Source organism: Pristis pectinata, chromosome 22 (genome assembly GCF_009764475.1).
Source record: "Pristis pectinata isolate sPriPec2 chromosome 22, sPriPec2.1.pri, whole genome shotgun sequence".
Taxonomy (NCBI): Eukaryota; Metazoa; Chordata; class Chondrichthyes; order Rhinopristiformes; family Pristidae; genus Pristis; species Pristis pectinata.
Window position 1 is genome coordinate 4,565,203 of NC_067426.1, and position 144,179 is coordinate 4,709,381.

Genomic DNA, 144,179 nt, shown 5'->3' on the forward strand with positions numbered 1-144,179 from the left:
CTGGCAGAAGGAATATATCTTGGAAAAACGAGAGGTCATCCACTTTGTAGAAAATGTGGAAGAGTGGAGTATTTTTTTAGGTCATCAGAGATTGAAAGGTGTTCACATTCAGAGCGGACCTGGGTGTCCTTATAGACAAATCACTGAAAGCTAACATATAGGTACAGCAAGCAAGTGGGAAGGCAAATAGTAGGTTAATCATTATTGCAAGAGTCCAATATAATGCAGCAATATATGGCCGTGACAAGACCAGACCTGGAGTATTGAGTGCAGATCTGGTCTCCTTAGCTCAGGATATACTGTATACTTGCAACAGAATGCAAGAAGATTCACCAGACTGATTCCTTGGATTCTGAGGAGAGGTTAAGCTGATTGCCTCTATACTCACTTGAGTTTAAAAGAACGAGGGGTGAACTCACTGAAACGTACAAAATTCTTATGGGCTTGCTCAAGATGTGAAGTTAATGCTTACCCTAGTTGGTGTGTCTAGAACCAGAGGACAGTGTCTCAAGTTAGGGGTTGGCCATTCAGGACCCAGATGGGAAGAAATTTCTTCATCCAGAGGGTGATGAATTTTTGGAATTCTCCACCCAAGAGGGTTGTGGAGGCTGAGTCATGACAGAGATTATCCGAGATTATCCAAAACAGAGGTCAATAGATTTTTAGAGATTAAAGGAGTTAAAGGATATAGTGCAGGTAGAAGATCAGACGTGAGCCTACTGAATACAAAGCAGAGGTAGGGGCCCAAGGGCCGACTTTAATGTTCTGCAGATTCCCCTCCAAGTCACACACTATAAAGATCTGGAAATATATTCATTGTCACCGGCTGTAAATCCAGAACTCTTGGTAATTTGTTTATTATTGTCACATGTACCGAGGTACAGGGAAGATCTTTTGTTTGCATACCATCCAGGCAGATCATTCCCAATGTAAGTGCATTGAGGTAGCACAAAAGAAGGGTGGGGAGGCACATGTGGGGTGTATGTGGGAGGGGGGGGGGATGTGAGTAGGGGGGGTTGGTGGTCGTGGGGTGTGGTGGTTGGGGGGCAGGCGGCGGTGGGGGAGGGGTGAGGTGAGGGGTGTGTGGTGGGGGACTGAGGCTTTGGCACAAGAGACTTTGGCGAGAGGAGGCGGAGGATAAGGTAAGTCTCGGGTAAGTTTCTTTCTTTCTTTGATTTTGGCTCCAGGGTCAGTGGTGTGTTCATCTTGTGAGATGTGGGAGTTCTGGGAGACCTCCAGTCACCCTGATAACTACATCTGCATGAGGTGCATCCAGCTGCAGCTCCTTACAGACCGTGTTAGGGAACTGGAGCTGCAGCTGGACGACCTTCGGCTCCTACAGGAGAACGAGGAGTTCATAGACAAGAGCTACAGGGAGGCAGTCACTCCGAAGCTGCAGGAGGCAGACAGCTGGGTGACTGTCAGGAGCTCCCCTCAATAACAGGTATACCACTTTGGATACTGTTGGGGGGGGGGGGGGTGGGAAACGACCTACCAGGGGAAAGCCACAGTGATCCGGTCTCTGGCACTGAACCTGGTTGTGTGGCGCAGAAGGGAAGGGGGAGAAGAGGAGGGCGGTAGTGATAGGGGATTCCATAGTAAGGGGGGCAGACAGGAGATTCTGTGGATGTGAAAGAGACTCCCGAATGGTATGTTGCCTTCCAGGTGCCAAGTTCTGGGACATCTTGGATTGGATCCACAGCATTCTGAAAGGGGAGGGTGAACAGCCAGAGGTCGTGGTACATATTGGTACCAATGACATAGGTAGGAAAAGAGATGAGGTCCTGAAGAGGGAATATAGGGAGTTAGGTAGGAAGCTGAAAGGCAGGACCTCAAGGGTAGTATTCTCTGGATTGCTGCCTGTGCCACGCACCAGTGAGGGTCAGAATAGGTTGATTTGGCAGATGAATGTGTGGCTGAGGAATTGGTGCAGGGAGCAGGGTTTCAGATCTGTGAATCACTGGGATCTCTTCTGGGGAAGGTATGACCTATACAAAAGGGATAGGTTACACCTGAACTGGAGGGGGACCGATATTCTTGCGGGCAGGTTTGCTAGAGCTGTTGGAGAGGCTTTAAGCTAGTTTGGCAGGGGGATGGGAACCAGAGTGATAGGTTAGAGGTTGGTGCATTTAGTGTACAAGTAGATGCAGAATGTAGAAAGACTGTGAGGAAGGATAGGCAGTTGAAAGGGCAAAATTGCAGTCAGTTGGATGGGCTGAAGTGTGTCTACTTTAATGCGAGAAGTATCAGGAACAAGGGTGATGAACTTAGAGTGTGGGTAACTACATAGAACTACAACGTTGTGGCCATTACAGAGACTTGGCTGTTGCAAGGGCAGGAATGGCTGCTGGATATTCCGGGGTTTAGATGTTTCAAAAGGGACAGGGACGGAGGTAAAAGAGGTGGGGAGTGGCTTTGCTGATCAGGGACAGTATCACAGCTGTAGAAAGGGAGGACATCCTGGAGGGATCGTCTACTGAGTCTGTGTGGTTGGAAGTCAGAAACCAAAAGAGAGTGATCACTCTATTGGGAGTATTCTACAGACCCCCCCCCCAATAGCAGTAGAAACACTGAGGAGCAGATCAGGAGGCAGATTTTGGAAAGGTGCAAAAATAACAGGGTTGTTGTCATGGGAGATTTCAACTTCCCTAATATTGATTGGCACCTCCTTAGTGTAAAGGGGATAGATGGGGCAGAGTTTGTTTGGAGTGTCCGGGAAGGATTCCTGACATAGTATGTGGACAGGCCGACTGGAGGAGAGACCATACTGGACCTGGTACTGGGCAATGAGCCTGATCAGGTTTCAGATCTCTTGGTGGGAGAGCATTTTAGAGACAGTGACCATAACTCCCTGACCTTTACCATCGCCTTGGAGAGGATAGGAACAGACTATATGGGAAAGTATTTAATTGGGGGGGGGGGGGGGGAAGGAGGAATTATGATGCTATTAGGTAGGAACTTGGGAGTGTAAATTGGGAACAGATGTTCTTAGGGAAGTGCACAATGGAAATGCAGAGATTGTTTAGGGAGTACTTGCAAGGGCTTCTAGATAGGTTTGTCCCACTGAGGCAGGGCAAGGATGGTAGAGTGAAGGAACTATGGTTGACAAGAGACATAGAATACCTTGTCAAGAGGAAGAAAGAAGCTCACCTAATGTTTAGAAAGCAAGGATCAGACAGGGCTCTGGAGAGTTACAAGGTAGCCAGGAGGGAGCTTGAGAATGGACTTAGGAGAGCTAGAAGGGGGCATGAGAAGTCCTTGGCAAGTAGCATCAAGGAAAACCCCAAAGTGTTCTACATGTATGTGAAGAATAGGAGGATGACTAGAGTGAGGGTAGGACCAATCAGGGATAAAAGAGGAAACACATGCCTGGAGTTGGAAGAGGCAGGAAAGGTCCTTAATGAATACTTTGCTTCAGTCTTTACCAGTGAGAGAGACCTTGACGTTTGTGAGGATGGCGTACGACAGGCTGATACGCTAAAGCATGTTGATGTGAAGATAGAGGATGTGCTGGGACTTTTGAAAAACATTAGGATAGATAAGTCACCAGGACTGGATGGGATATATCCAAGGTTATTATGGGAAGTGAGGGAAGAGATTGCTGTGCCTTTGGCGATGATCTTTGTATCCTCACTGGCCACAGGAGTAGTGCCTGATTGGAGGGTGGCAAATGTTGATCCTTTGTTCAAGAAAGGGAGTAGGGATAACCCCAGGAATTACAGGCCAGTGAGTCTTACTTCAGTGGTCGAAAAATTACTGGAGAAGATTCTTAGACAGAATTTATGAGCATTTGGAAAAGCATAGGCTGATTAGAGACAGTCAGCGTGGCTTTGTGAGGGGCAGGTCATGCCTCACGAGCCTGATTCAATTCTTTGAGGATGTGACAAAGCACATTGATGAAGGTAGAGTAGTGGATGTGGTGTACATGGATTTTAGTAAGGCATTTGATAAGGTTCTTCAAGGAAGGCTCATTCAGAAAGTCAGGAGGCATGGAATCCAGGGCAACTTGACTGTGTGGATTCAGAATTGGTTTGCCCATAGAAGACAGAGTGTGGTTGTAGATGGAGAGTATTCTGCCTGGAGGTCAGTAACCAGGGGTGTTCCACAGGGATCCGTTCTGGGACCCTGCTCTTTGTGATTTTTATAAATGACTTGGATGAGGATGTGGAAGGGTGGGTTAGTAAGTTTGCTGATGACACGAAGGTTGGTGGTGTTGTGGATTGTGTAGAAGGTTGTTGTAGATTACAACAAGACATTGATAGGATGCAGAGCTGGGCTGAGAAGTGGCAGATGGAGTTCAACCAGGATAAGTGTGAAGTGATACACTTTGGAAGATTGAATTTGAAGGCAGAATACAAGGTTAATGACAGGACTCTTAGCAGTGTGGAGGAACAGTGGGATCTTGGGGTCCATGTCCATAGATCCCTCAAGGTTGCCACGTGGGTCGATAGGGTTGTTACGGAGGCGTATAGAGTATTGGCCTTCGTTAGTCGGTGTATTGAGTTCAAGAGCTGCGATGTGATGTTGCAGCTCTACAGAGCTCTGGTCAGACCACACTTGGAGTATTGTGTTCATTTCTAGTCACCTCATTATAGGAAGGATGTGGAAGCTTTAGAGAGGGTGCAGAGGAGATTTACCAGGATGCTCCCTGGATTGGAGATCATGTCTTATGAGGATAGGTTGAGTGAGCTGGGGCTCTTCTGTTTGGAGAGAAGGAAGATGAGAGGTGACTTGATAGAGGTGCACAAGATGATAAAAGGCATAGATCGAGTGAGCAGACAGAGACTTTCCCCCCAGGGTGAAAATGCCTAACACAAGGGTACATAATTTTAAGGTGATTGGAGGAAGGTATAAGGGGGATGTCAGGGGTAAGTTTTTTTTTACACAGAGAGTGGTGGGTGCATGGAACACACTGCCGGCAGAGGCTGTGGGGGCAGATACATTAAGGATGTTTAAGATACTCTTAGATAGGCACATGAATGATAGAGAAATGGGGGGCTATGTGGGAGGGAAGGGTTAGATAGATCTTAGAGCAGGATAAAATGTCGGCACAACATCGTGGGCCGAAGGGCCTGTACTGTGCTGTAATGTTCTATGTTCTAAGGTGAGAGGGGGTAAGTTTCAAGGAGATATGGGAGGCAAGCCTTTTTGTTCCTATCACTCAGCGTGGTGGGTGCCTGGAAGGCACTGCCAGGGGGTGTGGTGGATGTGACAGTAACGTTTAAGAGATGTTTAGACAGACACGTGAACAGGCAGGGAATGGAGGGATACAGACCAGGTGCAGGGAGTTGGGGTTAGTTTCGATGGGCAGAAGGGCCTAATCCTGTGCGTTAGTCTGTGATGTGATCATTATCCCTTTGCTGTTTGTGGGATCTTGCTGTGCGCTGATTGGCTGTTCCTTTTACTACAACTATGACCACACTTCAAGAGTACATTGAGAGGGCTATGTGTATCGATACGCCCTTTATAGGGGCTCGAGGAGTAAGTAGTGACGGTCTGAAACTCTTGAACACTCGTACAGTCATTACCTGCAAGGCTATGAAGCCAGAACTCGGGAGAGGGGTTCACCTAAGGCCGTCTGTGACCAGCGATGGATACTCAATGCGCAAGAGGAAACCCGTGCATAGTCACTGATCCCTCCTGTGAAATGAATAGCCGGAGGTTATGAGCGGTGTGGGAGGTTTTGTTTTTTAAAAGTATGTACCTTTCTGGATCAAAACTTTAATGATCACAAATTCTCTATTGCAACAGTGACTACACTTCAAAAATACTTCATTGGGTCTGAAGCCTGAGGTGCTGGTGAAATGTGACAAACTTTGGACCTGGGACTGGGGATTTCTATCCAGGAGGGACCTTGATGAGCCAATCCATTCACTTCTAACAAGGTGGGGGAGGGTCCAGTCAAGAGATGCTTCACCTCCTGCTCTCGGCTTTTGACGGTGCCTCCGAAGCAATGGGAATCCTCTCGCTTGCGCCGTTTGAAAGGAGCCGCCGTGGGCCGCTTTGATGGGTGCACATTACATCAGCATCATGGCCCACGGCCCTTTATTGCATCAGGACACAGGGACAGGTTTTATTTAAAAGAGAAAAACAAAATCACTCACAGACAGTAGAAGAAAAACACCGATGATAAAGGTATGTCTGATCCTTTCCCCACAGAAGCGCACGATTCAGTGGGAGACCCGGAGCGGGGGGACATTTAGAAACCCATCAGTGACAATAAACCCGTCAGTTAGTCCGTTCAACTCAAACTTCTTCTGCGACCAATTCTTACCCCCAAATTATCAGCTTTAAGTACATTATGGATTTAATCTTTAACTGACCTTCCCTTCCACACCTGCAAGGCGAGTGGTTTGGATTTGGGAGCATTGCGAGACGGTAAAACGTTTCCGAGGAAAACTTGGGACATTAGTGGAAAATCTGCCTGATTTCAGTTGTGGTCGCAGGTGAATGGGTCGCTGCGCCCTCGGCGGAGGGAACCCCACTGCGAGTCTCCGTCGCTTGTGGCACATCGTTATATTCTCCCACTGTTAGTATCTAGGGGATACTTAAGTATTAAATTAATACTTTGTATTAGTATCTTGTATTAGTAGGGATAGTTAGTATTTAAGGATGCTCGGAGGAGTTTTAAACCAAACAAACGAACACAACGAACTTTACGTTCTCTGTTAAATACCAATCCATTCCTTCCATCCCAGAATGTAGAGTGGAGGGGACCAGTGATCGATAAACTGCTTCAATAACACTGAAACCCAGACTGTCGATCCAGAATACAGGGATTTCAATCCACCACAGAATTAAATTGAACTTGCATTGAGATTCCCCGATTTACGAATTTTTGTCAATATCACCATTGACTTTTAAGAGAACAAGTTATTGATTTTAAAATGTGCCGCGCGAATGGTACACTGCTCTCCGCCCACAGGAGCATACTGTACAAAAAGAGCCACAATATATTTCACCCGGCTTCTTCGATTTTAGCCTGAACCCATCTCAGGAACCCATCTCCACGGTAGCTCAAGAAATGGCTGTACTGAACACATTTGAAGTTAATAAACATCAGTAAGGAAACTACTAGATTGTCAACTCGTTCACCATAGAATATAACAGCGCAGTACAGGCCCTTCGGCCCACAATGCTATGCTAACATTTTATCCTGCTCTAAGATCTATCTAACCCTTCCCTCCCACATAGCCCCCCATTTCTCTATCATTCATGTGTCTAAGAGTCTCTTAAATGTCCCTAATGTATCTGTCCCCACAACCTCTGCCGGCAGTGCGTTCCACGCACCCACCACTCTCTGTGTAAAAAAAATTTACCCCTGACATCCCCCTTATACCTTCCTCCAATCACCTTAAAATTATGTCCCCACCAGTATCCCAAACGGAGATGCATTATTACTAGAGGGCTCCTTGTGTATGAAGTCAAAGGCCAGTTCAAACACCCCCAATCAGAATCCAGCCCATGTCCAAGGATTTTGTTTTGATGCCAGACCTAACCCAACCCCACACCAGTCCTTGCAGTTGAGGGCTGTGGAGCCCAGGCTGGGGTAGACGGGCTCTGGTCCACACCTGGTTTCACCTATACGTGACTCCAGACCCACTGCAGCGTGGTCAACTCCGAACCGCCCTCTGAAATGACCCTGCCATTGACTCGGGGAATGGAGACCAAGTGCTAACCTTGTTGGTGACGGTCCTCTGAAGGGGTGTACGTTGTCATTTACCACACATTCAGCAGCATGTCATCCGAAAACTGAACTGTTCAGACGCATTCCTCTTCCCAGTCCGCAGTCCTGCAGCTCACAGCATATTAAGTACTCACCCAGGTACTTTCCAAATGCGGTGAGGGGTTTAGATTCCTTGTTCAGGAAGGAATTCCGGTACCTTTCACTCTCCCTACCCGTACTCCCACTGAATCACCTCGGTCTCGGTCCAATGGGTCTCTGAACGGCAATCCTGTAACAATTTACAGTTCACAATTGTCCCCTCACTGAGCGATTTAATGAGCCATTGTGCTTTGTGTCAGAGATGTACGTAATGTAATTTTCTGTTCATTAGGGACAAAGACCTGAACTTTAAAGTGAATCTCCTGAAACATTGCATAACCTTTGTAGTGTTTTTACGGTGCTTCTAACATGCAGCTCTGGTTAAAGAGGCCTGTTCCTTTAACGTCACAAGGTCTAATTCAGATGAATACCTACACATTAAGAAGTTAATTGACTTTGATAACTAAATCAATTGCTTGTCAATTGAAGTTTGGAAAATGATTTACTTTTTCTTTTATATTTTCACTGCTTTGAAATGTGCAACTTAAATAATAGATGAATGCTAGATTTATGATGTATGACTAATTAATTAATTAATCTTCTGCTTTAATACTGAGAGGCCTCAGAGAGTTAGTAATTGCACAGACATTACTGACGGTTGCAGTTCCTGACGATAGAATTTCATTATTCATGACCGCAGCACTTTGTAGCCAATGAAGTCACCGTTGTAATGTGGGAACCATGGTAGCCATTTGTAGGATCAGAATCAGATTTATTATCACCAGCTTATATGATGTGAAATTTGTTGTTTTGTGGCAGCAGTGCAGTGCAAAGACACAAAATTACTATAAATTACAAAACTAAATAGAGCAAAAAAAAGGAATATGTTCCATGTTGTAAAAAAAGGAATAACGAGGTAGTGTTCATGGGTTCATGGACCGTTCAGAAATCTGATGGTCGAGGGGAAGAAGCTGTTCCTGAATCATTGAGTGTGGGTCTTCAGGCTCCTGTACCTCCTCCCCCATGGTATTGGTTTATTACTGTCACTTGTTCCGAGGTACAGTGAAAAACTTGTCTTGCAGACTGATCGTACAGGTCAATTCATTACACAGTGCAGTTACATTGAGTGAGTACAGAGTGCCTTGAGGTAGTACAGGTAAAAACAATAACAGTACAAAGTGTCACAGCTACAGAGAAAGTGCAGTGCAATAAGGTGCAAGGTCACAACAAGTTGGATCGTGAGGTCAGAGTCTATCTCATCGTATAAGGGAACTGTTCAATAGTCTTATCACAGTGGGGTAGAAGCTGTCCTTAAGTCTGGTGGTACGTGCCCTCAGGCTCCTGTATCTTCTACCTGGTGGAAGAGGAGAGAAAAGAGAATGTCCCGGGTGGGTGTGGTCTTTGATTATGCTGGCTGCTACACCAAGGCAGCGAGAGGTAAAGACAGAGTCCAAGGAGGGGAGGCTGGTTTCTGTGATGCGCTGGGCTGTGTCCACAACTCTCTGCAGTTTCTTGCGGTCCTGGGCAGAGCAGTTGCCGTACCAAGCCGTGATACATCCGGATAGGATGCTTTGTATGGTGCATCGATAAAAGTTGGTAGTAACAAGAGAGCATGTCCCGCATGGTGAGGGTCCTTAGTGATGGAAGTCGCCTTCTCGAGGGTCAACGGGCAATTGTAAATTACTCTGAGTGGTAGGCGGATCGGGGAGCAGGACATTGATGGGCATGAAGTTAAAATGGGTTATAGGAAAATATCTGTACCGCTCATAATTTTATAAATCTCTATAAGGTCTCCCCTCAGCTTCCTACATTCCAGTGAGAATACATTCAGCCTGTCCAGTCTTTCCTCATCCTCCATTCCAGGCCAAATCCTGTTGAATCTCTTCTGCATGCTCTCTATTGCTACCACATCCATCCTGTAGTGTGGCCACCTGAACTGTACACAATCTCCAAGTGCGGTCTGACTAATGTTTTGTACAGTTGTAACGTGACGTCCCAACTCTTATACTCAGTGCTTCAACCTATGAAAACAAGCACGCCGAATGCCTTCTTCACTACCCTATCCACCTGTGTCGCCATTTCCACTGGAGCCCTAAGGTCCCTCTGTACATCAGTTGGAGGTGTTGTGGATGTCTTATGAGGAAAGGTTCAGCGAGCTAGGGCTTTTGTCTTCAGAATGATGCAGGATGAGAGGCAACTTGACAGAGGTGTATAAGATTGAGGGGCGTAGATAGAGTGGACAGCCAGCACCTTTTCCCCAGGGCAGCAATGGCCAACGCTAGAGGACATCGGTATAAGGTCAGAGGAGGAAAGTTTAGGGGAGATGTCAGAGGTAGGTTTTTTACACAGAGAGCGGTGGGTGCCTGGAACGCACTGCCAGGTCTGGTGATAGAGGCTGATAAAATCGGGACATTTGAAAGATGCTTAGATAGGCGCATGGATATAAGGGAAATGGAGGGTTATGGCTGTGTAAGAGGGAAGGGTTAGATTGATCATGGAGCAGGTGTTTATATAGCTTGGCACAACATTGTGGTACTGTGCTGTACTGTTCTATGTTCTAATTCTCCCAAGGTCCCTGCCATTTAGTCTACATGTCCTGTTAGTATTTGGTGTCCCAGAATATGTTACTTCACACTGGTCTGGGTTAAATTCCATCTACCACCGCTCTGCCCAACTTTCTAACTGATCTATAGCTCTTCACGACCTTCCACACTATCTATGTCTCCACCAATCTTTGTGTCGAGAGCAAACTTACCAATCAGTCCTACATTCTTATCCAAGTCATATGTATATATATGATAACAGTGGTCCCAGCACCATGTGGTATACCAATGGAAAAACACACCTCGACCATTACCCTCCGCCTCCTATCACCAAGCCAATTTTGGATCCAGTTTGCCAGCACACCTTGGATCCCACATGCCCATACCTTCTGACCCAGCCTACTGTGCAGGACTTTTTCAAAAGCTTTGCATAAGACCATGTAACCCACATCTACCACGTTTTCATCACTTTTCTTAGCTACCTCCTTTAAAAAAAACTCAATCAGATTTGCAATACAGGATTCATCTGCACAAAACCATGCTGACTCCCTCCAATCAGTCCCTGCCTTTCCAAGTGAACATAAATCCTGTCCCTTAGAATTTCCCTACTGCTGATGTCAGGCTCACAGGTCTGTCATTTCCTGGCTTATCCCTACTGCCCTATTTGTATAAAGGAACAATATTATCTATCCTCTAGTCTTCTGCTACCTCGCCTGTCACAAACAAAGATGCAGGACTCTCCATTAGAGCCCCAGCAATCTCCTCCCTTGCTTCCCTTAGCATCCCGTCAGGCCCTGGGGATTTATCCACCTTAATATGTGCCGATATCTCTGACACTTCCTTCTTCCTGACACAGACGTTTCAGAACATAAGGTACCCCTCCCCTAACACTCCATCCTCCACATCCTTCTCCCTGATAAATTCGTTTAGGATCCTGCTCGGTTGCCTGGCTGCACATAGATTTTCCATTTGTTCTCTGTGGTCTAATGTACTTACAAAAGGTTTTGGGTTTCTCCTTAAGTCTACTTGCCAAGGCCATTTCATGTCCACTTTTGCCCTCCTAATTTCTTTCTTAAGTTCTCTCCTGTATCCCCTGTAAACCTCAGAGGACTCACTTGAAACCAAATGCCTATAAATGACATCTGCTTCCTTCTGATAAAGTATGCTTCCTTCTTATTTCTGTTTGCAAGAGATGGAGGATACGTGAACAGTGACAACAGGATAGATGAGGACACAAGAGATTGCAGGTGCTGGAATCTGGAGCAACAAACAATCTGCTGGAGGAACTCAGCAGGTCGAGCAGCGTCTGTGGGGGGGGGGGGGGGGGGGGGGGGGGAAGGAATTGTTGAAGTTTCAGGCCAAGACCCTGCATCAGGACTGAGGGTAGAGAGGAAAGATGGCCAGTTTGGAGGAGAAGGGGAGGGGTGAGGCAGGGGAGAGAAGAAGATCGGAGAAGGATGGGGTGAATCAAAGGCAGAGGATAGAACATAGAACAGTATAGCTCAGGAACAGGATGTCTGCGCTGAACACGATTGCCAAATTAAACTACATCTCTTCTGCTGCACATGATCTGTATCCCTCCGCTCCCTGCATATCCATGTGGTATTGGTTTATTATTCTTGTCACTTGTACCAAGGTCCAGTGAAAAACTGGTCTTGCATATTGGTCATACAGATCAATTCATTACACAGTGCAGATACATTGACAGAGTGCCTTGAGGTAGTACAGGGTAAAAACAATAACAGAATACAGAGTAAAGTGTCACAGCTACAGAGGAAGTGCATTGCAGGTAGACAATAAGGTGCAAGGTCATAACAAGGTAGATTGTGAGGTCAAGAGTCCATCTTATCATATAAGGGAACCGTTCGATAGTCTTATCACCTGTCCTTGAGCCTGGTGGTATGTGCCCTCAGGCTCCCATATCTTCTGCCTGATGGGAGAAGGGAGAAGAGAGAATGACCCAGGTGGGTGGGGTCTTTGATTATGCTGGCTGCTTTACCAAAGCAGTAAGAAGTGTAGACGGAGTCCATGGAGGGGAGGCTGGTGTCCATGATGCGCTGGGCTGTGTCCACAACTCTCTGCAGTTTCTTGTAGTCCTGGGCAGAGCAGTTGCCGTACAAGCCGTGATGCATCTGGATAGGATGCTTTCTATGGTGCATTGATAATAGTTGGTGAGTGTCAAAGAGGACATGCCAAATTTCTTTAGCCTCCTGAGGAAGTAGAGGCACCCTGAGGTCTCCCCTGAGCCTCTGCCACTTCAGAGAAAACAACCCAAGTTTGTCCAACCTCTCCTTATAGCTCATGCCCTCTAATCCAGGCAGCATCCTGGTGAACCCCTTCTGCACCTTCTCCAAAGCTTCCACATCCTTCCTGTATTGGGGTGACCAGAATGTGCAGGATGACGATGGTAAGATTCATATGATCGCAAGAATTGAGAATGGAAGTAGCACTCTGATTGTGAGTTTACATCTTGACTTGCCTGTGTTCTCCATCTTCTCTTTCAGGAAGAGAATTTCTGCCCTTAATTGAGGGAAAGTCTCAGCAAGGTATTTTGACCTTCAAATCTTGTGGGACAATGGAAACATCAGACATAGCACCAAACATGTAAGGGTTTGCTCCAACCTCAACCAAATCCAGAAAATGCTTTTTTGGTAAAGCAATGGATGATGACAATGTCAGAGCTCCATGTCTGTCACTGTTTGTGGGAAACTTAAATCCTGATTACTCCAAGGAGCTGCTGAGCTACAAACTGAAAGATTTACTCACTACAGTTGACATCGTCCTGCAACGACACGACATAGAAGTCTTCAAGAAGCACAAGCGAGCCCATGCATTTATACGGCTGAAAACAGACAGTGAAGTTCAAAATGTCTTGAGGCAACTACAAGATCCTGCCATTTTGGAGCAAAACGATATGAAGGGGTTAGTAGTTAAAGGGAAAACATTAAAAGTGGCCAAGGATATCCGTGATTTTTCAGAATACACCTTCGATAAGGTAAGGGAAATGTCATGCTTCTATTTGTATTATATTCCATTTGAGACACCGGAAATGTTTCTGGTAACTTCCCTGCATTATTTCAGATTTCAGACTAGTTTATTGTCATATACACCAGGGTGCAATGAAATTCCTTGCTTGCATGAAGCTCACAGAGAAAAAAATGTACATGGTAACAATTAATGTTATTATTGTTATGGACTCAGTGAAAGTCCCTTTAAGATAGAGAGTGTGTGTATGTGTGTGTGGGGCGTGCTTACGTCAATAGAAGATAAAGGACGTAATGACGTTGTTGAAGAAGTCAGAAGAAGAAGAAGAAAGAGAGAGAGAGAAGGGAGAGAGACACCAGCCTGCTTGTTTTCTCTATCGATGGATGAGAAACAATAACTGTGTTTGCTACTGAAATCCATGTATGGAAGTTGGAAGTAATCCGGTGGAGTTCACTTTGTTGCTGACCTGTAGAAGGAAACAGGTATTTGTATGTGGACGACCACGGTTCGGATGCTTTTCGGGGTGAGGAAGTCACTACCGAGTAAACACTGAAGTGTCGTTTGGGTTCCATCCTGGAACATTTGGGTTTCGTATGTACTCTCTCTATGTTTTTCTACATCTACATCTTATCTTCAGACAACGGTGGTTGTTGAAGAAGCCCTTGCTCATGTTTCACCTTATGGCTTGCGGAACTGAACTTTAAGAACCATTCAGGAACTGGGAGTTTTGGACTTTGTCACACACACACACGAAGAGTTTAGTTTTGGGGTTAACGTTCGAGGTTTAACATTCTTGAATTCTAACATACTAACATTATTACTTTTATTTTACATATTATCATAAGTAGTGATTAATAAAATAGTTTTTAACACTGAATCATGCTCAGTGTGTTTCTTTTGTTGCTGGTTTGTGACAAAATTGGGGGGTCGTCCGGGATAGTTCCCAAGGTTAACGAGTGTCGTCTGGGATTGTACCCCAGATTGACGAGATTTGTTCGGGATTCAATCCAAAGATTTTTGAGGAAGGTCTGATAAATTCTTTTTAATTGGCTTGTGTGTGTGGAAACCAGCAGCAATGGATATTAAGGCATTTTTGGAGTCACCAACCCAAAAGGGATTGGAGGTGGCGAAAAAGGATGATTTGATAAAGATTGCTACAAGGCTAAACCTTACAGAAGTAAAGCAGTCTATGAGAAAGGCAGATATTCAGAGACTGATAGCTGGCCATTATGTGGAAAAGAAGGTGTTTGAGAAGGAAGTGTTAAAACAGTTTCCTGGCAGTGAAATAGCAATTTCTGAGGCACAGGTGCAGCTGGCAAAGATAGAAGCTGAACGAGAGCAAACCCAGTTAAAGATAGAGGCTGAACGAGAACAAACCCAGTTAAAGTTTGAGGCAGAGGAGAAGGAAAAACAGAGGCAGCATGAGTTACAAATGAAGCGAAAGAGTTTGGAATCTGATTCTGATGATGGTTTTTCAGCCAGCAGGGAGGTTCGATTAGTCCCTCCGTTTGAAGAAGATCAGGTTGATCAGTATTTCCAACATTTTGAAAAGGTTGCTGTGAGTTCAAACTGGCCAAGGAAAGGATGGGCTCTTATGGTACAGAGTGTGATTAAAGGTAAAGCTCAAAAAGCTTATTCTGCTTTGTCTGTTGAGGATGCAGCTGATTATACCAAGGTAAAACAAGCTATTTTGAAGGCCTATGAATTGGTCCCTGAGGCTTATAGACAAAAATTCAGAGACTTGAGGAAATCTGCAGATCAGACTTATATGGAATTTGCCAATGGAAAGAGAATATGTTTTGAACGATGGTGCCTGGCTAAAAATGTAGATGGGGATTACGATAAATTGACAGAATTGATACTGGTGGAAGACTTTAAAAGATGTGTTCCAGCTGAATTAACAACATATTTAAATGAAAAGGCAGTGGAAACTTTACAAGAAACTGCTAGGTTGGCAGATGATTATGCTTTAACCCATAAATCCAAATGGGGACAACCTAAAACCTTTCAAAAGAGTTACAAAGACAATCCAGGTAAACCAGAGATTAAATTGGGAGGTAATCAAAAAGGAAAGGATGAAAAGAAGCCAGGGCTGGAGAAACCTGTTGAGCGTACTTGTTATTACTGTAGGAAACCTGGCCACGTGATATCTAATTGTGCCCTTTTGAAGAAAAAGAAGGAAGCTGGGCCCAATGCTTGCTTTCAGGCAATTAAAAATCAAAAAGGTTTAGGAGATGCTGTTAAAGATCAGTCCTTGCAAGAGGGAAAAGCGGAAAAGTTGGAGGAGGTGAGAAAAGAATTCCGTTCGTATGTATCAGAGGGTTTTGTTTCACTGAATGATGAGTCACCCCAGGTGCCAGTGAAAATTCTTAGAGATACTGGGGCTAGTCAATCTCTCTTGCTGGACAGTGTTTTAAATTTTGGTGAAGAAAGTGACACTGGTGAAGTAAATCTAGTACGAGGCGTTACAGGTGAGACCATGTCTGTCCCTTTTCACAGGGTGATTTTAAAGTCAAAGTTCGTAGAAGGACCAGTTGAGATAGGGATAAGACCTAGTTTGCCAGTGGAAGGAGTTTCTTTGTTATTGGGAAATGACCTTGCAAATGGAGAAAGTGATCCTGTGGTACGGTTAACAACCAAACCAAGGATTGATGAGTCTGAGGATGATCCAGATGTTTACCCATCATGTGCGGTGACTCGAGCTAGAGCTAGAGAATTAGCCAAGACAGACAGTCCGGTGCAGTCTGATGTAGTTCCTTGTGACAGTCCTAAACAGGAAGAAAATTATGATGCCTTATCTGAGACTTTTATGTCTTCACTGGAGGATCAACATCCTTATAGTGAGCCTGAATTTAAAGATTTGTCTTTGTCAAGGAAGGATTTTATGGTGGAACAGACAAAGGACCCTGAGTTGACAGAATTGAAAGAAAAAGCTCTCTCATGTGAGGAGATTGAAAAGGTACCAACTGGATACTATGTCAAAAATGGAGTGTTAATGAGGAAATGGAGACCTCCTCATGTTCCTGTTACTGAGGAATGGGAAGTTATTCATCAGGTTGTTGTTCCAAAAGTTTATAGGGATGAGATTTTAAACCTGGCCCATAGTATGCCTTTGGGTGGTCATTTTGGTGTGAATAAAACTGTAGGGAAGATCTTGAAACAATTCTATTGGCCTGGTTTGAGAAAAGATGTGGTGATGTTTTGTCGAACCTGCCACACATGTCAGATGGTAGGTAAACCAAATCAAAAACCCCCTGTGGCTCCTTTGAAACCAATTCCTGCTTTTGGTGAACCCTTTTCGAAGGTGATTGTGGACTGTGTTGGCCCCTTACCAAAGTCTAAGACTGGAAATCAGTATTTGTTAACCATCATGTGTGCCACTTCTAGATTTCCAGAGGCAATACCCCTTAGAAATATTAAGGCCAAGACGGTGTCAAAGGCTCTTGTAAAATTTTTTACCTTGTTTGGTTTGCCAAAAGAAATCCAATCTGATCAAGGTAGTAATTTTATGTCAAAAATTTTTCAACAAATAGTCTATGAGCTGGGAGCAAAGCAGATTGTATCATCTGCATATCACCCAGAATCTCAAGGAGCTCTGGAGAGATTTCATTCTACTCTCAAAAATATGCTGAAGACTTATTGCTTTGAAAACACCAAGGATTGGGACGAAGGTATCCATTTACTTTTGTTTGCCGTTAGAGAATCGATCCAGGAGTCAATAGGATTTAGTCCGTTTGAGCTTGTATTTGGACATAGGGTGAGAGGACCTTTGGAGTTGTTAAGAGAGCAATGGGTTAATGAGGAAGTTCACTTGAGTCTGTTGGACTATGTCCAAAAATTTAAAACTCGGTTGGAGAGAGTCTGCCAGCTAGCGAGAGAGAATCTGAAAACAAGCCAGATAAGAATGAAGACATATTTTGATAGACGTGCTCGGCCTAGGACATTCGCAGTGGGGCAAAAGGTGTTGGTATTTTTCCCTAGCCAAAATAATCCCTTGCAAGCTCGCTTTTCTGGACCCTATGTTATTGAATCTCGAGTGACTGATCTAACATATATAATCAAAACACCAGATAGACGCAAGAAAACACAACTCTGTCATGTAAACATGATAAAACCTTATTATGAGAAGGATTCAGTTGTGGCCTTGGTGGATGATGTAAAGGTTGTTTCTAGAATGCCTGATGTTGATGTTGAGGAAGGCCAATTTAGACCAAATATTGTTCCATCGAAACTAAAAAACCAAAATATCCTGGAGAACCTTGAAACGAAGTTGGACCATTTACAAGTTTCACAAAAACAACAGATGAGAGAATTAATTTTAAAATTTAAAAATCTGTTCCCAGATGTTCCAAACAGAACATCGATAATTACCCATGATGTTGATGTTGGGGATGCAAAACCAATCAAACAACACCCATATCGAATGAATGTGGAAAAAAGTAAACTTGTTGATCAGGAAATAAAATACATGTTGGAAAATGATATTATTAGACATTCTACTTCAAATTGGAGTTCGCCCTGTGTTATTGTACCTAAACCTGATGGAACTGTTAGATTTTGCACAGATTACAGGAAAGTGAATGCTGTAACAAAGTCAGATGCTTACCCTATTCCTAGGGTGGATGATTGCATAGACAGAGTGGGAAAGGCAAAATTTCTTACAAAGATTGACCTATTAAAAGGGTACTGGTGTGTTCCATTAACAGATAGAGGAAGGGAGATTTCAGCCTTTGTAACCCCTTCTGGATTGTATGAATACAATGTTTTGCCATTTGGAATGAAAAATGCTCCAGCAACATTTCAAAGAATGATTAATTCAGTGATTCATGGGTTAAAACATACAGATGCCTACATTGACGACTTAGTGACTGGGAATGATACTTGGGAAGATCACATCTCTGCGTTAGAAAGGTTGTTTGAAAGACTTTCCAAGGCTAACCTTACAGTTAACTTGGCTAAAAGTGAATTTGGCCATGCCACTGTGACGTATCTTGGTTATGTTGTAGGTCAAGGCAAGCAAGCTCCTGTTCAGGCAAAAGTTCAAGCAATATCTGAGTTCCCTATTCCCACAAGTACGAGGACTGTTAGAAGATTTTTGGGAATGGTTGGATATTATCGAAAATTTTGTAAAAATTTTGCTGATATTGCTCTTCCCCTAACTAATCTTCAGAAGAAGGGAGTAAAGTTTGTTTGGACAGATTCTTGTCAAGAAGCATTTGAGAAGCTGAAAGCCATTTTATGCTACGATCCTGTGCTCAGAACACCTGACTTTGAAAAGCCATTTTCATTAGCAGTAGATGCCAGTGATGAAGCTGCAGGAGCTGTGTTGTTGCAGAAGGGTGACCTTGATGATATTGACCATCCTGTAGCTTACTTTTCAAAGAAATTTAATGAGCATCAAAAGAATTATTCCACCATAGAGAAAGAATTACTGTCGCTTGTTTTAGCCTTGCAACATTTCAGTGTATATGTTTGCACCGCTCAGAAACCATTGACTGTGTATACAGATCATAACCCATTGGTGTTTCTGAGCCGAGTCAAAAACAAGAACAGAAGGCTGTTAAACTGGAGTTTAATTTTGCAAGAGTTTGATCTCATGATAACTCACATTAAAGGCAAAGATAATGTGATTGCTGATTGTCTTTCCCGATGTTAAATGGGAAACATGTATCTGTACTAATCTGATAGTCTGTAGTTGTATAGCATGATAATTATTAACATTACTAACTGTATGCGCGGTTAAAATTTTCTTGGAAAAATTTTTTTTTTTAGGTGGGAGGTGTTATGGACTCAGTGAAAGTCCCTTTAAGATAGAGAGTGTGTGTATGTGTGTGTGGGGCGTGCTTACGTCAATAGAAGATAAAGGACGTAATGACGTTGTTGAAGAAGTCAGAAGAAGAAGAAGAAAGAGAGAGAGAGAAGGGAGAGAGACACCAGCCTGCTTGTTTTCTCTATCGATGGATGAGAAACAATAACTGTGTTTGCTACTGAAATCCATGTATGGAAGTTGGAAGTAATCCGGTGGAGTTCACTTTGTTGCTGACCTGTAGAAGGAAACAGGTATTTGTATGTGGACGACCACGGTTCGGATGCTTTTCGGGGTGAGGAAGTCACTACCGAGTAAACACTGAAGTGTCGTTTGGGTTCCATCCTGGAACATTTGGGTTTCGTATGTACTCTCTCTATGTTTTTCTACATCTACATCTTATCTTCAGACAACGGTGGTTGTTGAAGAAGCCCTTGCTCATGTTTCACCTTATGGCTTGCGGAACTGAACTTTAAGAACCATTCAGGAACTGGGAGTTTTGGACTTTGTCACACACACACACGAAGAGTTTAGTTTTGGGGTTAACGTTCGAGGTTTAACATTCTTGAATTCTAACATACTAACATTATTACTTTTATTTTACATATTATCATAAGTAGTGATTAATAAAATAGTTTTTAACACTGAATCATGCTCAGTGTGTTTCTTTTGTTGCTGGTTTGTGACATTATTAATTGTGGGCGGCACAGTAGCGTAGTGGTTAGCGTAACGCTATTGCAGCGCCAGTGACCCAGGTTCAATTCAGGCCACTGTCTGTAAGGAGTTTGTACGTTCTCCCCGTGTCTACGTGGGTTTCCTCCGGGTGCTCTGGTTTCCTCCCACGTTCCAAAGATGTACAGGTTAGGAAGTTGTGGGCACGCTATGTTGCATGAAAGAGGCAAAGGGCTGAAGAAGGAGGAATCCAGTAGGAGAGGGCAGTAGACCATGGAATAAACGGAAGGAGGTGAGGAATAGGAGGGAGCTAGTGGGCAGGTCATGAGGGCGGGGAGGTGAGGGAAGAGAAGGGTGAGGGAGCCACAGGAATGAGCAGTGGGGAAGCTGTTCTTGAATCTGGTCATCCGGATTATTGCGGTGTCTACATTTCGAATGTACTTAATTAGCTGAAAATGCTTTGGGATGTTGTAAATGAGCTGTGAAAAGCTCCATTGAAATTTCAAGCCCTTCCTTTTCAAACCAAGTGTGGGCAAGAGCCAATGAGGTAATCTCATTGAAGCATTTGAAGTTCTTACTGGGCTAGACTGGGGTGTCAGAAGCAAGTCTCAAAATAAAGGTTGGCTGTTCATGAGATGAGAAAATCTTTTTTCACCCAGTGCACAGTGAAGCTTTGGAGTTTTCTATTCAAGAGGGTGATGTGGGTTCAGTCACTGAGTACGTTAAATCAGAGACTGATGAATATTTGGATATTAAGGGAAATAAGGGATCACTGCAGGAAAATGGTGCCAAGATAATCAATCTTATTGAATGACAGAGCAGGTGCGAGGGGTTACTCCTGCTTAATTCCTTGCATCCTACTATGTATCTCCTATATTTGTCAAGGGATTATTTCCACCTGTACCATTTTAGGCTTTTATTTCTGTTACCATCTGAACCATCACAGTGGTTTGACAGGATCTTCCCTGGACGCTCAACACAGGTGCACCTGAAGGCTGCGTGTTTAGCCCCTGCTCTGCTCCCTGTACATGACTGTATGGCTAAGCACAGCTCCAATGCCAGCAGTTCTGAACAGCATTTTAGTGTTAATAATGAGCTCTGAAATCATATGCTGAGGTAATATTACAGTATAATAACACAGATAAACTTTTAGGAAGACACTTTAAATCCACTGCCCCTGTTAAATGTGTGGTGGGAGAATGATTGAATTACCGGCCAATATCTAGAGGCCTGTTCTATTGATTTGGAGACAGGACTTCCAATCCATCCAAAGCAACAGAATTTAAGGTCACGTAAGATATATAGAACAGTACAGGAACAGGCCCTTTGGCCCACAGTGGCTTTGCCGACCATGATGCTAATCCAAACTAATCCCACCTGCCTGCATGTGGTCTATATCCCTCCATTCCTGCCTGCTCATGTGTCTGTCTAAATGTTGCTATTGTATCTGCTTCCACCACTACCCCTGGCACCTACTACTCTCTATGCCTCATAAATCTCCATTAAACTATGCCCCTCTCACCTCAAAGCTATGTCCTTGAGGATCTGCCATTTCCGGCCTGGGAGAAGGATTGTGACCATATACCCTGTCTTTGCCTCTAATAATTTTATATACTGCTATCAGTTGCCGCTCAGCCTTCAATGCTCCAGAGAAAGCAATCCTTTCCCTCCCACAGATGCTGCTCTACCTGCTGACTTCCTCCAGCAGTTTGCTCATTGCTCCAAGTTTTTCCAACCTTTCTGTGTACCTAAAACAATCTAATCCATGCAACATCCTGGTGAAACTCTTCTACAGCCTCTTCAAAGCCTCCACATCCTTCCTGAAATGCGGTGACCAACAAATACCTCAAAGGTGGTCTAACCAACTGTGGCCGAGCATTTCAGATAAGAAGATACAATAATAAATGAAGCTGGGATCAAAAATGACAGTCAAGAAACTACTAGATTGTCCTTTCATTTCCAGATGAAGGGTCTCGACCTGAAACACCGACCGTCCATTTCCCTCCACAGATGCTGCCTGACCCGCTGAGTTCCTCCAGCATTTTGTGTGTTGCTCCAGATTGTCCTTTAACCCGTTTGGTTTACTGATGGCCAGTTTTACTCAGCTGGCCTGGACATGCTTACAGACCCACCAACTTGGTTGACTTTTTCAGGTGTCTCCTTATTTTGGGGAACTTTAGGCTGGGCAATTAAATGCTGGGTCTGCCAACGGCATTGACATCCTTTAAATGTATAAAAAGATAAATCCAGAACTATAGAATCCAAATGTTCCAGTTTCTCTCATGTGCTGTTAGGGTAATACATAACCAGGCTGCTTCTAGCTCTTGCCTCTATAACAAGTTAGGAATGAAATTTACCCATTATTGCAACTGCTACGTATTTGTTTTAATCATTTCATGAGCACTGAAAAGACAATTCAATATTCTTATTACAAATGTATGATCCATTAGCCCATGTGGATTGATAAAGGGCAGGCACAGTAGTAGATAGCGTAAAGTTATTACAGCGCCAGCGACCCAGGTTCAATTCTGGCCACTGTCCGTAAGGAGTTTGTACGTCCTCCGTGTCTGCGTGGGTTTCCTCCAGGTGCTTCGGTTTCCTCCCACATTCCAAAGACGTACAGGTTAGGAAGTTGTGGGCATGCTATGTTGGTGCCGGAAGCATGGTGACACTTGCGGGCTGCCCCCAGAACACTCTACGCAAACGATGCATTTCACGGTGTGTTTCGACGCACATGTGACTAATAAAGAAATCTTATAACGAAAACTGTTGTTTAAACAGAAAGACCAGGATAGATAATGGGCAGGAACTTACTTGTGCATTTTGATTATTCCCAGAGCAGTTCTGCAGATCCACTAAAACAGGAGTCCAACAGTCAACAACAAAAGGATAAGAAGAGACCGGATCAAACTCAGGAAACATTAGGAGGGCCTGCAGGAAAATCCATCCAGCTGCCAAACAAAGTCATTGACCACTTAACAACACCTCTGATTGGGACAAAGTCAGACAGTGCCATAATTGGCGGGGAGATCGCTGGACAGGAGCGGTTATTTTACGGAGCGCTGATGGGAAGTGAAACGAGGAACGTTGAATTTAAGCGGGGGGGTGGAGAGTACCTGAACGTGACTCTTAAGAACCACGTTCGGAAATACGTCTGTGCCTTTCTCAACAGCGAAGGGGGCAGTTTGTTTGTGGGCGTGAACGATGACGGCACTGTGTGTGGAGTGGAATGCAATCACAAGGATGAAGACCGGGTTAGACTACTGATAGATTCACTTCTGAAAGGCTTCAAACCACCACTCTTCCCAAATTCCTACTCTATCACCTTCCATCCAGTTATCAAGGATGGAGATAGCGGGATGTTTCTGAAGGTTGTGAGATTAACCGTCCATCCTCCCAGTAAGGACGGTGATATTTTACTGTATGAAACCGACCAAGGTGAAGTGTACATACGCAGGGATGGCAGTGTCCAAGGTCCACTATCAGGAAGTTCCATTCAGGAGTGGTGCAGACAGGTAGCACTCCAGCTTTGTAAACCATTTGGGGCGCAGCCTGTCCTCATCCTGTTGGGACGCGTGGATTTGGCTATGTTATTTGAAACAAAAACAATGGCCTGGATTTTCTGGTCAACAGCAAAGTAATGGTTATAGAGTCATAGAGCAAGACAGCATGAATACAGGCCCTTTGGCCCAACCAGTCCATGCCGACCATGGTGCCCACCCAGCTGGTCCCAATTTCCTGCGTTCGGCCCATATCCCTCTAAGCCCCGCCCCTCCACGTACTTATCCAAGTGCTTCTTAAATGATACTGTTGTACCTGCCTCAGCCACTTCTTCTGGCAGCTCGTTCCATGTACTCACCAACCCTCTGCGTGAAAAAGTTGCCCCTCAGGGCAACTTTTAAATCTTTCCCCTCTCACCCTAAACCTATGTCCTCTAGTTTTGGACTCCTCTACCCTGGGGAGAAGACTTGACTAAAGAAACCACCCAATAAATATCGAGCAATCACTAAGGCAATACCTGCTGCTGACAGGCATCAGTTCAAACTGCATCCTGGCTAAGATCCAATAGATATTGAAATGTCTATCTGATGGAAATTGAGTCCACATATCAGGGTAGATAGTCAAAATCTTTTCCCATGGCGGGGGTATCAAAAACAAGAGGGCATAGTTTAAGGTGAGAGGAGGGAGTTTTAAAGGGGAGCTGAGGGGTAAATGTTTTTTACATAGAGAGCTGATCTCTGACTCACTGCCAGAGTGCGTGGTGGAGTCAGATACAAATGCTGCGTTTAAGAGGCATTTAGAGGAGTAAGGCTTAGAAGGATACAGTCCTAATGCAGGCAAATGGGATTAGTGTAGATGGGCAAAAAGGTCAGCATGGACATGATGGGCTGAAGGGCCATTTCTGTGCTGTACAACTCCATGAGTCTATGCATAAAATTAGTCTTTTGGCTTTACTAAACATTGATTCTAGCTAAGAATGGCTGGAACAAAGCATAAGAAATTTTCTCTAAATTTCTCAACATCTTTCTGTGTCATTGCAAGAAACAAAACCAAACAGAGCCCTCTCTTTGTTCTGGAGATCAAGGGATATGGGGATAGTGCAGGAAGATGGTGATGAGATAAACATGTAGCCACCATCTCGATGAATGGTGGAGAAGGTTTGAAAAGGCCTAAGCTCCTAATTCTTATGTGCTTAAAAGCACTATGTTGACTGGGGAATTAGTAACATAAAGCAATATTCCATGAGACATTTTCCCTGTTCTAACCAGTGTGATGGGCAATTAAGATTTCCAACATAAATAACGGTTGTGAGCAATTGCCTTCCTTATTTGTACAGGTTTCTTTTCACTTTTCAGCACTCTATAATGCAGGGTATGGGTCATTGCTCCCAAACACTCCAGATCTCTGTGCTTCACATAAACCACATGTACCGAACCATGTGACAAGTTCTCTCTCAAACCAAAGCCACACTATTTGGGCCGTGTTTAAATCCAGACACTGTCGTACAATGACAGCTGCTCAGCAACACCAATGATCCCTTCTTCACACCCCATCCCTCCTTAGGAATTTTCTACTCTATTAAGTATCAATTTAGATTATTTTGAAGACACCTTGTGAATGCCAGATTTTCCAGGATGCTGCCTAGATTGGAGAGCATGTCTTATGAGGATAGGTTGAGCGAGCTAGGGCTTTTCTCTTTGGAGAGAAGGGAGAGGTGACTTGATAGAGGTGTACAAGATGATAAGAGGCATAGATCGAGTGGACAGTCAGAGACTTTTTCCCAGGGCGACAATGGCTAACACCAGGGGACATAATTTTAAGGTGATTGGAGGAAGATATAAGGGGGATGTCAGGGGTATGTTTTTTTACACAGAGAGTGGTGGGTGCATGGAACGCACTGCCTGCAGAGGTTGTGGGGGCAGATACATTAAGGACATTTAAGTGACTCTTAGATGGCCCCCCATTTCTCTATCGTTCATGTGTCTATGTGGGAGGGAAGGGTTAGATAGATCTTGGAGCAGGATAAAGATGTTGGCACAACATTGTGGGCTGAAGGGTCTGTACTGTGCTGTACTGTTCTATCAACAGCTTAATTAGTTTGGCACAACATTGTACAGGGCCTGTACTGTGCTGTAATGTTCTTAATATTCTTATCTTAGTATTCAGAATCAGATTTATTATTTGTGACTTAGATGACGTGAAATTTGTTTTTATGGCAGTAGTGCAGTGCAAAGACATAAAATTACTATAAATTATAAAAATAAATAGTGCAAAAAAAAAAGGAATAATGAGGTAGTGTTCATGGACCACTCAGAAATCTGACGGCGGAGGGGAAGGAGCTGTTTCTGAATCATTGAGTGTGGGTCTTCGGGCTCCTGTACCTCCTCCCCAATGGTAGTAACGAGATGAGGGCATGTCCCGGATGGTGAGGGTCCTTAGTGATGGATGCCGCCTTCTTGGGGCACCACCTCTTGAAGATGTCCTTGATGGTGGGGTATGTTATGCCCGTGATGGAGCTGGCTGAGTCTACATTCCTCTGCAGCCTCTTACAATCCTGTGCATTGGAGCCTCCGTACCATATTGATCTATTCCTACCATATTGCACATTTAGTTTTAATAACCTCCCTGGTTTTGCTTCTTAAACTGTTTACTTGCACAAGCAGTTTGATTCCCTTGGCTTTATTATTTGGTCACCCGGGGTGGGGGGGTGTGCGGGATTGGATAAAGGGGCTGGCGCAGTGGTACAGCTCGTACAGCAGCTGCATCACAATTGCAGTTGACCCTGGTTCAAGCCTGACCCCTGGTGCTGTCTGTGTGGAGTTTGCATGCTCTCCCTGTGACTGCGTGTGTTTCTTCTGGGTGGGGCAGTTGTTAGGAACGTGGGGAGAATAAAATGGGATTAGAGGAAGATTAGTGTAACTGGATGCTTGATTGTTGGTGGACAGAGGACAGAAGAACCAGTTGGTGTGCTGGATGGCTCTGAGACTATTTTTCTCCTTAATCTGACTGTCATTTTCCCTGGAGACACAAGAGACAACAGATTCTGGAATCTGGAGCAACCATCAATCTGCTGGAGTAACTCGGTGGGTCAAGAAACACTTGTGGGAGAGAAGGAAAATTCCTTTCCTCCCACAGATGCTGCTCGACTCGCTGAGTTCCTCCAGCAGATTGTTTGTCACGTTCCTTGCCCTGTCAACTGATCTTATTCACCATGTTTCTCCCAAAATGTTGCTTTAAATCGCTCCCCACCATTCCCGCTAAACTTGTTTTGGGGACATACATAATACTGTACAGAACCCTCCAGGTTACACTTTGTCCCAGTACTGAGGGAGCACTGCACTATTGCAGGTGATGGCTTTTGGGTCCGAAGTTAAACCAAAGCCCTGGCTGCTCTTTCAGGCGGACCTAAGGGATTGTACGAAATCTTTCAAATAAAGCAATCGTGTTCTCCCAGTGTACCAGTCAACACTTCTCTCCCAAACCTCTGGTGTAAGAAACAATCTTCACTGCTGTTGGTGGAAACTTACTTTGATGTACAGTGGGATCTTGGGGTCCAACTTCAGTGCTCTCTGCAAGTTGCCAGGTAGACAGGGTGGTACAGAAGGCGTATGGCATGTTTGCTTTCATTGTTTGGGGCACTGAGTATAAGAGTCAGGAAGTCATGTTGCAGCTGCATAAAACTTTTGTTAGGCTGCACGGAATATTATTTCTGGTCTCCCGATTACAGGAAGGATGTGGAGGCTTTGGAAAAGGTGCAGAAGAGGTTTACCAGGATGCTGCCTGGATTAGAGGGCATGAGCTACAAGGAGAGGTTGGACAAACTTGGGTTGTTTTCTCTGGAGCGGCTGAGGGGAGACCTGATAGCAGTTTATAAAATTGAGAGGCATAGATAGGGTAGACAGTCAGAATCTTTTTACCAGAATGGAAATGCCAAATACTAGAGGATGCGCAGATGCGCATTTAAGGTGAGAGGAAGAAAGTTTGAAGATGTGGGGGGGGGGGCAAGTTTTTGTTTTACACAGAGAGTGGTGGGTGCCTGAAACAGACCCCTGGGGGACTGGTGGAAGCAGATACGATAGTGGCTTTTAAGAGGCTTTTAGATAGACACATGAACATGCAGGGAATAGAGGGATGTGGATCACATACAAGTAGAAGAGATTTAGTTTAATTTGGCATCGTGTTTGGTGCAGACATTGTGGGTCAAAGGACCTGTTCCTGTGCTGTGCTGTTCAATGTTCTGTGAATATAGATTCAGCACATGGAACAAATGTGGAATGAAAAGCTAGTGGCAGTACTGATGACCACGGAATTACCGGATCTGGTTCACTGATCTCCATAGGGATCAATGAACCAGATCCATACATTCTGGCCTGTATGTGACTCCAGGCTCACAACAAATGGCATTGATTAGTCATACAGCACAGAAACAGGCCCTTTGGCCCAACTTGTCCATACCGACCAAGATGCCCATCTCAGCTAGTCCCACTTGCCCGCGTTTGGCCCATATCCCTCTAAACCTTCCCTATCCATGTAACCGTCCAAATTTTCTTTTAAATGTTATTGTACCACTTCCTCTGGCACTATTTTACCACCGATATCCTTATTTGCCCCCCTGAACAGCCCCTTCATTCCTGGGGCAATTATGGATTGGCCATGCCAGCAAAACTGCAATGATAAGATTCAGAAAGAAGGGGATAAGGGGTCATGTTGATAGATTTAGACATGGAAGGGGGTGCCAGTGTTGCACAGCTCTGTATTCAATGTAAAGTTACACACTCTCGCTCTCTTTCTCCCAAGAAATGGACAGCCGAAATAAAGAAGCTTCAGGATACAATTGACACCTTGGTTAAGGAGGAACACCATCTGCAGGAAGAGCTTCGCCAACAGCAGCAGTCCATCCAGGAACTGCAGCAGCTGCAACAAGAGCTGCAGTCGATGAACTCGGACAGGGTGGCCATGTCAAATCTCTGCTGCGTCATCTGACAACCAGACGTCAAGCTGGCCCAGAGGAGGTTGCCTACCGATTCCTGACTGGAAGATCCTGAGTCACCAGTCATAGAACAAGCAGCTCGCAAATGATGGTTTAATAAAAGCTCTGCAGCAGACTTGAAATTCTCAATAGGCCTCGAGGGATTAATAGAACATAGAAAAACTACAGCACCATTCAGGCCCTTCGGCCCACAAAGCTGTGCCGAACATGTCCCTACCCTAGAAATTACTAGGCTTAGCCATAGCCCTCTATTTTACTCAGCTCCATGTACCTAACAGTCTCTTGAAAGACCCTATCGTATCCACCTCCAACACCGTTGCCGGCAGCCTATTCCACGCACATGTAGTGAGAAAGTAGAAAACAAAAACAAGAAGACGTGGCTCCTCAGGTCTGCCATTCAGTAAGGCTATTCCTGTAGCTTTAACTCCACTCTCTTGCCGAATCCCCATGTCACCGTCTTTGTAGATGGTTGCACTTAAGCTTTGATGACAGGAAGCGCTAGTCCAACTCAAGAGATTTTAGTACTTTTCTCCTCCCACTTTAATGTACCCTATACTGGTGACGGATTCAACTGTGGGTTTATACTGTCGCAGGTTTATTAGTGCCACTATGCACTAGAAGTAATTGAACATGAGATTTCTGGTCAGATGTGCATTTATTTTCACAAAAAGCCAACTGAATTCACAAGAGACTGCAGATGCTGGAATCTGGAGCAACACACAAAACGCTGGAGGAACTCAGCAGGTCAGGCAGCATCCATGGAGGGAAATGGACAGTCGATGTTTCGGGTTGAGACCCTTCATTTGGGCTCAATAGTACATCTGTCTAGATGAAGGGTCTCGACCCTAAAAGTTAACTGTCTGTTTCCCTCCACAGATGCTGCCTGACCCGTTGAGTTCCTCCAGCATTGTGCATGTTGCAACTGAATTTGTATTTACCTCATGATTTTAGACAACCCTAGACACGGCACAGATTATTAGCCAAAAGGCACTTCAGAGGTACATGAAGAAACGTCAGGGGAGGCAACCAAAACTGGACAAGGATAAATTTTGAGGAGTATTAGAGGAGAAAGAAGCAGAATCACAGAGGTGGGGATTCCAGTTTGGGGTTTGAGATTTTGGTAACTTATAATGACCACTGTCTCCAGATACGTGGCCTTGAACTTGGGTAAGGCCACAGACTTGGTGATGAATGTCTGATGGGAGATCCTTGACCCAAAATGTTAACTGGTCCTCTATCCACAGGCGCTGCCCGACCAGCGGAGTATGTCCAGCATTTTGCTTTATTTCAGATTTCCGGCATCTGCAGTGTTTTGCTTTTGGTCACTTGGAAAGCCTGCAGGAGGACCAAAGGGAACCGGGGATGGGCAAGGAGATGGAACTGATGGAGTACCAAGATGGCAGAGGGTTGTTAAGCTGGAAGAAGATCTGGAGACCGGGAAAGGCCAGGCCGTAGTTGTATTTCAATGCAAACAATGTTTAACATTAGATGTTTTCAGACCAGGAGGGAACATAAGGCACCTAACACAGGGATATGATGGGTGCATGAAGAAATGGGACCTCAGTGGATACAGGAACAGGGGAGGTGGTGTGGTGAACAGGCAGTGAAGGTGAGGAGGTGCCTCGCAGCCTGACCCAATCACCAGACCTCCAAAAATGGTGGCAGTAGTGGTGTCATATGACATGTCATGTGCAGGAAGCAAAGTGAAGTCTTAAGATGTGACCTGCTCAGTTTGCAAGACCACAAACTTCCTTGCATCAGAAATGGTGGGAATTATAAGCAGGACTATAACACAAGGAAGCTACATTAGTTGGAGACACAAGAGCCTGCTGATGCCACCTCTGGGGCAAAAAGCAAAATGCTGGAGGAACCCAGCGGGTCAGGCAGCATCTGTGGAGGGAAATGGACAGTCAACGTTTCAGCTGGAGACTTCATCTGGACAGTTGTCCAGATTAGTTGTTATGTTAATTGTATATAGAGTTCTATATATCGACCTATATTAGTCCGGTAAAGGATATCGTTTGATAACTAAGTTTTGATCGCACGTGCTGTAAGAACATATGAAACTAGTCAGCAAAACCAGATGTTGTTATGGTAGTCATCAAGAAATGAAACAATGAATTCAAGCCATGCGTTTTTGGGACGTGGAGCTCGTTCAGACAAGGAGCCAAACACCATTTCCCCCTATGGTGGGGGAACACGAGGGGGATGGGAGGGACATGATAATAAAGTCAGATGACTGGAGGAGGGCCAATGAGAGCACAGAAATACCTGGACGATCTGATTGGCTGTGTATTCCATGCACTACTTGCAGGATTATCCATGGTATAACCATCAACTTGGGTTAAAACTGGGCCACAGAATTAACTTTTGGTAATTAATTTTTTGGCAAGGTATTTCAAATTTGGACCACACAATTGAATGGAAATGCCAATTACGTGGAAAATACAAAAGCTGCAGGAAAAATGGAGAGGTTACTTCCATCTTTAAATCCCCCCACCCCCTCCGTAACAAAAATGGAAATAAAAGTTCAATTTTTTTTTGCAGCTTTCACTATGAATTAATGCAGTTATGGTTCAATTTTTATTTACAAGCTTTTGCTTTTCTTTGGCCCAGGACAGAGCCCACCCTCGAACAACTCTGCCATTTCAGACAGCTGTTATTTGGACTTCCAACTGGGATGGATGATTTGTGAACCAGATGGGGTTTTAAACCACGACCCAGCTGTTCTGCGGTCACCAGTCCTGATTCTACATTTTTATTTAAATTCCATACCAAAGGCCCAAACTAAACTCAATTTTGCCAAAAATTACAGTTTTCACACTAGGCCTCCAACTCAGTGTTTAGCTCAAGTCACAAGTATTGAACGGTACCCCGTTCAGTCCTTCACACTGACCAACCCAACACCCTACACTCACCCCCTCACCCTCCGAATCCCCTTTAAACTGACCCCCACTCTCACACACTGACCTCCCATTCTCCCCCTCGGCCGCATGCTGAAACCCCCCCTTTGTACACTCACCCCTCCCCTCACACACAGACCCTTCATTACCTGACCCCCCCCACTCATACTGACCCACCCAAAGATGCTGTCCTCCTCACACACAGAGCCCCCCCACACCCTTCTCCTCACCCTCACAGTGTCTGCCCTATACTCTTGTCCTCACCTTGACCATCCTATACTCTACCCCGCTGACCCTCCCTTTCACATGCTGATCACCCCCTACACTCGCAGACCCTTCTCACCCACTCAACGACACTCCTCTCCCTCGGAAACTGCACGCCCACAACAGTCACTATCCACCCCCTCCCCCTCCACACTGACCCTTGCCGTTCCAGACTTCAGTCTAGGAAGGGGAGCCAGAGAGGATGGCCCAGTAGGGGTGGGGAACTGTATGGTTTGTTGCACGTGGGCCCAGGTCAGGGTCCATTAGAGAGCAGGGGCAACGTCAAGCAGGGATTTGGGGAGGCAGCGGCCAAGAGTTGGGGCTGCACCAAACCCCACCCCCTCAGACCATCGGTGCCCAGTGTTGATCCTCCCTCCAACTCCTCATGGAGAATGAAGCCTGAGGAAGGACGTAGCTGGCTCTCAAATCCAAGCCACATCTCCAGCATTGACTAGGATAAAATGTCTCCAGCAAGCATTTAGACAGTGTGTCACATGGGCTGTCCCCCACCACCCCCAAACAAAGGCCCACTGGTCTTTACAAAGCATTGCTGTCACGAGAATCAATATTCCTGCTCTGTAATTACGTCAGCCCACGTTAAGCCACAAATTTTGCAATTTAGGTAGGGTCGTTTCAATATTTTTTTGATCAACCAAATATAGCAGAAAAGATTCACTAGGACACTGCCAGAACTAGAGGACCTGAGTTATAGGGAGAGAGAGAGATAGATATTTCCTAGCCTCATGTACATCGAAACGCACAGTGAAATGCGTCATTTTGCGTTACTGAGAATGTGCTGGGGGCAGCCCTCAAGTGACGCCACACTTCCAGCGCCAACATAGCATGCCCACAACTTCCCAACCCGTACGTCTTTGGAATGTGGGAGGAAACCGGAGCACCTGGAGAACGTACAATCTCCTTACAGACAGCGGCTGGAATTGAACCTGGATCGCTGGTGCTGTAATAGCGTTACGCTAACCGCTACACCACTGTGCCTGCCCTAGAGGTTGGCCAGGCTGGGTCTTTATTCCTTGGAATGTAGGAGAATGAGGGGAGACCTTATAGAAGTGTTTAAAATTATGAGAGGCATAGATAAGGTGGACAGTAACGGTCTTTTCCCCAGGGTAGGGGAGTCCAAAACTAGGGGGCATAGGTTTAGGGTGAGAGGGGAAAGATTTAAAAAGGGACCTGAGGGGCAACTTCTTCACACAGAGGGTGGTGAGTATGTGGAACGAGCTTCCAGAGGAAGTGGATGAGGCAGGTACAACAGTATCATTTAAGAAGCACTTGGATAGGTACATGGAGGGGTGGGGCTTAGAGGGATATGGGCTGAACGCAGGGAATTGGAACTAGCTGGGTGGGCACCATGGTTGGCATGGACTGGTTGGGCTGAAGGACCTGTATCCATGCTGTATTGCTCTTTGACTCCAATTTAAATTATCTACCATTAATAATATCCAACCAGTTTGCCTCCATTAGTTCCAAGTACGACTTCCCCAGAAGAGCCCACCAGAAAATCCCCAATAACCCAGCTGTAATGGTACTGAAACAGCAAGTTTTCCAGACAACTGGATGCTGTTCATATTAACACCCCAACACATTTTTAATTCACTTTCTAAAAAATGTCACAGTATTATAATAAATATCCAATAAATCATGTAGGTTTAAAGGGAGTACGGGAAATGGGATCCTGATCCGTTGAGAGAGCTTCGGAAGTGGACCCCAGGTGAGCTGAATGGGAGCAAGGGAACTGGGGAGTTGTAAGGGAGCGCGGCAATTAGGGCATTGGGTAAGTGAAAAGAAACGAGGGAGCCAAGGGCCCTAAGAGTTGGAAGGGACTGTGGAAAACAAAACCCCGTCAGCTAATTTCTGAATGATCAATTGGTGGATTATCAGAATCTTATAGTTTAATTCTTAGGAGGCCTTTTGATCTTTCAGTCTCTGTGGCATCTTTAAGGCAGCACCTGAAATACTTTACTGTTCTGGAGTATGAGGGAGCGTGTTAAGTGTGGACTCTCAGGAACATTGAGCAGAAATGGCACCCCCGTGGACATGATTTGACCATCCTTGTGATTCGGGAGAAGGGGAGCAGCCCAGACCACCCTCCAGTGTCCCCACTAAACAGATGTGCGTGGTGGTAGTGAAGTGCTGGGGATGGGTGACGCAGCTGTGGTTGTCTTCAACTCTGCAAAAGGTCAAATCTTTAAGAACAATTTAGCAAGGTTCACATTACTCCTCTCAGAATACATCACTTCATAGTCATAGAACAACACAGCATGGATACAGGCCCTTCGGCCCAACCAGTCCATGCCGACTATGGTGCCCACCTGCTAGTCCCAATTTCCTGCATTCGTTCCACATCCCCCTAAGCCCTGCCCTTCCAAGTGCTTCTTAAACGATACTATTGTACCTGCCTCAGCCACTTCCTTTGGCAGCTCGTTCCACATACTCACCACCCTCTGTGTCAAAAAGTTGCCCCTCAGCTCCCTTATAAATCTTTCCCCCTCACCTAGTTTTGGACTCCCCTGGGGGAAAGACTGTTACCATCCCACCTTATCTATGTCTCTCAGAATTTTAAGCATTTCTACAAGGTCACCCCTCATTCTCCCACATTCCAAGGAATAAAGACCTAGACTAGCCAACCTCGCCCTATAACTCAAGCCCTCTAGTCCTGGCAAAATCCGTAGTGTAGCGGTTAGCATAACGCTATTACAGCACCAGCAACCCGGGTTCAACTCCGGCCACTGTCTGTAAGGAGTTTGTACGTTCTCCCAGTGTCTGCGTGGGTTTCCTCCGGGTGCTCCGGTTTCCTCCCACATTCCAAAGACGTACGGGTTAGGAAGCTGTGGACATGCTATGTTGGCGCCGGAAGTGTGGCGACACTTGCAGGCTATCCCCAGAACACTCTATGCAGAAGGTGCAATTCACTGTGTGTTTCAATGTACATGTGACCAATAAAGATATCTTATCTTATCTTAACCACGTCTTTCTTACAAGGCTAGGATGAAGGCAATGAGTGGCAAGAAGTACTGAGGAACAGAGGGACCTCAGTGTATGAGTCCAAGGATTCCTAAAGGCAGCAGCACTGGTAGATAAAGTAGTTAAGGAGGATTACAGGATACTTACCTTCATTGGCTCTGGCATAGAATACAAGAGCAGGGAGACACAAGAGACTGCAGATGCTGGAATCTGGAGAAATGAACAATCTGCTAGAGGAACTCCGTGGGTTGAGAAGCATCTGTGGGAAAAAAGGAACTGTCGACGTCTTGGGTTGAAACCCTGCATCAGAACTGAGGGTGGAGAAGGGAGATGGTCAATATAAAGAGAGGGGGAGTGGTGAGATAGGGATGGACAGAGGAGGGGCGATTGGTGGACTGAGGAGGGGCGATTGGTGGACTGAGGGGTGAAAGATGACAGGCAGAATGCCCTAGGTAAGGGTTAAGTGCAGGGAGGTTATGGTAAACTGTACAAAATGTTTGTTAGTTGAAGTACCATGTGCAGTTCTGGTCACCACACGATTGGAAGGATGTGATTATTATCGTTTTGTTTTACAAATCATAATTACTAAAGCTGGGCTTCTTGCAGTCCATGATTTGTAGTGTTAAGGAGCAAACAGGCTTCTTATGGCCATCTCACTCTTGTTTGTTCTTAAGTACACACAGCTACCGACATGGCATAAATTTATAGGCAGGAATATTTTAGCCCAGCCTCAAAATGAAGATTTAATTTAGGTTGTTTGGCACAAATAAACCAAGGCAGGCAACTAGTCAAATACTGGATTTATTGAATGTCTGTGGGAGTGGAAAGGTGCCTCAAGAGTGTTCAATCCCACTACAAAGACCGGCTCTCAATCAAGATTTCACAAATTTCTTTCTTAAGCACCGTTCCGGAGATATTTAACACGTTCCCATCCACGCCCAGCCCCGAATCCGGAGGGAGACTAGTGGAGTCACATCAGGATTGGAAAGTCCTTCGCGGAAGGTACGTGGCCAAGACAGTGGCCAAACTGTGGCGGTGAGGAGCCTCCGACCCTCATTGCCCTGCAACTTGCCAAAGAGACTGGCAAACACATCTGGAGTTGTCGTCTGACGTCCCAACAACATTTGGGGATTGGGAGCTTTGGAGGCAGCGTTCTGTAATACTGGCTTTGCTGAGTACTGTCAAACTCAAGTCACGTGATTGAGGCAGGGTCCTGAGTAGTTATGCCTCATTTTCAACATTCTACGCCTTCTCCTGGCTCTACACAATCACCCCTGGCTCATCGGAATGGTAGCAAAAAGCTCCATATGCAATCTGATACTTCTTTTATGCAATAGTACTTTAATTGCATTTTGTAGACAAAATACCCCAAGTATGCAAAATATAAAAAATTAAATATTTCATCAGCTTGAAGTGTAACAACCCACAGATTCATACCAAGTGTAATGACATGAGCTTAAACAGAATAATGCCATGGCTACCATGGTTTCACGAGTGGTGTACATCAAGAGGACCTTAAACAATTCATGCGATAAGTAAAAATAAAGCAGTATGCTGCGAAGATCATACGTTCCCCCCCCCCCCCCCCCCCCCCAGAGGTAGTGCTGAATAAAACATAAAACCTTAAATCAGAGCTGAGGAGTTCTGAACAATTTAAAATGAGCAATTGGTGTTAGATAGCGACGTTCCAATTCCAATCCCCATTCAATGTGCTAATTTTGTACAGCGGTAGAAAAAATTTGAACATGAAAGCTAAAAGATGCAAACAAACTTGAAATCCTTTTATATAAAAAATGACTTTCACCATCAGCAAAAAGCAACACAAATGACACCCCCCACTTCAACAACATGAGACCAGTAAGGATAGGTTAATACTATGAAATTAAAAGGATGTTGCAGTTCAGACACCAATATGTCCTGATTCTGTTGAATTACTTGATACCTGTGTAGATAAATAAAAAAGATATTTAAAACTGAAGGGTGCCTAGAATTAGAATCTGGATGAGAAGTTATCGCTTGGAAAATTGTCGTCCCTGGAATTCACTCCCCTGGGTGGCTATGAATGATCAGTCACCCAGTGGGTGTACAAGATCAATGGACCCCTGACACAAGGGGAATTAATTATGTGGGCATTAGGTGGATGATATTGGTAGAGAACAGTGGGACCAGCTGGCAATCCCAAACACTTCTCAAGGTAATTCACATGAAGAGGAAACTCTCAAAAGCCCCAACAAGTCCCCACCATTTGCCACTCCAACTTTGCTGTGGTCCAGTGGTAAAGCATGAACTTCCTGCAGGTTCCCAGCAGTTACACTGGCCAATCTGGGGTCCAACATGTGGCTGGTTAGACTGTGGATGGGCTGTGACTCTCAAGTATGGGTCTTAGTGATTAAGCTTCCGAGAGCTTCAGGTCATTTACATGATTTGAAGTAAAGTGTTAAATCAATTTATTTAAATACACTTTATTGCTCTTAAGTATTTCAATTACTCTAAAACTTGTCATTTTAACAATTTTAGTTAATAGAATAATTAATGTTTATTAGTTTGATTACTTTTGTAGGTTTGTGAATGTCAGTGACATTTAAAAAGTTCTGGTGAAGTTGCCTAACCAGCTGTCAAAGTTTAACACAGCCTCAATTATTAGAATCTGGCTCCAGGGAGTTGGCTGGTAGGTTAAAAGTTTGTCTTTGTTCATCCTAAGGGTCATTGTCCGCTGCAGCGGCCACGCTGGGATGGGACGGAAGGAACCTTCCGACAGATTGGATCAGGTGTCTCACGGATATACAGACTCTGCCATAATCTGCCCAAATGGGAGCTCAGGATGTACAACTGCTAAAAGTCAGAACTTTTCCTCCACCTTATTTTCTTCTGAAAATAATTTCACTTGTGCCAGTCTCTCAAACTTCCATTACAGTGTTGAGAAGTTAGCTCACCCTTTGGTCCAAAACCAGCTCGGGGTCTAACTGCCAGAGCTCTCGATTTGGACCCAGAGGTTTGACTTCAATCCCCAGAAAAGCAGACTGAATTTAAGTAATTAACTACAATTAGATTGGTACCTGCGCAATCTGAACTAAAACAAACTACAGCATTATCCTAAAAAGCGGAAGATATCTGCCATCTTTAAGCAGTCAGGCCTATATGCCACTCCAGACCCAACAACATGTTGACTCTTAACTGCCTCAATTCAAGGGAAATTAGTGCTGGACAATAAATAATGTCCAGATTCTGTGAATTAATAATTTAAAAAATTCTACGATGGTCTGATAGCAACAGGATTCACATGTATCCAGAGTTGCCCTGAGTAGGACTGGCCAATCAGCTGGGACCTTCCTTACCTGTACAGCTCACCTGCTCAATGTCTTTCCCAAATGAGCCACCTGGGGAGCAGACAGATCGTCCTGAACTGTAGCTGGTGCCAATTTGTGTTAAACATTACCAGTGCCTAATTAGGATGGATGGAATTTAAAGTTCTATTCTCAACCATGGACACTTGGCCAGGCCATAAAGCAGACCCCTGCAAAAGAAAACAGGGAAAGCTGCCACTCTCAACCCCAATTAACCAGAAGAGGATCAAAGGACTGCAGGTGCTGGAATCTAGATGAAAAAACACTACGATGTTGGTGCTCTGCTGAGTTCCTCCAGCATCATAGTGTTTTTCAACCAAAATAGGATGCTCCACAACATTAAGCAAAGAGTTACCTGCTCTTCTAAATGAGCTGTCCAAATTTATGCTTCCACTAACATCACTGGCTCTGTGTATAGATTAGCTGCTGTGTTACCTAGTGACAATCCTTCAAAACCTTTATTGGCCGTGTGACTTTGAGGTCACTTAAGAAATGCATATTTCTCTGAAAAGGGAGACAGCCTATGAACATCTTATGTTGACGCATACAACTGTAAAAGACACAGGACAATTTTACAATCCAAGTCGCAAAACTTACCAAATATTACACAGGTGTTAGATTAGCTGGCAGCTTTAAATCAACAATTTCAGAATCTGGTGAGCTACTGCCACTGTGATCACTGTAGGTATCCCTGGGAGAAGCAGAATCACAAGTGTTAACTTGCTGGCATTTGGAAAAAGCTCTACCAATCTACTTACACGCAGCTCTATCCCGAGAACAAATGACTTAAAGATTGGGAACCTTGTCCTTCCCTACCCCACGGCAGTTCTTGAGAGTCTGCCTGAGATAGAGTGAAATAGAGAGCAAAGAACAAATTTGGGATCTTCCTGCTGCAAACCCTCATTCGTTGGCTCTCTGTGAACTAAATTAGACAGATGTTAATTTGTTCTGTTTGTACCTTTTAAAAAGCAATGATAGAAGTCTCATTAAATTCCACAAACTAAAGAACTGGAAAATTCAAAACTTCTGTTGTGCAGTTCTAACCTTGTAAAGGAACAAGTCAGACCAACAAGACCTGTAATTGAGAATAATAATAATTGAGAATGGCTTTAAAGTAATGGGTGGGAAGTTCAACGGAGATATCAGAGGAAGGTTTTTTACCAGAGAGTGTTTGGGGCATGGAATGTGCTGCCTGGGGTAGTGGTGGAGGCAGGTACATTGGTCAAATTCAAGAGATTACTAGATAGGCACATGGAGGAATTTAAAATAGAGGGATATGTGGGAGGAAGGGGTTAGATAGTCTTGGGCGAGGTTTAAAGGTCGCACGACACTGTGGGCCAAAGGGCCTGTATTGTGCTGTACTGTTCCATGTTCCATAATCATCTGGTGCCCAAAGACACAGAACAAATATAGGTCAAAACATGAAAAAAACCTTGGATCAGAATATACAGCTCTGGAGCATCAAATGTAATGAAACTAGAGCAGCCACCTCCATGAAAGGTGAGTATAATGGAAGGGTGTGCAATGATGCCAGCGGAGATGCACTAAATCAGCTGCTGACGCAAGAAAATGACGATACAACTCTGCTTAAATATTACAATAATCCAACCACTGCTAGCATGAAAAATATACATCTACTTTTCTCTCTAGGGTGTCTCAACCTTGTTAATTTGATCAAAACAGTAGCTAGCATAACAGTAATGAAGAGGAAGTAGTTATAGAGTCACACAGCTCGGAAACTGGCTCTTCGGCCCAACGCATCCATGCTGGCCACCATGCCTACCTAAGCTAGTCCCATTTGCCCACATTTGGCCCACTTCCCTCTAAACCTTTCCTATCCATGGACCTGTCCAAGTGTCTTTTATATGTTATTGTACCTGCCTCGACCATGTCCTCTGGCAGCTCGTTCCATATACCGACACTCTCTGGGTGAAAAAAAGTTGCCCCTCAGGTCCCTTTTAAATCTTTCCCCTCTCACCCTAAACCTATGCCCTCTAGTTTTTGCTTCCCTTTCCCTAGGGAAAAAGACTGTGCATTTACCCTATCTGTGCCCCTCGTGATTTTATACACCTCTGCAAGATCACCCCTCAGTCTCTACACTTCAAGGAATAAAGTCCTAGCCTGCCCAACCTCGCCCTATAACTCAGTCCCTCAAATTCTGGCAACGTTAGAGTAAATCTTCTTCATGCTCTTTCCAGCTGAGTGACATCTTTCCTATAACAGGGTGAACAAAACTGTACACAATAATAAAATAAATGGATCATTATTGGACCATCACCTGCAGCACGAGAGCACGGCAGATGTGGTAGGGGTGGAGGGAAGTGTTGAACCCAGTCAACAGGTTGGAAAGCTGAAGTCCAAACATGGGGGAGTGTGGGGGATAAATGACACAGTCACAGCAGAGTCACACAGCATGGAAACAGGCCCTTCGGCCCAACTGGTCCATGACGACCAAGATTCCCATCTGAGCCAGTCCCACTTGCCCATGTTTGGCCCATATCCCTCTAAACCTTTCCTATCCATGTTCCTGTCCAAGTGCCTCTTAACCGTTGTTAACGTACCTGCCTCACTCATGTCCTTTGGCAGCTCGTTCTCTGGGTAAAAAAAAGTTGACCCTTAGGGCAACTGAGTTGAGGAGGAATTTCTTCAGCCAGAGGTTGGTGAATCTGTGGAATTTGTAGCCACAGAGGGCTGTGGAGGCCAAGTCATTGGGTGTATTTAAGGCAGAGATCGATAGGTTCTTGATCGGTAAGGGGGTTTAAGGGGAGAATGGGGATGAAAAAAAAATCAGCCACGACTGAATGACTCATGAGCTGAATGGTCTAATTCTGCTCCTTTATCTTGTGATTATGGTCTTAAATCTCTCCCCACTCACCTTAAATCTATGCCCTCTGGTTCTTGATTCCTGAAGCCCGAGAAGAATGTCTGCACTGCCCCTCGTGATTTTATACACCTCCAATAAGATCACCCCTCATTCCCCTGCGCTCCAATGAAATAGTCCCAACCTGCTCAACCTCTCTCATATGAAAAACACGATGATGCTGGAGGAGCTCAGCAGGCCGGGCAGCATCCATGGAGAAAAGCAGGCACTCAACAATTCGGGTCAGGACCCAACCCTGTCTCCTTCTACCTCAAAATTGCTGCTTCAGCTCACCAGCTGCTGAAACCCTCCTCTGGTCCTTTGTTCCCTCTTTATGCGACTATTCCAACTCACTGTCCCCGTACACCTCATCCCTTATCCTTCAGATGTCAAGGCTCCAAGCCCTGGAGTTCCCTCCCTCCCACCTTTCACACACTGTGAAACCTACCTGTTGGAGCAATCTCTTAGCACCCTCCCCCAGCGCGCCCCCCCGCCCCCCAAATGACATGACTCGCTCAATATTTAGTTTGACATGAAGAACTTTGGGAGGATTTAATCACATTTAAGTGGAACTTGACATTGTGCTGTGTTTCTGTTGTTTGCTGAATTCACTGTCAATGTTCACACCAATGAAACAAGCCAATGGGCTGACTGGTTCACATAAGCCTCCTGTTTAAACCCCAGAACGTGACCTTTTACTCCTTTCTTCCCCATGAGCTCCCCTTAACCACATTGTGGTTGGGATGAACATTCTCAAAGTGAGGAACAATCATGGCAGCTACCTCTTGGTAGTGCAAGTGATAGAAAGAAAGCCAGTGAAAAAGTTCAGCCTCCTCGCAAACAAAATAGATAGACAAGCGTATGCCTCATAATACCTGGGTGACAATCTACAGCCCTTTTCCAAGTAATATTGCAACTTCCCTGCAGCAGCTAAGGCAAGACCAAAGTATGGGGGTGATGGTTTCATGGGCCTGGAGGTGAACTCTGGATGATACTGGACGCCAACAAAATAGGGGTGATCTGGAATAGAAAGAGAGAGAGAGAGAAAGACCAGACATAAACATTCTCTCAAAACTCAATCTGCAAACACTGGCTTCCTCGCAATCCATCAATAAGTCTCGAAGGAAAGAAAAAGTCACGAGGCAGTCTGAACACAACAAAATCAGTCACAAAATATATGAATGAGCAGAAAACAAACATTTTCACTGAATTTTGATCACAATAAAATCCCACTGCACCAACTTTGGTAGGGTTGATGAGTTCCCTTGCTTTTATCAGTGACCATGCCAGAGGACTTAGATTCTGAGAAAGACAAGGCTCAGCCGTGCGGGGAGAGCTCTCATCAGACGTGAAAAATGATTGACCCGAAACACTAACTCTTGATTTTCCTCGCCACAGATGTCACCTGACCTGCTGATCATTTCCAAGATTTTTCACTTGGATTTTCAGGATCAGAAATACTTTGCTTGTTAAGGCAACGTAGATAGCTAAGTGACAAAAGGTTGGGCAAAATTCAGACAACCAGATCCGAGGATGTTTTTTTTAAGTTGTGAATTTGGCAGGGTTGAGTTTGTGAAACCACACGGTAAATTTGGGGATTATAATCAAGATTTTTCACCATGAGTACAGTAATCTTACCTAAAATGTTGATGCCAATAACAAATTTTACAAATTGAAAGTCTGAGTAGTGATTAAAAATAACAGACGAAATGGCAGAGGGCAGATTTGAACACGATTCCTGCTTCTTCACCTACCCTCAAGCTCTATTACTTCCATTCTCTCTCCTTCCACGTCTTGCCCAACAAATCGAAATCCCCTTTCTTCAAAACTTTTCTTCATTTCTGGATTTACCTGAAACATAACCAGAGAGTTTACCTTTATCGCTTGAATGTGGTTAGATCAAAATTTTTTTTCGGTGGAATGAGTTCAGGAAGAAAATATCTGGCATAAAAGGATTTGCAAACAATGAATAGTTAAAAAAAACTAACCAACTGGAAAAGAAAAAATGTACACTTAAAGCGATGAAAATTGAGCAGATTTAACGTTCACAACTGACTCAAGAAAAAATCTGCACAATAAAATGCTGCAGGTTTTCATGAAAGCATTTCGGAGCCAAACCTCGTATCGATGTCTGTGTCTTTCCTCAATGGAGTCACTGTCCTTGTACAACTTCCCTAAAGGTTAAAGACAGCAAATATTGATTTAAAAAAAATGACAACACTGATCAAAATCAAACACACCAGCCAATTATTCAAACTATTCTCAGCATAAAGATTTACACTAAATGGGCTGACCCTTCTGGGCCTTTGCCATGTCCTTGGTGGTAGAAGCTGTGGGCTTGAGAACTGTTGTCGAAGAACTACTCCCATGCCAACTCCCACTTGTTGAAGGCACCTCATCAGTTCTTTAGAATACATGCAAGCAGGATCCTTGGTCAAAATATTCTCCACCTCCTTCCGAGAGCAAGAGGCCAAACCAGATCCAGTAGCAATTCCAGGATGTCATCCTGATACAAATGAACAAGCTTAACGGAAACAGCTTTTTGCTATCAGATTGGAATAAAGCCAACCAGGTCCAGGTGCTTCTCAGGGGAATTGGAATTGGTTTATTATTGTCACTTGTACCAAGGTACAGTGAAAAACTTGTCTTGCATACTGTTCGTACAGATCAATTCATTACACAGTGCATTGAGGTAGTACAGGGTAAAACAATAACAGAATGCAGAATAAAGTGTAACAGCCACAGAGAAAGTGCAGTGCAGGCAGACAATAAGGTGCAAGGTCATAATGAGGTAGATTGTGAGGTCAAAAGTCCACCTTATTGTACTGGGGAACTGTTCAATAGTCTTATAACAGCAGGATAGAAGCTGTCCTTGAGCCTGGTGGTACGTGCTTTCAGGCTTTTGTTTCTTCTGCCTGATGGGAGAGGGGAGAAGAGAGAATGTCCGGGGTGGGCGGGGTCTTTGATTATGTTGACTGCTTTACTGAGGCAGCGAGAAGTACAGACAGAGTCCATGGAGGGGAGGTTGGTTTCCATGATGTGCTGAGCTGTATCCACAACTCTCGCAGTTTCTTGCAGTCCTGGGCAGAGCAGTTGCCATACCAAGACGTGATGCATCGGATAGGATGCTTTCTATGGTGCATCGATAAAAATTGGTGAAGGTCAAAAGGGACATGTTAAATCTTTTTAGCCTCCTGAGGAAGTAGAGGTGCTGGTGAGCTTTCTTGGCCATGGCGTCTACGTGATTGGACCAGGACAGGCTACTGGTGACGTTCACTCATAAGAACATAAGAAACAGGAGCAGGAGTCGGCCATCTGGCCCGTCGAGCCTGCTCCGCCATTCAATAAGATCATGGCTGATCTGGCTGTGGACTCAGATCCATCTACCTGCCTTTTCCCCATAACCCTTAATTCCCCTACTATGCAAAAATATACTTAATGAGGTAGCCTCTACTGTTTCCTTTTGCAGAGAATTCCACAGATTCACTACTCTCTGGGAAAAGCAGTTTCTTCTCATCTTCATCCTAAATATATTCCCCCAAATCGAGGCTATGTCCCCTAGTTCTAGTCTCACCAACCAGTAGAAACAACCTTCCTGCCTCTATCTTATCTATCCCTTTCATAATGTTATGTTTCTATAAAATCCCATCTCATTCTTCTGAATTCCAGCGAGTATAGTCCCAGGCAACAAAATCTCTCCTCATAGGCTAATCTCCTCATCTCCGGAAACAACCTGGTGAACTTCCTCTGCTCCACCTCCAAAGCCAGTATATCTTTCCTCAAGTAAGGAGACCAGAACTGCACGCAGTACTCCAGGTACAGCCTCACCAGTACCCTGTACAGTTGCAGCATAACCTCCCTGCTCTTAAATTCAATCCCTCTAGCAATGAAGGCCCATTTGCCTTCTTGATAACCTGTTGCACCTGCAAACCAACCTTTTGCGATTCATGAACAAGTCCCTCTGCACAACAGTGTGCTGCAATCTTTCACCATTTAAATAATCTGATCTTCTATTCTTCCTTCCAAACTGGATGACCTCGCATTTACCAACATTGTACTCCATCTGCCAGACCCTTGCCCACTCACTTAACCTATCTATATCTCTCTGCAGACTCTCCGCATCCTCTGTGCAATTTGCTTTTCCACTCAATTTAGTGTCATCAGCAAACTTAGATACGCTACACTCGGTCCCCTCTTCCAAATCGTTAATGCATATTGTGAACAGTTGAGGGCCCAGCACCGACCCCTACAGCACCCCGCTCACCATTGATTGCCAACCAGAGAAACACCCATTTATCCCAAATCTCTGCCTTCTAATGGTTAACCAATCCTCTATCCATGCTAATACATTACGCCCAACTCCGTACATCCTTATCTTATGGATAAGTGTTTTATGCGGCGCCTTATCGAACGCCTTCTGGAAATCCAAGTATACAACATCCACCTTTTCCCCTCTATCCACTGCGCTCATTATATCCTCAAAGAACTCCATTAAGTTTGTCAAACAGGACCTGCCCTTCCTGAATCCATGCTGTGTCTGCCTGATGGAATCACTTCTATCCAGATGTCTCGCTATTTCTTCCTTAATGATAGCTTCAAGCATTTTCCCAACTACAGACATTAAGCTAACTGGCTTATAGTTACCTGCCTTTTGCCTACATCCTTTTTTAAACAGTGGCGTGACATTCGCTGTCTTCTAATCCGCCGAGACCTGCCCAGAGAACTTTGGTAACTGTGAAAGCACCGTGAAAAATCTAATTGAAAGTCTTCCACTGTTTCTCAATTGTTCCACCTTATAGCCTGTGTTCCCAGTCTATGCTAGCCTCCCTCATCCTATTGTAGTCTTCCTTGTTTAGGCATAATGGACTGGTTTTAGATCAAACTATTGCACCCTCCATTTATATGAGAAATTCAATCATACTATGATCACTCTTTCCAAGAGGATCCCTAACTACAAGATCGTTAATTTTACCTGTCTTGTTGCACAGGACCAGATCCAAGATAGCATTTTCCCTTGTAGGTTCATTAACATGCTGTTCAAGAAAGCTATCACAGATGCATTCCATGAAGTCCCCTGCAAGACTGCTTCGACCAACTTGATTCGCCCAATCTATGTGGAAGTTGAAGTTCCCCATGACAACTGCCATTCCATCCTTACATGCATCAGAGATTTCTTGGTTTATTGCCTGTGCCACTGTAATGCTGGCCGATAGACAACTCCCACCAGTGATCTTTTCCCCTCACTATTCCCAATCTCTACCCAGACTCAACATTCTGCTCCTTAGATCTTACATAGTCTCTCACTATCGCCCTGATCTCATCCTTAATTCAGAGCGCTACCCCACCTCCCTTACCTTCCTGCCTATCCTTCCGTATTACCTGATATCCTTGGATATTTTAACTCCCACTCATGTCCACACTGCAAACACGTTTCTGTAATGGCCACTAAATCATACCCCTTTGTACTGATTTGTGCCACAAGTTCACTGACCCTGTTTCGAATAACATTCTTTGGAATTTGAAGCTCTCAGTACTCTCGATCTCTGCACTGTTCATGTAGCTGGAACACAGGATTACCTGCAGCAACAAACAATCTGCTGGAGGAACTCAGCAGGTCGAGTAGCATCTGTGGGGGGAAGGAATTGTCGATGTTTCGGGTCGAAACCCTGCGTCAGGACTGGGAGTGGAGAGGGGAGACGGCATGTCTGAAGAGGAGAGGGGGGAGGGGGCGTGACAAATGCCAGAGGTTATTGGTGGACTGTGGAGAGAAGGGTTTAGTGAAGGATAAGACAAGATAAAGTTTCTTTATTAGTCACATGTACATCGAAACACACAGTGAAATACATCTTTTTGCATAGAGTGTTCTGGGGGCAGCCCGCAAGTGTCGCCACGCTTCAGGCACCAACATAGCATGCCCACAGCTTTCTAACCTGTATGTCTTTGGAATATGGGAGGAAGCTGGAGCACCCGGAGGAAACCCACGCAGACACGGGGAGAACGTACAAGCTCCTTACAGACAGCGGCCAGAATTGAACCCAGATGGAGCCAGGTAGGGTAGGGTAGGTGGAGGGGTGGGAGACGTGATAGGTGGAAACAGACAAAAAAAAAGATGGAAGCGGGGTGGGTGGGGGGGGGGGGGGGGGGGGGGGCAGGGTAGTGAAGGTGGAGATAGCTGCTGGAGGGTTACAGGACGATCTGTGCTATCTCCAGGCTAAGACTGTGCTTAGCTTTCACCTTGGCGTGTTTACTGGAGCAGTAATAAGTAATCACTGACCTTCATTGGGTCAGGCACTGCTCCCTGTAGATCTCATTACTCCTGAACATCAATTATTCCTTTAGAGACAGCAGCTTACTGCTGGAAACATTCAGACCAGTAACCTGCACTGATTAGTTCACGTTTTATTATATTCATTCACAATTAGTAACGTTGTGTTACTAAAAGCGACCTGCCAACCAAAGACCTACTTGAACCATAATCCACAGTGGTAAAGCTGACCCAGCCAACCCTACCAATCAGTAATTGTCAAACGCCAGCAAGTGAGACTCAGGTGACCCCTTCACACCTCTGTTGATGAACTGCAACAGCCTCTGGGAGAGAGCCGTGGGCCTCTGTACATACTGCACACACCTCCCAAAGGCCTTAGGAAAGCAGAACACACAATCACCGCCTTATTAACAAAAAATCATTAACTGTTCAGTGGAGAACCTGTGATGTTAATTCACAGCCAACTGATGAGTAAGCATTTTGCTTCAGCACAGCTCAAGTCAAATGACTGAGCTTGGATCCCAATTATTTTTAATTCATTCACAGGATGCGACATGGCATTTAATGCCTGTTCATTCATGCCTTTAAACTAAGTAGTTTGTTCTTTGTAGTAGGTCAGCATTCACCCAAGGGTCACTGGCTAAGGAGGTAAATTCCCCTTAGCAGAATGACATCTGTGACCCAATGAGGTTTTAAGACAAATCAGATCATTTCACGGTGACACACACAGATGCTGCCTGACCCGCTGAGTTCCTCCAGCGCTTTGTGTGTTGCCCCACATTCCAGCATCTGTTACCAGTTCACGGTGATGATTGCTGAAACTCACCCTCTTATTCTCCAGTTCATTTACTTCCCTTTAATTAAACCCCGCGTCACTGTGAGATTTGAGTTCTTCTCATTGGATCCAAGGCTGCAGATTACTCGCCCAGTACAGGAGCCTGAAGACCCACGCCTCAACGTTCAACAGCAGCTTCTTCCCCACTTCCATCATATTCTTGAACTGCCCTGAAAAACCCTAACACTACCTCAGACTATATAATTTTTCTCTCTCTCTCAATCTTGTACTAAGGTCATTATGTTTACTCTGACCACGAGTAAGTTATGTATAATTTATGTTAACTGATGTTTGTCCTCGTCTTGTAATATTCTGTGCTGCTGCTGCAAAAAGTTAACTTTTTATGTCTATGACAACAATAAACCTGAACCTAGCCACTATGCTACCATTCCCCAGAGAACATCGACCAGATAATCAGACTCCCTCCCAAAAATGGGGCTTCACAACCTGCTTCCTAATTCCATCTTCTGTGTGAAACTTTCATTGTGTGCTTCCCATTCACGGGCTATGGGAATCAGAAGCAAATGGGGGCACGATGTCAGGTTAGAGAAACTTCGCAGCAGACAGGAGCTCCATTCCCACCACAGCGGCAGCTAGTCTAAATTCAGATGTATAAACAAACAGGAAGTGGGGCAGAGTAGACTCCATGTATCAATGGTGCCAAGGTGGAGATGGTTGAGAGCTTCAAGTTCTGAGGTGTAAATATCACCAATAGCTTGTCCTGATCCAGTCACGTGGACACCGTGCCCAAGGAAGTCCACCAGCACCTCTACTTCCTCAGAAGGCGAAGGAAATTCAGCATGGCTTACACGAGGGGGCATAATTTTAAGGTGACTGGAGGAAGGTATAAGGGGGATGTCAGAGGTAAGTTTTTTTTTTACACGGAGTGGTGGGTGCGTGGAACGCACTGCCCGCAGAGGTTGTGGGGGCAGATACATTAGGGACGTTTAAGAGACTCTTGGATAGACACATGAATGATAGAGAAATGGGGAGCTATGTGGGAGGGAAGGGCTAGATAAATCTTAGAGCAGGATAAAATGTCGGCACAACATTGTGGGCCGAAGGGCATGCACTGTGCTGTAGTGTTCTATGTCCCCAATGGCCCTTACCAATTTTTACGGATATACCACAGAAAGCATCCTATCCAGATGCATCACGTCTTGGTACGGCAACTGCTCTTCCCGAGACCACAAGAAATTGCAGAGAGTTGTGAGCATAGCTCAGCACGTCACAGAAACCAGCCTCCCCTCCATGGACTCTATCTACACTTCCCACTGTCTCGGGAAAGCAGCCAACATAATCAAGGACCCCTCCCACCCCGGCCATTCTCTCTTCTCCAACCTCCCATCAGGCAGAAGATACAAAAGCTTGAGAATATGTAACACCAGGCTCAAGAACTCCTATCCCGCTGTTATAAGACTCCTGAACGGACCTCTATTATAATAAAGATGAACTCTTGATCTCTCAGTCTACCTTGTGCCTTAACTGTCTACCTGCACTGCACTTTCTCTGTAGCTGTAACACTATATTTGGCATTCTGTTATTGTTCTTCCTTTTGTACTACCTCAATGTACTTCTGTATAGAATGATCTGTTCAGATGGTGTGCACACAAAGCTTTTCAGTGCATCTTGGTACATGTGACAATAATAAACCAATTACAAAACCTGATTAAGCAGCATGTATCAGTAATGATAATCACAAAAGAACCAGGTTGTCCTAAACCTGGCTGATCCACCAACAGACTTCAGGAGAAGAAATCCGCTGTCTGTACCTGTCTGACTTGTATGGAACTCCAGACCCACAGTAACATGTCAGAGTTTTAACCACCTTTGGAACAGCCCAGCGAGACCACTCATTCAGAGGGCTGCTAGGGTTGGGCAATATATCTCAGTCTCACCAGCGAGGTCTACACTCCGGCAGCGAAAAATGATGAAAAAAAGGAATCAGCAACAGAGATGAGGAAAATCTCCCTCGTTTGGAGTTCTCCACCACCTCAGTGGTCATGTATGACCATGTCAAGATTAAAGTCAACAGATTTTGATACAGAAGGAATCAAAGGACATAGTGATTGGATTTGTGGACTTTGAGGAGGGAGATTGGCTTGGAATCATGAAGGGCAGAACAGACATTTCCTTCCCTAAACAATCATGCACTGGATGTGTTTGTGTTTTCACCACAGTTCTATCGTTCCAGATCTGCTCTCACCAATGCCAGCTTTTTATTACACATTTAATTAATTAACTGAATCCTGCTATAGTGGGATTAGAACTTGCACTACATTTGTCCAGTGGATTATCAATACTTTACTAGGAGCGTTCAGTTACCTGAACAAAAGCACAGAAGGGATAGAAAAAACAAGAGAACAAAAAAAAGGGACTGACAATTTGAAAGCAGCAAACTGAAATCTTACTTAGTACTGAATTTTTATCCTTGAGTATTGTGGTCCTCTTGCCAAGCCTCATGGTTCCGCCCATATCCCCGGGATTGTGCTCTGGCATGTCAATCACCTGTACAAGAGGTGACAGCAAATGTTAAAACCCAAACATCAAGAAAGATGGCAACCGTGAATTCATGGCGTGTAATTACTGGGCCAGATCCCACTGGATCAGAGAAATACCCTGTGGGGCCCTCCAGCTCTAAACTTGCAGCGGTACTAACCTTTTGCTCTGATAATCCAACACCCTCGAGACTTTGGAGCTGTTGGACTTCCCAGACCACTGGATATTACTCCCACTAATACCCCGACACTCTTTTAATTAAATTTTTTTTTAAGATGCAAGACAGTAATATAATACATTTGTCAGTGAACCCAGTTAAGTTTAAAGGAAGATGTATGGGAGAGCATTCTGACTGGTTGCATCACAGCCTGGTATGCAGGCTCCAATACACAGGATTGCAAGAGGCGGCAGGGGGTTGTAGTCTCAGCCAGTTCCATCACGGGCACAATCCTCCCCACCATCGAGGACATCTGCAAGAGGTGGTGCCTCAAGGTGGCGGCATCCATCACTAAGGACCCTCACCTCCCAGGACATGCCCTCTTCTTGTTACTACCATCAGGGAGGAGGTACAAGAGTCTGAGGACCCACACTCAACGATTCAGGAACAGCTTCTTCCCCTCCGCCGTCAGATTTCTGAACGGTCCCTGAACCCATGAACACTACCTCGTTATTCCCTTTATTTTGCACTATTTGTTTTTTGTAATTTATAGTATTTTTGTGTCTTTGCACTGTACTGCTACTGCAAAACAACACATTTCTCATCATATAAGTCAGTGATAATAAACCGGATGATTTTAAACAGTGGGTGTGAAACAGAGCCCCAGTTAGTTTAAAGGGAGTGTGGAAACAAGGTCCCCAGTGTTTAAAGGGAGCACAGGAACTCAGGCCCTGGTGAATTTACAGGGCGAATGGGAAACAGCTCCCCCATGAACCAGATGCCATTCAATGGAATTACTAAACAATCACATGATGGATTATTGGAGTTTTTAAATACTAGAATCCCATTTCTACCACTTGGCCGGCTGTGGCAAAGGTAGTTATGGGCAGAGTGCTAGATCCTAGGATTAGTATACGTAGGTTCTTGATATCTTGCATAGACGTTGTGTGCCAAAGGACCTGTTTCTGTGATGTACGACTCTCAGACTCTGGAACTGCTTTTTGTTTTGGGGGAAAATGTCTAATCAAATCACTCTGAAATATCGCAAGAGCTTCAAAACAAAGAGCAATGGAATATTGACTAAGTTGATATTACATACATACCACAGGGTAGCTTGTGTTAGGATCAAATTCAGTAGAATTGGCATCTATGAAAGCAAAAAAAAATATAGTGAAATGCATCAGATGTAAAACATAAGCTTTTCTAACCCCGGTGAATAAACTTAGACACAGTACTAGTGATTAAAGGAGGAAACAAATGCCTATTTTACAGACACACTCTGCATGTTAAGGATCCGGAGCATTGGAAAATGGGAAAGGTAAACAACGTAAATGGCAGTTTTGAAAATTCTTTGCCAGAATGACTTATTTATTGACAATCACTGTTTTACTTAAAGTTAGAACATTAATATAATTTCTCTAAGTTTCATTCATCGTTAGAAAGGAGTTTTTGGAATCTATTGACTCTCTTAACCAGAAATATTGCTTAAGGAACATTAAACAGGGAACAAAACTATAGTCTAGAAATTCTTGTGTGCTCCAAAGGCTACATACTGGAAAATACACCATTCAAAACCAAGATGGGGGCGGGAGGAGCAAAGGGGGTTGTGGGGGTGGAGTGTAGGAGGTTGTGGGGATGGGGTGGTTGTGGAGGTGGAGCAAAGGGGGTTGTAGGGGTGGGGACGAGCGAAGGGTGTTGTGGGGGTGGGAAGGAGCCTGGATTTCAGCCACTGGAAGTCCAGAGTCTGGCAGTGGGAGGTCAAAGGTTAGGAGGGTAATGGGACCAATCTGGGAAGGGTTTGAGTCCAGCATCCTAAAGTGATAATATGGCTGTGAAATTAATTCAATGCAGGGAATGATTTGACTTGATGTACGTCCGTTGTGGAAATTGCTACAATTCACAACCATTGCTCTGGCCAATAAATGTCTGCATGAACTTCCTGAGCAATGTAAAACGACAGGGAAATAACCATCACTCTGGGAAAAGTCCATTTTGCAATTGTGTGGCAACAAGGAACAATGTTAAGCAATCAAGTCGACAGAAATTTTGAACATTAATATGAAAACATCAGGCCAAGCCACAATTTAGTAAATGGGGACTTCCCTCCCACAATGCCATTCATTAACAGTGATTACTCCATAAACCCGTTCTATGTTTCTTCAGTGTGAAACCTCAGTTAACCTTTCAATCAGAATCTGAGTTATCCAGAGATCTGCAATCAGTCTTACTCTGTTTTCTGCAGGAATTGGACCCCCAACTAATCATATCACATGATTAGCATGGACCAATCCAAATGCAAATTGATCTTTTTGGTAAAGCAATGGAAAGACACCAGTCCGTACCTGTCCAGTTAAGTTCATTCCGTGCAAACTCCACAACAGCCAACTGCATTCCAAGGCACACACCTAAAGCAGACAGAACAACTAAAACTTAGAACCTTTAACACAGTAAAACATCACAAAATATTTTGTTGAGGGGCGGGCGGGGGGGAAGAGGGGGAGTCACTGAACAAAATTTTACACAAATTTACACAAGAGGATGTTACAAGAGATGGGACTGGGTTTTATGAGGGCCTCAGAAGAAGGGAGAGAGAGGCCCAGAAACTCAACAAGAAGGAAACCAGCCTCCCCTTCAAGGACTCGGTCTACACTTCTCACTGCCTCGGTAAAGCAGCCAACGTAATCAAAGACCCCACCCACCCCGGACATTCTCTCTTCCCCCCTCTCCCATCAGGCAGTAGATACAAGAGCCTGAAAGCACACAGCACCAGGCTCAAGGACAGTTTCTATCCGGCTGACATAATACTATTGAAAGGTTCCCTAGTACGATAAGATGGACTCTTGACCTCACCATCTACCCCATCATGATCTTGCACCTTATTTTCTGCCTGCACTGCACTTTCTCTGGAACTAACACTTTATTCTGCATTCTGTTATTGTTTTCCCTGGTACTACCTCGATGTACAGATGCAATGAAATAATCTGTATGGACCATAGAACCATAGAAAAATACAGTGCAATACAGGCCCTTCGGCCCACCATGTTGTGCCGTCCTTTTAACCACACCTAAGACTATCTAATCCCTTCCTCCCACACATCCCTCTATTTTAAATTCCTCCATTTGCTTATCTAACAATCTCTTGAACTTGACCAACATATCAGCCTCCACCACCACCCCAGGCAGTGCATTCCATGCACCAACCACTCTCTGGGTGAAAAACCTCCCTCTGACGTCTCCCTTGAACTTCCCACCCATTACCCTAAAGCCATGTCCTCTTGTACTGAGCATTGGACGGCATGCAAAACAAAGCTTTTCACTGATGACAATAATAAATCAATTTGCCAACTTAATCCTTTGACAGCTGAAGATACAGCTGGCAATGTTTTTTTTAAAATAATTTATTCATTCACAGGATCACTGGCATGCTAACATTAATCATCCATCCTTAATTACCCTTGAACTGAGGTGGTGGTTTAATGTCAACGTCATTGGTGGGTCAGGAGCCAATTTCAGGTCAGGTTGGATGAAGACAGCAGGTTTCATTTCCTTAAGGATATATCGTGGGTTTTTAAAGAGTAATTATGATTGAAATTGGGAATACAGATTGCAGGAAGCACTTTAGGCAGAAGGTTAGATCAATCCTCTTACCCAGAAACGGTTTCTTCTGTTTTCTTGCCCAAGCGATAGCAAGGATCTTTCCTTCTGTCCCTCGAACACCAAAACCACCAGGCACCAGAACCCCGCTGCAAGAGGAAACCATGGACACTGAGTCATCGTAACAACACAAGTTAGAACTTCACGTTTTGCTGATTTAGTCAGTGACGTGTGCCAACTGCAGCAATCTGGGGCCGTACAGCAAGATTCCTTCCCTCTTCCCTGTCCCCTGCCTTATTTCCTCTGCTCTGGGTTAAACACTTAGGACTGAGTCAAGGAGATATTTCTTCCATTATGAAGTTGTGAAGCTTTGCAATTCCCAATCTAGAGGGACACAGGTCGGGAAACGCCTTCAAGATTAAAATCATTCAATCTTTGGACACCAGAGCTGTGGGAACGACAGGAATTTGGATGGGACCGACAATCACTTTACTAAATGGGCAGGCAGACTCAAGGTGCTGTGTGGCTAACTCCTGCTCCCATTTTGACGGACAGCTCTTGGTTTTGATTCACTTCCTTTGAAATGCCTTCCTGGGTTTACCCATTTAAATCTTCACCAAAACAAGGTTTAAACTTGAAATCAAAGACCTTCCGAGTAACTTCAAATTCCAGAAATTTCTTATTACTCTCTGAAAGTGGCTGCACAGGTTGACAGGTTAATAAAGGCAGTATATGGCATGCTTGCCTTTATTAGTTGAGGAATTGAGTTCTAGAGTCAGGAAGCTACATTGCAGCTTTATAAAACTCTGGCTGGGCAGCATCTGGAGTATTGCATTCAATTCTGGATGCGGAGGCTTTGGAGAGGGTGCAGAAGAGGTTCAGCAGGATGCTGCTGGGATTAGAGGGTACGTGCTACGAGGAGAGGTTAGACAGACTTGTGTTGTTTTCTCTGGAGCAGCGGAGACTGAGGGGAGACCTGATAGAAGTTTATTAGATTATGAGAGGCACACCTAGAGTAGGCAGCTGGTATCTTTTTCCCAGGGTTAAAATGGCCAACACTAGAGGGTATGCATTTAAGGCGAGGGGGGAAAAAGTTCAAAGGAGATGTGCGGGGCAAGTTGTTGTTTGTTTTTACACACAGAGAGTGGTGGGTGCCTGGAATGTGCTGCCAGGGATAGTGGTGGAGGCAGATACGATGGAGGCCCTTTAAGAGATTTCATCCAAACAATTTGTAACTAGTATCCAAGGGAACAAACATTCAAACTCATAGTTTACACATACTAAGGTGGTTGATTTGTATTTTGCAGAGATACATATACCAGCAATAATCATGGCAGAGGGAGCTTTAAGTACTTACTTGGCACTGCACAGGTTCTGCCAAGCCTCGTGGTACTTAACTGGCTCTTCCTCCTGTCTAGCTGGCTCCAAGTCTGCTGAATCAATATACTGCCAAGAAAAACATTAAAAATGTAAACCATCCTTCATTCGTTCTGCACAGACAGATCGGCAATAGTTAAACAAAAATGTGGAACCACAGTGTGGCTCTTCAACAAAAGAGTTCACTCATACACAGTGATCCTGGAGGCTAGTCAGCCCATCGGATCCATGCTAGCTCCCAGCAGAGCACCATCATCAGCCCCATTCCCCCCTTTCCCTGTAACCTGCTCTCTGTCTCACACACCCATCAACACCATTTTGGTTGTTTTGCAGCTACATTAAGGGGCAGTTTACAGCAGCCAATTGACCTACCAGCACATCTTTGAGATGCAGGAAGAAGCTAGAGCACCTGGGGAAACCCATGCAGTCACAGGGAGAACGTGCAAACTCCACACAGAGAGCAGAGGTCAGGATTGAACCCGGGTCATTGGAGTGGAGGCGGAGGCACCAACACCAACAGCAACTGAAACATTCACTCCCTCCACCACCAATGCACTGTAATTTCTCACCCCAACAGCACTTCCCAAGTGCACAACTTTCACCTCCAATGTGGGCAGGAGCAGTGGGGGAACACCACCACCCATAACGTCCTCTACTCCAGGCGTCACTGGGACTAAATCATAGAACATAGGACAGTACAGCACAGAACAGGCCCTTCAGCCCACAATGTTGTGCCGACATAGCTAATCCCTCCTACCTACAGAATGTCCATATCCCTCCATTTTCCTCTCATTCATGTGCCCATCCAAGCTCCTCTTAAAAGCCCCCAATGAATCTGCCTCCACCACCCTCACAGGCAACGCATTCCAGGCATCCACCACTCTCTCAGTAAAAAAACGTACCCCTCACGTCTATTCTGAACCTACCCCCTCTCACCTCAAATGCAAATCCTGGAACCCTCTACATAATAGCAGCCTGGGAGTACCTTCAGAGGGACTGCAGCAGTTCAAGAAGTTGTCTCAACCCCACATTCCCAAGGGGAATTACAGATACTGCCCCTGCCAATGACACCCAAGTCCCAACAAACATTTTTGAAAAAAAACTGCCTTCCTAATTACTTGCAGTACCTGCATGCTAACTTTCTGTGCTTCATGTAAGACATCCTGATCCCTCTGCACAACGACATTCTGTGGTCTCTCTTCACTTAACCACTTTATTCTTTTTAAACATAGTGGATAACCTCACATAACACCACTTACCCAGGTGATCAAGATCCCTGTGATCCTTGACAAATTTCTTCACTGTCGACGATAGCACCTATTTTAGTGTCATCTGCAAACTTACTAACCACGCCTTGTACATTCTCACCCAAATCATTGATACAGATGACAAACAACAATGGGTCCGTCATCGATCCCTGAGGCACACCATTAGTCACGGGCCTCCAGTTTGAGAGCCCACATTCCAGCATCACCCTCTGCCTCTGACCATCGAGCCAATTTTGTATCCAATTAACCAGCCCTCCCTGGATTCCTTGCGATATAACCTTCCAGAGCAGCCTACCATGTGGAACCTATCCAAGGCCTTACCGAAGTCCATATAGACTACGTCTACTGCCCTGTCCTCATCAACCTTCTTGGTCACTTCGTCAAAAAACTCAATCAAGTTCGTAAGACTCAGAACATAACAATAATGAAACCATGGAAGCAAGTAGTGAAGTGGTACCTAGCTTACCTTCACTTCCAATTTCTGGTTCATAGCTAATGCAGAGTGCTCTAAGGCCTTGATCACAGAGGCGTAGGAGTCCGACAGTTTGGTATACTTGCCAACCAGCGCAATGGAACAAATTTCTAACGTGCGATCGTATCTGTTGCAAAGAAGAAAGAGAACAGAACGTTGGTCACTCCAAGACAAAGCTGAATGAACTGGTCAATACTTTACACGACACAGAAAACCCCTCTTTAATACAGTAGTGACACAAGTTTAAACCACTAACTCACATTACCTGATGGTTCTGAATTAATTTCCACTCAAAAACGAAGGTAAATGTATGAAGGATATATTAAATACTCGATAATGTTTGCAAACAATGCAGACAAACATAAAATTCTCTTGGTAAGCTCTGCATTAATGAGATTTTAACCTGGCTTCTACATCTTGATCTCTGAAAGGAATTGTGTGCAGGAACAAGCAGCTGTATGCCACATACAATGTGAGCCTGTGCTTGTATAATCAAAACCGAAGAGAGATTCCTACTGGGGCCAAACTAGTTAACAAGCTTCACAACTTTTGCTACCTTGAGGGGCCGCTACCTGGAGAGGGTCAGAGAATAACCTTGTAGGAAAACAATTTCAAGCTCACGCTGATGACGTGAGAAGTTTGCTTTGACACAAGGGACATTGCTGCTTCTCACGTGAATGCTAACTGTATTTGTCAACACAAGTGACAAGTTCCTTTGAGGAGCAACAAGTACGTAAAAACAGAAAATGACTGGAAATATTCAGTAGGTCAGGTCAGATTTTCACTTATGTTAACTGATCAACAAGTGAATCTGTTTTAAACAAAAAATTTCAGTAAAATCAGATACACTGAACCCAGGAAACAAGTTATTGCATTATGTTCAACTCAGAACTCAGAGTTACTCTCCACAAAATATTTTTCAGTTGAACCCAAGGAACTGTCTGTCTGTGCAGTGAAATGTTGCCTATTGAAGAGTGAATCTCACCAGCACGTTGTTAATCCTGAGCAACCCTATGATGTAATGACATCACACGTGGAGGCTGACTTCCCTACTGAACACACATTAACGAGGCTATCCTCTCTGTAATTATTTGCAAACTATTTCACTGATAAAAGGCAACAGTCAATACATAAAATACAAAAAGATCAATAGTCTTACTGTGTAATACTCTCTTCACACTCTGGTACCTCAATGTCTCTCTCTCTTGCTCTCTACCAAAAGAACTTTTCCATTAAGCCTTACTAAGATCTAGCTACTGTGGTAACTGCACTGAAATTATATATTTAAATCCTCGATTTCCATGCAATGCAGCAATCTTGTGGAATTAAGTGACAAATTAATCAGCCAGAGATACTGTGCATGTGACTTCAAATGGTGGAAAGTTTACACAATCAAATACCGAATTTCTGTAGTCAGCACACCGCCTCATTAATTACGTCCATCCCCTTTCCTTGGGAAATCATCACTCTTACCTGAAATTAGATGGTCTTTTACAGTAAAAGCTCGAATGTGTTTGAGTGAGTAGCACATAACTGAGAATACAAGACCATAAATGGCCAGGATAGAGAAGGACCAAAATTTTGAGAGTACCAGACCAAGAATGACCGAGACTAAAGAGAAGTCGTCCGAGAGATACTGTACCTATCTGCCATTTCCTTCCATTTATTCAGTAGCCTTCTTGGTCTAGCTTCAAAGTGGAGATCAAGTCTTTCCTTAAAGTACTCCACAACCCCTTCAGCTTCAAGTAACAAGGGAACTCGGTAAAGGGAACAAACGTCATACACACAAATAACCTGAAATCAAAGACATATACTTAAGCCATTTAAGAAACATCACTACTGTAAGTAAAAAACATGCATCTTCCCCCAATTATTCTCGGATATGACTGAGAAAGGTTAACCCATCAGAAGAACTGGATTCATGGTAACCCAGAGACTACAGATGCTGGAATCTGGAGCAAAAAGCAAACTGTTGTAAGATTCATAGAGTTGTACAGCATGGAAACAGGCCCTTCAGCCCAACTTGTCCATGCTGACCAAAGTGACTGTCTAAGCTAATCCCATTTGCCTGTGTTTGGCCCATATCCCTCTAAATCTTTCCTATCCATGTACCTGTCCAAATGTACCTGCCTCTACCATTTCCTCTGGCAGCTCATTACATATGCCCACCACCTTCTGTGTGGAAAAACTTGCCCCTTCAGATCCCCTTTACATCTTTTCCCTCTCACCTGAAACCTAATCCCTCCAGTTTTAGACTCCCCTACCCTGGGGGAAAAAAAAAAGACTACTTAGCCTATCTATGGCCCTCATAATTTTATAAACCTCTCTCAGGTCACCTCTCAGTGTTTCTTCACTCCAGGGAAACCAATCCCAGCCTATTCAATAACCTCTCCCTGTAACTCAAGCCCTTCAGTCCAGGAAACATCCTTGTGAATCTTTTCTAACTTAATCACATCCTTCCTTTAACGTGGAGACCAGAACTGTACACAATACTCCAACTACGGTCTCACCAACATCTCGTATAGCCGTAACACGACGCCCCAACTCTTGTACTCAATGCCATGGCTGATGAAGGCAAGCATGCCATACGCCTTCTTCACCACCCTGTCTACCTGTACGGCCACTTTTAGGGAATAATGTACCTGTAGCCCTTGGTGTGTCTGTTCAACAACTCTCCCCAGGACCCTGCCACTCACTGTGTAAGTCCTGGCCTGGTTTAACTTCCCAAAATGCACCATTTCACACTTATCCGAGTTAAATTCCAGCTGCCACTCCTCTGCCCACTTTCCCAGTTGATCACTAGGAGTCCTGATGCAGGGTCTCTACGCAAAACGTCAACCGTCCCTTTCCTTCCACAGATGCTGCCTGACCTGCTGAGTTCCTCCAGCAGTTTGTTTTTTGCTCCACTGGAGTCACAGTGGCAGAAGATGCAACAACCCCGAGCTACCACATCATCACAGAAACACCCAAGGTTGTTCACAACAAAAAGCAATGTAATAAAATGTTTTAAAGCTCTATTTACCTTTAAAAGTAAACATTAAAGAGAATTTCCAACACAATTTCACAACTGTCCTCTGTTACTCAGCCACAGCAAATTACTGGGACTAGAGGACTGTAAGACATCTCAATGGTGAATGAATGTACCAGTGCTTTTCACCCAGTTCCAACACCAAATTACTCCTACAGACTTCCCCAAAGAAATGCAACACTGGCTTTAAAAGCAGAGAGAACATTCGGCTCCAATTTAAGGCTGCAGTGAAGTGGGGCACCCCACATCCAGGGATGGACTAAACTGGCTGCGTAATGTTCCAGTTCACGGAGAGTCTGGATTCTACTGATCAAGAAAAAAAGAACAAGTTCTTGGTATCCACTCAGAAGAATGAGGGGTGGTCTTATTGGTACATAAAAAATGGGACCAAAAGAGGACGGATGTTGGGATGTTTTCACTAGTGGGACAGTCTCAAATGAGGCGACAAGGGGGCCACACATTTATAACACAGGTGTGCAGAAATTACTTCTTGCAGAGAGTGCTGAATGAACCTCTGGAATTCCTTGCCCCAGGAAGCTGGATCATTAGAAACACTTAAAGTGAAGGTAGATAAATATTTGCAAGATCGGGGGATTGAGGGGCATGCGGATCAGGCAATGAGGAGGTGGAGAGACCTGGGGCAGATAAGCAATGATCATACTGACAGTGGGCCAGGTTTGAGAGGCCGAATGGCCTACTTCTATTTTCTTGCGTTCTCAGCATGGAGCTCAAAATGATCCCAATGCTGGATCCCTTGATAGGTTCCAGCTCCTTCCACATGGCCACACCTTACTCTGGATATCCACTGCTGATCACTGCTAGGCCACCAATTATTAACATCAGCATTGCATGACTCTTCACAGTTGTCAAACCAAGCCCTAGCACAGCACGTTTACCTGCTCGGGTTCCACATGGCAGAACATTGAGATTTTTTCTTTAACAGACTTCTCCATAGGAGTTGTACATCGGCAGACGATCTACAGAGATGGTCAGAAACAAAGTTTACTGAACGGCATTCCTACTTGTCGCTCCAGAGAAGGAAAGTGGAACATCTGTGGGGGTGGGGGGGGTGGTGTTGGGGAAGACAACAAATCATCAAAGGTATCAACCGTCTTCTTCCACATTAGACGGTGAGTGGTGCTGCTGTCTCACATTCTGTTTACAACCTTCGTGTCACATCTGGCCTCAGGATGCACTTCGCGACACACATCTGCACCACCACCAAAACCACCTACTTCCTCCTCTGCCGACATTGCCCCAACTCCACCTCAGCTGTTCTGCTGCTGAAAGTCTCGCCCACACCTTTGTTGCTTCTGTAGGTCTGTTCCATCCCTCTCCCACCCTCGTTCTCTCTGTAAGCCGTTAATTATCCAAAACCCTGCCGTGTCCTAACTTGCACTAAGTCCTGTTCAACCATCGATGTACATTACCTCCTGCTTAATTGATTTTAAAACTCCCCATTCTTGTTTTCACACCCCTCCACAGTCTCACCCCTCTCTGTGATCTCCTCCAGCCCTACAACCCTCCAAGATCTCTGCACTCCTCCAATTCTGGCCTCTGCATCATCCTTGAATTTGATCACCCCACCACAAGTAGCTGAACCCTCAGTTGACTAGACCCAGAGTTCAGGAATTCCCTCCTCAGACCTCTCCACCATTCTCTCCTCCTTTATGATGCTCAACAATCGAACACTCGGCCCTGGAAGCATCTGAACCCGCTCATGCCAAGGCTGACAAAACACACGTCAGCAACCCAGAGTTATCTACAGTTCTGCTGCGGCAATTTATCTGATAAGGTTTAATCTCAGAATCCACAGCAATGGGTGGTGACGAATCCTCTCACTTTCACTTCCCCATTTTCCTCTGGCCCACCTCTTTTTCCCTTCCTGCTCTTTGTTTTTGGTTTTGTGTTTTTTTGTGTGGTGAATGCCAGGTTCCTTATGGTTACAGATCACAGGATCTCCGAGGCTCTCTGTCTTCCCTGCAAATCAACAATTGTGTTATAACAACAATCAGATTAGATTCAACATTTTTTTGATTGATGATACCATGGAGATTCATCAAGGATGACAAGTTTGCAGAAATTGAGAAAGAAAAAGGAAGATTAGCAGGAAATGGCATCCTGGAACAGTTTTGATGGACTAACTGCCCTCCTCTATTGAACACAGAACAGTACAACACAGGAACAGGTCCTTCAGCCCACAATGTCTGTGCTGGACACGATGCTGAATTAAACTAAATCTCTTCTGCCTGCATGATCCGTAACCCTCCATTCCCTGTATATTCATGTATCTGTCTAAAAGCCTTTTAAACGCCACAATCGCATCTGCTTCCAACACCACCCCTGGCAGTCTGTTCCAGGCACCCACTACCCTCCGTATAAAAAACGTGCCCAGCACATCTTCTTTAAACCCCCCCCCACCCCCTTAAATGCATGTCCTCTAGTATTTGATATGTTTACCCTGGGAAAAAGATTCAGACTCTCTACTCTATCTTTGCCTCTCGTAATTTTACAAACTTCCATCAGGTCTCCCCTCTGCCTCTTACACTCCAGAGAAAACAACCCAATCCCCTGTCCAACCCCCTCCTTATAGCTCATGCCCTCCAATCCAGGCAGCATCCTGGTGAACCTCTTCTGCGCCCTCTCCACACCTTTCCTGTAATGGGGCGATCAGAACTGCACACAATACTCCAAGTGTAGCCTAACCAGCTTTATACAGCTGTAACATGATTCCGGACTCTTATACTCAATGCCCCAACCAATGAAGGAAAACACGCCTTACACCTTCTATCTACTTGCTGTGTTGTAAAGAAACATGGTAAAGCATTTCCAATGTAAATTATACATCAGGCCCTGTGACGTGCGCTTAGCTTTGCCTACTTACTAAGTCTGGTGACAGCCCGAGTCCACGGAGTTCCCGAACACTGTTCTGCGTTGGTTTTGTCTTTTGCTCTCCTGTGGTACTTGGCTGCAATACACAGAAGCAACCATGTGAATTTGTGCCTGCTGTCCAATCCAGACTCAGAAACAATCATGCTGGCTGGAGAATCCAGTGTGGTTGGTAGATACAACAGAGAGCACAATTAATTTGAGGGTTAGTTTTGAAAAATTGCACAAGCAGGCTGAGTAACCAGTTTTACAACCCCTCCAACAAGACTCTGTGTATCAGGGTACATAGATCAAAAACATCACCTGGTTGCAAGCAAAGAGCCTCAGAATATGACTTCAGGCATAAAAGTTTCATCACCAGTGCTGGCGAGTCAAAGAATCATGAATTTAAACGAATTGGACTTGGTAATCTTGGGTTTGAGAGGAGTGGTAAAACAGCCATAACTCAGTTCTTGTTATGATCAAAGTCGTCAACAAGTGTTTTATTTACACAGCATCTTTTAAGGGAGCAATGTGCCCCAAGGTGTGTCACCAGTTTAACCACAAATAATGATAATGAGCCAAATAGGCACTTCATAGGGCAGATTAAGTGACAAGGGTTTAAGAGGCATCTCACTGAAAGGCAGGAAGGTGCAGGAGGGAAATTTCAATGCTTACAACCCAGACAGCTGAAGGCGTGGCTGCCTGTGGGGCAGAGATTAAAATGGGGGATGAGAAAGAGACCAAAAGTAGAGATGCATACAGATCACAGGAGGGAGGAAGGATTTGAAAACTTACAACTAGGACTTTTAAATTTACCCGGTTGTCAGTGGTCAACCACGTCAGGGATACAAGGTAGTGAAGCAGTAATTTATTGAAGCCACAGTCAGATTAGGCAACAGGTTTGGACAGAAATAGCCAAATCGTGATAGACCCCAAGTCAAGCACATAATCCACTGAATCATTCACCAGAGAAACAAAGGATTGCAGATGCTGGAATCTAGATAAAAAAACACGACGATGCTGGAGGAACTCAGCAGGCCAGGCAGCATCCGTGGAGAAAAGCAGGCGGTCAACGTTTCAGGTCAGGACCCTTCTTCAGGACTGAAGATAGGAAAAGGGGAAGCCCGATATGTAGGAGGGAAAAGCAGAGCAGTGATAGGTGGACAAAAGAGGGGAGGCGGGGTGGGCACAGGGTGGTGATAGGTAGATGCAGGTAAGAGATAGTGATAGGGAGGCGTGGGGGAGGAGGGGAGAGCAGATCCACTGGGGGATGGGTCAAAGTTAAGGAGGAAAAAAGTGGGGTAAATAAAAAAGATAGGCTGGGAAAGGGAAGAAGCATAGTTGGGGGTGGGTGTGGGGATTACTTAACGGGGAAGAATTCAATATTCATGCCATTAGGCTGCAAGGTCCCAAGACAGAAAATGAGATGCTGTTCCTCCAGTTTGCTCTTGGAATTCTCCTGGCAGTGGAGGAAGCCGAGGATTGGCATATCTGTGATAGTGTGGGAGGGGAGGGGGGTAGTTGAAGTGACTGGCAACAGGAGATGTAGTTCGCAGTTACGGACAGAGCGCAGGTGTTCTGCGAAACGGTCAGCTAGTCTGCGTTTGGTCTTGCCTATGTAGAGGAGGCCACATAATGCCGGTAGACTATTATCACCCATGGACACTGAATGCACAGGCAGCAAAAGACCAGTCAGTGCATCGTGATAGCCGAACTTCAGGAGTACATGGTTGAAAGCAGAAATTGAATGCCAAATGCTCAGTGCATTAGCAGCTCATTGTACCTTGTACTCTGTGTCTAAACTTTGGCTCCCCTACAGAGAATATAACCAAATTTCAGGAGCCAGATGGAAGATGCAGCTGATACTGTACCACACTCTCCGCACCAGCAAGAGGATAAACTTCTGCTCCTTCCCCATACACCCATCAGCCTTATAATCTCTCAAAAGAGATGAAGAGAGAATAAAAATAAGTGGGGGAAACTTTGAAAAATCCAGTAATGAGCACAAGGGGGAAAATGAATTGCATCAAAATCTGCTTTGTAATTTTGAGTTTCGTGTTTCATTTGCATTGCGGGAACGCAAGATGCTTTGTAACAAATTAGTGGGAAGTCGGGGTTTATAAAACCTCGGGTAGCTTTATGCGCCCGATGCCCATACCTGTATCAGAGAGGCACTACCAGGAACCTGGAAGCAGATTGCCCATTCTCAGTCAGTCAGGGACAGTGTGCAGAAAGGAAAAGAAACATTATAACCACACTGGAAACAGTTAAAACTTTTTCTTTCCAGCTCATTAAACCAATCCCATTGGATAAAAGATTGGACCATATTTTTACCAGTGGAAGTATTGGCATTCCAATTTATCCAGCCTACAAAATACTCAGCAACTTTCCACAACCGGAAATGCAGGAAGTTCAGACACTGCTGTCCAAGATAAATTCAGTATATTCCAGGAGGAAGTAACTCTTTGAGAGCATGTCTAGTGATAAACACAGCAAAACAACCTCTCCGGTACTGAGAATTGAGCTTTACAGTAAATGAAAATCAAAAAAGCAAAGCTGCAGATGCTGGAAACTTGAAACAAAGACAGTGGGTCAGGCAGCATAGTTAGAAAAGAAGAATTCTGAAGAAGCATCTTCAATCTGAAACGTTTATTGTGCCTTTCTTTCCACAGATGCTGCCTGACTTACTGAGTGTCTCCAGCATTTTCTGTTTTTGTACTAAATTTAACAGACCTGGAATCCAATTATTTCAGTGTTTAAATGTTAGATTTTGAAAATGTAAGCAACTCTTTGCATCTTTTGTTTAAATCCACCCTCAAACCAATTTCCCTCACTTTATTTCACTTCCTGAATGCAATTGGCTGGCACTCCCTCGTTCACACTCTGTGTCGCTCGGTAACAATTCTTTGCTGCGACTGGCTGAAGAGATAGGCTCTGCTCACCAAGCCACAGTGGGGCATGCAGCTAGTTTTCGACACATTGGTTGACATCCACCTATTACAAGTAAGTATCATCAGAGCAGCAATGAGCAGGAGCTTCAAGGACCAAACATCAGCAGTTGAGAAACAGCATTTGAGCAACAATGAGAACTTACCAGAGGCACTAAACTGACATGAATATTGCAGAAGTTTTCTCTCTTAACTTTAAATTGGAACTGGCGAAAGGCTTCAATGAAAGGCATGCTCTCGATATCTCCCACAGTTCCGCCCAGCTGAATGCACAGAAAGGGACTAATAAGGCTATACGCTTTGAAATCAGGAGACACCAATTTTAAACAAGTCCTGTGCAGAATAGTAACAAAACAAAACTTTTGGGACAACTTTAGTTATGATTACCATAAATATGAGGGAAAATTGCACGAACAGTTTAAGTGAAATAATGAGTAGATAATTACGCACGTGCGCACGCACGCACACACACACACACACACACACGAGGTCGGAAAGATTTATGGTTCAAAGCCAGCTTCACAGCTAGTCATCATTTTGGCTAAATTAGGTGCACTCAATAGAATTTGGTTGTACTTATGGTTACTAACTAGTAACGCAGAGGTCTAGACTAATGATCCAGAGACGAGAGTTCATATCTCGGATGAGATAGGAAGTTAGGAAGATAGGAAGTTAGGATAAGATGGGAAGTCTCAGGGAAGCTAAATTCAGTTTAAGGAGTAAAATCCGGATTTAAATAGCTTGTCATTAACAGTGATTCTGGCAATTGCCCGTTCAGTTAACTAATGTCCTGAAGGTCTTGTCTGGTTTATATGCGATTCCAGACCTATTGCAATGTAGTTGACTCTTAAATGCCCTCATGATGCCCTGCAAAATGCTCCAGCAAGCCGATCATTACAAAGGCAATCTGTGATGAGTAATAAATGCTACCATACCAACAGCAAGCATCCCAGGAATGTGCCTCGCCTTAAAATCAGAAAGCTTCTGACAAATCCATTCCAACATGTGTTACGGACTTGGTGAATGTCCCTTTAAGATAGAGTTGTGTGTGTGGTGTGCTTATCTCAACAGAAGCTAAAGGACGTAATGACATTGTTGAAGAAGTCAGACGAGGTGAGGGGGAAAAAAAGGGAGGGGAAAAAAGGAGAGAGACACCAGCCTGCTAGTTTCTCTATCGATGGATGAGAAACAATAACTGTGTCTGTCACTGCAATCCACGTATGGAAATTGGAAGTAATCCGGTGGAGTTCACTTTGTTGTTGACCTGGAGAAGGAAACGGGTATTTGTGTGGACGACCACGAGTCGGATGCTTTTCGGGGTGAGGAAGTCACTACCGAGTAAACACTGAGGTGTCGCTTGGGTTCCATCATGGAACATTTGGACTTCATAATTACTCTCCCTATGTTCTCTACATCTACGTCTTCAGACAACGGCAGTTGTTGAAGAAGCCTTTGCTCATGTTTCACCTTATGGCTTGCGGAACTGAACTTTAAGAACCACTCCTGGACTTGGAGTTTGGGACTTTGCCACACACACATGAAGAGTTTAGTTTTTGGGGTTAACGTTCAAGGTTTAACATTTTTACTTCTAACATACTAACATTTTTACTTTTATTTTTCTTATTATCATAAGTAGTGATTAATAAAATAGTTTTTAACACTGAATCATGACTCAGTGTGTTTCTTTTGTTACTGGTTCGTAACACATGTATCCATTTCACACACTCTGACTACTGGTGTGCCTTAGGGGTCTGTGCTAGGCCCATTACTATTTGCCATCTGTTTCAATGATTTGGATGAGAATGCACAAGGCATGGTTAGTAAATTTGCAGATGACACCAAAATAGGTGGGATCATTAACAGTGAAGACTTATCGGGATTTACAGAGGGATCTTGTTCAGATGGTGAAGTGGGCCAAGGAAAGGCAAATGGAATTTAATTTGGGTAAGTGTGAGATGTTGCATTTTGGGAAGACAAGTAAGGGTAGGACGTTCACAGTGAACAGTTGGGCCCTGAAGACTGCTATAGAACAGAGGGACCTAGGAGTACATGGTTCCCTGAAAGCGGCGTTGCAGTTAGACAGGGTGGTGAAGAAGGCTTTTGGCACGCTGGTCTTCATCTGTCAGGGCATCGAGTACAGAAGTTGGGATGTTATGTTGCAGCTGTACAAGATGATGGTGAGGCTGCATTTGGAATATTGTGTTCAGCTTTGGTCACCTTGTACAGGAAGGATGCCATCAAGCTGGAGAGAGTGCAGAGGAGATTTCCGAGGATGTTGCCAGGACTCGAGGGACTGAGTTATGGAGAGAGGCTGAGCAGGTTGGGACTTTTTCCATTGGAGTGTAGGAGAATGAGTGGTGATCTTATAGAGGTGTATAAAATTATGAGGGTGAATGCACAGTCTTTTTCCCAGGGTTGGGGAATCAAGAACTAGAGGGCATAGTTTCAAGGTGAGAGGGGAGATTTAATATGAACCTGAGGGGCAATTTTTTCACCAAGAGAGTAGCTTGTGTATGGAATGAGCTGCCAGAGGAAGTGGTTGAGGCAGATTTTACAACATTTAAAAGGCACTTGGACAGGTCATGGACAGAAAAGGTTTAGAGGGATATGGGCCAAACACAGCTTAGATGGGAACCTTGGTTGGCATGGACATGTTGGGCCAAAGGGCCTGTTTCCATGTTGCAGCCTCTATACTGTATATTTAACGCTTCAGTGTAGTGCTAAGAGTGTGCACTGCACAGATAGAACTCCTTTCTTGCAGTATTATACCAGGCCTTGGCGATACCACACCCAGAGTATGGTGAAGAGGTTTGGTCTCTTTACTAAGAGGAGCATGTACTTGCTTCAGAGGAAGTGCGACAAAGATTCATCACACTCGTTTCAGGGCTGATGGGTTTGCCACACGAGAAGAGATCAAGCAGGCTGGGACTGTGTTCTTTAGAATTTAGAAAAATGAGAGGCAATGTCATTGATATTTACAGAATTCTTGGAGGGTTCAACCAGTGCAGGGAGAAAGTTTCCCCTGGCTGAGGAGCCTACAACCAGGGGTGTCAGTCTCAGAATAAAGGGTAAACTATTTAGGACAGAGGAGAGGAGAAATGTCCTCTCTCAGGAGGTGAATTACTGTAATTCTCTATGTTGCAAGGCTCAGTCAGAACTGAGGTTGACAGATCTCCGAATACTAAGTGAATTAAGTGCAAGAAAACGAAGTCAATGCAGAACATCGGCCACGATCTTGATGAATTGTGGAGTAGGCTCAAACTTTAGCTCCTACTTCTTATACAGGGCTACTAAGGTGGAAGCAGAAGATATTTTGGCACTAGTTCTTTTATTCATCTCTCAATAAAGCACATCAGAATAAAACCAATTAACAGGTCATTCTGGCTATCTCAAATGGCTCATTGTACGCACTTTGCCGTGACAAAACTTGAATTAAATAACTGTGGGTTAAAATAAGATATCCCAGAGATGGTAAACACAACACGTCCTTTCTCATTTACCTCAATAACACACACTTCAGGTTCCACTCCATCATCATCCACTGGAATCCGAGCCTGCCGTAACACCCACTCCTGAATGGCATCTGTGATATGTGGAACCACTGTAAGTGGGCAAAGGTAAAGATCAATCACACAACTGCTTCCATCCAGTTACCACTTCCCCTGACAAACTGCTATCAGCAGGCTGACTGCTGGATGACGTGTCCAAAGGGCAGAAAGATATCTCAGCAGAAGATTAACCAGCTGCCAGCAGAGAGATGGGGAGTAAAATTTAGACCAACCAACCTTGTGAGCTGGGAATGCTGAAGTAGCAGAAACTTATATAAGATTCTTGAATGGACTGCTTGTATGATAAAGATGAACCCTTGATTCCTCAAACTACCTTGTCATGGCCCTTGCACTTTATTTGTCCACCTGCACTATACTTCCTCTGTAACTGTAACACTACATTCTGAATTGTTTTGTTCCGCACCCTCACAACACTACATTTGTTATTGTTTGTCCCCTTTGCACTACCTCGATGTACCCACGTGTTGGAATGACCTGCATGGATGACTTGCAAAACAGTTTTTCACTGAATCTCTGTACATGTGACAGTAATAACCCAGTTACCAATAGCTACGATGTGGGGTAGGATGCGGTGAGTAAGAGTTGCAACATGAGGGAAGCAGGTCACAGAAAGTCAGCAGCACTTTGAAACTGGTATTGGTTTATTATTGTCACGTGTACTGAGGTACAGTGAAAGACTTGTCTTGCATACTGTTCATACAGATCAATTCATTACACAGTGCACTGAGGTAGTACAGGGTAAAAACAATAACAGAATATAGAGTAAAGTGTCACAGCTACAGGGAAGTGCATTGTAGGCAGACAATAAGGTGCAAGGTCATAACAAGGTAGATTGTGAGGTCAAGAGTCCATCTCATCGTAGGAGGGAACTGTTCAATAGTCTTATCACCGTGGGATAGATGTCCTTGACCCTGGTGGTATGTGCCCTCAGGCTCCTGTATCTTCTACCTGATGGGAGAGGGGAGAAGAGAGAACGACCCGGGTGGGTGGGGTCTTTGATTATGCTGGCTGCTTCACTAAGGCAGCGAGAGGTATAGACAGAATCCATGGAGGGGAGGCCGGTGTCCGTGATGCGCTGGGCTGTGTCCATAATTCTCTGCAGTTTCTTGCGGTCCTGGGCAGAGCAGTTGCCATACCAAGCCGCGATGCATCCAGACAGGATGCTTTCTATGGTGCATCGATATAAGTTGGTGAAGGTCAAAGGCGACATGCCAAATTTCTTTAGCCTCCTGAGGAAGTAGAGGCACTGGTGAGCTTTCTTGTCCGTGGCATCTACATGGTTGGACCAGGACAGGCTATTGGTGATGTTCACTCCCAGGAACTTGAAACTCTCAACCCTCTGGACCTCAGCACCACTGATGTAGACAGGTGCATGTGCACCATACCCTTTCCTGAAGTCAATGACCAGCTCTTTTGCTTTGCTGAAATTGAGGGAATTCAGCCCAAACAGAAGGTCCAGACCCCGTGGTGAACTTCCAATGGTGTACACACTCTGATTTCTCCCTCCGCAGTGTTGCCTGATTCTTTCCTTGCCTCACCTGAGTATTTGTCACCTCCAGATTGTTCCACAGCCTCCGACTGGCCTCCCCTGCTTCACTTGCACACTAAGTCCTGTTCCTTCATCACTGCCATGCTCCCTGATCCACACTGCCTCCTGTTCAAGCGAATCTCTCATTTTATTTTCAAATGCTTCCATCCTTCCTGTATGGCCCCCAGCCCTAAATCCTCCAAATTATGTGTCCCTATAATTTAGAACATAGAACAGTACAGCACAGGAACAGGCCCTTTGGCCCACAATGTCCGTGCTGAACACGATGCCAAATTAAACTCAATCTCTTCTGCCTGCACATGATCCACATCCCTCCATTCACTGTACATTTCTGTGCCTGTCAGAAAACCTCTGACAGTTATCTCTTGTGTCTGCTCCAATATTTGCCCCCTAGTTTTGGACTCCCCTACCCTGGGGAAAAGACTGTTACCGTCCACCTTATCTATAATTTTAAACTCTTCTATAAGGTCGCCCCTCATTCTCCTACGGTCCAAGGAATAACGACCTGGCCTGGCCAACCTCCTCTTGATGAGCAGGTCAAGCAGCATCTGTGAAGAGAGAAACGGTTGATGTTTCACACCAGCTGCTTTCCACCAGCTTGGAGTTACCTGGGCCCAAGTTCTGGTTATAGGAAGACTGCTCTGAATCTGTCGAACTAAAAACATAACCCTACTGGTTGCTGTCATACTTTAATAAATCATCACGGCTTGGTACGGCAACTGCTCTGCCCGGGACCGTAAGAAACTGCAGAGTTGGTGACATAGCTCAGCACATCACGAAAACCAGCCTCCCCTCCATGGACTCTGTCTTTACCTTCCGCCGCCTTGGTGAAACAGCCAGCATAATCAAAGACCCCACCCACCCGGGTCATTCTCTCTTCTCTCCTCTTCCATCAGGCAGAAGATACAGGAGCCTGAGGGCACGTACCACCAGGCTCAAGAGCAGCTTCTATCCCACGGTGATAAGACTATTGAATGGTTCCCTTGTGCAATGAGATGGACTCTTGACCTCACAATCTATCTTGTTTGATCTTGCACCTTAGTCTACCTGCACTGCATTTCCCTGCAGCTGTGACACTTTACTTGGTATTCTGTTATTGTTTTACCCTGTACTACCCCAATGCGCTGTGTAATGAATTGATCTGTAAAATCGGTATGCAGAACAAGTTTTTCCACTCTGCCTTGGTACAAGTGACAATAATAAACCAATCCCAGTCCCAGGAACTTGTTCCAGGAACGTCCGACAGTTGCGATGCAGGTCCAACTACTTCAGCTTCTTCATCGATGGTCTCCTTTCCGTAAGGCCAGAAGTGGGGATGTTCATCGCTCAGTTCCATCCACAAGTCCTCAAAAATCCTGCATCTGGCATCCGCACACAGCAAGACCATGACAAGATGGAGAGGCTTTTGTGCCACATAAGCACGATGTAAAGATCACCTTTAACCTACCCTTGACAGTTAATAGTATTATCATTTAAATACTCCCCATCAGTAAGCTGGGAATCAGTTTTGACCAGAAATTTGAGAGGACCAGCCATATACAGTGGCCACCAAAGTGGACATCCTGCAGTGAGTGACAGCAGTTCTCAGAGCTGAAAGCTCTACAACCAAGCAAGAGAAAGGCTGTGGGCACTTGGGAACACCACCTTTGCCAAGTTCCTTGCTAAGTCACACACCATGCAGACCTGGACATATACCACTTCCTTCATCACTGAATCCAAATCCTTGAACACCCACCCTAAAAGCACTGTGATAGCAACTTCACCAGGACAACTGCAGTGGTTCAACAAGGCAACTCATTACCACCTTCTCAAGCCCAATTAGAGGCCCTGATCCTAGGAGCAGTCAGGAGGATGCCAAACTTGATACCATGAAAGCCACTCCCCCATACCGAAGGAAAATGTGCTGGAGAGACTTCATCAAATGGCGAGTTAATTCACCAGTGAAACCTCACGAGTATAAAAGGCTTTTAATCCAATAACTACTTTGCAGCTGAAACAATGAATCAGACACAAAAGAAAAAAGATTAGGAAGCAATTCAAAGCTTCTTCAGCATGACTGCATTTGTAAAAGTTGCATCAAACATTATCATTGAAAATCAGAGCAGAGGCATTTCAATGAAGTCTATGTCGAACCAATACAGATGTTAGATTTATCCCCTTTCCCAGCCCTTAATCCACAGCAAAGCAGGTTAGTTCATCAAGAGCTTGTACAGAGACTCGGGAGGGTTACTGCCTGAACATTCTTTCAGCCTCCAACGCCTCCCAGTGAAAACGGTGGAGAGGGTGAGCAGCTTCAAGTTGCTGGCCATCAACATCTCGGAGGATCTATCCTGGGCCCAACACATTGATGCAATCATGAAGAAGGCACTACTTCATTCGGAATTTGAGGAGATTTGGTATGTCACCAAAGACTCTTGAAAATTTCTACAGATGTACGGTAGAGAGCATTCTGACTGGTTGCATCACCACCTGGTATGGAGGGTCCAATGTGCAAGGTCAAAAGCGGCTGCAGAGGGTTGTAGACTCAGCCAGCTCCATCATGGGCACAACCCTCCCCGCCATCGAAGACATCTTCAAGAGGTGGTACCTCAAGAAGGCAGCATCCATCATTGAGGACCCTCACCACCCAGGACATGCCCCCTTCACGTTACTACCATCAGGGAGGAGGGTACAGCAGCCTGAAGACCCGCACTCAATGTTTCATGAAGAGCTTCTTCCCCTCCGCCATCAGATTTCTGAACGGTCCATGAACCCATGAACACTCCCTCGTTGTTCCTCTTTCACACTATTTTTGTCACTTACAGTAATTTTTCTGTCTTTGCACTGTACTGCTGCCGCAAAACAACACATTTCATGACATATGTCAGTGATAATAAACCTGACTCTGATTCTAATCATTCTACCCATTACTTCAAGTCAAAATCCACTGGTTTTTGATGCCACTGCTAACAGGTTGTTCTTATTTAATCTATGTAGGTCTCTTATAATCGTACACACTTTAATTACATTGCCCCTTGGCCTCCTTTGTTCCAAAGAAAGTGACAATAGCCTGGACAGTCTCTCCTCATAAGCATAATCTTCCAGACAATATGTTTGTAAATCTCCTCTCCTGGGCCGTCACAGCTTCGCTGCATTGCGGTGAACGGGCAGCAGGGTTTGTAGAGCCTACAGCTCCTCTATCAGCAATGATGGGAGGAGTGGGACATACAATCAGTCAGAATTGGGTGAGAAAAGGATGTGGTTGAGAGACAAGGCCAGAGAGGCTTGTAGAGAATGGGAAGGGCAGGCAGGACTGTGGATAGGGAGGGACTTCAAGGTTGAAAGTATTCCAGACAACAAGGAGCTTGTAAGAAGTCCTTAGACCCAAATGCAGGGGACATGAAGTGATATGCAGAGAGAAATATTGGCCATGTGGTTGACAATGATGAGGAAAGCTTCAGACTGCAGGAAGAGAAAGTTGAGAGAGAGTTCAGTCAGTTGAAGAGAAAAATTATCAATAAAATTTAATCCAAACAATTGAGGGCCTTATGGGAGGTGTAACAAGGTAAGGGAGTAGACAATAAATGAGAGGTAATGGTCAATGAATGCAAACGGGGAGGTTATGCTAGAACTGTACCCACCACTAGTTAGACCAGGCTTCAGTGCTGTGTATAATTCCTGCCATCACATTAAAGAAAAGGTGTGGTTACACTGAAAACATTGCCAGGGCTGGAAAACCTTGGCTACAAGAAAAAGTTGGACAGGCTGGGGTTGTTTATAACGGAAAGCCGACGGAAGGCTCGAGGTGTATAAAGTTCTGAGGGGCTCGGACAGAGCAAATCGGAAGCAGCCCTTTCCCCTAGTAGGGGTGTCTATTACCAGAGGGCAGAGTTTTAAGGGTTTGGAGATTTAGAGGAAACAATTTTTTTTTACATGAAGGGTGGTCAGGGTCTACAACTCACTGCCTGAAGAGGTGGGAGAGGCGGAAACTCCTCACCACATTTCAACTGCATTTGGAAGAGTACATCAAGAGCCATGACATGCAGGATGGTGTTTGGCTGAGGGGCACCTTTTTATTCAGTCCTGACATGATGGGCTGAATGGCCTCCTTCTGTACTGTATATTTTCTATGATTTGAAACAACTGTGAGATCCCTTCTTCCTTACCTTGTACAGTTTTGCCCAGGTAGTCTCCTTTCCTTTCCTTGTTGATCACCCACTGGTAGATCTTGCCAGTTGTGATGTTGTTGTCCCGTGTTAAACGGATGTCCAGGAACCGCTCGTAATTCCCCAGGTCCAGATCCACCTCGCCGCCGTCATCCAACACGAACACTTCACCTGCACGACCAAAGGTACCTTCCTTCAGAAAGGTCTCACAAACTTGAGCATGGTGCTAATAGACACCCTTAATAACATCAGCTGTGCATCCTACAAGGAAGCGTGTCCTGCTCACCGGCAGAAGTAAAACCTGACCCAAACCAAGCCAAAGTAACCAGAACCTGTACATTGGGTTTTAGTGTTTGAATTAAGTCCATAGCTCACTAAAAATGGCCATGCAAGTAGATAGGGTGGCAAAGAAGGCATACAGCATGCTTGCCTTCATTGGTCGGGGCACTGAGTACAAGAGTCACAAAGTCATGTTGCAGCTACGTAAAACTTTGGTTACGCTGCACTTGGAGTACTGTGTGCAGTTCTGGTTGCCCCCGTACAGGAAGGATGTGGAGCCTTTGGAAAGTGTAAAGACGAGGTTCACCAGGATGCTGCCTCAATTAGAGGGTATGAGCTATAAGGAGAGGTTGGACAGACTCGGGTTGTTTTCTCTGGAGCGGTGGAGGCTGAGGGGAGACCTGATAGAAGCTTATAAGATTATGAGGCATAAATAAGGATAGACAGAATCTTTTTCCCCAGGGTAGAAATATCAAGTACTAGAAGACATTTAAGGTGAGAGGGGAAAGTTTAAAGGCGGTGGTAAGGCAAGTTTTTTTTTAACACAGTGAGTGGTAGGTGCCTGGGATGGGCTGCCAGGGGTGGTGGTGGAAGCAGATACGATAGTGGTGTTCAAGAGGCTGTTAGGCAGACACATGAATCTGCAGGGAAGAGAGGGATAGGGATCATGTACAGGCAGAAGAGATTTAGTTGAATTCCACATCGTGTCGTGCGCAGACATTGTGGGCCGAAGGGCCTGTTCCTGTGCTGTACTGTTTTATGTACTATCATCAGGTTCCATTGGGCTCGATCACGTAACCAGGCACAATCAGGAAAATGAAAGCATATTGCATGCTGTTTTCTACACAATAAAATCCTTGTGTTATTTCAATCTGATCACAGTCTGTGTTTTTTAATTAGTTATTCAGTCACGGCAGAGGGACAGCACATTGAACGTCCATCCCCAAGCACCTCGTAAGTTCAGGGCCAGTAAACATTCAACCACGTTGGTGGACCTGGAGTCACATACAGACCAGACAAGGACAGCAGGTCTCTTTCCCTGAAGCGTATTGGTGAACCAGATAGGTTTTTAAAGCAATCCAGTAGATTCATGACTGTTAATGAAATTAGACCTCTTATGATAAGATCGAGTCTTGACCTCACAATCTACCACATTATGACCTTGCACCTTATTGTCTGCCTGCACTGCACTTTCTCTGTAACTGTAACACCTTATTCTGCATTCTGTATTGTTTTCCCTTGTACTACCTCAATGCACTGATGTGATGTTATGATCTGTGTGGATGGCATGCAAAGTTTTTCACTGTACCTCGGTACATGTTACAATAATAAATTACTTTTAATTTCCAGATTTATTTAGTTACTTGAATTTAAATTTCCCAGCTGCCATGGTGGAATTCAAAGTGACGTCCCTGGATCAATAGTCCAGACCTCTGCCTGCTACTTTAGTACCTCAATCGTAATGTGGTTACGTTAGCCAAGCAGTTGTGTAACCTTCCTTTCCGTTAGGTGGTGTGTTCAAGCATCAAGCAGGAAAGTCTAGACTGACCCTTCAGTGCAGTATAAAAGGAGTGCAGCACTGTTGGAACTGCACATGATGCAAGATGCTCTCTCAGCTTAACGTGAAAAAAAACCCCATGTATTATTTCAAAACGGAGTGAGGGAGTTCTCACCAGTGCATTGGCCTATGTTTATCCTGCAAGCAAGATCACAACACTAGCTGACCTGGTCATTCTCACACACCAAACACTCGTTTGTATGCACAGGTTGTACACAAGTCAGGCGTTTGTAACCTGGGGGGGGGGGGGGGGGGGGGGGGGGGGGACCTATACAATTCACTGGCAGTAAAGCACTCTGGCAGTCTCTGAAAGAGAAATGAAAGGCAAGTGAAAACCTTATTTCTCCACGATCAAATAAGATGCTTGAAACCACATGGAGATGAAAGGTTTTATGAGCAGAGAGCCATCTCAAGGTTGTTACCCTTCAAGTGTTCTCAAACTGAGCTAGTTAGAATTAAAGGCTTTCTCCTTACAGGATAAATATTGACTGGCTGACCCTAGGTTACTTACTGACACCCCTAACTACGAACAAACTCCCACAACTTTATTAAATTTAAAAGTCTGACGTACGTACATACATTTGTTCCCCTATGAATGGCAGAACTAGTTCTCTCTGTTTTTTTTTAGAAATTGTTCTTTATCAGTATTAAGTGCTTTTGATGCCATTCATTATGATACTGTGGTTACAATATCATATGATATTGTCTATTTTCTGACTTACGGACAAAATCTATGGATGTCTGTAAAAATGGAACCTGCTCATAACGCAGGGAGGGCCTGTATCTGTTCCTCCCACTAGAGCACAGAGCATTGACATTGTTCAGATTGGAGATGGACATCACGTGATGGCAATACTCTACCATGTTCATAAGGTGAGAATGTTCCTGCATCAATATTGATGTATGGGTCGATCTTGATTGCAGTCACACGGAGCCCACAAGACTTCAGGATGGTTCCAATGCTGCTTGCAATAATTCCTTTCCCAATCCCCGAGATGACCCCACCGGTCACCAAAATGTACTTCATTTGTGCTCTGTGGTCTAGTCAGAGTAAAACAAGATGACAGCAGAACAAGTCGTCAACAGAATGCAACAAAAGACAAAAAAGCCAGTAACTATGAATCTTGATATTGACTCTCTAACATAGTACACTAATAAAATAAAGGAAAAAATGATTTTGGAACTCAATTGCATCGAAGTACTTCTGGATCTGATTTTGCAAACTCAGCAACACCACCTTGGGATTTCAACAAACCATTATGAGCAATTTTGGGCCCCGTATCCAAGGAAAGATGTGCTGGTCCAGAGGACGTTCACAAGAATGATCCCGGGAATGAAAGGCTTAACCTGTGAGGAATGTTTGATGGCGTTCAGAAGGATTGGGGGGGGGGGGGGGGGAAGAATCTCATTGAAACCTACCAAATACTTAAAGACCTGGATAGAGTGTACATGGAGAGGATGTTTCCATCAGTAGGACAGTCTAGGATCCATGAGCACAGCCTCAGAATAAAGGGATGTCCCTTTAGAACTGAGATGAGGAAGAATTTCTTCAGCCAGAAGGTGGTGAATCTGTGGAATTCGTTGCCACAGAGGGTTGTGGAGGCCAAATCATTGGGTGTATTTAAGGCAGAGATTGATAGGTTCTCAATTGGTAAGGGGGTTAAAGGTTATGGGCAGAAGGCAGGAGAATGGAGTTGAGGAAAAAAAAAATCAGCCATGACTGAATGGCGGAGCAGACTCAATGGGCTGAATGGCCTAATTCTGCTCCTCTATCTTGTTAGAAGAGTTAGAGGTGTGCATCTATCCAAAGTTTGTTTGTTCCAAGTGCCTGGTACAGTCAGTGCTATGTGCTGATCTCCAGAGGACTGTGAGCAGTTTTGGTCTTTGAACCTAATGATGGGGTGTACTTATCTCAAAGGTGGTGCAATGTAGACTCACCAGGTTGACAGGGTTGGGGGAGAAGGAATTGAGTAAGATTGGCCTTTGTGTACGAGACCTTAGGTTATCTCATTGAATTAGTCATCATTCTGTGGGGTTGATAGGTCAAATACTGAGAGGGTGCTTCTCTGACTGGGAAATTACTGGAGGCATATGATCAATTATGCCCTTACTGAAAGGCCGAGAAGGCTCCAGAGGCCTACTCTTGCTTCTATTCTTGTGCAATGTTGAACACAGAACAGTAGATAAGGTATCCTTATTAGTCACATGTACATCCAAACACACAGTGAAATGCATCTTTTGCGTAGAGTGCTCTGGGGGCAGCCCGCAAGTGTGGCCACTCTTCCGGCATCAACATAGCATGTCCACAACTTCCTAACCCGTACGTCTTTGGAATGTGAGAGGAAACCGGAGCACCCAGAGTAAACCCACGCAGACGCGGGGAGAACGTACAAACTCCTTACAGACAGTGGCCGGAATTGAACCCAGGTCGCTGGCGCTGTAATAGTGTTACGCTAACCGCTACACTAACGTGCCTGCACAGCACTGGACAGGCCATTTGGCCCAAGGTGTTATGCCAATCTTAATGCCAATTTAAACCAAATGCCCTCTTCCTGTGTATTATCTATATCCCTCTGTTCCCTTCACATTCATGTCTATCTAAAAGCCTCTTAAACTCCACCAAATTGCCTGCTTCCACCGCTATCCATGGTCACCCACTCCAGGCACCTACCACTCTCGACGTAAAAAGCATGCCCCTCACATCGCCTTTAAACTCCCCCCCCCCAACCTTAAAAGCAAGTTCTCTGGTGTTTGACATTCCTACCCTGGGGAACAGATTCTGACTGTCTACCCTATCTATGCCTCTCATAATTTTAAAATCCTCCATCAGGTCTCCCCTCAGCCTCCGACACTCCAGAGAGAGCAACCCAAGTTTGTCAACTTCTCCTTATATCTCGTATCCTCTAACCCAGACAGCATCCTGGTAAACCTCTTCTGCACCCTCCCCAAAGCCTCCACATCCTTCTTGTAATGGAGCAACCAGAACCGTACACAATAAAACTTTTCCTTCTAAAAAGTGAATAAACAACAGTCATACCAAATTATTTCTAAAGTATTCATTACCACAAAACAATTGTTGGAAATCTGAAAAAAAAATGCTGGAAATGTCCAACAGGTCAGGCAGCAACTGTGTGGGAGAGAGGGAAATGAAGCCAATGTTACAAGTTGATGACCTTTCACAAGAACTCAACAGTTCTAATAAGCTGGAAAGGCTGATACCCAATAATGTTGAACCCGAGAGTTGTGACATGTCTCCTCAAAAGATGAGCCGTTGTTCCTTGAAGTTACGTTGGGTGTCACTGGAACAGTGCAAGAGGCCAAAGAGAGCGAAGTGGACAGGTGAAGAATGGAAGTGATAGCCATCTGAAAGCTTAGAACCACCCTTGCAGGCCGAATGCGAGCATTCTGCAAAATGGTCTCCCAAACTGCACTTGGTTTTTCCAATGTAAGCGAGACCACACTGTGAGCACTGGATGCAGGACACAAAACTGGAAGAAGTGAATCATTGCCTCATTTGGTAGGATCACTGGTGGGAAGAGAAGAAGTGGAAAGGTGTTGCAACTGCTTTGGTTGCATGGGAATGTGCCATGTGAAAGGAAGTGGACAGCAGGCCAGAGGAAGAACAAAACAGAAAAATTGCAGAAGAAACCCTTCTTTTGGAATGTGTAAAGTGGGGGAATGGGGAAAATGTGTCTAACAGTGACATCATTTTGAAGGTGACAGAGATGACAAAGGACGACCTGTTGAACATGGAGGGTGATAGGGTGGAAGACAAGGACAAAGGGAATCCGACTATTCTGGCTGAGAGGAGAAATATGGGAAATGGAACAGACAAAGTTGAGAATCCCGTCAACTTTGGTGAAGGGGAAGCCACGGATAAGGAGGTAGACATCTCAGAAGCAGTGGCGTGGAAAGAACAGAACATCTCTGTTCTGCATCAGAACAGAGATGACGGAGAAGATATGAAATCCAGCAATGTCAGATAACCAGCCTTTCCACTTTGTATCAAAACTCCTAGTTCTGATAATACATAATCAGCCTGTAAAGTCAAACCCACTTTTCTTTCACCACAAACACTGCCTGACCAGTAGAATTTTTCAGAATTCCACCTGCAGTGTTCTGCATCGCAGTTCTAGCATTTGTTTTCCTCTTGCTTCATCTAACATTAAAATGGACTCTTGACCTCACAATCTACCTCGTTATGGCCTTGCACCTTGTCTGCCTGCACTGCATCTTCTCTGTAACTGTAACACATTTTTCTGCATTGCGTTATTGTTTTACCTCACACTACTTCAATGCAGTGTTGTAATGAATTGATCTGTATGAACGGTATGCAAGACAAGTTTTTCACTGTACCTCAGCACATGTGACAATAATAAACCAATTTGCACTTCTTTTGGATGAACCAGCTGCAATTAGCCAGGCTTCACCACCATCTCTCAGTTAGCACCCCACCACTGGTATCATTCAGTCTCCTGGTCTCCACCCCCTTCTCTGCAACTTATAAAGTTGGATTTTTAACTTTTCCAGACAGAACTAGGGAAAGTTAACTCAGTTTCTCTCTCTCCATGGATGCTGCCTAACATGTTGAGTGCTTTATTCTTCACTCTTTTCATTTCAGAGGTTCAGCATTTGCAGTTTTATTTGCTTTAGAATTTTAACAACACGTTAGGGGAAGACTGTCTACAAACTTAGCGTAATTACTGAATTAATAAATCTGTTGCTATTTATTCTTCTTGGACAACAACCACCAGAAGAGCCCAGCTACCCGACCACAGCCCAGCTGCTGTGTGGACTGAGTTGAGTATCTCATGACAGTTGTTTTTCAGCTGGGTCAGGATGACATGCTCAATACCGCTCTGGGTCCTCCGTTCTTACTTATGAATTAGAAGCAGGAGCCTTCTCCAATATTTAATAAAATCACAGATGACCTCTGTAAGCTCAACAGTGCATTCTTTTGATCACAAGTATATCCTTCCTAAGGCTGGGAGACCAGTATGCACAATATTCCAGGTCGGTCTCAGTCAACCGTATGCAGTTACACCCGTGGCCTCTACTGTTGTCCTCAAACCTTACGATCATATCACTTGGACTTTCTGTTTACTGAACCTGCAGTGATTCGTGTACTAGGACACCCAGGTCCCTCTGAACACCAACACCTGCCAACCTCTCACCATTTAAAAAATATGCCGAGAGTCACACAGGATCCCATCCTAAAATGCCCACAGTACTTGCCCCCACCGCAGCAAGCCCGGAATCCTTCCTCCCCTCCCTTCCAGGACGCATGGGACCCCTTTCTTCACCCCCCCCCCCATATAAAGCGTGCATCATTTTCCCTCACCCATGCAACAAAGTCTGGGACCCTTTCTTTCCCTCCCCCCCCCATAAAAAACTGGGACCTTCACCCCCCCCCAAAAAACTTGGGATCCCCATCGCCCAAAAATCGCCTGTCCTCGCAAAATAAACCCCCCATTCCTCAACCCCGCCCCAAAATCCATGGGCTTCCACCCTCCCCACCAAAGTAAATCAACTGAGAATGCCCCCCCCCCCCCCCCAAGGAAGGTCTCTGGATCCTTTCTTTCCCACCCTCACAGCCCAGCGATGCGGGAGCCCCCATTGACCAGTGGTGCTGGTGGGGGTGCAGAGACCTTGTCCTGGGCTAATGCACCCCCCTCCCATCATTGCATCACCGTTTTCTCCCCCCGGAGGCTGCGATCGACCCGAATCTCCGCTGCAGCCTGCGGTGCGGAGCCGGCGGGCTCCGCATCCACGCGGCGATGTCCGCCCGCAATTTTTGCGGACGGGCGGGCGGTATTTTTGCAACGAGGTTCCTGCAGAAATCACGAGCACTTACCGCTCCGCAGCCAGCGACAGCGAGCGTTGCAGCGGAGCCGGTGAAAGCGACAGATTCCCCGCAGCAGAGTCCGCATCCACTGCCCGCGATCCGCAAACACGCGGCTCCAGGCCCGCCGCCGCACCTGTCAATCACTGGCCTGACGTCAGCCCGGGCCCGCCGCCGCAACTGTCAATCACCGGCCTGACGTCAGCCCGGGCCCGCCGCCGCAACTGTCAATCACTGGCCTGACGTCAGCCCGGGCCCGCCGCCGCAACTGTCAATCACCGGCCTGACGTCAGCCCGGGCCCGCCGCCGCATCTGTCAATCACTGGCCTGACGTCAGCCCGGGCCCGCCGCCGCATCTGTCAATCACTGGCCTGATGTCAGGCAGAGGCAGAACCAAGAAGCAGGAGTGACTATTTCAACGTGCAAATCAGGGAATCAAGGGAAGTTTGCAATAATGACGGAGGCCATTAGGCCCATCCAATCCGTGCTGAAAGAACTGCCCATCCACGTACCACCTTCCCACTCCAGGTCTGTAGCCCTACAGCTCCCAGCTCTTCAAGTATTGGTGTTGGTTTATTATTGTCACTTGTACCGAGGTACAGTGAAAAACTTGTCTTGCATACCGATCGTACAGGTCAATTCATTACACAGTGCACTGAGTTAGTACGGAGTGCATTGAGGTAGTACAGGGTAAAACAATAACAGAATACAGAGTAAAGTGTCACAGCTACAGGGAAGTGCACTGCAGATAGACAGTATTGCAGATAGACATGCAAGGTCATGACAAGGTAGATTGTGAGGTCAAGAGTCCATCTCATTGTATAAGGGAACTGTTCAATAGTCTTATTACGGTGGGATAGAAGCTGTCCTTGAGCCCGGTGGTACGTGCCCTCTAGCCCCCGTATCTTCTGCCTGAATGGAGAGGAGAGAAGAGAGAATGACCTGGGTGGGTGGGGCCTTTGATTATGCTGGCTGCTTCACCAAGTCAGCGAGAGGTATAGACAAAGGCCATGGAGGGGAGGCTGGTTTCCATGTTGTGCTGGGCTGTGTCCACAGCTCTCTGCAGTTTCTTGCGGTCGTGGACAGAGCAGTTGCTGTACCAAGCTGTGATGCATTCAAATTGGATGCCCTCTATAGTGCATCGATAAAAGTACACTGTTAATGTGAAACAGTTACTCTCTTCACAGATGTTGCCCAATCTGCTGAGTGTTTGCAGCATCTTCTGTTTTATTTTATTTCAGATTTCCAGCATTAAATTCCAGCATTAGTTTGATTTTCACACTAAGTCCTCGTTATTCAAGAGGGATAGGGACGGAGACTTCCTGTGGATACCGTAACAAAATGCAAGTATTATTAAGAGCACTGGCAAAAATACTAAAGCTGCAATGAGCGGTTAATCCCTCCATGGAGATAATAACTTCTAAGTATGTTTCAGTTTGTCAAAGCAAACCAAAGAAACTAGCCATGTTCCTGACCACCAATGTTCCTGACCTTGACCCTAACCAAACACCGACTATTGACACTTCGATACTCACCAACACAAGACGTCAATTGCAACCCATCTCACGGCACAGCATATCAGTTGCTGAAAACATGGCGCAGGTCAAGCTATTTTAGCGTTTTAGGTTGCGACGTGTTATTAGGAGAAATTGTTCAAAGTGAGGATATCTTCACACCTTCCTTTGGACCATGGCCCCACCACCAATCAGCAGGCCATTGACAGACACAGATCACACACCTCAGATTTTTCCTCCACAGCTTCCAGCCATCCGGTACCCATCTCCACCCAGCCTGCTTTTACTTCCTGCCCAAAGTCCACAGACAGGACTGTGCCGTCAAGTCCACTGTTTTCAGAGTGGTGACACAGGAGACTGCAGACGCTGGGAATCTGGAGCAACGCACAAAGCGCTGGAGGAACTCAGCGGGTCAGGCAGCATCTGGGAGGGGAAATGGACAGGTGACGTTTCAGGTCGAGACCCTTCATCAGGACGTTCTCCCCCTTTCTTTCCAGTTCTGATGAAGGGTCTCAACCCGAAACGTCGCCTGTCCATTTCACTCCATAGATGCTGCCTGACCCGCTGAGTTCCTCCAGTGCTTTGTGTGTAGACCCATTGTTTCAGCCTGCTCTTGTTCCACCAAACATATTCCTTCCTACTTGACTCCATCTTTTCTCCCCTGGTCCAGTTCATTTCCCCCAAACATCCACAACAGTTCTGATGCCAGAGAAACAAAGGACTGCAGATGCTGGAATCTAGGTGAAAAACATGATGATGCTGGAGGAACTCAGCAGGCCAGGCAGCATCCGTGGAGAAAAGCAGGTGGTCAATGTTTTGGGTCAGGGCTAGGAAAGGGAAAAAAAGAAGCATGATGTTGGGGGGGGGGGGGTTGTGGGGATTACTTAAAGTGGGAGAATTCAATGTTCATGTCATTAGGCTGCAAGGTTCCAAAATGGAAAATGAGGTGCTGTTCCTCCAGTTTGCGCTTGGAATTCTCCTGGCAGTGGAGGAGGCCGAGGACTGATGCTCTCTGCCAGATGTGACAGATTCCAATTTTTTGATCCCAACTAGTTTACCTTGACGTTGAGATTAAGCATGTCCCCGATGACCCCAACCAAATTTTACAGATGCACCATAGAAAGCATCCTATCCAGGTGCATCACGGCTTGGGACGGCAACTGCTCTGCCTAAGATCACAAGAAATTGCAGAAAGATGTGAACACAGCTCAGTCCATCATGCAAACAAGCCTCCCCCTCCCCAGACTCTGTCTACACTTTCCGCTGCCTCGGGAAAGCAGCCACACATTCAAGGACTCCTCCCACCCGGGTCATTCTCTCTTCTCCTCCCTCCCATCGGGCAGAAGATACAAAATCCTGAAAGCACGTACCACCAGACTCAAGGACAGCTTCTATCCCACTGTTATCAAACTCTTGAACAGACCTCCCATACGCTAGAGGTGATCTCATGATCTCCCAATCTATCTCGTCATGGCCCTTGCACTTTATTTGTCTACCTGCACTGCACTTTCTCTGTAACTGTAACATTATATTCTGTATTCTGTTTCTCTTTTTACCACCTATAGATGTACTTATGATCTGTCTGGATGGCATGCAATCAAAAGCTTTTCACTACATCTCTGCACATGTGACAATCATAAACCAATACCAAATACCAATACCTGTGCCTCAGTCCCACAGCAGGAGGGTCTGAGATCCTCTGTTTTCTTTCCCGTTGAAGAGAGGTCCAACCAATTCTCCTCCACCAACATATTCATTTGGATACAGGTGTGAATTTTTGTGCAGAAGATACAAGGGGCAATTGAGCAAAATCTTTTACTTCGAGCTTAGTTCTGATCTGGAACTTACTGCCCTTAGGAGTGGACATTTGAAAGAGAATTATTTACAGGGCCGGGGGGGACGAGAAGGGGGTGGAACTGACGGGAGTACAGTATCAAGAGCCAGCACAGACTTAATGGACTGAATGGCTGCGTCCTCAGCCCTCTGCTCTACTCCCTATACACTCATGACTGTGTGGCCAGATTCTGCTCTGACTCCATCTACAAGTTTGCAGATGATACCACCGTTGTAGGCCGTATCTCAAACAGTGATGAGTCAGGGTACAGGAAGGAGATAGAGAGCTTAGTGGAATGGTGTCATGACAACAACCTTTCCCTCAATGTCAACAAAACAAAAGAGCTGGTCATTGACTTCAGGAAAGGGGGCGGTGTACATGCACCTGTCTACATCAATGGTGCTGAGCTTGAGAGGGTTGAGAGCTTCAAGTTCCTGGGAGTGAACATCACCAACAGCCTGTCCTGGTCAAATCACTTAGATGCCACGCCCAAGAAAGCTCACCAGCGCCTCTACTTCCTCAGGAGGCTAAAGAAATTTGGTTTGTCCCCTTTGACACTCACCAACTTTTATCGATGCACCATAGAAAGCATCCTATCTGGATGCATCACTGCTTGGTACGGCAACTGCTCTGCCCAGGACCGCAAGAACCTGCAGAGAGTTGTGGATACAGCCCAGCGCATCACGGACACCAGCCTCCCCTCCTTGGACTCTGTCTTTACTTCTCACTGACTTGGTGAAGCAGCCAGCATAACCAAAGACCCCACCCACCCGGATCATTCTCTCTTCTCTCCTCTTCCATCGAGTAGAAGATACAGGAGCCTGAGGGCACGTACCACCAGACTTAAGGACAGCTTTTATCCCACTATTGAATGGTTCCCTTATATGATGAGATGTACTCTGACCTTGTTGTGACCTTGCACCTTATTGTCTACCTGCACTGCACTTTCTCTGTAGCTGTGATACTTTACTCTGTACTGTTATTGTTTTTACCTGTACTACATCAATGCACTCTGTACTAACCCTATGTAACTGCACTGTGTAATGAATTGACCTGTACGATTGGTTTGTAAGACAAGCTTTTCGCTGTACCTTGGTACAAATGACAATAATAAACCAATACCAATACCAATACCATCTTCTGTGCTATAACAGTTCAGTGACTCTATGATAAGATTCAACAGTGTAATTACCCACTCACCTCGAAGTCCCACATGGGAGAATTGTCCAAGAGATTAAAACACATGGGATCCAGGGCAAGTTGGAAAATAGGTTCCAAAACTGGCTTGATTATAGGAGGGAAAGGCTGATGATCAAGTGTTATTTTTGTGATGAGAAGCCTGTGACCAGTGGTGTACCACAGGGATCATTGCTGGGATCTTTATTCTGTGTTATAAGCACAAATGATTTGGATATGAACACCAGAGATATGATTAGTAGATTTGCAGATGACACAGAAATAGGTAATTTTGTTGTTAGGAGGATAGTTGTAATCTAGAGGTTGACATTGGTCAGTTGGTAAGCTTGGCAGTGCATTGGCAGATGAAACTTAATGCTAATATGTGTGAGGTGATGCACTTTGGGAGGACTAGTAAGGGCAGGACAGCCATAATAAATGGTAGGGTTTTAGGGAGTATTGAGGGACAGAGGGACCTTGGTGTACAAGTCCAAGGATCCCTGAAGGTGGCAGCACAGGTAGATAAGATGGTGATGGAGGCGTTCGGGATACTTGTTCTTCCGGCCAGCTTATAGAATATAAGAACTTCACAAGATCACAAGATCACAAGACAAGGGAGCGGAAGTAGGCCATTCGGCCCATCGAGTCTGCTCCAAGGAAAAGGGAAAAAAGAAAAAGAAATGAGAAATTGTGGTGGGGGGGGGGGGCAGGTGCAAAAAAGAAACTCACTATTCTAACCCCAATTTCTGGCCTTATCCCCATATCGCTTGATACCCCGACTATTTAGATATCTATCTCTTCCTTAAACGCCTCCAATGTTCTGGCCTCCACTGCTGTACCTGGCAAGGAGTTCCACAAATTCACCACCCTCTGGCTAAAGAAATTTCTCCTCATCTCTGTTTTAAGCTTGTACCCTCTACTTCTAAGATTGTGCCCTCTGGTCCTGGACTCACCCACCAAGGGAAACAGCCTAGCCACATCTACTCTGTCCAGTCCTTTCAACATTTTAAATGTCTCTATGAGGTCCCCTCTCATTCTTCTGTACTCCAGTGAGTACAGTCCAAGAGCCGACAAACGCTCATCATACGTAAGCCTTTTCATTCTGGGAATCATCCTCGTAAATCTCCTCTGAACCCTCTCCAACATCAGCACATCCTTCTTAAGATATGGGGCCCAAAACTGCGCACAGTATTCCAAATGAGGCCTCACTAGTGCCCCGTAGAGCCTCATGAACACTTCCTTACTTTTATACACTATACCTCTCGAAATGAATGCCACCATAGCCTTCGCTTTCTTTACCACCAATCCGACCTGGTGGTTAACCTTTAAGGTATCCTGCACGAGTACCCCCAAGTCCCTTTGTACTTCTGTACTTTGAATTTTCTCTCCTTCTAGATAATAATCTGCCCGTTTATTACTGTTTCCAAAGTGTACAACTGCACATTTCTCAACATTGAATCTCATCTGCCATTTCCTTGCCCATTCTCCTAAACTATTTAGGTCTCCCTGCAACCTTCCTGTCTCCTCAATACTCCCTACTCCTCCACCTATCTTGGTGTCATCCGCAAGTTTAGCCACAAAACCATTTACTCCATCATCCAAATCATTAATGTACAAGGTAAAAAAAAGCGGCCCCAACACCGACCCCTGCGGCACACCACTAGTAACTGGTAGCCAACCAGAACGAGATCCTTTTATTCCCACCTTTTGCTTCCTGCCAACCAGCCAATGCTCCACCCATTCTGTTATCCTACCCGTAATTCCATGATCTCTCATCTTATTAATCAGTCTCTTATGCAGCACCTTGTCGAAGGCCTTTTGAAAGCCTAAATACACAACGTCTACCGCCTCTCCCTTATCCACCCTACCTGTGATTTCTTCAAAAAACTCCAATAGGTAACTTGAAGGTTATGACACAGTTTTAATGTTTAGGCTGCAGTGGGAGTACTGTGCACTGTTCTGGTCACCACACTATAGGAAGGACATGCTTGCATTGGAGAGGTGGAAGAGGAGATCCATCAGGATGTTGCCTGGGATGGAGCGTTACAGACTGGATAAGCTAGGTTTTTTTCCTTTGCAGTGGAAGAGGCTGAAGGGGAGTTGATGGCGGTACACAACAGTATGAAGGGCATAGATAGGGTAGATGATAGGAAACTGTTCCCCCTCGCAACAAGTATCTGACACAAAAGGACACAGGTCTAAAGTAAGGGGGAGGAGGTTTAGAGGGGAATCTGAGGAAGGACTTTCTCACCCAGATTGTGGTTGGAATCTGGAACACACTCCCCGAGTGAACGGTGAAGGCAGAGACTCACAACGTTTAAAATGATCTAGACGAGCGCTTGCATTAGCGAAGCATTGACGGGTATGGACCAAGTGCTGGTAAATGCAATTAGTATAAATGGGTACTTGATGACCAGCAAGGACACGATGGGCTGATCGGCCTCTTTCTGTGCTGTATGACGATTACTCTAAAACTCTTGTTTTCAGAACCCTTTTATTGCCTCGGCCTCTCTCCTGTAATTTCACTCAGGTCTCTCTGTGCTTTTAATTCAGGCCTTTTAAGCATTGCCAAAGGAGTTGGGGTACAGCTTGAACCTGATTATAGTTAACAATGAAGAGTATGGGACATTCCAGGAATGAAGCAAAGAAACACTTCAACACGCAGAGGTATGGAACATTCTTTGAAAATGGCAATTGATATGAGGTCAGATGCCAATTTAAATCTTCTATATTATGTTCAGAATCAGAATCAGGTTTATTATCACTGATATATTCTGTGAAATTTGTTGTTTTGTGGCAGCAGTACAGTGCAAGACATAAAGACATAACATTTACTATAAGTTACAAAAATAAATATGGAGTGCAAAAGAGGAATAACGAGGCAGTGTTCATGGGGTCATGGACCATTCAGAATTCTGATGGCGGAGGGGAAGAAGCTGTTCTTCAAACGTTGAGTGTGGGTCTTCAGGGAGGGTTGTGCCCATGATGGAGTTGGCTGAGTCTACAACCCTCTTGTTAACCAGAGGTATCAAAGCATATTGGGAAAAGATTAGAACATGGAATTTGGTCACAGATTAGCCATGACCTTACTGAATTGGCAGAACAGGCTTGATTATCTAAAACTGCTCTGCCCAAGACCACAAGAAGTTGCAGAGAGTTGTGAACGCAGCCCAGCACATCACGCAAACCAGCCTCCCCTTCATCGACTTTGTCGACACTTCCCGCTGCCTTGGGAAAGCAGGCAACATAATCAAGGACCCCTCCCACCCTGGTCATTCTCTCCTCTTGGACAGAAGATACAAAAGCATGAGAACACGTACCACCCGACCCAAGAACAGCTTCTATCCCACTGTTACCAGACTCTTGAATGGACCTCTCAGACGCTAAAGATGAACTCATGATCTCCCGATTTACCTCATCAAGGCCCTTGTGCTTTATTGTCTGCCTGCACTGCACTTTCTCTGTAACTGCAACACTGTATTCTGCATTCTGTTTTACTTTTTACTACCTCGATGTGCCCTCAGGCTCCTGTATCTTCTACCTGATGGAAGAGGAGAGAGGAGAGAATGACCCAGGTGGGTGGGGTCTTTGATTATGCTGGCTGCTTCACCAAGACAGCAAGAGGTAAAGACAGAGTCCATGAAGGGGAGGCTGGTTTCCATGATGCGCTGGGCTGTGTCCACAACTCGCTGTAGTTTCTTGTGGTCTTGGGCAGAGCAGTTGCAGTACCAAGCAGTGATGCATCCAGATAGGATGTTTTCTATGGTAATAAGGTAAATGAATTAAAATGTAAACATAAAAAGATAAACAAAAAATATCCTTCATTTATACAAATCTGACAGGAGCCTAATAGGAAGAGAATCTGACCCTCAGCTCAGGATGATTTGGAACCACCCCAGGTGACTGGAGAGCAGCAGCAAGAGCTGGCATCTTAACCCCCACCACATGAAATATTTCTGCGCTACACTGCACAGGGACAGGAGTTCTGAATGCACTGACCTGCGAGGAAGTCATGCCCAAGACAAGGGAAGTATAACTAGGCCCATCAAGGACAAAAGAGACTGCAGAATTAAGAACAAAAAACAGAATACTATAAGAACTCAGCAGGTCAAGCAGTATCTGCAGAGGCAAAAGGTGTGAATCAACATTTCAGGTTGAGATTCTGATGCAAGGACTCGATCTGAAGAATTGACTTGCATCTCTTGCCTCCACAGGTGCTGATTGACCTGCTGAGTTCTTCCAGTGTAATGTGTTTTTGACTCCAACCCATTAAAGCTTGGCCAGGAGGAAGTAAAAGGTACCACTATGCTATTTTGGGAAAGCATACCCTGATTACCTGGCCAATATTTATTTCTCAAAAAACACAACTAAAACAGATTCCCTATTCTTTATCACATTGCTGTGCAAAAATTTATCAACTATAAAGTACTGTGGGATACACTGAAAGGCACAGGATGGGCTAGAAAAATGTAGGTCCATCTTTCTTCATTCTGATAAACACCACTCTAAAGCAGCCCTCAGTGTTGCTTTGCCCAATCTCCAAAGTGGACATGTATGAATGATGATTTAACATCTGGAGAAGACTCCAGCCAGCAGTGACTATTAAGGAGAACACTTCGATAAGGCACAGTTGTCACCATACAGTTTTGTGTGGCGAGCACTCAGGATGGCCGGCACAGTGAACACTGAAAACGATTGACTTCCAAACCCCTGTGGAAAGTTAGGTAAACAGGTTCTGCAAAGCTTCTCCTTGCTCCTAAGCAGGTGGCTGTGAACCACACACCTTACCATAAATAGTCCAATTGAAATGGAAGCAGTAGAGTCATGAAGTCATACAGCATGGAAACAGGACCTTTGGCCCAACTCGTGAATGCCAACCAAGATGCCCATCTAAATTGGTAAATTAGTTTATTATTGTCACATGTACCAAGATACAGTGAACATCTTTGTTTTACATGCCATCCATACAGATCACTTCATTACAACAGTGCATTGAGGCAATACAAGGGAAAACAATAACAAAATGCAGAATAAAGTGTTACAGTTACAGAGAAAGTGCAGTCCAGGCAGACAATAAGGTGCAAGGCCATGATGAGGTAGATTGTGAGGCCAAGAGTCCATCTTATCGTACTAGGGGGCCTCATAATATTCTTATAACAGAGATATAAGACATATCTTTATTAGTCACATGTACATTGAAAAACACAGTGAAATGCATCTTTTGTGCAGAGTGTTCTGGGGGCAGCCCGCAAGTGTTGCCACGCTTCCGGCGCCAGCATAGCATGTCCACAACTTCCTCACCCGTACGTCTTTGGAATGTGGGAGGAAACTGGAGCATCTGGAAGAAACCCACGCAGACACATGGGGAGAACGTACAAACTCCTTGCAGACAACGGTCAGAATTGAACCCGGGTCAGTGGCACTGTAATAGCGTTATGCTAACCGCTTCACTAGTGTGCCTTGCCACTGTCCTTGAGCCTGGTGGTACATGCTTTCAGGCTTTTATATCTTCTGCCCCTCAGGTCCCTTTTAAACCTTTCCCCTCTCACCTTAAACTTGTATTGGTATTTGGTATTGGTTCATTATTGTCACTTGTACCAAGGTACAGTGAAAAACTTGTCTTGCATACCGTTCGTACAGATCAATTCACTACACAGTGCATTGAGGTAGTACAGGGTTGAGCAAAAACAGAATAGAGAGTAAAGTGTAATGATTATCGTAGAAGTAATGAGTAGATCTGCAGGGAGCAGCTTGCAACGAGTCGCCATGCTCCGGCGCCATCTTGTTGAGAAGATGTGCCCTCAAGTTTTTGGTTTATTTTCCTTGGGATAAAGACTCTGTGCGTTCACCCTCTCTATGCCCCTCATGATTTTATACACCTCTTTAAGGACATTAAAAAAAATAATTATAACTTTTATTCTTCTCCCTTCTCTGCTGCTTTGTCAAGATTGGCAGAATCCATAACCACCTCTTGGTAATCCTTCTCCAGTGAGGTTGTGTTCTCCTCGGTTAAAGTTCTACTGCAGGGGATAAACCTGGCGGTGCTTGTGGATGGAATCTGGAGCAAAGTATCTTAATCATCGGTTTACACCGTTTCTCTGTAGAGGCATTTGTGCTGCTAATTATAGCTTCCAGCTAAGAAATAAACCACTGTACGAGTTAGTTTAAGTTATATAAAGTATGTGTTTCAGTTAAATATGCTCGTGGTCAGCTGTGTTTATATTAAATAACGTGTGGGTTGGTAAGTTAATCGCCACAGTAAATTGCCCCTAGTGTGTAGATAGCAGCAGAATCTGAGGGAAATGATGGAAATATATGGAGAACAAAATAAGATAAGTTATCTTCATTAGTCACATGTACATCGAAACACACGGTAAAATGCACCTTTTGCGTAGAGTGTTCTGGGGGCAGCCCGCAAGTGTCACCACGCTTCCGGCGCCAACATAGCATGCCCACAGCTTCCTAACCCGTACGTCTTTGGAATGTGGGAGGAAACCGGAGCACCCGGAGGAAACCTACGCAGACACACAGGGAAAACGTACAAACTCCTTACAGACAGCGGTCAGATTTGAACCCGGGTTGCTGGCACTGTAAAGCGTTACACTAACTGCTTAATGTAAATGGGTGCTTGATGGTTGGCATGGATTTCGGGAGACTGAAGGGCCCTTTTCTGTGTTGCATGAATCTACAGCCTTGGAAGCGCAAGTTGTCAGGAGGCTATCTCTGTGGTCCTTGGGCAGGGTCTTTGGAATCTGTCAACTGCGGATTATCTCAGCAGTGACTTCTGAAAGGCAAAAAACAAATTGCTGGAGGAACTCAGCGGGTCAGGTAGCATCTGTGGAGGGAAATGGAAGTTTCCAGATGAAACGCTGACTGTCCATTTCCCTCCACAGATGCTGCCTGACCCGCTGAGTTCCTCCAGCAGTTTGTTTTTTACTCCAGATTCCAGCATCTGCATCCATCGTTAAGGACCCTCACCACCCAGGACATGCCCTCTTCACGTTACTACCATCGGAGAGGAGGTACAGGAGCCTGAAGACCCACACTCAATGTTTCGGAAACAGCTTCTTCCCCTCCACCATCAGATTTCTGAATGGTCCATGAATCCGTGAACACTACCTCGTTTTTCATCTTTTGCATTATTTATTTATTTTTGTGACTTATCGTAATTTTTATGTCTTTATGTCTGGTACTGTACTGCTACCACAAAACAACAAATTTCAGGACATATGTCAGTGATAATAAACCTGATTCTCTTGTGTCTCCATTTTACGACATCTGAAGGGCCTTGGAGCCACACTGATGCGTGAGTATGGGGTCAATGGAGGGGGAAATCAGCCAATCATGCCCAACACCTCTATTTCTCTTTCTTCAAGGATGTTGCTTGATCAGTTGAATATTTCCAGCACTAACTGTTTGAATTTCAATGCATTCATTGCATTGACAACCCATAAGACTTGCCTTGAGGCTGGTAAAAATGACAGGTTAACAATTTTAGATAACCATCATTTCCCATTTGTGTTGGAACTCTCCAGTTCTGATATGAGCTCATCCACCTGAACCATTAACCCAGGTTTTCTCTGCTGCCTGATTCACTGGGTGTTTCCAGTGGTCACTTTTATTTCAGAGTTCCATCAACTGCTCTCTGTATCTCACAGTTCCAGAATGTTCTTTTGCTTTTTTTCTCTGTCTTCTCTCATTCATCTGTTAACTAGAGAGCACGGAATGCATTGTGCCACTGGCACAACCTTGGCCAGAACCCTATCACAGACTCTCTCTTTGTTCACCCCACCCTTCCCATACTCACTGCAACCTAAAACCTAAAACGCACTTGTTTACTCATTTTTCCATTGCCGATGAAGGGTCTTTGACCTGAAATATTAACACTGTTCTTCTCTCATCATAGATGCTGCCTGACCTGCTGAGTATATCCAGTATTTTTGGCTTTTATTTTGTCATATTGGAATCAGGTTGAACCAATGACCCCCACATAAAGATCAAATCTTACACAGAAGAAAATCACAAAAACTGCAGATGCTGGAAATCTGAGATAAAAATAAAAATCAGAAAATGCTGGAAACCCTCACTAGGTAAGTCAGCATCTGTGGAAGGACAAACAGTTAATGTTTCATGTCTAGGATCCTTTGATCTAGGGCCAAATTTCAAATTCCTTTCACAGATTGCATTTTCTGATTTTATTTCAGATTTCAGATTAACTTCCAGATCATGTTCATTTGTCAACTTTATTTAGCTTGCTGTAAAGTTATTACAAGACACTTTGAATAAAAATAAGACCTGGTCACTTTTACTTCCTGGCTTGCTGCCTGGCAGAATTCTTTGGCGTGATTGGCTGCTGAACCTGCCAGTGAGAGAGTCTTTGGAACCAGACAAAAAGAATGTAACATATGGGAGGACCTTCGGCGTAGATCCTTGGAGGTAGCTTTCTTTTATGTACGTCACTTCTTCATTAATTGGGATTAGTTTGTTATTGTCACATGTACCAAGGTGCAATGAAAACTTGTTTTGCATGCCATCCATACAGATCATTTCATCACATCAATGCATTGAGGTAGTACAAGGGAAAACAATAACAGAATGCAGAATAAAGTGTTACAGTTACAGAGAAAGTGCAGTGCAGGCAGACAATAAAGTACAAGGCCATAATTGTGAAATCAACATCTCATCGTACTAGGGGACTGTCCAATAGTCTTATAACAGTGGGATAGAAGCTGTCCTTGAGCCTGGAGGTACGTGCTTTCAGGATTTTGTATCTCCTGCCCGATGGGAGGGGGGAGAAGAGAGAATGTCCCGGGTGGGAGGGGTCGATAATTATGTTGGCTGCTTTAATGAGGCAGTGAGAAGTGTAGACAGAGTCCATAGAGGGGAGGCTGGTTTCCATGATGTGCTGGGCTGTGTCCACAACTCCCTGCAGTTTCTTGTGGTCCTGGGCAGAGCAGTTGTCATACCAAGCCTTGATGCATCCGGATAAGATGCTTTCTATAGTGCATCAATGAAAATTGGTGAGGGTCAAAGGGGACATGCCAAATTTCTTTGGCCTCCTGAGGAAGTAGAGGCGCTGGTGAGCTTCCTTGGCCATGACCTCTACGCGGTTGGACCAGGACAGGCTATCTCTGATGTTAACTTCCTCCCTGTGGTGAGCTCTCAACCCTCTCGACCTCACCACCGTTGATGTAAACAGGAGCTTGTGCTCGGCCCCCCCCTTCAAACCTGAGTCACTACATGTTAGTCAACAATGCAAACTTGCTTTTAATAATTTGACATCAAGAAATAATCGAAACAAACCCTCATCTCTGTATAATGTGCAAGTGCTTGTAATCGGGGAATGAGACTGTAGCTACTGCCTCTGTGACCACAGCATAACCCCTATCCATCTGTGTTCATTATCTATCTTCTAAGATCTTTGAGATCAACATTTGAGAGAGCTGCCGTACTTAAGGGGAATAAATTAGACTCTTCAAAACCAGTTTAACTTCCTGTGCAACATGACATTGCTGTTCTGAAATGAAGGTCACTCTCCTGCGGGAGTGCACCCTTGGCAATCAAAAGGACTTTCTTTAATTGCATGTCATGTTGATCCCAAGACAGCTGTGGAAAATGCACTCTGTTTACATAAACACATCCTATAAACCAAGTGGAAAAGTAAGAACAGCAGAGTGCTTTTGTTAAGATTCTGAGTTGCAAAGACAGCAATGCTGGAATCCTTCAAGTACAAGTTGTGTAATTCAAACCGGATTATCAGCTTCCCTGGAGTCAGCAGGGGACTGATAGGCATCATTGCGGGAGTACATTGTCCTTCAGCCAAGAACCTTCCAAGGTCTTTATTCCTTGGAATGTAGGAGAATGAGGGGTGACCTTATAGAAATGTTTAAATCATGAGAGGCATAGATAAGGTGGATGGTAGCAGTCTGTTCCCCAGGGTAGGGGAGTTCAAAACCAGGGGGCCTAGGTTTAGGATGAGAGGGGAAAGATTTAAAAGAGACCTGAGGGGCAACGTTTTCACGCAGAGGGTGGTGAGTACATGGAACGAGCTGCCAGAGGAAGTGGTTGAGGTAGGTACAATAGTGTCATTTAAGAAGCACTTGGACAGGTACACGGAGGGGCGGGGCTTGGAGGGATATGGACCGAATGCAGGAAATTGGGATTGCTGGGTGGGCATCATGGTCGGCATGGAATGGTTGGGCTGAAGGGCCTGTATCCGTGTTGTATTGCTCTATGACTCTATGACCCTATAACCACGTCATTGCTCTTCACAACAGCTGAGTACTATGCACTGTCTGGGCACACCATGTGTGGCTGACCAGTTAAATTCTGCAATGGTAATTGGTAATTGGTTTACTATTGTCACATGTATGGAGATACAGTGAAAGGCTTTTGTTTGCATGCCATCCAGACAGCTCATACCATGCATAAGTACATTGAGGTAGTACAAAAGGAAATAAATGCTTTCGTGATCTATTCATTAAGAATTGTCTTTTGTCTTTTGAACAATTGTCTAATAAATACAACTTGCCTAGACCACATTTTTTTCAATACTTACAGATTAGAAATATTTTAAAAGTTATTTTACCTACTTTTCCGATACCACATAAAATTGAAATTACAGAAAAATTTTTAGGTTTTAATCCTTATCGGAAGGGCTTGTTAGCAATAATTTATGATCTGATTATGAAAATACGTCTGGAGACACTTGATAAAATTAAGAATGAATGAGAAAGAGAACTTCAGATACTTTTACCTATAGAGACATGGAAGAAAATTCTCCAATTAGTTAATACATCTTCAATGTGTGCTCGACATTCTCTGATTCAGTTTAAGGTGGTTCACAGGACCCATATGTCTAAGGATAAGTTAGCCCTTTTTTATCACCATATAAATCCTATATGTGACAGATGTAATTCGGAGGTGGCTTCCCTGACACACATGTTTTGGTCCTGCCCTCTTTTGGGAAAATATTGGAAAGACATTTTTAATATTATCTCAATTGTATTGAATATTGATTTACAACCTCATCCTATTACTGCAATTTTTGGGTTACCAGTGATGGATTCCGGCCATCTATCTACTTCAGCTTGTCGTATGATTGCATTTGTTACATTAATGGCTGAGAGATCCATCCTATTTAAATGGAAGGATCCAATACCTCCTACCACATTTCAATGGTTTTCTCAAACTATAACATGTTTAAACTTAGAAAAAATTAGGAGTGGTACTGTTGATCCTTCGCTTAAATTTGAGGAAATTTGGAGCCCATTTATTCAGTATTTCCAAATGATGTAAGCAGACCTTTCTCGAATCCCTTTCAATAACCTTCTATTTGAATATAGAGGAACGGAGCTAACGACATAATAATGTTTTTTAACCGAAGAAATAACAGTCCAGCTTTTTTTTTGAAGTTTTTGGTTTGTTTTTGTTTGTTATTATTTTTTAATTTTGGGGTTCTCTTTTCATATAATCAAATTTCTTTTCAAATTCTTTTGTATCATGTTCACTTAGTAAGAGATTGGGAGGAGATTATACATTTTACTCCCTGTGTTTGTATATGTCAATTGTTACGATTGTAATCCCGATCCCTTCGCACCCTGTGTATAATCACTATTGTTATGTGTATTAATTTGAAATTTAATAAAAAGATTGAAAAAGAAAGAAAGAAAAGGAAATACAAAAAGAATGCAGAATATAGTGTTACAGTTACAGAGAAAATGCCATGTAGGTAGAAAAAAGTGCAAGGACCATGACGAGATAGATGAGAATTCAAGAATTCACCTTTATCAAAGTCAAAGTTGAATTTATTGTCACATGCACAAGTCCATGTGTGCACAGGTGCAATGAAAAACTTACTTGCAGCAGTATCACAGGCACAGAGCATCAGATAAGCAGCATTCACAAGAAAGACATAAACTAAATTATACACAATTTTTACAATTAAAACCAAAAAACAAAGGCCATTTTAGTGCAAAGTGATCAAAGTGGTCATTATGTTGCTGTACTGAGGTAGTGATTAGGGTTTTGGCAGTTGGTTCAAGAACCAAAGGGAAGCAGCTGTTCTTGAACCTGGTGGTGTGAGACTTCAGGCTTCTGTACCTCCTGCCCAATGGTAGCTGCGAGAAGATGGCATGGCCCAGATGGTGGGGATCTTTGATGATGGACGTTGCCTTCATGAAGCAGCACCTCCTGTTGAGACTGCCGATGGTGGGGAGGGATGTATTGTCCACTACTCTCTGCAGCTTCTTATGTTTCTGCGTATTCGAATTGCCGTCCCAGACCGTGTGCAACCAGTCAGGATACTTTCAACAGTACATCTGTAGAAGTTTGTTAGAGTGTTGTGTGTCACGACAAACCTCCTTAACCTCTTAAGAAAGTAAAGACGCTGGCACGCCTTCCTTATGATTGCATCTATGTACTGGGCCCAGGACAGGTCATCCGATATGTTAACACCCAGGAATTTAAAGCTGCTGACCCTCTCCTTGACTTGATTGGACATCTTATTGTATAAGATGTCCAGTCAAGAGTCTTATAACAGTGGGATAGAAGCTGCCCTTGAGCCTGGTGGTACATGTTCTCAAGCTTTTGTACCTTCTGCCCGATGGGACGGGGGAGAGAATCACTGAGATGAGAGGGGCCCTTGATTATATTGGTACCTTCCCGAGGCAGCAGGAAGTGTAGATGGTGCCAACGGAGGGGAGGCTGGTTTTTGTGATGTACAGGGTTGTGTTCACAACTCTCTGCAATTTCTTGTGGTCTTGGGCAGAGCAGTTGCTGTACCAAGTGTGATGCATCCGATGGGATGCTTTCTCTGGTGCGTCGATAAAAATTGGGGAGGGTCAATGGGGACATGTGTTCAATTCCCAGAACCCTGAAATCAACTCCAACTCAATGGTTCTCCAAGCTCCTCCAAACATTCACTGCAATGAAGGAATGTACAAAGAGATCATCAGCATAAATAACAAGAAAATTCCCTGGGCCTCCTGGAGATCTTTGGGGAAATGAAAGTGTAGTGGCTTTGGGGGGAGGTGTGGATTGAAACTGTCATCCAGAGTAAACACGAAATTTCTGACCTAGCCACAAAACCTATGACTTTTGACCATCCACACAAAAAAACATGGAAGATTCTAAAATAAAAATGCAACAGAAGGTTCTGGAAACACTCAGCAGGTCAGGAAGCATCTGTGGAAGGACAAATATTTAATGCTTCAGGTCCAGGACTCTTCGCTCGAGGGGCTTTTTTCAAATCTCCACAGATGCTGCCTGACCTGCTTAGTATTTGCATTAATTCTGTTTCATTTTTTGTTTTTCTTTCAGATTTCAGCTACTAAATTCCAGATCATGTTCATTGTCCAACTTTATTTATCTTGCTGTAAAATTAATACAAGATTCAGTAGCTTGAATAAAAATAACATCTGGTTATTACTGTCTGTAAGGAGTTTGTACGTTCTCCCCGTGTCTGCGTGGTTTTCCTCTGGGTGCTCCGGTTTCCTCCCACATTCCAAAGACGTACAGGTTAGGAAGTTGTGGGCGTGTTATGTTGGTGCCGGAAGCGTGGCGACACTTGCGGGCTGCCCCCAGAACACTCTACACAAAGATGCATTTCACTGTGTGTTTCGATGTACATGTGACTAATTCTCATTTTAACTGCAAGGCTTGTTCTGGGAACAATCTGATTACTGGTCCAACCTTGGGAATGAAAATTACCCTGCGAGAAGTAAATGTCTTTACCTCCTTACTCATTTATGTAACATGAAAGCAATGGAATATTTCTCAGCATCTTTCATAATTAAAATAGAAATCGTATTGATTTCTAGTGCAAAATTCTACCCACTCACCCACACAGAAAAATCCTGGGGTCTAGCTCTTAAGGTTGATATACTAATGGCCCACAAATTCCCCTGATTTATGAAATATTTCCATATGCATTTGTTTGAAACCAGGCAGTCCTGTAGTCAATGTAGTATTTCTTAAGCTAATAATATTTTTATGTGCTAATATGCCAGGTTGGCTTAGAGTCTGAATAAAATTGCCTCCAGGTCCTGAGAACCTAGTTTTGGGAGCGTTCAATTGTTCGAGGTGCTGTCATTTGGAAGATATATTCAAAGCGATCAGCCTTGCAGTAGTTCGCAGAGATGTTAACACATTACCATGCAGAGAAGAGTTGGGTGTTCCCCGGAGCAAAAGTCAAACACAATGAACTGATCATTAATCTCATTGCTGTTTATGGGATCTTGATGGGTGTGAGCTGCTTGCCATCTTTGCCTGGGGAAGCTGGGATTTAATGTGTGTGAAGTACTTTGACATCTCTCTGAGATGAATGCAAGCTTCAGTTTCACTGTCACGATTCACAAAAGGTGTTTGACAGTGCAAGATAGAAACCCAAGGCTTGGTAAAGGAGAAAAGAAATAGTGAGGAAAAAGTGTGCTCTAATAGATAAAAAGTACAGATCCAGCATTTCCTGTTCTTAATATCCATCGATGTACACTTATACCCCCCCAACACACACACACGCATGCACACACACACACACACACACACACACACGGACACAAGCATACACACACATGGACACAAGCACACTTACTCACTTGTGCACATGTGCACATATACCCACTAATATATATAACACCCCAAACACCTGCATATATGAACATTCATACAATGTCCATTTTCCTCCACAGATACTGCCTGAGTTCCTCTAGTATTTTGTCTATTGCTACATAAATACATGCACACTCGCTGATATATGCTGGCGCATATCAAATGAGAATCAGGAAATTGCAGATGCCGGAAATCTGAACTAAAAACAGAAAATGCTGGAAACACTCAACAGGTCAGGCAGCATCTGTGGTGAGAGAAGCAGTTAACGTTTCACGTCTGAGACCCTTCAGCAGAACTGGGACAGAGAGAAAGTGTTGGCTATTAGTTGCAGAGAAGGTGCGGGAGGGATGGATAGAACAGAGAGAATATGTCTGATACAATGAGACCAACTGGGTTCTGTGGCAGTCAGAAGCAGATATGTCTGTATTGTCTTCTCTGTCTGTGCTGTGCATTGCTAACAGCAGGGCATGTAGACAAAATAGATTGCAGATGCTGGAATCCAAAACACAAAAAAAACAGAACGCTGGAAAAACTCAGTGGATCAATCAGCATCTGTGGAGGTAAAAGGTGTAAGTCAATATTTCAGGTCAAAACCCTGCATCAGGATGGAGAGAGAAGAGGTGAAATAGCTGGTATATAGCAGTGTGAAGGGGGTGGGATAGAGGCTGTCTCTACCTCTCAGCATCAGCTTCTAAACCCCCTTCCCCCCTTCATCCCTCCACACACTGTCTATTTTTCTAATCCTTCTTGCTTCTGATGCAGGGGTTCGACCCGAAGCATGGACTTACACCTTTTGCCTCCACAGATGCTGATTGACTCCTTGAGTTCTTCCAACATCGAACACAGAACACTACAGCACAGTACAAGCCTTTCGGCCCACGATGTTGTGCCGACATCTTATCCTGCTCTAAGATCTATCTAACCCTTCCCTCCTACGTAGCCCCCCCCATTTCTCTATCATTCATATGTCTATCTAAGAGTCTCTTAAATGTCCCTAATCTATCTGCCCCACAACCTCTGCCAGCAGTGCAAACCACAGTGAAACAACACTCATCCTTATTTGCCTCCATGGCCTCGTCTTGCCCTACTTCTGTAACCTCCTCCAGTCCATAATATTCCAAGTGTCACTGCTCCTCCAATTCCAGTCTCTTGAATATTCCTGAAGATCTTCACTCCATCATTGGTAACCATGACTTCAGTTGTCAGGAGAACCCAAGCTCTGGAATTCCATCCCCAAACCTCTACACATCAGATGCTGTTTGACCTTCTAAGTTCCTCCTGCAGTTTGTTTTTTGCTCTGCGCATCTCCATCTCTCTATCTCTCCTTCTTTAAATTCTGCTTAGAAGCTACTTAAGCCAAAGTAAATGTTTTTCATATTTTATGAACTTGGGCTCTTGCTCTGCAGATGCTGATTGACCAGCTGAGTTCTTCCAGCATTTTGTTTCTTATTTTAATGCTGACCCATACAGGACATCTAAGGTCAACACACAAAATGCTGGAGGAACTCAGTGAGTCAGTCAGCATCTATGGAGGGGAATGGACAGTCGACATTTCAGGTCAAGACCCTTCATCAGGACTGGAAAGAAAGAGGGGAGATAGCCGGGATAATAAGGTTGGGCGGGGTGGAGTGAGAGCTGGTGGTTGATAGGTGGATCCAGGTGGTAGGCAGGTGAGGGAGGGGAGACAGTGGGAATGATGTCAGAAGCTGGGTGGTGATAGGTGGAAGTGACAAAAGGCTGAAGAAGATCAAACCTGATAGGAGAGGACAGTGGACCATGGAGTAAAGCGAAGAAGGTGAAGAGGGGAAACGGAGGGAGGAATTTGCAGGTGATGGGCAGATCGAGAGGGCGAGGGAGGGAATTAAGAAGGGGTGATAGGGTCAGTGGGATGAGGGTACACAAAGTGGGGACAGAGTGGTTATCGGACGTTAGAGAAATTGATGTTCATGCCATCATGTTGGAGATTACCGAGGCGGAATGTAAGGTGCTGTTCCCCTAATCCGCACCTAGCCTCAACGTGGCAGTAGAGGAGGCCACGGACAGTGGGAATGGGGAGTGGAATTAAAATGGCTGGTCACATCTAAGGTCAATCAGCATCTGCAGAGGCAAGAGTTGTAAGTCAATGTTTCGGGTTGAGATCCTACACCAGGACCTGAGTCACATGAGGATGAGACTCGTTTGGCTGAAATATAGAAACATAGAAAACCTACAGCACAATTCAGGCCCTTTGGCCCACAAAGCTGGGCCAAACATGTCCCTACCCTAGAAACTACTAGGCTTACCCATAGCCCTCTATTTTTCTCAGCTCCATGTAGCTATCCAAAAGTCTCTTAAAGGACCTTAGATATATTAAAAGGTATATCTAAACCTTCTCGCGCAAAACTGCCTTCAAGAAAAGAATTCAATAAATTAGTTCCAAGGTGCAATACGGAGCTGGTATTAATACATATGTGAACATGGTAGCTTGTTGAAATGACATTAATCACTCTTCTACCCGGGAGATCGAGCTGAATGCAAGTTAAAGGCTGCCATGAAAATATATTTGGGTTTTATATGTCTGCATATGTTGTGGTAGTAACTGTAGTTAATACTTCTAGAAATAGATTTGTGTAAAGCAGCAATTTGGAATTCCAATGAGATTCAGAAAGCAAAACTAGTTTATAAATGATACCAGCAATTTAGAATTCATTCTTGACAGTAATGATGCATTAGTTTGAACATTAGAAATGAAAAGTGGGATTTCAGCACCAGTAAGTGCTATTAGTGTTGCAAAATATGTAACCAATTAAACCCAGGTTTAAGAAGTTAATCATTTTGCAAAATGGCTCATGCAAGCAAATGAAGTAAGCTGAATGCCGCTGAATGCCAGCAAAGCTGTAAAAAATTATATTTCAATGCAACATTAAAAGTCTCAATGAAAATAAATAGATCCCAGACCAAATGGGAAAATTAGAAATGTTGACCACATACATGGTCAAATATATTAACAGAAAGTTCTGAATATATTCAACTCTATTCTTGGAAAATTCATCTTTCAGGGATATCCTTTCAACAGATCTGGGAATAGTGGGAACTATTTGAAGTCCTGGCATCAGCTGCACCCAGCGTTTTTCATCCAAGCAGTTTCAATTCACTCATCCAAAAGCAAAAAAAAAACACTGCACTTGCTGAAACTGAAATAAAAGCAGAATATCTTGGAGATACTCAGCGGGTCGGGCAGTATCTGTGGAGAGAGAAACATTTCAGGTTGATGACTTTTCATCAGAAAGGCTGTTAACCTCTGTTTCTCTATTCACTGATTGCCACCTAGTGAGATTTATCTTCCTGTACAACAATAATAATTTTTAGAGCAAAATATATTCCAAGTCAGGGTGACATATGACGTGTAGGGGAACCTGCGTGTGGTGGTGTTCCACTTCACCTGCTGTCATGGGTTTGGGAGGTGCTGTTGGAGTAGCCTGAACAAGTGACACCAGTGCATTTCACAGATGATACGCACTGCAGCCGCTGTGCACCAGCCGTCAAGGGAATCAATGTTTCGGGTGGTGGGTGGGGTGCCACTCAAGTGGTCTGCTTTGTGTTGGATGGTGTTGGGCTCCTTGAGCATTGTTGGGGTAGCACTGATCCAGGCAAGTGCAGAGTATCCTATCAACTCCTGACGTGTGCCTTGTAGATGGTGGAAAACTTTGGGTTGTCAGGAGGTCAGTCACAGGTCACGGGGCACCCAGGCTCTGACTTACTCGTGTGACCATTGTATTTATTTAGCTGGTCCTGATCATTCGTGTCCCCCAGGATGTTGATGGTGGAGGGGTTCATGCCATTGAATGTCAAGGGTAGGTACATTACAACACAGTCTAAATACAAGTCCTACCTACCTGTTTTCTTACCAGCTTGGACTGGAGTGGGAATGGGTTGGTTGGAGGGAGGGTAGAGGGAGCAGTAACTTTGCTGAAGACCAACAACCCTTTCCCATTCACACCACGACAATGAATAACAAAATAAAAGGCTAAAATTATTTACCCTCCCCACCATCGAGGACATCTTCAAGAGTCGGTGCCTCAGGAAGGTGGCATCCATCACTGAGGACCCTCACCATCCTGGACATGCCCTCTTCTTGTTACTAACATCGGGGAGGAGGTACAGGAGCCTGAAGACCCACACTCAACGATTCAGGAACAGTTTCTTTCCCTCTGCCATCTGAACAGTCTGTGAACCTTTGAACACTACCTGGTTGCAACGCACACAGTCCTGATGAAGGGTCTCGTACCAAAACATCGACTGTTTATTTCCCTCCACAGATGCTGCCTGACCTGCTGAGTTCCTCCAGCGTTTTGTGTGTCTTGCTCCAGATCCCAGCACCTGCAGAATCTCTTGTGTCAATACTACCTGGTTATTTCTTTTTTTTGCACTATTTATTTATTTTTGTAATTTATAGTAATTTTATACCTTTGCACTGTACTGTTGCCACAAAAAAACAAATTTCACGTCATCTAAGTCAGTGATAATAAATCTGATTCTGATTCTGTAAAATCTGATAAACAGTGTGGGCTTCAACACTGCCAGTCCTGCAAACTCTTGCCAACTGTCCCCACTTACACCCAAATTAAACCTGAGCTCAACTAATGTCCATGTCCCAACTCTAACCGGTCCTGTTCATTCGTTGTTCTTGCTGACTTACACTGGCTCCTGATCTAACAATGTTTCAGCTTTACGATTCACGACGTTGCTTCCAAGTCCCTCCAGAGACTTGCCCTTCTGTAGCTCAGTGAGATTCCCTCTCATCTATTTCCTGTAGCTCTTATCCCAGCTCTTCCTGGACGGAGCAACTTTTGCCCCCACCAACCACTCCCCAGCCCACACTTCCCCAAGCAACTGCAGGACATGCAACACCCGTCCTTTCACCTCTTCCCTTCCCACCATCCAGGGACCAAAACATTCTTTCCAGGTGAACCAGCGATTCACTTGCACTTCAGTGTTCACAATGTGGACTTCTCTACACTGGAGAAACCAAATGTAGATCGGGTGATGGCTTTGTGGAGCACCAGCACTCAGTCGAAGTGAACCTGAGTTCCTGCTTGCCTCCCATTTTAATTCACCATCCCACTCCCATTCTGACCTCTCTGTCTGCAGTCTCCATCACTGTTACCAATGTAAGCTTGAAGAACGGCACCTCATCTTTCATCTGAGCCCGTTGCAGCCTTCAGGACTCAATGTTGAATTCTCCAACTTCAGATAATTCACTCTTCCTCTCTGTCTATACCACATCTGGCCATTTCTGCCCATATTCTATCTGTGATTTTGTTTCAGATTTTCTCTCCATCACTATAGTCTGTCCTGCTGAGCATGTCCCACAGCCCTGATATTAGCAAACAAAAACAGCATGTTTCTGCCTGGAGGTCGTTGACCAGTGGTGTTCTGCAGGCATCTGTTCTGGGACCCCTGCTCTTTGTGATTTTTATAAATGACTTGGATGAGGATGTGGAAGGGTGGGTTAGTAAGTTTTTTGATGAGACAAAGGTTGGTGGTGTGGATAGTGTAGAAGGTTGCTGTAGATTACAACAGGATATTGATAGGATGCAGAGCTGGGCTGAGAAGTGGCAGATGGAATTCAACCAGGATAAGTGTGAAGTGATACACTTCAGGAGATTGAATTTGAAAGCAGAATACAAGGTTAATAGCAGAATTCTTAGCAGTGTGGAGGAACAGAGGGATCTTGGGGTCCACATCCATAGATCCCTCAAGGTTGCCGTGCGGGTCATTAGGGTTGTTCAGAAGGAGTATGGTGTGTTGGCCTTCATTAGTCGGCGGATTGCGTTCAAGAGCCATGAGGTGATGTTGCAGCTCTATAGAACTCTGGTAAGACCACACTTGGAGTATTGTGTTCAGTTCTGGTCGCCTGTTTATAGGAAGGATGTGGAAGCTTTAGAGAGGGTGCAGAGGAGATTTACCAGGATGTTGCCTGGATTGGAGAGCATGTCTTATGAGGATAGGTTGAGTGAGCTAGGGCTTTTCTCTTTGGAGAGGAGGAGGATGAGAGGTGACTTGATAGAGATGTACAAGATGATAAGAGGCATAGGTCGAGTGGACGGTCAGAGACTTTTTCCCAGGGCGACAATGGCTAACTTGAGAGGACATAATTTTAAGGTGATTGGAGGAAGGTATAAGGCGGATGTCAGGGGTAAGTTTTTTACACAGAGGGCGGTAAGTCAGCAAGCATGGGGAGATGGGTGAATGGGATCTGGTCTATGTTAGGATGTGGACGGGAGGGTTTTGAATGACTTCAGCTCTGTGGTGAGTAGCCAGGAGTGTAGTTTCTTTATATCAATTCATTACCCTTGAACCCAATGGCATTTTTGAAGACACATTTGTGGTCTGGAGTCGCATGCCGGCTAGACTGAACAAAGACATTAATGAAACCGAAGGGGTTTTATGATGATCTGGCAGTTTCATAGTTACTATTACTCAGACTGGATTTTTATTCCAGATTTGTTGAATTGTCTGAATTTAAATTCCCCAGCTGTTCTGGCTTTTATCTTCAGTCCTACAATAGAATGTAATCATACAAGTAGTCTTCGTGGAGCTTGCTTGTTGATGCATACTGGATCAGACTGTTAACAAAAATAGCCAAATCTAGTTCTAAGTACGACAGACATTTCACTCGAAAAGAAAATGAGAACATGAGGAATAGGACCTAGAGGAGGCCATTCAGCCCTTCAACCCTCAGGTCTCCATTCCTGAGCAAGGACACGATTCCAGGAGTCGAGAGAGCACAGACTCACAGGGTTTCAAGATGTGATTGCACTGGAGGAGGTGCAGAGAGATTCGCTAGGTTGTTGCCTGGGATGGGGTGTTTTAGTTGTGAGGAGAGACTGGAGAGGCTGGGTCTGTTCTCAAGTCGAGTTTATTGTCATGTGCACAAGTATGGTGAGGTACAGCTACAGTGAAAAACTTGCTTGCAGCAGCATCACAGGCATGTAGGTTCAGACAACACACGGAATATAAATTATACATAAATTATACAAGACAGTGGAGAGAGGGAGAAAAAAACTACAAAAGCAAGGCCTTGGTGCAAAAAAAGGATGAAGCGAACAAGATAAGTCCTGTTCTCCCTGGAGCAGGGGATGTTAAGAGGGGATATGATTGAGGTATTTAAAATTATGAGGGGTATAGATAGTGTTGACTGTGGGAAACTTTCTCCCTTATCAGAGGTGAATAAAAACTTGAGGACATAGACTTAGGGTAAGGGGGAAGAGATTTTCAGGGGATCTGTGGGGAACCTTCTTCACGCAGAGAGTGGTGAGTACTTGGAATACACTGCCTGAGGGAGTGGTGGAAGCAGAGAGGCTGACAGCACTGAGAAGTGTCTAGACCATCTCATTGGGGTTTAGGTGAACGACGGTTGATCCTTCTGAGGCACACACTTGCTTCTGAGAGTGGTTGATGTTGGCAGAACCAGGGGATAATGGTCTCAGGATAAGGAACCAGCCAGTTACCATGCTCTGTCACTGTATGTTCAAAGTTGAAATCAGTAGATTTTTGGACGTGGAGAGAGGGTGGGATAGACTTGAAGGACGGTATTAACCAAGGTCTCATTGAATGGCAGCACAACGTATGGGATGAAATGGTCAATTCCTGCCACTGTTTCTGATGTTTATATGTTCTTCGCACACTTCTTGGGGAAGGGGGAGGAATCTGTACAGTTTCATGTTGCTTCCAGTACAGGGTGCAAAGTGCATGTTCAATGGGATGGAACATATTCCGGTGGTTCTGTGGAGAATTGCTGGTGATGGCCTCCTTGTGGGCACATTGCTGAGCTTTGCACCAGAAATTGGGGATGAGCTGGAGGTCAGGTGAGACACATCTGACCAAATCCTCCTCCTCTCCTTTCCCTACTGGGTGTGGAATATAAATGTATTGAGTCAGGGTGCTGGATACACTTCACAATCGGACCCTCAGCTTTACGCCAGACTTTTCAAGGATCACATTTCAATGATACGGGTAATGTTGCAGCTATATAGGACCCTGGTCAGACCCCACTTGGAGTACTGTGCTCATTTCTGGTCGCCTCACTACAGGAAGGATGTGGAAGCCATAGAAAGGGTGCAGAGGAGATTTACAAGGATGTTGCCTGGATTGGGGAGCATGCCTTATGATAACAGGTCGAGTGAACTCGGCCTTTTCTCCTTGGAGTGACGGAGGATGAGGGGTGACCTGATAGAGGTGTATAAGATGATGAGACGCATTGATCGCGTGGATAGTCAGAGGCTTTTCCCCAGGGCTGAAATGGTGACCACAAGAGGACACAAGTTTAAGGTGCTGGGGAGTAGGTACAGAGGAGATGTCAGGGGTAAGTTCTTTACTCAGAGAGTGGTGAGTGCGTGGAATGGGTTGCCGGCAACGGTGGTGGAGGCGGATATGATAGGGTCTTTTAAGAAACTTTTGGATAGGTACATGGAGCTTAGAAAAATAGAGGGCTATGGGTAAGCCTGGTAATTTCTAAGGTAGGGACATGTTTGGCACAGCTTTCTGGGTCGAAGGGCCTGAATTGTGCTGTAGATTTTCTATGTTTCTATGTTTCTATCTCATTAAAACTTACAATGGCTTGACAAGCTGGATGCAAGGAGGATGTTTCCCTGGCTGGGAAGCCTAGAACCAGGGGTGATAGTCTCAGAATAAGGGATTTGCTATTCAGGACAGAGATGAGGAGACACTTTTTCACTCAGAGGGTGGTGAATCTTTCAAATTCTCTATCCCACTGAGCTGTGGACACTCAGTCATTGACTGCATTCGAAACAGAGATTGATCGATTTATGGACATTCGGGGAGAAGTGGATTGAGGTAAAAGATCGGCCATGATCTTAATGAATGGCAAACCAAGTTCGAAGGGGCAGATGGCCAACTCTTGCTCTTATTTCTTACGTTATGCTACTTTAATTTGTTTTTCGGTAATTTTTAAGGAGATTTTTATAAACTTGTATAATTATTGGATCTATTTGAACTGTTTTTAGATATCTCTGGTCATCAGAGATAGTTCAATGACCTTTGATTGTGGTGAGGTGTCAAAGGCTGGCATGAGTATCTAGGGGTGTGGCTTCAGGATTGGCCACCTGATGATTGGTTGCTGGTTGCAGTCTGCCCCGCCTCACAGGAAGGTCCCACATCACGGGAAGGTTCCAGCAGTAAGGCTTCAGGACACTGGGATCTACCTGGCTGCAAAAGGTAAGTGCAATAGAGGGCATGATATGAAGGACAAACGTGAAGCCTGGGGCTGAATTCTGGGATCTGCTGACTTGCACATCACACCTTGCGGTTGCAGTCCCAGTTGATTAGGACCCAATGTCAATAATGGGCATTATTAAGCACAATAAATTGTTCTCTGATTAGAGCAAAATACTCTGATGAAAGTCATTGACCTGAAACTTTAATTCTGCTTATCTTCTCAAAGATGCTGCCTGACCTAATGGGTATCTCCAGCATCTCATTGAAAATACCCTGCCCGATAATTACGTGCACATTTGAGAAATATGTTCAGCTGGGATCTGGAGAAGTTTCAGCTACATCAGTGTTTGAACATTTACAATCATTTGTACCATTTGAAAGGCACACTTCAATCAAAGTCAAAGTCGAATTTATTGTCACATGCACAAGTACATATGTGCACAGGTGCAATGAAAAACTTACTTGCAGCAGCATCACAGGCACACAGCTTCAGAAAAGCAGCATTCACAAGAAAAACATGAGTTAAACATAAATTATACACAATTTTTAAAAGAAAGACACAATTAGAACAATAAAACCAAAACAAATAAAGTCCATTTTAGAGCAAAGTGATCAAAATGGTCATAATGTTTCTAAACTGTAGTGATTAGGGTTTTGCGGGTTGGTTCTAGAACTGAATGGTTGAAGGGAATAGCTGTTCTTGAACCTGGTGGTGTGGGACTTCAGGCTTCTGTACCTCCTGCCCAATGATAGCTGCGAGAAGATGGCATGGCCTGGATGGTGGAGATCTTTGATGATGGATGTTGCCTTCTTGAGGCAGCGCCTCCTGTAGATATTACCGATGGTGGACACATCAGTTGTCTCCTGAACACTGATTCCCATGATTTCCTTGGACAACAAGTTGCCTGCATTGACTACTTTGCCATCGTCTTGAGCAGAACCATGCAAGAACTTCCTCAAAGAAGCCAACTTAAACCTGCTTACCTTAAGACCAGGAAAAGTTTTCTGTTACTGCTGAGCTATATTGTTGAATTTCTCTATAGAGCACTGTGTATAGTTCTTACTACATCCATTATCTGGGAAAAGTCTGGGTAGAAAGCAGCCAGTCTTTCCATCAGGCTTAGCGGAGAGTCTGTATAATTAATTGCAGATAAGGCTAAAACAGTTGTAGTTTACACAAGCAAGTCCTTCCAATTATCAATTCTGCCAAACAACTGTGTCAGCCAGCAAAGCCACACCGCTTCAAACCAACTGTCAAAGAGCTTAAATATTTATGATTGTTCCTGAAAGTCATAAACATTCAAAGAAGAATTAACTTCAAGCAAAGTATTACAATTCTGCTAAAAAAGGAATAAAAAGTGAAATTAGGTCACAAAGCACCAGCAAACACCTAAAAATTAAATGAGTTGATCTAAAGTAAAAATTGTAAATTAGCTTATGTTTCTTCATCACAGCCTTTCCTCTTCATTGGAAAGAGTGGAGCTGGTGAAGCCATGTCAGGTTCAATGACTGAAAGTTTGTGCTCCACTGATGGGGAGGTCAGGGAGTACAAGGTTCCAGAACTAAATGGCCAACATGGAAATAAGTCCTGGCTGATCCATGTGAAGCTGCCAGCTTCTTTACAGACATTCCAGGGCCTTAAATCTTGAGGCAGATTGTGTTCGACGGGCTTTATGCTTCACATTTACCTCCCACCCCCCCCCCCCCCCCCCCCCCACACACACACACACACACACACAACCACAGGACCTCATCCTCACCTTTCACACCCCTGCAGGACCCATTGTACTGGAGGACATCAGGCCACCAACCCTCAGGTGGAGACACCTGATGCCACACCCACTGATGGCCTTTGACAGGTCAAAGGCATGCTTCAATATATTTAAAAGTCTTTGATATTCAGAGACATTTAAAAAGAATTTAATGAATTTAAAATAACAAAGAGGTAATTCTGGAAATACTCAGCAGGTCTGGCAGCATATGTGAAGAAATTTCAGGTGAAAGAACCGTTGTTGGAGCTGGGGAAGATAGTTCTCTCCTGATCTGCTGAGTGTTTCCAGAATTTTCTGTTATTTTCAGATTTCCAACAACTGCAGTTGCAATTTTCATTAAGTGGATTGAAATATTTAACAAAATAATTATAAGTAAAAATATAATAAACATAGTTAAAAGATTCAATGACTGTAGATTAATTAAAAACATAAATATAAAGTGAAATAAAGAAAAATAAAGAAAAAAATAACCTCAGTTTACATTTTTAATGAAGTCAGTGACTGTTAAAGCGGTTCTGACTGCTGAGTTCTAGCTTCTGCGTGCAGTGATTGAAGAACTGAAATTTGTGGGGGGAAGGGGAAGTGGAAGGGTTTGGGTGGGATTGGTTGGAGGCGAGGGTGGGTAGGTTTGGGTGGGGTGCAAATAAATGCTGCCCAGGCTCTCATCAAACCCCGAGAGGTACGTCTGTGCAGCAGGTTGACACTTGCTCTGGCAAACCATTTCCAGCAGATGGCAGTAGGACACAAGGCAATGGGACAGCCTCTCCCCCCCCCCCCCCCCCCCCCACTGGCCCCAACACGGCGAGAGAGTGAGAGTGGACTCTGTGAGTAGCCTTCCTCATAACTGCTGGAGAACAAACAGCATCACAGTAACACCGAACTAGAAAGAAACTCAGAAAGCAAAAATAAACCACAATGTTGCCTGTAACCTCTTTTTCGTGGGTTTCTGCAGTTACTCAAGCACAAAGATTAAGGCTGACGCTCCAGTGCAGTACTGTGGGGCTGCTGCAGTGTCAGATGTGCTCTCTTGGAGCTTGAGGGAGTAATTTTACATCCTATCTACTCTCTCAGAGGACACAAGGTTCTGTTTTACAGAGCCCGGGAGTCCTCCTCGGTCCCTCCAATGCTGATCCCTTCTCCAACATTACTTTAATGGATGCAGCATACCACATGCATATTGGCTGATGGATTTCCAGGTGAATGAAGTGCTTTGAACATCCTAAAAAAAACATCATGGAAGAGGCCATAAAGATACTAAGCCTTCTTAAATCAGGTGAGGTTGGTGAGATGAACCTTTGACATGGAAATTGCAACTGGTGTGAAAGTCCACATGGACCAATGTCTAGACTGTTCATTTCCATCCATAGATGGTGCCTGACCTGCTGAGTTCCTCCAGCATTTTGTGTGTGCTGCTCCAATGTCCAGCCCACCAGATTCTAGCTGCAGTGGATGTGGGGCACTCAAAATGGGTCCCCCCGAACGTGAAGCCACCTTTTAGTTCACCTGCAGAGACTCACCACTCCCCTGTGTTTGAACACCACTCAGTGTTGTCAAGGTCTCTGCACTCCGTATATTTTGCCCACCCGACCATAGAACATAGAACATAGAATATTACAGCACAGTACAGGACCTTTGGCCCATGATGTTGTGCCGACATTTTATCCTGCTCTAAGATCTATCTAACCCTTCCCTCCCACATAGCTCCCCATTTCTCTATCATTCATGTGGCTATCTAAGAGTCTCTTAAATGTCCCTAATATATCTGCCCCCACAACCTCTGCCGGCAGTGCGTTCCACGCACCCACCACTCTCTGTGTAAAAAACTTACCTCTGACACCCCCCTTATATCTTCTTCCAATCACCTTAAAATGGTGTTACCCATTTTCGCCCTGGGAAAAAGTCTCTCGATCTATGCCCCTTATCATCTTGTACACCTCTATCAAGTCAGTTTTATTTACCCTGCCTTTGCCGACTTCAGCTGCCACGGCCTACAGAGGTTGTGGGAAGTGCTCACCTGAACGTGAGTGCCAGGTTAGGATTGGTATCACGAGTGGGAGCAGGAGCACACCATTTGGGTCTTCGAGTCTCCTCTGCCATTCTACATGATCATGGCTGATCACTGATTCCAATACAACCTCCACGCTTTCCTACACCACTTGATGCCTTCTGTATTGAGAAAGGCATCCATCTCCTCGTTAAATATATTCTGTGACTTGGCCTCCACTGCCTTCTGTGTTAGAGAATTCCACAGGGGGCCACCACTTTTTCTTCATCTCCGTCCTGAATCTGTTACCCTGTATCCTGAGGCTGTGAACCCCCCCCCCCCATTCTAAACACCCCAACCAGGAGCAATATTGTCCACTTCCAATGCTTATCCAAATCCCCTTGAAGGCCTTGACTAATCCACTTCCACTACCCTTATATTCAGGGAGATCCAGACTGTTGCCAACCTGTGCATAATAAACTCTTTCCTCAAATATAAACATCTGCAGTGGTGCACGGGCCCTCTCTACTGTGGCACCGATGTTGAATGCACCATGTTTCTCTCTGAGTTGCCATCCTCTGCCTTAAGGTAAATAACCTGCAACAAATGCAGCAGAGGAAGACTATAAGGTCTTGATGTAAATTATTTCCCTTCTCATTCTTCTAAACTCTTGTGAATCCAAACTGAGTCGACCCAATCTCTCCACCTATGGCTGTCCTGTCATCCTGGGAATCAGTCTGGCGAACCTTTGCTGCCCTCCCTTGATAGTAAGTACATCCTTTCTTGATAAGAAAACCAGAACTGAACAAAATATTCCATGTATGGTATCACCAAGAGCCTGTATAACTACAGCAAGACATCCTTGCTTCTATACCTGTAAGGAGTTTGTACGTTCTCCCTGTGTCTGCATGGGTTTCCTTCGGGTGCTCCAGTTTCCTCCCACATTCCAAAGACGCACGGGTTAGGAAGTTGTGGGCGTGCTATGTTGGCGCCGGAAGTGTGGCGACACTTGCGGGCTGCCCCCAGAACATTCTACACAAAAAAGATGTATTTCACTGTGTGTTTCAATGTACATGTGACTAATAAAGATATCTTAAAAGATATCTACCTAACTCCAGGCCAGCAAACCATTGCCTTAGCGGCTTGCTGCGTCCGCATATTTGCCTTCAGTGACTGGTGTCCAAGAACACCCATGTGTCTTTATACATCAACATTTCTCCATCTGACATCATGTATGTAGGATATTGCCCTGCTGTGTTCCCTGCCCAAGTGGATAACTTCACAATTATCCACATTATTCTGTAGCTGCCACATTTTTGCCCATGCACACCATCTGTCTGAGTCACCTTAAGCCACTGCACCTTCCTCACAATCCACCCACCCAGTCTGGTGACACCAGCCAAGTTCAAAATATTCCATTTCGTCCCCTCACCCAAACCATTAAATATATAAAATGGACTCTTGACCTCACAATCTACCTCGTTATGGCCCTTGCACCTTATTGTCTGCCTGCACTGCACTTTCTCTGTATCTGTAACACCATATTCTGCATTCTGTTATTGTTTCCCCTTGTACTGCCTCAATGCACTGTTGAAATGATCTGTGTGGATGGCAAGCAAAATAAGTTTTTCACTGTACCTCGGTACATGTGACAATAATAAACCAATTCTGATTCCAGTATAATACCTTGACGTACTTATGTATGGAATGATCTGTCTGGATGGAATGCAAACAAAAGCCTTTCACTGTATCTCTGTACAAACCAATTACCAATTACCAATATGTAGCTGAGGCCCAAGAACTGATGCTTGCGATACCCCACTAGTCATCTTGGAAAGACCCATTTACTCTGACTGCAACAATCTGCTGGAGGAACTCAGTGGGCCGAGCAACGTCTGTGGGTGGGGTGGGGGGGGGGGGGGGAAGGGATTGTTGACGTTTCAGGTCGAAACCCTACATCAGGATCAATGCAGGGTTTCGACCCAAAACATTGACAATTCCTTCCCCCCCACAGATGCTGCTCAACCTGCTGAGTTCCTCCAGCAGATTGTGTGTTGCTCCAGATTCCAGCATCTGCAGTCTCTTGTGTCTCCATTTATTCTTACTCTCTGTTTCATGTCAGTCAACCCTGTCTCATTTCTTGCCAGTCCACACTCTCCAGTCCCATGTACTTTAATTTTGCGCACTAACCTTTTATGTGGGACTTCATCAAAGGCTTTCTGAAAATCCAAGCAAGCCACATCCCCTGGTTTTCTCTTATCTGTTCTACTAGTTACATCCTCCAAAAACTCCAGCAGATTCGTCAAGCACAAGTTCCCCTTCAGAAAACCCTGTTGACTTTGTCTAAGCTCTTGATATTTTCAAAGTATGCTCTTATTGTAGCCTCTGGCATTTGCCCCAATACTGATGTAAGGCTAACTAGTCTGCAGTTTCCCATTTTCTCTCTCTCCATTTTTAAATAGTGAGAATGATTCCATGGTCTATAGAATCTGGAAAGTGACATCCTAATTGGAAAATTGGTTTATTATTGTCACATGTACTGTGGTACAGTGAAAAACTTTGTTTTGCCTGCCATCCATACAGATCATTTGATCACATCAGTGCATTGAGATAGTACAAGGGAAAAGCAATAACTAAATGCAGAATAAAGTGTTACAGTTACAGTGAAAGGGCAGTGCAGGCAGACAGTAAGATGCAAGGTCATGATGAGGTAGATTGTAAGGTCAGGAGTCCATCTTGACCTCACAATAGGGCACCATTCAATAGTCTTATAATAGTGGGATGGAAGCTGTCCTTGAGCCTGGTGGTACGTGCTTTCAGGCTTTTGTATCTTCTGCCCATTGGGAGGGGGAGAAGAGAGAATGTCCGGGGTGGGTGATGTCTATGATTATATTGGCTGCTTTACTGAGGTAGCGAGAAGTGCTTTTCTCCAAGGTGGGTCTGGTTTGAGTGTCTCCTCTGATATGTGAGTGGGACTGCAGCTGTATTCTGACAACCATTCAACATGGGTCATTCTCGTTCACCCTCTGCCGCGTTTGTTGCAGTTTAAGTATCTTAAGGGAGAGGATGCGAGCTCAGAGAGAAGCATGGTGCATTCAACATTAGTGCCACAGCAGAGAGAGTCCATGCACTACTGCTCAATGCAGATTTATGCATCGGTTGGCAACAGCCTGGATCCCCCTGAATATAAGGGTGGTGGATGTGAATTAATCAGGGCCTTCAAAGGGGAATTGGATAGGCACTAGAAGAAAAATAATTTGCAGGGATGTGGGGAATGAATAGGGGAACAAGATTGACTGGATCGCTCTGTCAGGAGTCAGCATGGACTCGAGAGGCCAAATGGTCTCTTTCTGTACTGTGAGGTTGATGGTTGTATGATTTTCAGGATGCTGCTTAGTTGATTGTAGTGGATGTGGAAAGGACATTATCTTTAATTCTATTGTATTGGGATGTTATATTGCACAAGGTGTTGGTGAGACTGCACTTGGAGTATTGTGTACTGTTTTGATCATCCTGTTATAGGAAAGACATCATTAAACTGGAAAGAGTGCAGAGAAGATTTTTGAGGATGCTGCCAGGACTTGAGGACCTGAGTTAATGGGAGAGGTGGGCAGGCCAGGACTTTATTCCTTGGAGTGTAGGAGACTGAGGGGTGACCTTATAGAGGTGTATAAAATCATTAGGAGCATAGATAGGGTGAATGCATACAGAGTCTTTTTCCCAGGGAAGGGGAACTAAAAACTAGAGGGCATAGGTTTAAGGTGAGAGATGAAAGGCTTAAAAGGGACTTGAGGGCAACTTCTTCACACAGAGGGTGGTGCGTATATGGAACGAGCTGCCAGAGGAAGTGGTTGACGCAGGTACAATAACGACATTCAAAACACATTTGGATGAGTACATGGATAGGAGGGGTTTAGAGGGATATGGACCAAATGCAGGCAAATGGGACTAGCTTGGTGGGCACCGTGGTCAGTATGACTTGGGCCAAAGGGCCTGTTTCCGTGCTGTATTACTCCATGACTCCACAACTATTGAAAGTGACCGTCATTTCTGCAGGTGAGCTATCGAGTGCAGTGACCTCAGTTTTTGAAAGGATCCCCTACCCAGCTTCCATTACCAGAAGTGTTTAACCAATGTAGACAAATCAGGTGATAGCAGGATTCTAATGTTGTTAAATTCTGTCCCGTCTGTTGCTAAGGCCACAGTTGACTTGTAGGATAAAGTGACCACAATACCAGCAGTGCAAGTTCTGACTAGTGGCAGTGCAATCTCATCGGCTTATGTTCTGCATTCTGCTAACCCGACCTATGAGGTGGATTCATGCAGTTGGTTTTGAAGCACTGAAGGAGGAAGGAGTTTGGCAGTCTGTTGGCATTTGGAGGTTTGTGAAGCCTTCGTGAGATGTTCGTCTTTCCAAACCCAACACTGGCTCAACAGGCCAACCGTTGCTGCCCCTGAGTTCAGTTTGTACTGACGGCCAGTGTTGGTGCAGGTGGGAAAAGTAGCAGAGTGGTTAAGTTACGGGATTAGCATCCAGAAGCCTGAAGCATTGGCCCAGGAGAAACCTTTTCCCAATGTGGCTGCTGGGAGGATTAACCTCAATTAACCTAACTCAATATATAATATTTTCAGAGGCATTAACCATGGATCTCTAGAATTGTTGTAAAAACGCACCTGGTTCAGTTATATACTGTAAGATAAGATATGTTTCTTAGTCACATGTACATCGAAACATGCAGTGAAATGCACCTTTTGCGTAGAGTGTTCTGGGGGCAGCCCACAAGTGTCGCCACGCTTCCGGCGCCAACATAGCATGCCCATAACCTCCTAACCCATATGACTTTGGAATGTGGGAGGAAACCGGAGCACCTGGAGGAAACCCACGCAGACACGGGGAGAATGTACAAACTCCTTACGGACAGCGGCTGGAAATGAACCCAGGTTGCTGGCGCTGTAATAGCGTTATGCTAACTGCTACACAACCATATTCTTTAAGGAAGGAAATCTTCAGGGTGTCCAGCCCCAAAATATGGTTGACTCTTAACCAGCCACTGCAATCCACGTTTTTCAAGGGCAGCAAGGGATAGGTAATGCACACTGACATTGTCGATGTAAACCAAATCCTGTGATGTATTTAAATCCTGATCAACATAGCTGAAGCTAGTTTATTGCTTTGGCACATGGTCTTTACAGTTGGGAATAGCCATCTGCAATGAGCTGTCTCCACCGGAAGGGGTATTGGACGCTTTGTTGGGCAGCTCCTTGCATAAGGTGCTAAGCAGCCTGTCAAACCATTGATGACGCCGTTCCCTCAGGGCTTTTGTCAGGAACTTAGGGTAAATCCCATCCTTCCCTGCTGATAATTATAGAACTATTAGTCTTGCTTTAATTCCATGTAAAATAATGGAGTCAATTATCAGAAATAATGATCAAACCAAGGTGGTATAGTCTCATTAGTAATCAGCAGTTACAATATTCAGTGATTGAAAGAGTAATCTATAAAATAGATTGAATAGGGAGACAATGGAAGCAATTAGCATTGATTCATTGAAAAGTAAATTAGATAGATTTATTTCAGAAAATATCCCTTTGTATACAGTAATTTGAGACATGTGGGTAGAAATTTGTCATTAGTCCTCATGATACACATGCAGTGAGCATTAAGTGAAAGTAACTGCAAATATGCTAGGTCATTGAATCATACAGTTTGGAAACAGGCCCTTCAGCCCAACAGTCCATGCCAACCATCATCCACCATTTACACTTATCCTACGTTAATCCCATGTTATTCTCCCCACATTCCCATCGGCTTCCCTCAGATCTCACCACTCGCCTACACACTTGGGGCACGTAACCCACCAACCCACACATCTTTGGGATGTGGGAGGAAACCAGAGATCTTGGAGGAAACCCCTGTGGTCACACTGGAGGTCAAGACTGAACCCGGGTCACTGGAAGTGTGTGGGAACAGCTTTACTAGTGCTGTGTTGGATCTCTCATTTCCCAATCATTCTTCAGACATGGCTCGGTCTCCAGTGGAAGTTGATTGCTTAATAAACAACTCCAGTATCAATGCATCACGCAATGTGTCATAGGTCTTTTCACTTACAGCAACCTATGTGTTTCCAAGTAACTGGCACATTATCCATCCAACTACAATTTAGTAATGAGCAGGCAAGTGGACTTTAGCACAGAGAACGTAGAACAGTACAGCACAGGAACAGGCCCTTTGACCCACCATGTCTGTGCCAACCATGATGACAAATTAATCTAATCCCATCTACCTGTATGTGATCCATATCCCTCCATTTCCTGCCTGTCCACATGTCTGTCTAAGTTCCTCTTAAATGCCACTATCGTATTCAGCTTCAGATTAATGAATTGTCAGATACACCAGGGTGCAATGACTTTAGTTGGAGAAGATCCTCATTAATGGGTTGGCAGAAGTGTTCAATGGAGAGGGTACTGCGCTTTGATTCCTGAGATGAATCGCTTGTCATTTGAAGAAGAATTGAGCAGGTTAGGCCTGTACTCATTGGAGTTTAGAAGGATGCCTTAGGGTTAGGGTTAGGGTTAGGGTTAGGAATTACAAGGTAGGTACTGAGAGGATGTTTTCTCTCATGGGGGATCTGGAACAATAGTGCAGTTTCAGAGAAAGGGGTCACCCCTTTAAGATGGAGATGAGGAGGACTGTGAATTTTTGGAATTCTCTCACCTAGAAAGCTGTGAAGGCAGAGTCATTAAATGCATTCAATGCAGAGATAGTCTGAATTTTGGACTATAGCAGTCAAGGGACATGAGGAGTGGATTTGGGGCCAGGGATTAGATCAGCTGTAATCAGTCTGGGTGGTGGAAAAGCCTACTGTTTCTTACATCCTTTGTTCTAGGTAAGTCCTGCAATGTTATATTCTTGTGCGATGGTATCACAGGAAAGCTAACTAACCAAGCCCCATACTGGGCATTCAGAGGGGTTTCCCTGGGTTATGAGTGATCTGACTCAGGGAAATCTGACCTTACTCAAATACTCCCACACATTTTTAATGCATTTCTCACGCTGGTATTAATAATAATATAATATCCTGTGGCACCCATTAATGACTGGATACAATATATATTCCACTAGCTTAATTATGGATAGTGTTAGGGTGATTATTCAATGAAATGAAACAATTATAGCAATATATGTAGAGCGAGACGATATAGGTTACTGTAGAAAATGGACGTTTCTGACTTACGGTGAAATTGGCTTATGGAAAATTCTTAGGAATAGAAACCTTACATAACCTGGGGACTGCCCATACTAGATTCAGGTAAGAGATTGACTGAAGGGGGAAAATCAATGGATACTGGAGTTTATGATGATGTCAGTGTAAGGGCAGGACAGTACTGTGGAGAATGTCCCAGAGTCAGCTTTAGAATCAGTTGTGTTCCTCATTTATATCAACAACTTGAATTCAGAAACTCCATGTCAGTCAGTCAACTTGGAGACGAATTAGAAGCAGATGAGAAATTACAGGATGACCCAAACCAAACGTTTGTGAGGCCAGGAACAGTAGGAGGGCAGGCATGGTAGTGTAGCGGCTAGCGTAACGCTTTACAGCACCAGTGACCCGGGTTCAATTCCGGCCACTGTCTGTAAGGAGTTTGTACGTTCTCCCCGTGTCTGCATGGGTTTCCTCTGGGTGCTCCGGTTTCCTCCCACACTCCAAAGATTCCAAAGATGTACAGGTTAGGAAGTTGTGGGCATGCTATGTTGGCGCTGGAAGCGTGGCGACAATTGCGGGCTGCCCCCAGAACACTACGCAAAAGATTCATTTCACTGTGTGTTTTGATGCACATGCGACTAACAAAGATATCTTATCTTATTTGTTGGGGAATGGATATGAACGTTAACATAACTGAGAGCACAAGAAGTAGGAATGGGTCAAACAGCCCCTCTCTGCTGCTCAGTAAGATCACGGCTGACCCTCTGTCTTTTCTAATCTCCCTCCCAATGCCCTGATCTCTTGATTCCCTTGGTATCTGTAAATCTGAACACACACAGTACCCGAGCATTTACACCTTCGAGGACAGAAAGTTCAATTTACAAATCACTAAGTGAAGAAGTACTAGATTTGATATACTGCTGTATTAGGAGTAGCAGTTAACGTGCATTGGATAGGGATTCTATTATGATAACACCTTGTTTCAGGCAATCTCTTCAGTTCTGCTCGGGTTAAAGGCTGAGATATCGTTGCTTTAGGAACCAACTTTCAGATTTGAAATTAAGAAAATTTATTTCACTCACAATCTTAGAAACCTTGGCCCACTAAATCCGCACTGAACATCAACCACTCATTCGCATAACCCCACATAATCCCATTTTGTTAAATTCTCCCCACTACTGTATATTGCCCCTAATGTGCAGTGAGATTTTACCACTCACCTGCACATTAGGGGCAATATGCAGTGACCAATTAACCTATCAACCTGCATGTCTTTGGGAGGTGGGAAGGAACCGGAGCACCTGGGGGAAGCCCATGCAGTCACTAGAAGAATGTGCTAACTCTACACAGCCAGCACCCGAGGTCAAGATCGAACCTGAGCCTCTGGTGCTGTGAGGCAGTGTCTCTACTAGCTGTGTCACTGTGCCGCCCCAAAGAGATTGTGAATCGTTGGAACCTGGAAGACCAAGGATGTTGAGTCATTGACCATTCTCAGGTGAAATGAAGAAATCATGGGACACAAAGTCGGACTGAATAATGGGACGCTGGAGCAAGTTTGAAGGACTGTAGAGACGACTTCAATTTTAACTCCTGTCTATTATATCTGAGGAAGCTATATATCTTACCCAGGGCTTTCAAAGTAAGTTAAAGCCCAGGAATTGGATTGGTTGGTTCTTGCTTTCCATTTAACCTGGATAGATCATCTCAGTGAGCTTTGCTGAGCAAAATAACACTCATTGGGAAATTGGACTAGGCTCTTCCAGTTGGTTACCATGTTAGTGTGTATGACATTTGCAAATCACACATGCAAAGACATCACCAACCTCTCACTCCCTACTGACTGAAATTGGACATTCCATATTACAAAAAAAGGAGCAATGTACATTAGCGATAGCCAATGAATCAGGAATTGAAGGGTCTTTTTTCCAACATCAATTAATTGTACACACCATCTACCAACCTTATTTTGCAACGTTCGAGGTATTTATGGACTCTAATGAGTTTTGACGATAAATGATTATAACTTCCTTACTTTATGCACCTCAGTGCAACCCACTGTAATCTCTGCCTCATCTATGCTCCTACACTTTATCCCATTGCATACACAGTGGCCATGTACTGATCACTGTGTTGTCCCCATTTTTCATTGTCCCCTAATCTTCTTGCTTTTATGCAGCTAGTCTGTGGCTGCCTTGGGGAGGGTCCTTGAATGGCCATCCTGGCACAGCAGCTGTAAGTTGTGTGTGCAGTTCCATTATAGCACAAAATATCTTTCACCTAGTTTAGCAAAGTTTGCAAGGCTGGTGGGATATAATTCAACTGGAAATGATGTTGTATGCAGAAGAATTTTAAAGCATCTAACTGGGTCCAGTCCAAAACACGATGATGCTGGAGGAACTCAGCAGGTCAGGCAGCATCCGTGGAGAAAAGCAGACGGTCAACGTTTTGGGTCAGGACCCTTCTTCAGGACTGAAGGCAGGAAAAGGGGAAGCCCAATATCTAGGAGGGAAAAGCAGAGCAGTGATAGGTGGACAAAAGAGGGGAGGCGGGGTGGGCACAGGGTGGTGATAGGTAGATGCAGGTAAGAGATAGTGATGGGCAGGTGCGGGGGAGGAGGGGAGAGCAGATCCACCGGGGGATGGGTCAAAGGTAAGGAGGAAAAAAGGGCGGTAGAAAAAGAAAGATGGGCTAGGAAAGGGAAGAAAAGAAGAGGTATGGTTGGGGGGGTGGTTGGGGGGGTGGTGGGGGTGGGGGTGGGGGTGGGGGTGGGGATTACTTAAAGTGGGAGAATTCAATCTTCATGCCGGCTGCAAGGTTCCAAGACAGAAAATGAGGTGCTGTTCCTCCAGCTTGCGCTTGGAATTCTCCCGGCAGTGCAGGAGGCCGAGGACTGACATATCAGTGATGGAGTGGGAGGGGGAGTTGAAGTGACGGGCAACGGGGAGATGCAGATCACAGTTACAAATGGAGCGCAGGTGTTCTGCGAAATGGTCACCTAGTCTGCGTTTGGTCTCACCAATGTAGAGGAGACCACGCTTGGAGCACCAAATGCAGTAGATGATATTCAGGGAGGTGCAGGTGAATCTCTGTCTCGCCTGCAAGGACTGTTTGGGTCCCTGGATGGAGGTGATGGAGGTGGCGTAGGGGCAGGTGTTGCACCTATGGCAGGGGCAGTGGAAAGATCCCGGGGTGGGAGCGAGATGGTGGGGTGGGGAGGAGTGAACTAGGGAGTCATGGAGGGAGCCGTCCCTGCGAAAGGCAGAACGGGGTGGGGAGGGGAAGATCTGCTTGGTAATAGGGTCCCGTTGGAGATGGTGGAAGTGGCGGAGAATGATGTGTTGGATATGTAGACTGGTAGGATGAATTGTGAGGTCAAGGGGGACCCTATCCCTGTTGGGTCTGGAAGGGGTTGGGGGTGAGAGCAGATGGGAAATGGAAATGCTCTCTCCCTTCCTGCCATTTCCCGCAACTCTGCTCTCTTTAAGGACCCTCACCATCCAGGACGTGCCCTCTTCACGTTACTACAGTTGGGGAGGAGGTACAGGAGCCTGAAGACCCACACTCAACATTTAGGAACAGCTTCTTCCCCTTCGCCATCAGATTTCTGAATGGTCCATGAACCCATGAACACTACCTTGTTGTTCCTCTTTTGCACTATTTTTTGGTAACATAACAATTTTTATGTCTTGCACTGTACGGCTGCCACAAAACAACAAATTTCACGACATATATCAGTGATAATAAACCTGATTCTGAGAAATGGCCTTCATCCTTGAATCAATTCCTTATGACGAACACAATGTGTTGAAAGTGCACATGTGGGATCGTCCCTTAAATTCCATCCTCCTTTCTCCAACTGTGACTCAGTCCTTTGGCACCAGCAGGCTCCTGGGACTTAATTTTTGGAGTCAATCTTCACTTGGAAACCTCAACGGTGAGTGTTGACAGACAAGTCAATTAGTAGCCCCAATCCTGTCTTCACTTGGTGTAAGTCAGCAACTTCGGATCCAGTTGACCATATTTCTTCCCTCTTGTAAGTCAGAATTGTTTCATATTTGGCAGTATCTGGATCACCAGCCAATCAGAGGTCAGTTAATATGTATAAACAGAGATCAGATCTAGACTTTTGTATGTGAGGGTAACCATAGCTCAGGCCTTTGGTATGTGTGGCTAACCAACACAGGGTAGACGAAAAGAAAAATATTATATTTGGCAGGGTATTCAACGAAATAACAGCAATAACAACAGCTCTGAGCCTCCCCATTATAGGAAGGATGTGGAGGCTTTGGAGAGGGTGCAGAAGAGGTTGACCAGGATCCTGCCTGGATTAGAGGGCATGTGCTGTAAGGAGAGGCTGGACAAACTTGGGTTGTTTTCTCTGGAGCAGCAGAGGCTGAGGGGAGACCTGATAGAAGTTTATAAGATTATGAGAGGCATAGATAGAGTAGACAGCTGGTGTCTTATTCCCAGGGTTGTAATATCTAATGCTAGCGGACATGCATTTAAGGTGAGGGGGGTAAGTTCAAAGGAGATGTGCCGGGCAAGTTTTTTACACTGAGGTGGTGGGTGCCTGGAATGCACTGCCAGGGGTGGTGGTGGAGGCAAATACGACAGGGACATTTAAGGGGCTCTTACATTGGCTCATGAATGTGCAGAGAATGGAAGGATATGGATCATGTACAGGCAGAAGAGACTACTTTAGTTAGGTTTTAATTACTGGTTTAATTAATTTGGCACAACATCGTGGGCCAAACGACCTGTTCCTGTGCAGTACTGTTCCATGTTCTATGTTCTATATTCTGTGTTCTCTAGAGTTACCTCTCTGAACCCGCTGTCCGTTCATCTCTTTCTCCTTCCTTTAAGACACTCCTTAAAATGAACATTTTGACCATCTGTCGTAATGTCTCCTGATGAAAAACACGACGATGCTGGAGGAACTCAGCAGGCCGGGCAGCATCCGTGGAGAAAAGCAGACGGTCAACGATTCGGGTCAGGACCCTTCTTCAGGACCGAAGATAAGAAAAGGGGAAGCCTAATGTAAAGGAGAGAAAAGCAGAGCAGTGATAGGTGGACAAAAGAGGGGCACAAGGTGGTAATAGGTAGATGCAGGTAAGAGATAGTGATAGGCGGGTGTGGGGGAGGAGGGGATAATGTCTCCTTTTGTGCTTTAGCATCAACCTTTGTTTGGTAACACTCCCATGGAACCATTAGGAATGATTTTGCCATGTTAAGATTGCTATATAAATAGAAAGAAGAAGATTATCAAATCAAATTTGACTCCCGGTGACACTGGAGAACAGATGACTTAGACCTTGGTCAAGATGATTGTGTTTAAGCTGCGCCTTAAAGAAGGAAAGAGAGAAATCAAGGTGGACAGGATGAGGGAGGTTCATTCCAGAGTATAGATCCGAGGCAGCTGAAGGCATGAGCACCAGTGATTCCATGAGGATAGGGTGTATACAATGTGGAGGGTAAACAAGAGCTTAGGTCCACCGAATAGTCACCCATAAAAAGACATGAATCATAAAATAAGATAAGATTTCTTTATTAGTCACATGTACATCGAAACACACAGTGAAATACATCTTTTTCTGCATAGAGTGTTCTGGGGGGCAGCCCGCAAGTGTCACCACGCTTCCGGCGCCAACATAGCACGCCCACAACTTCCTAACCCGTACATCTTTGGAATGTGGGAGGAAACCGGAGCACCCTAGGAAACCCACGCAGACGCGGGGAGAATGTACAAACTCCCTACAAACAGCAGCCGGAATTGAACCCGGGTCTCTGATGCTGTAAAGTGTTATGCTAACCGCTACACTACCGGGCCTGCCCTAAATACATCTTTCTGCGTAGAGTGTTCTGGGGGCAGCCCGCAAGTGTTGCCGTGCTTCCTGCGCCAACATTGCATGCCCAACATATCAATGCATTGAGATAAACCTGTGTGTGCTTCTCCAACTGTGGGCCAGTTTAAGGTCCTGCACAACTTTTGAATGAAGTTTATTTTCACATTCACTGCCCAAGGGGGAATCCCCTGTCAATTATACAACATGCCACTCTTCACCGGATGAAGAAGGAGTTAGCTGTTCACCTGCAGGGCAGTGCAGATTACTGCCCAGTAGATGATGTTTTAAAATAGTTTCAGTGTGTTTGATTTTATTGAGGCCACTTACGTTAATCCACACTAACATGTCGCAATGATGTCTCAGTTAGCCACAGAGAAGTCTTCATCCAAACTTTGCAGAGGAACCGCTGCCTGTTAAAAAGGTTTTATTGTCATCTTGAAAGAAAAATGTATTTACATTTACAGAAGTTTTCATGTTTCTTTCAGGATGTCCCAAATCATTTTACAATTAATGAAGTCTTTTTAAAGTCTAACTAATAAGGAAGCACAGCAAGGAGGGGAGAAGTCTCTTCATGTTAGTACCATCGGGGAGGAGGTACAGGAGCCTGAAGACCCACACTCAACGATTCAGGAACAGCTTCTTCCCCTCCGCCATCAGATTTCTGAACGATGCATGAACCCATGGACACTACCTCATTATTCCTCTTTTGCACTATTTATTTATTTTCGTAACTTATAGTAATTTTTATGTCTTTATGTCTTTGCACTGTACTGCTACTGCAAAACAACAAATTTCACCACATATGTCAGTGATAATAAACCTGGTTCTGATTCTGATATGTGACCCTGTTTGAGGGTGAAGTGAGTTTAGTGAGTGTGACCAGAAGTGTCCCGTTCAGGGTGAAGTGACTGGCCCTTCAACACTGGTTCAACTCCCCGCAGGAGCCACAGTGGCTGACAAAGAGGCACAGCAAGATCCTGCAATAAAACCAGCATCATGATCATGACCAGAAGATCTGTTTTGAGCAACGTTAATCTTGAAAGAGATATTGACCGGAGCACCAGGGATAGCTGACACTCTCCTTGAAATTTTGCTGTGGGATTTATTACACCCATCCAAGAGAATAAATGGTGCCTTAATTTAACACCTCCTGACTGGCATGGTCACAGTGGATTGAGTCAAAGAGTCATGGAGCCATCCATGCTGACCAAGGTATCTTTCTGAGCTAGTCCCATTTGCCTGTGTTTGGCCCATATCCCTCTAAACCTTTCCTCTCCACGTACCCGTCCAAATGTTTTAAACGTGGTAATTGTACCCACCTCTACCACTTCCTTTGCCAGCTCGTTCCATATGCCAACCAACCTCTGGCTGAAAAACTTGCCCCTTGGGTCATCCTTTAAATCTTTCCCCTCTCACCTTAAGAGTGCTCTCTAGTTTTAGGTTCCATTACCCTTGGAAAAAGACTGTGATCTATGCCCCTCATGATTTGATAAACCGCTATAAGGTCACCCCTCAGCCTCCTGCGCTCCAGGGAAAACAGTCCCAGCCTGTCCAGTCTCTGAATAGTATCCTCTGCACCACAAGCTTTCTATGATTCCAGATCTTCTGAAAGACAGCTCCTCAGACAGTGCAGCATTCCCTCAACTCTGCCCCGAAGTGTCTGCCTTAACTTTTTAAACTCAAGCTAATACCAGCTAACATCTTTCTATTAATCCAGGTTTATTCAGCTACTAGCTACCGCATTAGGATTTCAACTCATGACTCCAGATCAATAGTCCAGGCTTCTGGCTATTAGTCCCAGTAATCTGAGCTGAAGACTATTATACTCCCACAGGGATTCAAGATGGTAGACAGGATTGATATTGGAAATGGCTGTTTTACCCCTTCAGTCTGCTGCAGGGTGGGTGAAGGAGGAAAAATGGTTGTTACAGAGGTGTTGTGGTCTGACCTGTGTATAGGGAACAACAGGAGGGTGCATGGATGGATTGAATAATGGTCTGCAGGCCCTCCCTGGGTTACGAACGCTCGACTTATGGACACCAGTACATACGAGCAAGCTGCAACAATCGGGGGCTGGGTGGAGCCGACCAGAGCTGGGAGTGCTGAGCAGACTCACTTGCGGAGTCAGTGAGGTCGGCTGGCGGCCACTCTCCCCGTGCCCGCTCGCTCGCCCATCACTGCTGTTTCTGTGATCCCCTCCCACACACTGTTTCTGTTCATTTCTGACTTACAAAAAATTTGGGTTTGGAACAGTCCACAAGAACAGAACCCTGTTGTAACCTAGGGACTGCCTGTAGTTTTGCTTTATCAGTGCATGAAGATGTGTAACATTCTGTATCACCTGAAAATGATAGGATGGCTAATAGTTGGGCTGTAACCCTGATAAAGACTTGGCATCTGATATTTTAATCCCACCCCACCTATATTCTTTCAAATACTGACTGGCTGGCAAATGTAGCCAACACCTTCTGATTTTATGGGAATTTTACAGAGATTAAGGCTAATTTTCTACCAAGCAAACTTCAACATTTACATTATTAAACAGTGCAATATCATCTGAAATAGCAAGATAAAAGCTGCCAGTCATAAATTCATTGCTAAGGCTGCAAACCTCTTGCAAGATACCATTTACAATGACATGGGATATTATATTAAGTATTCAATGCACAGATAAAATGGGTCTGATGGCTGAGTATCATAATATTTCATTCCCAGGGTCAATTACTATAACATAAATCGGCCCAAATTGATTCCAGCTGCCAATGACATGCAGATTCTTTGCTCCATGCAGTCAGTCCAAAAAAGATGCTCTATGAAGTGGTGCTAAAGTTAGCAACCAATTAAGATTCCAGTTCTGCTGCAAAAATCCCTCAAGGTGCCTCATTTGAAACATGCACAGATAATTATACCTTCTGCTACTGTGAGACTTGCACACCATCCATCTTTTTCAAAATAATCACTTATGCTGGTAATTTCATTCCTGAATTTGATAAATATCCAAAAAAGACAAATCATGCAAACCTACAGTTTTAACCCTTGTTGGAGGGAAAAAAAGCCCTTCATGTAATTGACATTTTGATCAATGCCTCTCAGTGTGGGCTGGCCTTTGTAGTTGCTCAATGTTACTAAATGTGGGAGACATAGATCTGATTCATGAAATTTTAATTTCTTCTGGCACAGATTTCTTTCTTTATTTTTTTGGCTGCCAATCATTGCATTTTGGGATATCGAATGCCTATAAATGTGACAAGATCTGAGTAAATCTGTCTGGTGATGATTAGCTTCTATTTGACTGAAAGCTGATAAGCCACTGAGGCAAAAGTAAATTTTCATTCGTGCACCAGCTGAAGATCTCTTGATAGACTTCTGTGATTGGCAGGTGAAGCTTGCTCAAACAGCACTGTGTTTGATAAGCAAATCAAAAGTGATAGACAACATGAAGCAAAATAGCAATCTCAAGGGCTTGATTGATTGATGATAAGTGAATGCAAACTAACTTTCCTATCTGCAGATGAGCTGAGCGAATAACAGATAAGTCATCCATCAGGCATTCAGACTTTCTTTCATTTCACAAGAGAATAATGGGGTATTTACTTTACAACACTCCCAGTGACAGTAGCTTTGACAGAGTTGGAGGATATCGGGTCTGATATAACACCCTCCAGAGACCTTGCTTCTGGAGACATAAGAACGTAAGTAGGAACAAGAGTCGGTCATTTTGCCTTCCAGCCAGACTCGAGGACAGGTTCTATCCCATTGTTATCAGACTCTTCAATGGACCTCTCATACGCTAAAGATGAACTCTTGATCTCCCAATCTACCTCGTCGTGGCCCTTGCACTTTATTTATCAGTACTGCACTTTCTCTGTAGCTGCAAGACTATGTTGTTTTTCTTTTTACTACCTGGAGGTACTTATGTATGGCATGATCTGTCTGGATGGCACACAACACTTTTCACTGTATCCTGGTACATGTGACAGTAATAAACCAATACCAATATCGGCCTGCTCTTCCATTCAAGAAGATCATGACTGATCTTCCATTTCAACACCATTTTCCTGCCTGAACCTCACATCCTTTGAGTCCCCTATTGTACAAAATAAAAATCAACCAATTGCAGGTTTGACTGAACTCAATGACCGAGCTTCCGTTGCCTTCCTTGTAGAGAATTCCAAAGGTCCACCACCCGCTGAGTGAAGAAATTTCTCCTCATTTCAGTTAGAAATGTTCTGCCCCTTATTGTGAGATGGTGACCCTTAGTTCTACACTAGTCAGGCAGGGGAAACATCCGCACTGTAGCGGTTGCTACCGCGGAATAAAACAAGACTCTACTCGGAGGATTGCCAAACAGAACTGGTTTATTTTCCCGCCTTGCGCGGGCCCTTTAAGGGAGAATGTTCCTGCCCAAAACAACCGGCAATAACGTAAGTCCTACGTCATCAGGACTTTCCCGCGCGCGGGTTCTCCCCGTCGCTCGGAAAGATGAGGCCTGCCGCCATCTTGGGCCTCGTCGCTCCGACGCCGCGCGACCCGACTGCCGAGCCGGTTCGCCCGACTAGACGGTGAGTCGCCACAGCACTGTATTTACTCTGTCGAGCCCTTTAAGAATGTTGTAGGTTTCCACGAGCTCACTTCTTCTAAACTGTAGAGAGTGTGATAAGATAATGATTTAGGAATAGCTTCTTCCCATCCGCCATCAGATTTCTGAACGGTCCATGAACCCATGAACACTGCCTCATTATTCCTTACTTTTGCACTATTTATTTACTTTTGTAATTTACAGTAATTTTATGTCTTTGCACTGTACTGCTGCTGCAAGACAACAAATTTCACCTCATGTAAGTCAGTGATAATAAATCTGATTCTGATTCTAAATTGGCAAGATGAGGATGATGGGATTAGGGTTTATTAGTGCAAAATTTTGGTATGGTTTCATTTTCACTTAAGCTTTAGAAATACCATCGCATTGTAAGTTCAAGTTTGCTTCAGAAGATTTTACAAGTTGCTTACTTTTGAGTTAACAGTGGGATGTGGCAATAAGTTATTAAGTTATTGGGCTAAAATTCAGGGTCTTGGTGCATTGATCTGGAGATGTGAAATAGGATCACCTGAGGCAGCTGGGAGAATTCGATTGGTAATTGGTTTATTATTGTCATGTGTACCGAGATACAGTGAAAAGTTTGCATGTCTCCCAGGCAGATCATTCCATACATAAGTACTCAGGTAGTTTGAAAAAACTGAAATTGAAATATTAGTGTCAGAAATGGTGATCCTGAAATTATCATTTTGCTGTGTTGAAATCCCATTTTGGTTTACGAGGAACAGAATTTGTATGTTCTATATTCTGATTGTTGTGTCCATACTAACGGGCGATTCTTACCTGCTCTGGGCTATACATAACTTCAGACCCTTCATTGTGGCTGACTATTAACTGCCTCTGAATTGGCAAGTCATTCAGTTCAAGGGGCGATTGGAAATGGCAATAAACTACTGGCCTTAGTAGCAATGTCTGCATCCCATGAACAAGTTAATAAAAGATACCTTGAACCATCTGGAGTCACTTGCTGTTGCAGAGAAGATGCACTGGGACCAGGCAATCTTACAGTGCTGACTGTTCTTAAAGGTTAACTACATCAATCTCTTTGTGTTGTTGAGATGTTATTGAGCAGCCCCACACCAGTGCTCAGTGATATGGCATGTATGTCAGGCATGGAAGGTTATAGAAGGCAGATGGCTGACTCTCAACCTCTGTCCTCATAAAAAGGAAGCTTGAATGATCGTTCAATCTTTTAATTACTCTCTAATAGAAGACAGGCTGTCACAACTGCTTAAAAATAGGCCACAGCTGGAGTACTGTGAACAGTTTTGGGCACATTGCAGGAAGGATATTGCAGTGTTGGTGAGCTGATTTATGCACAAGTTCCTGGGGCTGGAGAATTGTAGCTATAAGGAGAGACTGATGCAGGGTCTTGACCTGAAACGTCGACCATTCCTTCCCCCCCCCACAGATGCTGCTCGATTTGCTGAGTTTCTCCAGCAGTTTGTGTGTTGCTCCGTATTCCAGCATTTGCAGTCTCTTGTGTCTCCTATGAAGAGAGACTGTCTGGTCTGGGCTTGATTTTTTTTACAACAGCAGAGGCTGAGGGAAATTTAATTGGGCTGTATAAAATGAAGAGACAGGATGAACAGGAAGGACCGAATTTCTGCCGCAGGGAGAGGACAATAACTGGGGAAGTAGATTTAAGGGAATTGGTAAAGGATTGGTGGGAACTGGAAAAGTATCTTTTATCTAAAGAGAATGAGTGTTGGTGTGTGTGGGTGTGTGTGTACGTTTGTGTGTGGGTATGGGTGTGCGTTTGTGTGTGGGTGGGTGTGTGTACGTTTGTGTGTGGGTGTGGGTGTGTGTGTATGTTTGTGTGTGGGTGGGTGTGGGTGTGTGTGTTTCTTTGTTCATGAGTCTGTGCGTGTGTTTATTCATGGATGTGTGTGCACGTGTTTGTTTATGGGTGTGTGTGTCTGTATGGGTGTGCACGCATGTGTGTATTTATGTGTGTATGCACATGTGTAAGTGTGTATGGGTGTCTGTGTATGTGTGTTTGTTTATGTGTGTGTGTTTATTTATGGGTGTGTGTGTATGTGTGCGAGTGTGTGTGTATGTGTGTTTGTTTATGGGTGTGTGTGGATGTGTGAGTGTGTACAAGTGTGTGTTTGTGTATGTATGTGTGTTTGTTTATGTATGTGAGTGGGTGTGTGTGTATGTGTGTTTGTTTATAGGTGAGTGTGTGCACTGAGTTTGTGTGCTGTGCGGCCAGTGTGTATGTAGGGGGGTTATTTCAGGACTCTCTGCCTGATGAATGGTGGAGATAGAAACTCTCATTATGTTTAAACCTCACTGGGTTGAAACCTCAAAGAGCACATCAGAAGTATAGAGAGTGGTGTACTTAGAAAAGAAATTAAGAGGGCAAAGAGAGGCCATGAAATATCACTAGTGGATACGATTAAGGAAAACCCCAAGGCATTTTATAGTCATATTCAGAGCAAGAGGGGAAACAGTGAGACTCATTAGGGACCAAAGGGATGATCTGTGCATGGAGCCAGAAGATGTGGGTAAAGTATTAAATGAATACTGCTCATCTGTATTCACAGAGGAGAAAGACGTATTTCAGTTGGGATGTGGTGTATGTATGCATATGTAAACAGGGCGTTAAAATTAAGAAGGAGGAAGTATTGGATACCTTAGCAGGCATAAAGATGGATCTATCCTGAGGGCTTGATGTGTCCCAGGGTGCCAAGGAAGGCAAGGGAGGAGCTCGCTGGGGCCCTGACAAAGATACCTAAGTCTTCACTGGCTACAAGTGAGGTGCCAGATGACTAGAAGACTGCAAATGCGGTACCTTTATTTGAGAACAGCAGAAGGGATAAGCCAGGTTATTACAGGCCAGTGAATTTTCTGACGGTGGTTAATGGAACAAGTCCTGAGGGACAGGATTAATCTACACTTAGGCAGGGATTGATCAGGAATAGTCTCCCGAATATATCAGAATGTCAGAGTGCAGAAACAGGCCCTTTGGCCCTCTGTATCCATGCCAACCATTAATTATCTCTGTATTAATCCCATTTACCAAAAATTGATCCATAGCCTTGATGATTCAAATGTTAGTCTTGATACTTCTTAAATGTTGTGAGATTTTCTGCCTCCACCACCATCTCGGGAAGTGCGTTCCAAATTCCAACTACCCTCTAGCTGAGAAAAATTCTTCCTCAGCTCTCCTTTAAACCTTTTACCCTTACCCTAAACATATTCCTGCTTACTTTAGATACCTCTGCTGTTGAGAAAAGTGTCTTACCACTTACCCTGTCTATACCACTCATAATGTTGCAGTTCTCTATAAAGCCCCCCCCCCCCCCCTCAGCTCAAGGAAAATAAACACAAGCTATCTGGTCTCTCCCCATAACTGAAACGCTCCTTCCCAGGGCAACATCCTAGTGAATTTCGTCTGCTCCATCTCCAGTGTAATCATGTCCTTCTTATAGTGTGGTAACCAGAGGTGAACACAGTCCTCCAGCAGTGGCCTAACTAAGGCTGTACCATAACCTCTCTTATTTTATATTCTGTGTTAGTGAAGGCAAGCATCCCGTATGCCTTCTTCACCATCTCATCTACCTGCTTTGCCACCTTCAGGGATCCTTGGATTTGTGCACTCTCTGTTCCTCAGTACTCCCCACCATTCATTGTTCATGTCCTGCTCTTATTAATGCTCCCAAAGTGCATCACCTTGCACTAGTTTGGATTAAACTCCGTCTGCCATTGTTCTGCCCATCTTGCTTACTGATCGATACCATCCTGTAGCCTCTGATGGTCCTCCTATCAAAGACCACCACCAATTTTTGTGTCATCTGAAAATGTCCTAATCATACCTCCTACTTTCTATCCAGATCTTTAATGTATGTAACAGTGAGGCACACCACTGGTCACAGGCTTCCAATCACAAAACCTTCTCCACCACCACACTCTGTCTCCTGTTACCAAGCCAGTTTTGGATCCAATTTGCTAATTTGTCCCGGATCCCTTGGGTTCTAAGCTTTTGGACCAGTCTCCTTGCAGCACCTTGCCAAAGGTTTTACTGAGGTCCATGTATGTCTTTGGTTTAATTCACTGAATAAAGGTGAAAGCAGTTAGTCTGGACTTGTTGGTGGCAGGTCCAGTCTGACTACTTTCATTGAATTTTTCGAAGAGGTAACTAAATATAGGAGACACAAGAGATTGCAGATGCTGGAATCTGGAGAAAAAAAAGACTTCTGGAAGAACTCAGGTCAGGCAGCATCTGTGGAGGCAAAGAGATAAATGCAGGAGCCTGATGCACATTCTTGACCTGAAACGTCCACCATAGATACTGCTTGACCCATTGAATTCTTCCAGAAGTTTATTTTTTGCATTGATGAAAGGAGTGCAGTTGACATGGTTTACATGACTTCGTAAGGCCTTTGACAAGGTCCCACATGGAAGGACGGTCCAAAAGGTAAGGGCCCAAGGGATGCAAGGCAAGCTGGATCCAAATATAGGAGACAGAGGGTAGTGGTGGAACATGAAAAACACGATGATGCTGGAGGAACTCAGCAGGCTAGGCAGCATCCGTGGAGAAAAGCAGGCGGTCAACGTTTCAGGTCAGGAGCCTTCTTCAGGACTGAAGATAGGAAAAGGGGAAGCCCAATGTATAGGAGAGAAAAGCAGAGCAGCGATAGGTGGACAAAAGAGGGGAGGCGGGGTGGGCACAGGGTGGTGATAGTTAGATGCAGGTAAGAGATGGTGATGGGCAGGTGTGGGGGAGGAGGGGAGAGCAGATCCACTGGGGGATGGGTCAAAGGTAAGGAGGAAAGGGGGGGTAGAAAAAAGAGAGGTAGACTAGGAAAGGGAAGAAAAGAAGAGGTGTGTGTGTGTGTAGGGGGTGGGGGTTACTTAAAGTGGGAGAATTCAATGTTCATGCCATTAGGCTGCAAGATTCCAAGACGGAAAATGAGGAGCTGTTCCTCCAGTTTGCGCTTGGAATTCTCCTGGAAGTGGAGGAGGCCGAGGACTGACATATCAGTGATGGAGTGGGGGGGGGGGAGAGGGATATGTGGTTAGGGTCTTGAGGGTTGGCACAGACAATGGGCCAAATAGTCTCTTTCCATATGACATATAGATGTAACCTACAGGTCAATGGACTAAGAGCTAGGAATTGGAATTAGCCTCAATACCTTATCTCTTTGGCCAGCATGGATCTAAAAGATTAAAGGTTGGAAAAACTTGGAGCGTCAGAGGCTGAGGGGAGACCTGACAGAAGTTTATAAAATTATGAGAGGTATAGATAGGGTAGACAGTCAGAATCTTTTTCCCAGGGTAGAAATATCAAGTTCTAAAGGGCATGTATTTAAGGTGAGAGGGGAAAGTTTAAAGGAGATGTGATGGGCAAGTTTTTTTACACAGTGGTCAATGTCTGGAACGGACTGCCAGGGCTGGTGGTGGAAGCAGGTACAATAGTGGTGTTTAAGAGGCTGTTAGATAGACACATGAATATGCAGGGAATGGAGGGATGTGGATCACGTGCAGGCAGAAGACATTTAATTCAATTCGGCATCCTGTTCAGCTCAGACATTGTGGGCCGAAGGGCCTGTTCCTGTGCTGTACTGTTCTGTGTTGTATGTTCTCAATTAGAGGCGCAAGAAACTGCAAAGGCTGGAATCTGGAACAAAAAACAAGCTGCTGGAAGAGAGAGTAAAATAAAGGGTTACCTACAATTGTCAAATTCAATATTAAGTCCTGAAGTCCAGATGAAAGATAAAGTCCTTACATCAGGATGACAAACACTGTGATGCTGGAGGAACTCTGCAGGCTAGGCAGCATCCGTGGAGAAAAGCAGGCGGTCAACGTTTCGGGTCAGGACCCTTCTTCCTTACACCAGGCATGTTTGGAGCAATGAAGCAGGAGCTGAAGACACAGAAGTCAGAGTGGGAACAGGACACATAAATAAAGTTACTTCTGGGATAAGCTTAAAGTGCAAAGTAAACTGTGAGACTGTTGACTTGCCTTTTGCTTCGGCATAACCTAATCCTTTATAAATAGATTTGGCTGGTAGTTTTAGTTAGAATGATGGTTCTAACAATGAAGTGTTTACTGCCTTTGTGAATGGACTGGATTGTACATGGGTACCTCTTGTAGTCTCAGGTGCAAATCACTGCTTGTTAATCTTCTGCTCCCATTCACTGCGCATGTAAATGTCAGATTATAAAAGATGTGGGTTTCATCCTGGCAGTTGTCTTTTCCTGTGAAGGTGATTAAAGAGGGCCCAGAGAGAGTTTCACTGTAAAAGAAAGAACAGTGTTCACACAAATCTGTGAAACAGATTTTGGGTTAAGGTTTCAACTCCAGATTAATTTTCAAGGTTTGAGAAATCCCTTGATTGGTTTACAGACTTAAAATACAAATCAAAGCAGCAAATTATAATTAAAGTATGATAAGATTTGCCATTAATTCTTTTAATATTTTTAAATGGCTTAGTTAAAAACAAAATCACAATTAAACCATGCAAGGAATATGAGGCAGGGTGGTTAATTGTACAAACACAGAGATCAAAAACAGAATTACTATTGGGCTGATGATGACAGATGAACATTTATTGGGTCCTGCCAGTCATGTTTTAAATTATAAACCTATACCCCAGAATTTCCTGCAAACAGCTGCTCCTCTCTCTCCAGTGGACGTAGGTGATGAGCTCATTCACTCTGGGGAAGGAAAGTAGAACGTTGTCATCTCATTTGGTGCTTTTACAGTGTTAATGAAAATCTCATCACCTGCTAACTGCCAGCTCGATCTCACTTCCAGTCAGTCTCTATCTCTGACTCTTCCCTTCCATCCCTCCCCTTTATCTGTCTCCATTTCAGGGCAAAGGTTAGTGACCATTCTTTACAGTAGTCATAAAGTCATCGAGTCATACAGCATGGAAACAGGTCCTTCGTCCCAACTCGTCCATGCCGACCAAGGTTCCCATCTAAGTTAGTCCCAGTTGCCCTCGTTTGGCCCATATCCCTCTAAACCTTTCCTATGGTGAAATATATAAGGGGGATCTAAGGGGAAACTTCTTCACTCAGAGGGTGGTGCGAGTGTGGAACGAGCTGCCAGCGGAAGTGGTGGATGTGGGTTCAATTGTGATACTTAAGAGAAGTTTGGATAGGTACATGGATGGGAGGGGTTTGGAGGGATATGGTCCTGGTGCAGGTAGATGGGACTAGGCAGAAGATCAGGTTGGCATGGACTAGATGGGCCAAAAGGCCTGTTCCTGTGCTGTAGTACTCTATGACTCTATCCATGTAGCCGTCCAAATGTCTTTTAAATGTTGTTATTGTACCTGCCTCAACCACTTCCACTGGCAGCTTGTTCCATAGACCAAAGTGAAGAAGTTGCCCCTCAGGTCCCTTTCAAGTTTTTCCCCCTCTCACCTTAAACCTGTGCCCTCTAGTTTTTGATTCCCTTTCCCTGGGAAAAAAGACTCTGGGCGTTCACCCTCTCTATGCCTCTCATGATTTTATACAACTCTAAAAGGTCATTAAAAAATTATAACTTTTATTCTTCTTCCTCCTCTGCTGCTTTGTCGAAATTGGCAGAATCCACCGCCACCTCTTGGTAATCCTTCTCCAGTGATGTCGTGTCCTCCTCGGTTAAAGTTCTACTGCAGGGGATAAACCTGGCGGTGCTCGTGGATGGAATCTGGAGCAAAGTATCTTAACCTGCGCCCTCTAGTTTTGGATTCCCTTTCCCTGGGAAAAAGACTGTGTACCCTATCTATGCCCCTCATGATTTTATACACCTTCATAAGGTCACCTCTCACTCTCCTACCCTCCAACAAATAAAATCCTAGCCTTCCCAACCTATAACCCAGGCCCTCAAGTGCTGGCAACATTCTCGTAAATCTTCTTTGCACTCTTTCCAGCTCAGCGGTGTGTTTCCTATAACGAGCCCAGGAGATCCCACAGCCACCTCGACAAGACTTCCTACCAGCCTGCTTCATTTTCATTCTCCCAGCCACCACTGCTCTGTTGCGACTGTACTGACAACGCCACACTCTTCCCACTGCATCAGTTATGCCTTCATCTCCCTTTTGCTCTGGATTTGCCTCAGCTTTGGCTCACAGGACCCTCAACTGTGTCTATTCCATTTCCCTCATGTTTGATCCCACTATCCTGGATTCCCCTTGCATTCTCAATGAGAAGATGAGATTTGTCTCCTTTGGCTTTAGCTGAGCTTCATTAGGGACTGAGGGCAGACAGAGTAGAGTGGGAGTGGGTCAATAAATTAATGTGATAGGCAACCAGATGTTTTGCGTAATGCAGTCGAAGGATGTGAGGGGGCAGTGGCGGGATCTCATCGAAGGAAACAAAGAATGAGGGGGGATCTCATTGAAACCTACCGGATACTGAAAGGACTGGATAAGGTGGACGTGGAGAGGATGTTTCCATTAGCCAGAGAGTCTAGGATCCAAGGGCACAGCCTCAGAATAAAGGGAAGTCCCTTGAAAACTGAGATGAGGAGGAATTTCTTCAGCCAGAGGGTGGTGAATCTGTGGAATTTGTTGCCACAGAGGGCTGTGGAGGTCAAGTCATTGGATGTTTTTAAGGCAGAGATTGATAGGTTCCTGATTAGTAAGGGGGTTAAGGGTTATAGGGAGAAGGCAGGAGAATGGGGTTGAAAAAAAATCAGCCATGATTGAATGGCAGAGCAGACTCGATGGGCTGAATGGTCTAATTCTGCTCCTATAGCAGACTGTCCTATGATACTGTCCTATGATCTTATGTGGACCCTGACCCAATCACAGAGCTTCTCCTTTTGGCCTTCCCCTCTCTCTTCCATTTCTCTGCATCTCAAAACTTGTTCTACCCCTCACTTCCAATGGAAGCTCATCAAATGGCTTATTAACTCTGCATTTTCTTCACAGATGCTGCCTGACCTTCTGAGCATTTTCTGTTCTAATTCACAGTTTTTTCTTTGTTTTTGTCCCAAGTGATGATTATTTGAAGATATTTTGATCAACTTAGCCCTGGAGTGGAAGCCTCTGTGATCAGGCAGTTGGTCACAGCAGTAGTTCTCAATGGCAAATGGCCTGTTAAATGGCAAGGAAGCTGATAGATTCTCCCATATCAGATCAAGGTGCTGAACAGTGATGTTAAACATTTAAAGCCAGGCTCTAAAAAGATCTCCATTAGTTGCTAGAATTTAAAAAATGCTGCAGATGTATCATTGATTCAAATCAATCAATGACTTAAGGCACATGATTGTTCTTCTCAGCAAGATCTGTAGCCCAATCGATTGCACTCTCAATTCATTGATTTAAGTGCAAGGCTCTTCTCCCTGAAACAAGCTCGTGATCATTATCCTCTAGGTTCCACCTTGAGCTTTTCATGGTTTGCTTTGATGTGAGTGATTGTAATCGTCTTGTGTAGGAGCAGCACAATTGATGCAGTGTCCTCTCTTCTTTCTTACAGCTGAGGTTCTTTTCAATACTTTGCACTTGCTCTAAACTAATCAAAAACAACTCAAGCTTCAGGAACTCAAATGCCCGTTTCACACAATTAGTATCTATTTGCAGAGCCTGGTTCTCTAGACATCTGTATACATTGACAGAACTCCTGGAACTTGCTGTAGAATCTGGTGAATATCTCAGGGGGCTCTTGTTACTCTGTTTAAAGTATTCAAACTGAGGTGTGGGAAAATGTAAACATGCGACTTTAACAAACCGCATTGTAGATTTTGCAAGATTAAAAAGATATTTACATGGTTTTGAACAGAAAGGTAAATTGCCAAACCCGGTGGTAAACTAAACAACTCAACTTGGTTGTATTTCACAGAAGCCAAGGATTGGGCTTAGATCAGAGTATTTACTCCTGCCCTATAAAATATTTTTGCTTTATACTTATATTGTTTGCAACATGAGGAAAGAGAGTGGTGAGATATTAAATCTTTCTCACTGACAGTTCGATAAATTATCCAGGAATCCCAGACCAGATTTGTTTTGTAAGAGATGCAAGTCAGATATGTTTCTATGTTGCTCTGAAAAAAAATGTGGACTATGAACTGAAGACAGCACTTTCTTCTCAGACACACCAATGATAGTTCTGCTCTTTGCCGTGTACATTGGAGGCAGTGCCTTAGAGTTGGCTGCTACCAGCTTTTACTCCCAGTTAGGTCTATATCCAAACATAAAGGTCATAGAGTTATGGAGTTCTACAGCACAGAAATAGGACCTTTGGCCCAACTTGTCCATGTTGGCCTAATGTCTACCTGAGCTAGTCCCAGTTGCCTGCGTTTGGCTCATATCGCTCTAAATTTTTCCTATCTATGTACCTGCCCAAATGTTCTTTAATTGTTGTAATGCACCCACATCCACCACTTCCTCTGGCAGCTCGTTCCACACACTCACCACCCTCTGTGTGAAAAACCTGCCCCTCAGGTCCCCCTTAAATCTTACCCCTCTCACCTTGGCCTATGCCTTCTAGTTTTAGACTTCCCTACCCTGGGGAAAAGACTATGACCGTCCACCTTATCTTTGCCCCTCATAATTTTCTAAACCTTTATAAGGTCACCCCTCAGCCTCCTTTGCTCCAGGGAAAACAATCCCAGCCTATCCAATTTCTCCTTATGACTCAAACCCTCCAGTCCCGGCAACATCCTTGTGAACCTTTTCTACACTCTGATGTGGACTACCCTCTCTTCTCATTCTGCATACTAGAATCACTACGCAAAAGATGTATTTCACTGTGTGTTTCTATGTACGTGTGACTAATAAAGATCTTATCTTATCTTACCTTACCTTAGCTACCAGCAGTGACTATAGTCTTGGACTACATCAGGCATCTTAAAGCACCAGAGAGGTACCATCAGTGCTGTCTCCAGCAAGTTCTCCCAATCTACTGGCAAGGTAGATGAACCAATGTCAGTGACCTCTGCCAGGCCAGTACATCCCCAGCACTGAGGCCGTAATGACACTGTTAGTTCAGAGGTCATGTTGTCCACATTCATGACACCAAAACTTCTGCAAGGGACACTGTTCAACCTCTGCCACAGGGAGAGATTATCAGGTATCCAGAGGAATAGATTCAATGAAGTTCTCAAAGCATCCCTGAAAAATTAACATCCTCACCAGCTCTTGAAAATCTCTGGCCCATGACTGGTCAAAATGAATTTCGGCTGAGAATTTTGGTGCCTTCACTAGGACCACTCAGAAGATCACAAGATCACAAGACAAGGGAGCAGAAGTAGGCCATTTGGCCCTTCGAGTCTGCTTCAAGGAAAAGAAAGGGAAAAAGAAAAAGAAAAAAAGAAATGAGAAATGGGGAAAAAATTCTGCTCCATGAGGTAAAAGAAAAAAAATGAAAAAAACTATTCCTTTCTAGCCCCAATTTCCGGCCTTATCCCCATATCTCTTGATACCTAGACTAATTAGATAACTATCTATATCCTCCTTAAATGCCTCCAATGATCGGGCCTCCACTGCTGTACGTGGCAAAGAATTCCATAAATTCACTACCCTCTGGCTAAATAAATTTCTCCTCATCTCTGCTTTAAACCTGTACCCTCTAATTCTAAGATTGTGCCCTCTGGTCCTGGACTCACCCACCAAGGAAAA

At 44.6% G+C, this 144,179-nt stretch overlaps 2 protein-coding genes across 4 annotated transcripts; one reads left to right on the plus strand and one right to left on the minus strand.

The window, feature by feature from the left end:
• Nucleotides 1–12,967: 12,967 nt before the first annotated feature.
• LOC127581883 (schlafen-like protein 1) lies at nt 12,968–28,255 on the plus strand. Its single transcript, XM_052036711.1, has 3 exons — nt 12,968–13,303; nt 22,567–23,286; nt 28,070–28,255. The coding sequence occupies exons 1-3, from the start codon at nt 12,968–12,970 to the stop codon at nt 28,253–28,255; spliced, it is 1,242 nt and encodes a 413-aa protein (XP_051892671.1).
• A 7,735-nt stretch (nt 28,256–35,990) lies between these two features.
• LOC127581798 (CTP synthase 1) lies at nt 35,991–83,021 on the minus strand. 3 transcript variants are annotated; one of them, XM_052036504.1, is made up of 20 exons: nt 82,881–83,018; nt 77,888–78,067; nt 75,190–75,360; nt 69,427–69,527; nt 66,073–66,189; nt 65,137–65,163; nt 62,992–63,075; nt 61,004–61,084; nt 58,722–58,873; nt 57,074–57,206; nt 55,320–55,408; nt 54,017–54,111; nt 52,711–52,773; nt 51,472–51,515; nt 50,124–50,220; nt 42,731–42,786; nt 42,367–42,463; nt 41,488–41,632; nt 38,350–38,443; nt 35,991–36,350 (listed from the first exon to the last, which is right to left on the minus strand). In XM_052036504.1, exons 1-19 carry the CDS (start codon nt 82,954–82,956, stop codon nt 38,356–38,358), a joined length of 1,896 nt encoding a protein of 631 aa, XP_051892464.1. In that variant the 5' UTR covers nt 82,957–83,018; the 3' UTR covers nt 35,991–36,350; nt 38,350–38,355. The 3 variants fall into 3 exon arrangements, with proteins under 3 accessions (XP_051892464.1, XP_051892465.1, XP_051892466.1); XM_052036505.1 differs by lacking the exon at nt 65,137–65,163 and having other exon boundaries at nt 82,881–83,021; XM_052036506.1 differs by lacking the exon at nt 77,888–78,067 and having other exon boundaries at nt 82,881–82,992.
• Between the last annotated feature and the right edge of the window lie 61,158 nt (nt 83,022–144,179).

Bases quoted from the DNA above. Each gene is read 5' to 3' on its own strand.
- LOC127581883 (XM_052036711.1), top strand. From the start codon at position 12,968: ATGGATGATGACAATGTCAGAGCTCCATGTCTGTCACTGTTTGTGGGA. The intron at 13,304-22,566 runs GTAAGGGAAATG...AGACCAGGATAG, and splicing joins CAGAATACACCTTCGATAAG to ATAATGGGCAGGAACTTACT. The intron at 23,287-28,069 runs GTAGCACTCCAG...CTTTCTCCCAAG, and splicing joins TTCAGGAGTGGTGCAGACAG to AAATGGACAGCCGAAATAAA.
- LOC127581798 (XM_052036504.1), bottom strand. From the start codon at position 82,956: ATGCGGACTCTGCTGCGGGGAATCTGTCGCTTTCACCGGCTCCGCTGC. The intron at 57,207-58,721 runs GTACAGTATCTC...TCTTTGCAACAG, and splicing joins TGGAAGGAAATGGCAGATAG to ATACGATCGCACGTTAGAAA. The intron at 42,787-50,123 runs GTAAGATTTCAG...TTTAACCTTTAG, and splicing joins GGATAAAAATTCAGTACTAA to GGAAGTTGTACAAGGACAGT.